The sequence below is a fragment of the Puma concolor genome, chromosome C1, assembly GCF_028749965.1.
Source record: "Puma concolor isolate L17-30 chromosome C1, mPumCon1.1.hap2, whole genome shotgun sequence".
NCBI lineage: Eukaryota > Metazoa > Chordata > Mammalia > Carnivora > Felidae > Puma > Puma concolor.
Window position 1 is genome coordinate 222447363 of NC_141674.1, and position 103381 is coordinate 222550743.

At 61.8% G+C, this 103381-nt stretch overlaps 3 protein-coding genes and 1 long non-coding RNA gene across 4 annotated transcripts in view; 3 read left to right on the forward strand and 1 right to left on the reverse strand.

The window, feature by feature from the left end:
- Positions 1 to 5111, forward strand: part of AGXT (alanine--glyoxylate aminotransferase) — a 10557-nt gene extending 5446 nt beyond the window's left edge. Inside the window, exons 7-11 of the mRNA XM_086720166.1 lie at positions 706 to 801; positions 1452 to 1521; positions 2694 to 2789; positions 4049 to 4177; positions 4755 to 5111. Of these exons, the coding sequence (XP_086576292.1) occupies positions 706 to 801; positions 1452 to 1521; positions 2694 to 2789; positions 4049 to 4177; positions 4755 to 4862 (499 nt within the window). The 3' untranslated portion in view covers positions 4863 to 5111. The remainder of the gene's footprint in view (positions 1 to 705; positions 802 to 1451; positions 1522 to 2693; positions 2790 to 4048; positions 4178 to 4754) is intronic.
- A 5927-nt stretch (positions 5112 to 11038) lies between these two features.
- MAB21L4 (mab-21 like 4) lies at positions 11039 to 19312 on the reverse strand. Its single transcript, XM_086720167.1, has 6 exons — positions 19173 to 19312; positions 17936 to 18703; positions 15431 to 15656; positions 14217 to 14370; positions 12445 to 12801; positions 11039 to 11543 (listed from the first exon to the last, which is right to left on the reverse strand). Exons 2-6 carry the CDS (start codon positions 18417 to 18419, stop codon positions 11451 to 11453), a joined length of 1314 nt encoding a protein of 437 aa, XP_086576293.1. The 5' UTR covers positions 18420 to 18703; positions 19173 to 19312; the 3' UTR covers positions 11039 to 11450.
- Positions 16320 to 17736, forward strand: LOC147578785 (uncharacterized). Its single transcript, XR_015255666.1, has 2 exons — positions 16320 to 16797; positions 17422 to 17736. It is a non-coding gene; the product is annotated as an uncharacterized LOC147578785 (long non-coding RNA).
- A 20640-nt stretch (positions 19313 to 39952) lies between the features above and the next one.
- CROCC2 (ciliary rootlet coiled-coil, rootletin family member 2) lies at positions 39953 to 101136 on the forward strand. Its single transcript, XM_086715231.1, is given in 31 exon segments — positions 39953 to 40894; positions 41896 to 42044; positions 44168 to 44274; positions 45641 to 45865; positions 46556 to 46674; positions 49628 to 49904; positions 50449 to 50646; positions 53004 to 53100; positions 53180 to 53269; positions 53428 to 53634; positions 53953 to 54164; positions 55333 to 55515; positions 56127 to 56271; positions 56677 to 56823; positions 57036 to 57236; positions 64890 to 65083; positions 68552 to 68679; positions 69192 to 69361; positions 69956 to 70132; positions 71024 to 71137; positions 74595 to 74738; positions 78396 to 78613; positions 79253 to 79412; positions 81892 to 82249; positions 82487 to 82650; positions 83045 to 83165; positions 83818 to 83951; positions 92007 to 92153; positions 96230 to 96900; positions 97112 to 97292; positions 98206 to 101136. Coding segments are annotated over 31 exon segments (5832 nt in total). The 5' UTR covers positions 39953 to 40587; the 3' UTR covers positions 98293 to 101136.
- Positions 101137 to 103381: the final 2245 nt, after the last annotated feature.

Genomic DNA, 103381 nt, shown 5'->3' on the forward strand with positions numbered 1-103381 from the left:
CCGGTATGAGGCTGGTGGCCTGGCCAGTCTGGCCTCCAGAAGATTCTCCTCACGGAGCCTGGGCTTGTGTGTGAGGGTGCAGGGCCTGGCATTCTGGAAGTTCCCCAGCCTCAAGCCAAGGACTGGGGGTCCAGTGCCTGTCTCCCATGCCTCCACCCTTGGCTCAGGGCCCAGGAGCCGACGCACGAGCTGCTCGACGGGGCGGGTGTGGACCACCTTTGTCCAGCAGCCCCGGTGCCCCCGGTCCCCAGTGTCCAGCCCCTGAGCCAGGCCAGGCCGGGGTGGGGGAGGACCCAGGGATGCGGCGCCGAGACAGTCCCGGATGGGGTCAGGGGTCGTCTGTGGCCGTGGGAAGTCTGACCGCCTGCGGGAAGGTCCAGGAAGCGGCCGGTGGTCTGCGTACGGAGCTCGGGTAGAGGCCCTGTCTGTCACGCCCGTCTGGAGAACAGGTGTATTTAAAGCTCCAAGATCGGCTGCATTCCTGGGGCCTGGGAGGAGAGGAGCCGAGGTCCCCGACCACGCCTGGCCCCCCGAGGTGCAGCGGCTGGGAAGACACACACCCCACCTGGGCCTGAGCACAAACGCAGGGGTCCTGGGGGCACCTGCCCCTCCGGCTCGCTTCCCCGGAGCAGGCTGGCCTGACGGGACCACCCCCAGGCGCTCCGGCCAGACAGGCGGGCACTCACGCTGCTGCTTCGTTCCCAGAAATAAGATCTACGCTCGGAAGACGAAGCCCGTCTCCTTCTACCTGGACATGAAGTGGCTGGCCAACATCTGGGGCTGTGACGGCAAGCCCAGGATGTGAGGACTGCAGCGCCGGGGCCAGGGCCACGTCTGGGGGCGGGGCGTGGGGGTGACCTCTCTCTACACCCAGCTTCTCGTCAGCTTCACAGCCCGGGTTCGGGGCCCACGCCCCAGCTGTAGCCGCAGGACTCACCAGAGTCAGGCCATCGATGCCCCCACTCGGCCCCCCCACCCCTCCCTGGCCCGGGAGCTCAGGTCCAGCAGCACAGCCCCTACCACCCTTGCCCCGGGCCCCCGTCCTCCCAGACCCAGGGAACCTCTGGATGCTCTGGGCCTGGCCCTGCGACACCTTCCCATTCCTGGGCCTCGGCTTACCCACCTCTCAAGAAGAGGGGCTCAGCCAGGGGCTCCACGTGAAGTCGCTTTCGCTGCAACCCACACAGGGATTGGGGGACCAGGAAGTGTGCCCTACTCAGTGGGCACAGCAGCTTCTCGGGAAGGACAGGCTGGGTGGGGAGCCAGCCCTAGGCGATCGGGCCAGTGTCCCTGCCCTGAGCCTCGCTCTCTGCAGCCCTAGCTGCCTCTCCAGCTGAGTCCGTACCCCCAGGCCAGACAGCAGCCCCCTGGGAAGTGGCGAGACCCGTTGTCAGGGGGCCTGGCCACCCCCCACCCGGCGACACTGGACCAAGTCCCCTCCTATCTTCCAGATACCATCACACGACCCCTGTCGTCAGCCTGTACAGCCTGAGAGAGAGTCTGGCCCTCATAGCGGAACAGGTGAGGAGAGTGGGGCGGAGAGCCGCGTGGAGCAGGGACTCGGTGGGTGCAGGACCCCTAGGGAAGCATTCTCAGCTCCCTGGAGTCTCCGTGCCGAGGCCGGTGGCCTCTCAGAGGCCCCTTCTCCTGACTCCCTCAAGCCCTTCTGAGGACACAGATGGGAGGGATTCTAAGTGCCGGGCGGCCTGCCGGGTGGGCCTGGCCTGCACCGAAGGAAGAACGGGTCCACGGAGCAGCAGAGAGAGGGGGCGTTGCAGCAGAGGGTGGGCTGCGTGCAGGAGCGCGGGGAGAGGGGTGGGAGGGCCGGCTGCGGGCAGAGGGGTCCTGGGGGGGGTACAGAGCACTTTCCCGCAGCACCCTCCAGCTCGCGGGGTGGGGCGGGGGCCAAGCGGGGACACGTGGGTGTGACCAGGAGAGTGTCTTTGTCCGGTGCAATGACCACGCTCTCGGGGCACAGAGTGCATGGGCCCTGCGGGACAGAGGACAGGAGACACTGCCCCCAGCATAGCTGGGGTCATCCCGGTGTCTCCTGGGAACCCTGCAGCCAGCAGCCCGGAGGCGGGAAGAGCGCCGTGAGGGGCCGCCTCCCCAGGAGGCTGCACGCGGTGTGGGCCTTGTGTGCCCTTCCGCGCCTGCTCATGGAGCCGGCACCCCAGGGCCCAGCCAGCAGGAGCTGAGGAGTCCCGTGAGCTGGGGGGGGGGGGGGGGTCACCGGCACCCAGGCTGGCCGTGCACCATGGGGGCGTGTGGCTGAGAGGGGCGAGGACAGCGGATTGTGGGGTCCGTGCACGGGGAAGACGGGAGACAGGACGGCGTGTGACTCAGAAGCCCCTTTCTCGTCCCACCTGCAGCAAGGTGATCCCAGCTCACACCCTCCGGGGGCCACGAGGCTCCAACCCGTGGCTGGGCCCCCCACTCGCTCCCCCAGGCCCAGACTATTTCCACTGCCCCGAGGTGGCCCCAGGTCTGGCCCCTGGGGCAGAACCGGGGCCCCGAATCTGGGGACTCGGGGGTCTCTATGGGGATCAGAGTCCGGGCTGGGAGAGGAGCCCCTCCGTAGTCTGAAGCTGCCCCCCGCTATGGATGAGACAGTTTCCCCTCTCTCGCCACCCAAGGAGGGACCCACCCTGCCCTCCCCTGCCCTGCCCACTGGGTGTCCTCTCCCCTCCCAGGGCCTGGAGAACAGCTGGCGGCAGCACCAGGAGGTGACGGCGTATCTGCATGGGCGCCTGCAGGGGCTGGGCCTGCAGCTGTTTGTGAAGGATCCGGTAAGGAGGGCAGGGGGCGGGGGGCGGGGGGCGGGGGGTGGGGGACGGGGGGCGGGGGGCAGGGGGGCGGGGGGCAGGGGGCGGGGGGCAGGGGGTGGGTGGAAGGGGGTGGGGGCCGGGGGTGGGGGGGCAGGGGGTGGGGGATAGGGGGCAGGGGGGTGGAAGGCAGAGAGCAGGGGGCAGGGGGTGGGGGGCAGAGGGGTGGAGGGCAGAGAGCAGAGGGCAGGGGGCAGGAGGTGGAGGACAAGGGGTGGGGGGCAGGGGGTGGGTGGAAGGGGGTGGGGGCAGGGGGTGGGGGGGCAGGGGGTGGGGGATAGGGGGCAGGGGGCTGGAAGGCAGAGAGCAGGGGGCAGGGGGTGGGGGCCAGGGGTGGGGGGCAGGGAGCGGGTGGAAGGGGGTGGGAGTGGGGGGGTGGGGGGACAGGGGGTGGGGGATAGGGGGCAGGGGGTGGAAGGCAGAGAGCAGGGGGCAGGGGGTGGGGGGCAGGGGTGGGGGGCAGGGAGCAGGTGGAAGGGGGTGGGGATGGGGGGTGGGGGGACAGGGGCTGGGGGATAGGGGGTAGGGGGTTGGAAGGCAGAGAGCAGGGGGCAGGGGGCGGGGGGCAGAGGGGCGGAGGGCAGAGAGCAGAGGGTAGGGGGCAGGAGGTGGGGGACAAGGGGTGGGGGGCAGGGGGTGGGTGGAAGGGGGTGGGGGCGGGGGGTGGGGGGGTAAGGGGTGGGGGATAGTGGGAGGGGGGTGGAAGGCAGAGAGCAGAGGGCAGGGGGCAGGGGCAGGGGCAGGGTACAGAGGGGAGAGGCAGAGGGTGTGGGGGAGGGGAGAGCTCCTACCCAGCCCCCTCTGAACGGACACAGAGTCCTGGGGTCACCTGGGCGGTCATTTTTACGGTCACAGTGGCCTGGCATCTGATCTTAGGATGCTTAGCTCAGTGACCCCACTCTCCCCGACAGCCTCCCCGCCTAAAGTAATGATGGGCGATCTCTGAGCCGGAAGACGCCCATGGCCCCCGGGGGCCCGGCAGGCCAGCCAGGCGGGGGTGGAGGGCGGAGGGTCCGCTCGACTGGCCAGCCAGTCCAGGTTTCAGTAGGAAACAGGAGAGATGGTGACCCCCGTGTCTTTGGGCCCCTTCTCGCTCCCTCCGTGCCCTCCCCCATCTCTGCCCGCCCCTCTGGGGCCTGAGACCAGGGCTGGCCGGGCCAGGTCAGGTGGTGCTGGCCGTAGGCTGTCGTGGAGGAGGCTGAGTTGGGCCTCCTGTCCCGCAGGCACTCCGGCTGCCCACTGTCACCGCGGTGGCCGTGCCCGCTGGCTACGACTGGAGGGACATCGTCAACTATGTCATGGACCATTTTGACATCGAGATCACCGGCGGCCTTGGGCCCTCGATGGGGAAGGTAAGGGGCCAGCTGTTGCTCCGAGTGGCCAGGGGTGAGGGCTGGCCACGCCTGCCACGGAAGTTACATTCTCCACCCCCACATGGAGCGCCACATGCGCCAGGCCCAGGCCGAGGTCGTCAGTCATCGGTTCCCCAGGACGGCAGGGGCACCCACACGGGAACATCCTCCTCTGAACCCCAGGGGTTTTGCAGGGGGAGCTGGGCGAATGAATTCTCCTGCCCCCTTTCGCCCCAGCCTGGTGAGGTTGTGGGGTGTGGCCCCTCCGATTCCACCCAGAATGTCCTTCCCTCCGAGCGGGCAGACCAGGCTGAAGGCGCCAGGCCTGGGTCTGGCTGTGCCCACTGAGTGGGCGATTCTGAGTGACCTGTAACTGACCGTCATCCTGACCTTCCTTCTGGAGCTCTGTGCGTGCGGAGGGAAGAGAGCCACCCCTGCCTGGGTCTGGGAGGGAGGGGGGCTCCCTGTATAACTGGGGGAAGCTCTCGGTGCCAGGGTGGGGGGGGGACCTGGCTCTGCCTAGACCTCACTCAGGGTGGGGCTCACATCTGCCCCGGACCCTCCCCCACCCCTGCAGGTGCTTCGCATCGGCCTGCTGGGCTGCAACGCCACCCGGGAGAACGTGGACCGAGTGATCCAGGCCCTACAGGAGGCTCTGCAGCGCTGCTCCCGAAACAAGCTGTGACCTGGCTGCCTGTGTCCCGCCCTCCCGGAGGGGCCGGCCGGAGGCACCAGGAGCAAACAGACTCTGCTGTCGGTCAGGGCCCCCGGGGGGCAGGAAGGCTGCTGTCCCGGCCCCAGGAAGTCCTTCTCCTTTCGAGCGGCACCTCCTGGAAGCGGACCACGTGGGCTCGGGACCCACGGCACCTCCCAAATGAGCTGCAACCCCCACAGGCCCCTGGCAGGTGGACACTCAATAAAGAATCGTCGGTCATCTGTCCTCACTGTGTGTAGGGTGGGCGGCGGAAGAGTCTGGCCCCTGACTGTGCCCTCATGGGGGTTGCTTGGGGGCAGTTCCTTGCCTAGGGCCTCCCCAGGGCTGGAAAACAGTGTGTAGGGGCCCTGTCACCATACCCCCTGCCCCAGATCTCGCACCTGCAAAATACCGCACCCCCCACACCACCAGGGCACCCCCCATGACCCACAGGGCTTATTACTCATGACTTGTGATCAGAGTCACAGAGATTAAGGCGCCAACATGCCTGGAGCACACAGCCAGGACTTGACCTGGGAAGACTGAAGGTCACGACGTAGGCACACGGGCTTCCACATGTGCTGAGAGTCTGGGGGCCTCAGATGCATATCTGAGCGTGGCCTCTGCACCCCGACCCCTCCCTGTTCTTGGCTTGGCCCCCTCTGGCCCTCTGGCCCTTAACTGCCCCCTTACTTGGGGTTTCTGCCCAGGCGCCCTTAGCTTCTCCTAAGACTTCTGGAACATGCAGCCTCGGCTCTACTCGATCACAGCTGCACCCGTGCCTCCACATCCTCACTGGTCCTAAGAGTCCCCGGAGGAGGGCCTCAAGCGGAGGTGGACACCCACAGCCCGTGACCTTGTGTAGGGCAGGGGTCGGCCTGGCTCGGCCCCCGTCACTCACCCAGGTGCCGGCCGGCACGGTTGAGTGCGCTGGGGTCGTGGGGGACGTCTGGAGGCCGCTGGGGTCACGGGGATGACCGGAGGCCGTCCGCCCCGTGAGCTCACGGACACCAGGAGAGACGCACACGGGAGCTGAGGGGACCGAGGGTCTGAATCCAGAAGTGGAAGGTGGGTGGAGGGAGGCTCTTCCAGAGAAGGCTGGACAGGGCCGTGTGGGCCACCTTGGAGACGTGGCCTTTGTCCCAACAGCAGCCCTGTCCTGATTGGGTTTTTCCTGCAGCAGACATGGGGATGAGAAAGGAATCCCCATCCGGTGGCAGGTGCCCTGTGCCCCCAGCCGGTCAGTGCCCCCACCGGACCGTCAGCACAGACCAGCTTTGTAGGTGTTTGCGTGACATAGTCCCTATTGTGTCTGCTGCCTTCGTTTAACACTCTTGATGGTCACGCGTGTTGCCGTGGGGACGCGGGGACACTGTCTTCCTTGCTGGTGCTTTTCCCTTGTACGGATAGATCACAATCTGTTTATCATCCGCTGTGAAGGGACCTTCCCGTTGGGGACTATTATGAATAAGGCTGTGATAGACTTTCCTACACGTGGCCTTGCACAGACACACGTGTTCACTGCTCTTGGGAAAATAACTACGAGGGAATCGTGGGGTCCCACCGTAACCCTTCAGCTTTATAAGACGCCACAAAACCCTCTGAAGTGCTCCTAACATTTTACATCTTCACCAGAAGCATCCGAGAGTCCCAGTCCCTCCACAGCCTCACCGATGTCTGGTGTTGTCTTCTTGTCTAGTGGGTGTGACGGCGCACGTGATTTGGTTTTCATTTGCCTTTCGCCGATGACCGATGATATCGAGCATCTTTTCACGTGCAGACTGGCCACGTGTGAGTCTTCTTGTGAGACTTGTCGGCTCAAGCATTTGTTCCTATTCCTTGATTGTCCTCTTTTTTATTGTCAATTTATGGTCGTTATTTTTTTTTTCAACGTTTTTATTTTTTTTTGGGACAGAGAGAGACAGAGCATGAACGGGGGAGGGGCAGAGAGAGAGGGAGACACAGAATCGGAAACAGGCTCCAGGCTCCGAGCCATCAGCCCAGAGCCCGACGCGGGGCTCGAACTCACGGACCGCGAGATCGTGACCTGGCTGAAGTCGGACGCTTAACCGACTGCGCCACCCAGGCGCCCCTATGGTCGTTATTTTATAGATTCGGGATACTGCCGGAAGAGTGGTGAGCCTTTTCTCCCTCCCCGCAGCTTACCATTTCATTTTCTTAATCGTGTCTTCCAAAGGGCACGTCTTTTCCTTTGGTGAGCTCCTGCGGCTTCTCTCGTGGTCTGTGCTGTCGGGAACCTCTCCAGAACACCTTTGCTGACATTGATATCCTCATAGGAAGATTCTTCTGGAAACTTTGCGGTGTCAGCTTTTGTGTGGAGGGGTTCATGGTGCACTTTATGCTAATTTTGTGAATGGGGTGGAAAGGAGCCAGGGTTTGCCGTTTTTCCGCGCTGACAGCCAGTCGTTCAAGCAACGATTGTTAAACAGACTGTCCTTTTCCCACTTGACTGGGGCGGCCGCTTTGCCACTGACCAGCAGAGCAGACCTGCTTCTGGCCTCTCCCCCGTGTCACGGCCTCCTCCCTGTCGCGTACCGCCTTCGGTAACGCAGCTTCGTGAGCCGTCTTGAAACCAATTAGTTCAAGTCTTCCGATTCTGCTCTCTCTTTTGAAAGATTGCTTTTCCTCTCCTAGATCCTTTGAATGTTCGTGTAAATTTGGAATCATCTTGTCTATTTTTTCAGCATAGCTTCCTGGAATTTTGATAGGAATTGCAGTAAATCTATGCATCGAGTTAAAGACAACGGAAATCATCAAAATATGAATTCCTTCCCATGAACATTGATTTGGGTCTTTTAAATTATACTCCACAATGTTTCGGCGCAAGGGCTTCCATAGCCTTCGTTAGATCTATTCCCGGGTGCGTTAGTTTTGACTACCGTAAATGGTATTTTAAACTTTTATGTCCAATTGTTTATTCTTAATGTATGCAAGTGCAGTTGATTTTTCTCTATTAACCTGTCTTCTAACCTTGCCAAATTCACAAGGTTTTTCGTGGATTCCTTTGGATGTTCTATGCAGGTGAGCGATGCATCTAGGCAAAAGACAGCTTTACTTCTTTTCCGGTATCTGCGCCTTTTACTTCCTTTTCCCGCCTCGCTCCGCGGTGAGGACCCTGTAACGCGTGGCTCGAGGTGGGCGGCTCAGGTCCCAGAGTCACCTAGGGCCTCGTGGCCAGTGGCTCATTCTCCACCGGGGCCCGGCACCGTGACGGACGCTGCGCTCTGAGCCGTGAGCGGTTCTGCGCTGCAGATGGCGCACCCTGGCTCCCGTGTGAGTTCTCAGAGATGCCGTGTGGTGTCCCCTTCTCCCAGGGGCACCCTCAGGGCAGTGGTCTTATCGCAGCATGGAGAGCTCACCTGCGCCCCGGCCCCACTAAGAGCCTTCTGCATCGCCTGACGCAGGGACATTCCGAGTAAGATGCACACAACCTCCAAAATCGGTGAGGCCCACCTGGCATCGTCCTTGCTCATCACAGGAGGTGGGGCAAGGCATCAAAACTTCCGCTACTCCTTAGAGGCAATGTCTCGGCATGCCCAGACCCCCGAACCTCTCAAATCGCCAGCTATGAGACAGACCCTTGAGACTCTACCATTTCTCTCCCACCCTTTGGCATAAACGCATCTTACGAGGCATCCAAAGCACTTGCCAGTCAATGCTCCCCGGGTCTTATTAGCATGAGGTCATCAAAAGAGTGAGCCAGCAAGATACCCCACAGGCCCAGTCCAGATGACAAAGGTCCATGGGGCCTATATTGTGACACAGAGCAGGGAGGTCAACCTCAGCCTGGGGCAAGACTGGAAACATAACTTCTTGCCTCTTCCCAGTGAACACAATTGTTTCTCACTGCTCCCCCCACCCGACGGGGTTGGAAAGAACTCATTCCACAGATCGGCCACCACGAAGCACATGCCACAGGCTGTGCTGTCCTGTTCTCCTAGATCCGTAACACTCAGCACCCAGCACAGCACCTTGGTTACAGGCTAAAACTTGGTTCAGTTAAAGGGATCTGCTGTCATTCATCATGATCCAACTGAAATAGAACATTATAAATTCATTTGATTATTTAGACTTTATTTTCAGGGGCAGTTTGTAGACACACAGCCACATGGAGAGGAAAGTACAGATTTCCCATAACCCCCTGCCCCCACACATGCACAGCCTCCTCGTCCCCAACAGCCCCCACCAGAGGGACCAGGTGTTACAGGTGACGAACCCACGCAGACATGTCAACATCACCCAAAGCCCCTTACTCTCATCAGGGCTCACTCCTGGTGTTGTGCACTCTGTGGGTTTGGACAGACGCGTCATGATATGTATTCATCAGTTTAGTACCACACGGAGTATTTGCACTGCCCTAAGAATCCTCTGTGCCTCACCTGGTCATCCCTCCCCCCTGGCAACCACTGATCTTTCCACTGTCTTTTTCAGAATGTCAGAGTTGGAATCATACAGAATGTAGCCTTCTCAAATTAGCTTCTTACATTTAGTACTAAGCTTTCGTTAAGTAGTAAGCAATAATTTAAGGTTCCCCCCTGACTTTTCATGGGTTGATGGCTCAGTTCTTTTCAGCACTGAGTAATCTCCCCTTGTCTGGACGGACCACTGTTCATCCATCACCTACTGAAGGACACCTGAGTGGCTTCCAAGTGTTGGCAATTACGAATGAAGTCACTGTAAAAATTCATATGCAGGTTTTTGGGCAAACATGGGTTTTCAGCTCCTTTGGGTAAATACCAAGGAGTGCAATTGCTGGATCGGGCGGTAAAAGAGTGTTTAGTTTTCTAAGAAACCATCAACCTGCATTCCTCCCGGCTCCTGATGTTCCATGTCCTCGCCAGCATTCGATGCTGTCAACGTTCCAACATCGGCACATGGAGTTTCCTCCCAGTTGTTTTAATTTGCACTCACAGATCGAGTTGAGGAGAACAGACATCTTGACAACCTCGAGTCTTCCTATCCATGAACATGGGACATCCATTTATTTACCTCTTCTTTGATTTTGTTCATCAGAGTTTTGTCATTTTCCTCATACAGATATTTTGCATATTTTGTTGGATTGATACCTAAGTGTCGCGTTTTTGATTCATCCGATTTTTGTTAAGGTTATACTGGTGAATTCGGGTCTTTCGGGGTAATGCTACGTTCTGCTATTGCCCCTGGGAGACAGTGTGTTTTGCTAGACTGTTTTGGCCATGAGAATAGATGTGTTTTTGAACTTTTCCCTTTGGCCTTCCCCACCATTGAGGCCCTTAGTTCTTCCAGGTACAGGCGCCCTGAGACACACTCAGACACTGAGGAAATGACCGCAGGGTGGGCCTGGACACTTTGTCCCCACTGTGAATCGGATTGGACCAAGGTCCTGTGTTCTTTTTTTTTTTTCCAAATAAGTTATCGTCGAATCGGTTTCCATACAACACCCAGTGCTCATCCCAGCAAGTGCCCTCCTCAGTGCCCATCACCCACTTACCCTTCTCCCCGACCCCCCATCCTCCTTCAGTTTGTTCTCAGTATTTAAGAGTCTCTTATGGTTTGCCTCCCTCCCTCTCTGCAACGTCAAGGTCCTGTGCTCTGACAGCCTCTACCCTCATGGCATTTTGTGTCCCCCTGTATTCGTGTCAGCTCAGGTCCCGAATCACACAGCCTTCAAAGGCCCTGGCATTTCCTCTCCTCTGTGTGTGGCGATTCGGGCACTCGGCCGGGGGCTGCTTTGCAGGAGGTTTGGGGAAGGTGTCGCTACACGCATCGCCGTGGGGTTGCAGGTCCCTCTACAGGAGCCAGGGTGCGGGCCGTGGCTCAGACGCCGGGGCATAAATAGCACTGAGAGGCAGAGGGTGGAGAGTGGACACTGTCTGCTAGGCGAGGGCACACGAAGGTCACGTGAGAGCTCAGCGGGGAAGGGGCTGCAGGTGGCCGTCATGGGCCGACGAGAGGGCGCGGGGTGGGGACACGGAGCCCTGAGAACAGAAGCGGGGGTGGCGTCAGATGCCAGGAGATGCTACCTTGAATAAGACGGAAGATGCCCCACCTCGGCGGGACCAGCCCCTGTTGGCAGAGGGAGCCACAGGCGTCCCCTCTGCTGGCTTCAGTTTCCTTCCGTGTCTCCAGGGGAATATTCTCCACATAGATACACGGAAAGCGGCGGCTGCCGTCCCCACCGAGCCTACCCGGCGCGTTAATTTATTCAAGATCAGATATATAGCATTACATCACCACGGAGGAGCATGGGACTCAGGTCGGGACAAGCCCTCGAGCTCCAGGTCTCAGGCAGACGCTTGGCTCTGAGAGTCTGATGACATCACACAGACCCACACGCGTCTTGTGAAATACGAGGCGCCTTCGTCCCAGGCCCTGGGGAGACCAGGCAGCTGCTCCGGGGGACCTCCTGCCCGGCGCTCCCAGAGTCCCGGGAGGCCATCCCCCGGGCAGTCTGAGGTGGCCGTCTCTACCGCCCATCACCTGCCTCGGGGTGAAGCCCATTCCCTTCCCCAAGTGTCCCGGGTCCTCCGCGGGGCCGTGCAGCCCGGCTGTGGGTGGTGAAGACCGAGCAAAGGCCGCTCAGCACTCCTTGCCGTCCAGGGTCTTGGTCTTCCGGAAGATGCTCTGCATGGCCGAGATCCGGTCCTCATCCTGGATGTTGAAGACCTGGAACTGCAGACGGGGCGGGGGACAGAGGGGTCACAGAGGCACCTCGGAGCCCATCGCAGGGTCCTGGACGCGGCGCGGGACAACACGTGCTCCTTGGCCACCAGGACTTCCTGCGTCTGGGTCTCTGCCTGCACGGTCCTCTTGACAGGTGGACCCACGCAGGGCCCACTCGCCTGGGGGCGGCGGGGGGGGGGGGGGGGGCTCTTCCTCACACACAGGTGTCCCCGGATGGGCCCGACACAGAGGAGGCCCCAGCAGGTGCTTGTGGAGGACGAGGCACGCACCAGCCCTCCTGCTGCCGTCCCCCGGGGCCCCACGTGTCCTACAGGGAGACCGGGTTGGCTCTTTGGGGTGAGGGTGAGGGTTGGCCCTGGGGGAGAGGAGCGGGAGCGGGCTCTGCGGGAGCAGGGGAGGGGAGGGCCTAGCGAGCCTGCAGAACCTCGGAGACTCAAGGAGGTGCGGTCCCCAGAACAGCCGGGCGACCCCTGAACACCAGGCCGGACGCAGGATGCAAAGTCCGAGGACACGGCATGGGCCTCCCGAGTCTCGGGATGCGGCAGGAAACTGGCCCCGTGAGGCCCAGGGACAGCCACACCCCTTCCTGAGGAACGGAGTCCAGCGTAGGCAGGCGGGGTTTGAGCACTTACCGGACGTGGGTTTGGGGGTGGTTCTGGAGGCACATTCGGACACGCTACCCTGGGGCCCTGGGGCACCAGTGGGCAGGGTCGCTCGTGGCCTGTCTGACCTCCGGATGTCACGTCTGCCCCGGCCGGCTCTTGCCGGCCCGAGGACCGGCCCGTCCGGCCTTCCTTCAGCTCCTGCCCCCCCCACTCCCCGGGGGAGCGGGTCCCCCCCACCCCCGCGTGTCACCCCGGGCAGTCTGAGACGCCCCTGCCACGCCCACCTTGTCCAGCAGGACATCAAAGTAGGCGGTGGCCCAGTAGGCAGGGTCGCTGGCAGGCAGCTGCAGGAGGGCCTTGACCCCGCTGCTGATGCGCGGCGGGGGGCCGCGGCCCAGGTGGGTCACGTGGATGCGCAGGGACGCCTCGGGTTGGCTGGCGAAGCGCTCCACGCGCTGGTACAGGGCGTTGAGGTCCAGGCCGGCGTCGCTCAGCAGGTTCCGCTTGGGGTAGACGAAGTGTGGCAGGTTCCCGGTGGCCAGGCAGCAGAGCAGCACCACCAGCAGCCGGTACACGGCGCCCTGCAGCTCCGCCCAGTCCTCGGGCGCCGGGAAGAGCGCGGACGCCCACAGCAGCACCGTCTGCAGCGGGGCGGGGTACGCGGTCCGGCCCAGCCCCGCCCTCCCGGCCTTCCCTCCACCTGCGCCCCTGCCCACCTGCAGCCCTTCTGGCCTTCCCACCACCCCCACCTCTGCTAACCTACAGCCCTCCTGGCCTTCCCTCCACCCCCAACCCTGCACAGCCACCTGCGGCCCTCCCAGCCTTCCCTCCACCCCCGCCCCTGCCCAAGTACTTGTGGCCCTCCCGGCTTCCCTCCACCCCCACCCCTGCCCACCTACTTGTGGCCCTCCCCGTCTTCCCTCCACCCCAACCCCTGCCCACCTGCAGCCCTCCCGGCCTTCCCTCCACCCCCGTCCCTGCCCACCTACTCGTGGCCCCCCCGGCCTCCCCTCCACCCGCGTCCCTGCCCACCTGCAGCCCTTCCGGCCTTCCCTCCACCCCCACCCCTGCCCACCTACTTGTGGCCCTCCCCACCTTCCCTCCACCCCCACACCCGCCCAGCCCCCTGTGACCCACACCACCTTCCCACCACCTCCACTCCTGCCCACCCGCAGCCCATCACCCTTATGGAAGCTGTCCCCTGGAAGTCTCCTGACCCCTGCACCTCTCCCCCACACTCCATACCTCCCCCCAGAGGTCCCAGATCGAGCCCCAGCCCCTCTCCACTTGTTGTCCCCATCCTGCCACCTCCCCAATTCCCCGAGGCACTGCCACTGAGTCCAGGCTCGGAGGGACCTTGGGGCCCCACTCTGGCTTCCCATCCGTGGTGCCCAGGACCCCTCTCAGGAGATTCTGAGGCTCTGCCCCTCCTCTGGCCCTTCCCATCGTGCCCTGCGCCCTGACGGCACTCCTGCTATACAGACCGGCCTGAGCCTGTGGCATCGTCCTGGCCCAGGTCCGCATCAAAGCCGTAAGAGTGGACCTTCCTCCCCCTGTCCCTGAGCCCCCCAGCCAGGGCCCCTCCCCAGCCACAGTTGTGCCCTCCCACCAGCCCCCATCATCCCTGCTCACTATGGGGCTCAGGAGCCACAGTGGGCCAGACGCCAAGGGCCCTCTTAGAAGCTGCCGGCCCCTCGGGGGTGGGATGAGGGCCTGCAAGGGTGGGGAGCGGGTCAGACGGGCTCTCCTGTGCAGGCCAGGCCACCTCTCTGTTAACCCCCAGCTGCCATCACGGAGCAGCACTCGGCAGGCCTCCGCACGCCACCGCGGCTCGCTCCAGGCAGAGACCCCGCCCACTTCCCCTTCAAGGTCTTGTGCCCCGGCTCTGGCCTTCCTTTGCTCTTCTCAGCCCCTGATGGTCACAGGGGCCGAGGAGGACACGGCTCCAGCCATGTCATAGCAGCCAGTGAGCAGCACAGGGCTCAGAGTGGGGAGCCCCGGCCGGTAACGTTCATGGCCACGGGGGCCAGTGTGCCCACGAGCCCCCTATGCGCACCTTCAGGTGACTGAAGTTCAGGCCGGGGCTCTGGCCGCCGTCGCGCCAGCTCTCGTGGTTGACCCGGTCCAGGATGGAGAGGCCGTCCAGACGGTGGCCCGGGAGGGAGCCCAGCGCACCGAGCAGCCTGGTGAGCAGGTAGTCCGTGGAGACCCTGGGGGCCGGGACAGCACACATACTCGGTCAGCATCGGGGCTCCGGCCAGCCGTCCAGGGACACGCTGCATCCCCAGAAAGGAAAGCCCCCAGCCGTGGCCTCCCCAGGATCAGGTCTTGAGCCCCACAGGATGGTCCAGGCCACGGCAGGGACTATGCCGCTGCACTCGGCCCGGCCCAGCCCCATGAATGTCATCCACTTCCAAGGATTAACCGTGAGAGCGACCCCTGCTTACTTCAGCCCCGGGCTGCATTCCCCGGGCGTGGGAGCCAGTGGGGCATCACCCTGGCCAAACCACAGCGGCCTTGCTGTTTAAGTCCTGTCAGAGCTGGATGGGCTCAGTCCCCGGCCCTTGGTTCAGGGTCTCAAGGGGAGCTCAGCCTCTGCCCCACGTCCCCTACTCTGTCTTTCCTGCTCACGGACACCAACTCGGGGTCTCCCTTTGCCGGCCGGAGAGGGAGGGGAAGGGGCATCCGCACCTCCCCCAGCTCGCAGACTCCTGGGGTGGAGACGGGGGGGGGGGGCGCCCACAGGGGCTGCTGGGGCTCTGGGGCCAGGCGGGGGTGGGGACATCACAGGTGGCGGTCTCCTGGCAGGAGGACCTACCGTCTCCTAATGGGGAAGGGCCACCGGGACAGGAAATGCTAGCAAATTCCCGGTGCGATCGCATCCCCCACCTCACTGTGTGGACACCCCTCCCGACTGTCCCCGGAACCTGCGGGACCCTGGGTGAGCCACCCGGCCTCTGGTGTCCAGAGCCTTCTGCGTTTCTCTGAGTGTCCCCTCACAGCCCGCCCTGGCCCCCGGCTCGGGCGGCAGGGGGCACGGCTCCACCCTCCCCGCAGCTCCAAGAGGGGCAAAGCTGGCGGTGGGCAGTGATGACCCCACGTCCCCCAGAGATCCCAGGGACGTCAGCGCGGCACAGAAGCCTATGGGGCAGAGGCGGGGGGAGGGGGTCCCCGCAGACCTTCCTGCCTGGAGTGGGAAGAACAGTGGGGTGGCAGCCCCCTTCCCGCCGGCTCCCCAGGACCCCACAGACCCCAGGACGCGTGTCCGACCTCCAGTGCTGGGCACTGGCTGGCACCAGGGCCGCTTCTTGGCTGATGATCCTTTTCAAGCTGCCTTCAGGGAACCCGCGCATCCACTGAGCCCTCTCCAGGGCGGGCACCCCGAGCTTTCTCCGCACCATGGGCACGATGTTGAACCGGATGGGTCGCCAGCCGCTAGACACGAGCAGGGACAGGTGGGACTCCTTCTCCTCCAGGCTGTCCGCGTTCAGAGAACCTGCAACAGCCCGCCGTGCCCTGGAACCCTCATCTCAGACGGCCCCCCGCGCCTCTGGGAAGGGGCTGGGCAGGTGAAGGACAGGGCCAGACCCGGGACGGCTCGGGGTTAACACACGTGACCCCAGAGGCCCGGTGTCGGGAGATGCGTGCCTGGTGCCCCACGCCCAGGAGGGCCTGGATCCAAAGGCTGACAGTGGACGCGCCTGGCTTCCACTCCACACCCCGGGTCCCCAGAGCCACACGCCAGATGGCGCATTCCAGTAAAGATGCTTCCCGCTCCCGTCACCCCTCGGACCCAGCCCAGCACCCACACCCAGAGCCCAGAGCCCCCAGACCACCCAGGAGGGGACATTCCAAGGGTGACAGGGCTGGGGGCTGGTGAGGCGGAGACACTCGGGGATGACCCGGGGCCCTCTGGCCTTCCTCCTCAGCTGTCCCTTCCCCCCCAGTAAACAAATTGATACCGCAGAGAGAGGAGGGGAGCTGAGCAGTGTGGGGGACACTCCTGTCACCGGCCCTTACCAACCCCAGCCAACACCAGACTCGGAGACGTCCCTCCTTCCCTCCCCCAGCACTGCCCAGTGAGGATGCTGGTCAGGGGCCAGGGGACCAACCGTCTGGGAGCCATGTCCCAAAGGGAACCCCCAACATGTGCCTGCAGGGACTGAGCACGGGGGGTGGGGCTCCTCACGTCCTACAGCGGCACGCAGCCCGCCCTGGCCCACCCACGGCGTGGGGGTCTTGTAGGAAGGAGCCTGGGCCCCATTATGCAGACCGCTCCCCCCAAACCCCTGTGGGGTATTCCAGGTCCTGGCCCTGCCACCGGACCACTCCATCGCCTACATGGGCCTCAGTTTCCCCATCGGTCACAGGAAGGAAGGAGCTCAGTGACCCCTGGCCCCTTCCAATTCAGGGTTTGAGGCACTTGTCATCCAAAGCCACTACTGGTGGCTTCATTTCCCTACCTACCATTGGTCACACATTCTGTCCACTGGAGGCGGGTTGGAGGGCGGCCAGCCACACCCGCAGCCTGTCCCAGCCACTCCCTGCCTCAGCCCCCAGCCCGGTCTCACCGGTTTGTTCCCAAGTGCGGGCAGCCTGAACCTCGTCACCTGGGGTTGCTCTGCTTCCCTTTTAAGGTAAGTGTCTGGGAGCGATGCTTGGAATTTCCCTGCGTGCCCAGCTCGGTCGGCCCCTTGGGCGTGGCTCCCAGCCTCCTCTGCTTTCTGGGCCGGGCCGGGGGACGGTGGGGACCTGGGAGTGGCAGCTCAGAGTGTGCCTGAAAGGCCCAGGGCTGGGCCATCCCAGCAGGCGGGGCAGACGGCCTGCAGGTGACAGGGCCGGGTGGGCATGGCCACCGTAGATCATGGAAGAAGACAGGAGTGGCCCTGCCAAGTCACCTGCGGTAATTGAAAGGTTCAGAAGATGACCAGAGAAGATGTCCAAGGGGCCTGATGACAGGTTCCGGCTGCCCTGGGAGGGCTCTATCTATCGTCAGCTCTGAGAGGGTGGCCACCCGCCCGGGTCTCCAGGCAGGTCTGGAGAGGGGCCAGGGTTGGACGTCGCCCCTCTTGCTGTCGGGAGACCGTCCAGAAGCCTCTCGGAGCAGCCCGGGGCAGGCCACTGTCCCTGCGACGGGCTGACCGTCCATCCCCGTTCTCTGACGTTATGAAAGACACGAGGACCAGGCGGCTGCCACCGCCATGGCCCGTTCCTTCACAAGGGAAACGGGACTTCTGTTTGCATCCCCACTTCTCTGCCAGGACAACCCGATGTATTTGCTCTGGCCCCCAGGAGGGTGCTCTGCTGTCCTGGGCCTGCACCCGCTGCACACACGCACCCACGCAGTCTTCCCACTCCGTGCACTGTGACCAGATGCCGGAAGCGGGGACGCCCGTCATGCTGAGCTGGAACTGATAACAGAACCACCTGCCCAGAACTATGGCAGGGACCATCATCAAGCAGGTCAGCCGGAAACCCCGTGCCCCGGACTTAGCTTCTAGCTGTTCGTCAAGTAACATCCGTTAACGTGTTACCGCCAAAGTCACCATGTGAAAATCAGGCAACGTGGAAATGGGTGACCTGCGTTCTTAGAAGTGTTTGGAACCAGAAAGGATTTCAGAGCGGGATCCCCCAGCCCGTGTGCCCTGACACCCACTGAGCCATCGCGTGTCTGTGCACACGCACGCAGACGCACACCCACTGAGCCATCGCGAGTCTGTGCACACGCACGCACACACACACCTCAGCACACGCGCGTGCTGTCCCGCCCGCTACCTGGCGTGACGAGGCCCTGGTGTCTGCAGTGCACCACGGCCGCCACCAGAAGGTCCTTGAGGACGCGCAGGACCTTGCTGGGCGCGATGTGGCCGCGGCACCCGGCGCCACCCTCGGAGGAGACGCTGAGGACGTCATTGGCCATCCACCGTTCCGGGCGGGCCCCTTCCCTGGAGACACCCAGGCGGCAGGGCGCAGGGCCGTCGCCCGCCTCGGCGGCCCCCACCTCCTCAATCAGCAGGGCGTCCGCGTCCACCCGCAGGGGCACCTCCACGTGCAGGGGCTCCTCCGAGGTGCGCAGGGCAAACTGGAAGGCCTCCAGGTCACGGGAGTAGTCCACGAGGAAGCGGGGGTCCAGGTGGTGCACGTGCTCCAGCACCGTGAGCAGCACGTTCTCTGCGCGCTGGAAGTCCTGCGCCCGCCGTGCCCCCCGCGAGCGGATGGCCTGCAGGTAGTGCTGCCACAGGGGCACCTGCACGGCCATGGCCGGGGCGGGTGTGGACGGGACGGGGGGAGGCACCGGCCGGGCGAGGAGCACTCTTCGGGCGGGCCGGCTCCCCGGAGAAGCAGAATTCCAGAGTGACGGGGGCTGTGGGCCTGACCCAGACCTTTGAAAGCGAGGCTGAGTCAGTCACCGACAATTAGGAATGTCACCGCCGCAGCCTTGGGCGGGGAGGCGGGGCCTGGTCACCACCCAGCCCGGGGCCTCCCTCCTGTCACGCTGACTCCGCCTCTTGGGCCCAAGGCACCTTCAGGCTCCCGACCGCCCTGGAGAAAAATCAGTGGGCACCGCCACTCGGGGTGTGGCCACCTCCCGCCCTGCTGTCCTGGAGGTGGGGACCCCGTTCCTGGCGCCCCCCACCCTCATGGCAGCAGCCGCGGGGTGTCTGTGGCATGTGGGCCTCCCTGCGAGCCTGGGGGAGGGCCGCATGGCATGCCATCGCTCCGAAGAGAAAGGTGAGGCCCGGGGGGTGGCCTCCCCAGACCTCCTGCGTGGGAGGCAGCTGGAAATCAGCGCTGGGACTGTGTTTCCACGGTGACCTGAGCAGCCCCCTCGGGCACCTGTGCCCCCCTGCGAGCTGGCGCCTCAGACGGCAGCCCGGGCCGCAGCCCGCTGTGAATCCTGCCTCCTCTCCCGTCAGGGCCACACGTCCAACCCCCCCGGCCGGCCTGAGGCCCTCAAGCTGCCTGTCCCCCAGCCCGCGGGGCCTTCAGCCTGAGGGGGGCCCGCACCCACCTGGCTCTGCAGCGGGAGCGAGTCTGGCTCCAGGAGCCGTCTCCCCGGCCCCTCCTTGCTGGGCGGAAAGCCTCGCCCTGCCGAACCCCTCCGGCGCCGTGCTGGGAGCGCTGCCCGGCCCGGCCCGTCTCCCCACTCAGGGCCGGGCAAGTCCCAACCAGCAGGGGGGACCGCCCCCGCTGACCCTTGGCCCTGCTGGGCTGGCCCGGGACGCTGGGTGCCCCTGCCGGGGTGTCTGCAAACAGCGAACCTGGACGTAGCCCCCAGCAAGGCATCCTGGAGACGCTGCCCTGCAGCCCTCCGGCGGCGGCCTCGCCCCTACCCACACAGGGGCCTCAGACACCGGGTTGCTGCAGGCAGAGCCTGGAGCCAAGATGCTCACTTCCTGGTGCTCGGAAGCCCGGTGACTGGCTCTCTCTTTCCACACCTCCCCGGTCGGGGAGCTCACCACCTCACAGAGCAGCCCATGGCACGGCCAAACAAGAGACCAATTTCCTGCCTTAAACCTGGCCCCATCCTGTCCTCTGGGGTTGCCCAGAGCACGTCCATCCCTCTCCCAGGGCAGCTGCTGCCTGTCAAGGACCCAGACTCCCTTGGCCTGCCTCACACCCCACCTATACCCCGTTCTGTTGCCCCCACACACTCTGCCCTGGCCCCTCTGTCTTCATGGGACTCTGACCTATGGGGCATTGCTGCAGAGGCGCCGGGAACTGCGGTCCTGACCCTGACCCTGGGTCACAGGGTCCTGTCTGTACCCTGGCTCCACCGTCTGTGACCCGATGATCCCATGTCCCTTCAGCTTTTTTCACGGGAACCTCACGGCAATCCCGAATTCACCCGGGAGACCCTGAGGCCCCGTCTTCCAAAGTGCCCACTCTGGGGACGATGCCGCAGGGACCTTCCCCATCGGGGGCAACCCCCGTGTTGTGCCCCCAACCCCCTGTCATCCGGGGAGCCCCCTGCAGCCCCCTCTTCCGGACAGTGACACAGAAGCACCCGAGGCCTGCAGTCCATGTTCCCCTCCTCCGCTGGTCAGCTGACCCTCTCTGCTGACCCCCGTTCTACAGCCCCTGCACCTGCTCCTCGGTGCCCCACGGCAGCTCCGTGTCTGCCCCCGGACTGCCCACAGGCACCTCGCACCCCGTCCCCTGGGAGGGCAGAGGAGGGCAAAGACGCGGGCGCCACCCCGGCCTGCCGGGCAGAGTCTGACCACGGAGGGACCGGGACCACCACCCTGCAGAGCCCAGGGCCAGCGTGGCGAGTGACCGGGAGGGCTGCAGACCCAGCCTGGGCGGCCGAGCCGCGGGGGGAGTTTGCTGGCTGGAAGCTGTGCCGACCACCAGCACGTGTTTGTGCTTCTACCTCCCCGGAGAGCTCGGCTCAGGGCAAGCTCACAGATCCCGTGTCTCGGGAGCTCCCAGAGGCACTGCAGAAAGGGACCCGCACCTAGCCCGTGAGGTGGGCCGCACGCTGCCTCGGCGTCGCGGGCTCATCTGGAGAGGTGGTCCCGGGCGGGTGCCACTCAAAGTCCATGCGTCGGTCTCCTGTGGCGGCGGTGACACATCACCACACACCGGGGCGCTGAGAACAACACGAGCCTGTTCTCTCCTGCTTCTGGGGCCAGGGGTCCCAGGTCAAGGTGTCGCCGGCCCCTGTGAGGCTCCTGCCTGCCTCTTCCAGCCCCGCCTGTGCCTGCGCGCCCACGTGGCCCTCTCCGTGTATCTCTGTCATCGCCCTCTGCCTCTGTCCTACAAGGACCCTTGGGAGGGCCGGCCCCGGCCGGCCTCACCGCACAAGCCTCAGCTCTGCTCACCCGGGACCCTCTCTGCCTGATCGTAGCGACGGGTTCCAGGCGCAGGGAAGCGGCCGCTTTTCACACGCATCGGACCGTGTCCCGCGACCTCCTCCGGGAAGCCACCTCGCGTGTCTTGCGCTCACCCGCCCCTCCGCTCAGACTCCCAGGCCCCCGTCCAGACCACGCTTGTCAAGTCCCCGCACGCAAGGCCCCGGGGGGCCCCCAGGACACACAACCAGACGCTGCCTGAGCTGCCAGTGTGATCCCCCAAAACGGTCAGTGATGCCCGTGGGGACCCCTCCCTCCGTGCACGGTGGCGGGCCTTTCCCTCAGGGCCTCGCGGTCTGGCTGAGCCCGCGTGCCCGGAGCACCCGGGCCAGAAGCCGCTGGCGCTCGGGAGGCACAGGGAGGGGTCAGGCCTCAAGAGAGGACACGCTCGGGGGCCATTTGACACTCCGCGCGAGCCACTGCCGGCCCGGCCTCAAAGCCGTCGCGGGGAGACGAGGAGGCCACACGGATGGGCCCCCGAGACGCCTCCACGCTCTGACGGTGACGGACGGCGACTCGAAACCGGCCCCCCTTCCACACGATGCCCGTGAGCTGCCGAAACAAGCGGTCTGCATGTGGCCGGCGTCAGAGGGCCCCTCCCACACGTGGCTTCCGTCGGCTTTAGGCCGGAACAGCAAGGCTCGCCAAGCTGGACGAACTGGAGCGCTGGCTCCCACGAGGGTCCCTGCAGCCCCACCGTCCGGGCAGTCCCTCTGTCCCTGGCAGTCCCACTGTCCGGGGCAGTCCCACTGTCACTGGCCATCCGGTCGTCACGGGCAGCCCCGTCACTGCCTAACTCTGGTGTGCGGTGGCCCGAGGACACACAGGACACACATACATAGATGGACATAGATGGACATAGTCTGACGTGCGTGTCTGACTGGCATTGGACGCAGCCGTGGGCGCTCGTGTGCTGCTTCTGCGGAATATTCGAGTGTGACGGGCCGTGTACGTGCGTCTGCCAAACCTGGCCCCCCTTCTCTCGTTCGCCCCTGGAAAGGGTGAAGCAGCAGAGAAATGGGGGCCTTTGAAGAGCCACACTGGCTCCAGTCGCTGGCCCTTCCCAGCCGCCTCCAGCCTCCGGTCCAGGGCTCGGCCTCGGCCTCCTCCTCTGCGGGGATTAGAGGCAGAAGGTCTGCAGGAAGCACAGAGGCCGGGAAGGCAGCCGGGGCGGGTCAGGGGAAGAGGGAGAGGAGGGCGGCGGGGCCAGCAGGGGCAAGGACCTGGCCGCAGGAGGGAGGCCTGGGCTCCAGGGCTGGGGCTGCTCTGAAGCGGCCTCAGGGTGGGGACTGCAGGAGCTGGGTCCTCTGTGCCTGCCGACCGACCCGCCCTATCGGGCGGCTGCCCCGGGGGGAGGGGGAGAGACAGGCAGGAGCCGGCAAATTAAAGGTCACCGTGGGAGGGCGAAACGCGTTCCTTCTGGCCGAAACCAGCCCAGGTGGCCATCCTCTGGGCCAGCAGGAGCTGACGAAAGCGTGGGGTCCGAGGGCCACGGACCAGGAAGGAGGAGGGCTCAGAGAAGGCGCGGCCCTGCGAGCCTCAACATCGGGACCCTTGCCTGGCAGGGGGAGGGCTGGACAGCGGTGACCCCCCCCCGAAGTAGGGGGCTTGTAAGGGAGGGAGCCAGGCCCCCGATGTGACCACAGCCAGCACCCCTGCCCGGGCTTGCCTCAGAGACTTCTCGGTGGGTGGGTGGGTGGGGTCGGAGTGAGAAGGGAGCTCTGCCCTCGGCTGCCCCTCGGCGCCCACACGACCTGCCGCATCCCTGTCACTGGGCGTCAGACTCCCCGCGGCCCGAGAACCAGCGATGCCTGGGGTTATTCTGCCCTTGTTTTCTGGTGATTCCTCAAAGGCATCGTCTGCTGGGTTGCAGGACGCAGGAGGCACAGAGCACAGGAGTCACATCACTGGCCCTTGTCCTCCCAGGTCCCAGGGGCTCTCCCCACCGACCGCCCCCTCCCCGGCACTGCCCAGGGGCCCCGCCCATCCCACCTGTGCCACTCCATCAGGCAGGGGACTGTGGGGCTACATGTGGGAGGTGACGGGGCACCTAACACCAGCAGTAATGGGGGGAGGGGCGCTTGTCAGGAGGCAGCAGGCCCCCTCGAGGAAGGTGCACGCGGAAGGTGCCCGAGGTGGTGAGCTGGGTTGTGAGGGTTCATCTGTGTGGTGGGGGCTGCCCAGGGGGTGGCCCGAAAGGTGAGCCATCCAGGTGTTTGGGGACACTTGGGGTCACCCGAGGAGAAGCAGCTGTGTGGCCAGCCAGCGCCGTCACCCGGAAGGTGGCCACCCCCGGCCAGCGGCAGAAGCAGCGGGGAGCGGACAGCTGAGCCACGAGGCTTTCCAAGCGAGAAGGAGTCTGGGGGAGTCCACAGCCCAAGATGGGGGCCGGCGGGGGCCCGGGGGGAGAGGAGGGCTCCCAGGGTCTCAGTACAGGGGTGGGGAGAAGGGTTGTGAGAAAGGAGGACCCCAGGCAGACGATCTCTCAGGCCCGAGGAGCATCGATGTGGGTCCCCTGTGGTCACGCAGGGCCCGGCTCTGTCTGTCCAGGGCCCAGGTGGTCAGCGCAGGGCCGGACGGGACTTCTCCCCGACCTTCCTCTAGACCACGGGAACCACAGCACGGCTCAGACCAAAGAATCAACTGGATTTCCTTCGAGGCTGCCTTAGAGCTGTGGCAGAAGGGTCGCCCCCGGTGCTGCAGGCAGGGCAGGGTTCGGTTTGATTTGGTTTGATATTTTTCATGGTGACAAAAAGCATAACGTAAAATTTACCTTCCTAACAACCGTAAGTGTGTAATTCAGCGACATTAAGTGCGTTTACATTGTTGCTATTATCATATTGTTGTGGTACCAAAGTCGCCCCCCCCCACCGTCTCCAGAACTCCTTCCCAAACGGAAACTCTGAACTCCTCGTCAAAAACTAACTCCCCACTCCCCTGAGCCCCCTGCCCCCCTGTTCTACTTTCTGCCTCTATGATTTTTTTTAAGACTTTAAGGTATCTCTACACCCAATACAGGGCTCGAACACACAACCCCGAGATCCAGAGTCACAGGCACTCTACCGACTGAGCCGGCTGGGTGTCCTTCTGTCTCTATGACCTTGACTGGTCTAGGGACCTCATATAAGTGGAGTTGGCCCTGTTGTGACCGGCTAATTTCACTGAGCGGAACGTCCACAAGGTTCGGGTCGGTATTTCACGCCTTGTGGTTGAATAACACTCCGTTGGACGCACAGATCACACTTTGCTGCTCCGTCCATCGTCCGTGCGCACTTGGGCTGCTTCCTCCCGCTGGCTGTTGTGAGCCTGGGTGTCCAAATGTCCCTGGGACAACCCGCTTTCAGTTCTTTTGGACACATACCCACCCGCAAGCGGGACTGCTGGGTCCTACGGCAACGCCACGGCCAGCCGCGTGAGGGGCCGCCGTAGCATTCGCCGCAGCGGCCGGCCCCTTCTGCATTTCCACTCAGGGGATGAGCGTCCGGTTTCTCCGCACCCCTGACAGCACTTGCCATTTCCTGGGGTCTGTGTTACAGGAGCCCTGATTATGCGTGTGGACCCCGCTGTGGTTTTGATTCGCGTTTCCTTCGCAATTAACGAGCATCTTTTCAGTTATCGGCCGTCCGTGCCTCTTCTTTGGAGAAAGGTCGATTCGGGCCTTTGCCCCCCTGTTGCTCAGCTGTAGGAGTTCTTTACAGATTGTGGACCTTCATTCCGACATCTGATATATGATTCCCAAATACTTCCTCCCAACCCGAGGGTCACCTTTTTGCTCTCTCGATAGCTTCCTTTGATGCACACGAGTGTGTCAGTGATCCGATTCACTTTTCTCCCCCGTGTTCTCTGTGCTTTGGTGCGACACCCAAGAAATCGTGGCCACGGCACTTTTCTCCTGTGCCTTCTCGTCAGGGCTCTATGGTTTGTTCCTCTGACGAGTCCTCAGCAGGACTAAGCCCGGCCGCCCCAGCTCCCGGGTGCACAGGGCCTGCCCACGGCGGCCTTCTCCGGCAATCGTGTGAACAGACGCCTACAGGGTGGGTTCCGCCCCAGGGAACCTCTCAAGACTCGCTCCCAGGCTGCCCCTGCCACGGCCAGGGCTGACCGGCGCCCCTGTGGTCCTCTGAGGGTGGACTGGATGCCGAGAGAGGCCCCACGAGCTGGCCCGAAAGGGAAGGATGACGCGTCTCTCCCACAGCATGTGTGCCCGGGGGCCCGCCTGGGGACGCCCAGAGCCTCACCCAGGCGCGGACCCAGATGTGAGCCTCCCGGTGGCCCCTCAGATACCACCTGTCTGCTACAGGCCTCACCTCTGTCACATGGGCAGAGGGGGCAGACGCACAGACAGCAACCAGTCGCCTCAGCACCAGGCAGCAGCCCTGGGCGGCCCCCGAGCCGGGCGCAGAGCAGGGCCGCACTTAGTAGACGGCCTGCTTTCCTGTCCGCACCTGCAGGGGACACGCCCGCTAGAGGCCTCGAACCCCGGTCAGCTGAGCTGAGCCTGTCAGTGGGAGTGGCTCCTTTCCCGAGCCATCACCCGCCCTCCCGACATGCGGTCACTGAGGACGGTCGGCTCGGTGGGGGGGGGGGGGGGGGGGGTCACTGAGGAGCACAGATGCAGAGCCAGTCAGGTCCTACAGCCGGTGGGTGGGACGGAGGCCCCGAGGGGCTGGACGGCGGCACCCCATTCCTTTACGGCCTGCTGCCCTCTTCCCCGGGGTTGCCCTGCTTGTGACCCGCCTCGGGAGGATGTGTCAGGGCCACGTGTCCCATCCACAGCAGGCTCAGCTGACCCGCCCTGGTCCTGTCTGTCACGACCTGTACAAGAGACGTGGACGAAAGGCAGGCGTGGCCTTGACACCAGGAAGCCAGTACTGTCATTCGAGCTTTGAGGTCCCTTCCCCTCTCGGGAGGGTCTGAATTGGGTGTGGCAAATTCCGGTGCCCCTGGGGCCAGTGGCAAACAGACAGAGGTGGGGCCATCTTCTTGCCCTGGGTCAGGACAGCCGTGACCCTCCCTGAGCCCGCCCGGCCCACCCGGCCCACAGAGATGCCGCCTGCATGGTAAGGACCTTATGTCACACCCTCTGTTCATTCCAGGAAATTTTGTGGGGGCCATGCCCAGGTCCAAGGCTGAGCCCCGTCCTGAGGGCTCTCCTTCTTATCCATCGACGGCCCAGGACCGGGAGCCACAAGCAAGGACACCAAGCAGTGAGGCCTTGGGGTTACGCACGGGGCCTGTGGGAGCCTCAAAGGGGCTGGGCTTCCCCCTGAAGGAAAGGGTACAGGTGTGGGGGTGAAGGCCGGAACGTGTTAGGCTTCTCCACAGGGCCTTAAGGGCTTAAGGGGAGAACAGGCTGAGTAAATGCTGGGGTGGGGTCAGGGCAAGAGGCCCCCGGAAGGATGCCCCACCCACCGGAGGCACCACCTTTCCTGGTTTCCCGCAAGTGATCAGACGGTGTCGCCGGCCTCCACAGCCTCCTCACTACCCGGCCGTCACACAGATGCCCCGATGGAGTTCCCCAGGCAGGAGCTCTCACCGGAAGCAGGCCATGCCCTCTGTGCCCCCAGAGCCCATCTGGCTGGGGTCAGATGAGGCCCAGCCCCTGTGCCCCACCAAGGACACCTGTCTCACACCTCTCCCAAGTCCCGGGGCTCAGACCCCAGGGGTGCTGTAGACGGCCTTGGGTGCCGGGAGGTGCCCAGGCCACAGCACGGGTCCCCTAGGCTCCGAGTCTGTATCTCGGCTTCGTGCCTTCAGTGCACTGGCCTGTGCACGGAGCCTCCTGACAGGCCTGGATGCCCAGTGAGGCGATGTCCCGCCTGAGAGCCAGTCCTGTCCCTGCATGGAGCACTCCTCCTGGGGGGCCAGGACAGAGCACAGGTGTCTCTCAGGGACAGGTGCCTTTGCGCACCAGTGGCCCTGTCTTGAACGTCTATTCTGAGGAGAGAGCCTGGGCCCCTAGCATCCCTCAGCAGCGCTGGTGACAGATACACTCCCTGACCACCAGGGACTTCTGGCCTTGCCTGGCAGGCTGCCCCAGAGGAACCCACCCCCGGGGCCCCCACACTGGCCTCCTCTTGTTAGAGGGGCGGTCAGTCCTGGCTGCCAAGCCCACCTCCAGGGACTCCACTGGGAGAGGTCCACTTAGAGCAAGGACTCGGGGGGGGGGGGTGCGGGGGGACGCGGGTGTGACCGGATCACCAGACCAGACTCAGTCCAGAGGCCCCAGGAGGCCCAGGCTAATGGGCACAGGTCTGTGTTTGTCCCTCCCCTTGCCTTGCCCCGGGGCCTGGGTCCCACCACCCCAATGGGTGAGCTGTGAGTGTCCCGGTCAGTCCCTTATGTGGCTCTGGGAAGCTTTCAGTGACCGAGGATTGTGCCAACTATGGGAGGAATCCCCGTGGGGCAGATTACCCTAAGAGGGCTCCAGAGGGAGGTCAGATTCTGGAAGGCCAGTCCAGGTACGAGGTTAGGGCGATGGGGGTTTCCTGGGGTCCTTAGACAGGTGGTTTCTCCTCTCCAGCCCTCAGCCTGTCCACCTGCTGGACACAATCTGACTACTGACCTCTACAGTCTTTTCTAGATGTTAGGGAAAAAATGGGGTTTGTTTGTTTGTTTATGATTGTCCATCGGGAGGAACCAGTGGCCCACATGCCACCTTCCCCTGACGTGCAGCCCCCAAGCTCACGGCGCCTCCCGAGGAGAAGGCTGGGGCCCTTCCCCGCGGCTGCGGGAGGGGGTCCGGGGCAGAGGCCAGCCCCTGTCCGGGCGTGGCCGCGCAGGTGGACAGCTTCACCCAGGGCGCCTCCAGGTCTCCGGGAAACCGCTTCCAGACAACAGCGTTCTTCGGCCCCCATGGCAACAGGGCCTGCGCTCCTGTTTCCAGGGAAACAAAATCCTCAGCGTCGCGGTTGCCACAGCAACGTCTACGGGCTTCCTCGGCCACTCGGTCACCAGCCCAGAGGGGCAGCTGGGCACCTTGGACGGAGGAGCCAGGTGTCGTGCCAGCGTGGGGCTGGTGCGCTGACGCAGGTCCTGGCCCGACCCGGGTCCCGGCCGGAGACTCACCTGGCCGCCAAGCCCCGGCCGGCTTTCTCGGAGTCCCGCCCTCCCACTCGAGATGAGCTCTCCCTCCAGCGAGCCTGGCCACGGGGGTGCCACCGCAGAGCGGTCCCCACTGGGGCTGGACACCGTGATCCAGGTCAGTGGGGTGCCCGCCCTCCAGCGCCCTCCCGGGAGGAGGCCCTGAGGGCACCTTGGGAGGGTGCACGGAGAGGCCACACCTCCCCCGCTCCCCACTTGAGGGCTCACGTGGTCAGCACGAGCCTGCGTACACACGCGTGCACACACACACATGTGCAGCCGCAGCTCAGGAGAGGAGGCTGGGGGGAGACTGACCGGGGCAGAGGGAGACCCGAGCCCAGCCCCCAGCCTCCCCATCCGTGCCGGCACGAGCTCAGGCCGCCAGCCCTCTTCTCTGAGCCTCAGGCTTGCAGCCTGCACGCCGGGGACGGGGACGGCCGGAGCAACCGTCCACGCTATCGTTCTGGGACCTCGTGCACTGCTCTCTTTGTGGCCAAGTGTGGGATCCGCCACTGGTGGGCGGCGGCGGCTCGTCCCCGGTTCCAGGAGCTCCCCGGGGGCTTTTCTCCAGAGCACCGCCTGCATACCGGCAGCAACCGTGGTGGCTGAGAGCGTCCCCAGGCCCGTCTCTCCCTCACTCCCTGCCCCCCAGAGCCAAGCCACTGCCTGGCCCCACTAGGTGCCTGCTACTGCCATCACCTGACTCTGGCCACCACAGCCGGGCAGTCCCCACCCTGAGTGAGCCCTGGGGGAGCCCAGTGAACCTTGGTGCCCCAGCTGACTCACAGTTGTCTATTAACCCAGTTCTTAGAATCTCAGACTGCGCTGCAGGGGGTTGACACAGCCCGATATAAACAGCACAGGTCGCCGGAGAAGAGTAATCGCCCACGGTTGGTGCCAGGTGATTAAATACCACGATGGAGGCACCTTACACCCACGCCCACGCGCACACGCGCACACACGGGTGCCCACACAGGACAGGTCAGGGTGCGGCAGGAGAGTGAATCAGGTGATGCCAACCACACAAAACAAGGTGGCCCTGGGTGGGTGACTGTCTCTGTCCAGCTCCCAAAGGGTCTCAGTTCCCCGGATGGAGAGAAGGATAGAGGCAGGAAGGAAAGGCTTGCACACCACAGTTCTCAAGACCCGTTCATCCAGGCACCCCATAGGATCCCCCTATCAGCCTGGGAGGATTCTATCACCCCCTTTGGATTCCAGGAAAACGGAGGCTTGAGGGTTGAAGCACGTCGCTATGGTTACAGGCAGTTCGAGGGAGAGACGCAGGCTGGTGCCATTGTCTGGCAGCGGGCACAGGTACTTGGCAGACATGGCTGCCCCCAAACCCCTGCGGGAAACTGTCTTCTGAGAGCCACAAGGAGGCCCAGCCAAGGTCCGCTCTGCCCGCCCGGCCAACACCTGTTATTTGCATCGTGGTGATGGAGATCTTGGTGCCACTGCCCTGGGGGTGAGCAGGCAGGCGGGCGCCTAGAGACGTCCAGATAGGGCTGTCCAGACGGGGAGGCAGGCCGGAAGGATCCTCCAGCCCCTGGCTGCAGACAGGGAAACTGAGGGCCCTGGGCAAGGTGTGGCTGGGGGGTGGGGGCCCCCCAGGCCTGAATGTGCTCCCCACACCAGGGGACCAGGCCTGAATGTGCTCTCCACACCCCCTGCAGCCTCTGCAGAGCATCCCAGAGCAGCCCGCCCCTGCCCTCCCGCTCAGAGCTGGGCCCCCAGGGGGAGGGTCCAGACCCAGTGCGGGTGGAGAGGGGTGGCACGGGAGAGCCTGGGTGGTGGGTCAGAGGGCTGTGATCCTAGACTCAGTCCCCTGAAGAGCCACCAGATTGGCCAGACCCTGTGCCGTCTGGGTTCAGGATTGCGTTGCGTTGCGTTGCGTTGCGTCGTTGTGCTGTGTTGTTTTCTTTTTTGGGCAGCAGGCAAAACTTTATTAGATGACAGGATCAGAAAGGAAGAACAGTATGGAAGCTCTCTTTGCAGAGGGGGGGCACTCGGAAGTGAATGCCCCAGTTTAGGTTTCGATCAATGGTGGTTTTCCAGGAATTTGTCTGCGGTACCCAGACTTCCAAACTCACTGACAAAAGTCGTTGCGATATCTTCTGGCTGCCATTTTGATGCCTGAGGGCGTGAAGCGGGGCGGCCGCCGGCCCCGACGTTGAGGGTTTGAGGCCAGGGCTTCGTGTGTGACACCCGGGAGGTCCGGACGGGCCACCCTCAAGTGTTCCTCTTCTCCTTTCCTGATCCCAGCCACCTGTCGATCCCTCTTAGGCCACTTCTGTCTGTTTCGCCAACGTCGACATCTGCTGTTCCTTTGCCTTCCAGCTCTTTGGGTTTGTTGCTCAGCTCGCTGTTTGAGATGTGTACTTAGCCCATGGATTGGCAGCCTTCTGTTGAGTTTTTTTTTAACTTTTAAAACAAACGCGTTAAAATAGATACACACATATATACACATGAAGTTTACCATTTTAACCATGTTCAAGTGTGCAGTTCAGTGGCACCGAGCACATTCACCCTGCTGTGCAAGCGCCACCTCCAGAACTTTCTCAGCTTCTCAAACTGAACCTCTGTCCCCAGAAACACTGACCCCCCAAGCCCTGCCCGTGCCCCCGACGCCCACCCTTCCAGTCTCTGCCTCCGTGACTTGGGCCATTCTCGGGCCCTCACAGAAGTGGAGTCCTACGGCACCCCTCCCTCTGTGCGGGTCTGTTTCACGCACAATGTCCTCCGGGTTCGGCCGTGTTGAAGCCGGTGTCAGAACGGCCTTGCCTTTTAAGGCGGAGTCACCGTCCGCTGTGCGGACGGACCACGTGGTGTTTATCTATTCCTAGGTTCGTGGACAGTCAGGTTGTCTCCACCTTTGGGCAGCCGTGAATGCGTGCGCACCTGTTTCGGTGCCCGCCGTCCCTTCTTGTGGAGACGCGCTCAGAGGAGTTGCTGCTGGGCCACATGTGACTCCCTGTTTAACGGGAGGAAACACCGTGCTATTCTCCACAGCGGCTGCACCATTTCACATTCCCACTTGCATTTTTTTTAACGTTTTATTTATTTTCAAGAGATAGAGCACCAGCAGGGGAGGGACAGAGAGAGGGGGAGACGCAGAATCTAAAGCAGGCTCCAGGCTCCCAGCTGCCGACACAGAGCCCGACGCGGGGCTCGAACTCATGGACCGCGAGATCATGACCCGGGCTGAAGTTGGACACTTAACCGACTGAGCCACCCAGGTGCCCCTCACGTTCCCACTTTCTTTTTCTTCTTTTTTTTAAAGGATGCTTTTCATTCTAAACAATGTGTTAGCGGCATCCCATAAATTTTGGTATAATAGTTTTCACTGTTATCCAGTTCAAGCTGTTTCCTAATTTCCATTGCAATTTCTTTTTTTTTTTTTAATTTTTTTTTAACGTTTATTTATTTTTGAGACAGAGAGAGACAGAGCATGAACGGGGGAGGGGCAGAGAGAGAGGGAGACACAGAATCAGAAGCAGGCTCCAGGCTCTGAGCCATCAGCCCAGAGCCCAACACAGGGCTCGAACTCATGGACCGCGAGATCATGACCCGGGCCGAAGTTGGACGCTTATCCGACTGAGCCACTCAGGCGCCCCTCCATTGCAATTTCTTATGCTATCCATGGCTTATCTAGAGGTGGAAATACCCTGATTCCCAAATATGTAGAGATTTTCAAATTCTTTTCTGCACCTCCTTTGACTACATTGTGCGCAGAGGTATTGTTTTGAACGTCTTAGCGTGGAGAAGCCTCTCGGCATCCAAGCAGAGACAGTGGGAGCTCAGTGGCCTCGGGGGAGGGCTCCATGCTGGAAATGGACATTCAGAGTTGTTGGCATGTGGGTAACCGGTGAGCGTACACAGAAAAGGAGCTGGAGCGCCCCACACTGAAAGGCCAGGGGGGCAAGAAGGAACCAGCTAAGGAGACCAAGACGGACGGCCAATGAGGCGAGAACAACTGGGAGGAGTGATGTCAGGAGAAGCGTTTCAGGGAGGACATGGTGACCCACATGTCGCCGACAGATCAAGGAACACGGAGACCATGGACCGCTGGGTTTAGCAACACGGAGGTCGTGGATGATCTTGATTGCAAGGGGCACGTAGAAGCAACAGTTTTCTTACAGAGAGGTGTCGATTAAAACGGTTTGTATCGGTAAGAATGGTCTGATAGAGAGAGAAAAACCACTGATACATAAGAGAGAAGGAAGGATTGTTGGAGCAGCGTGTTAGGTACGTGTGAGAAGATGGGGGGATGGGGTGGGGTTGGCTGGGACGGATGGGCTGGGAAGGGGTGAGATGGGATGGGGTGAGGACGGGAGGGGGCGGGATGGGACGGGGTAAGAGTCGATGGGGGGATGGGGTGGGATCGGGTGGGATATGACGGGACGAGTGGATAGTTGGCCAACTCTTTTCTCCAAAGGGCCAGATAATTAATATTTTAGGCTTTGCAAACCATAAAGTTTCTGTAGCAACTCCTCAGCTCTGTTATTGGAGCACGAAGGCAGCCACAGACAATATGGAAACGAATGGACTATTCTCCAACAAAACTTTCTTTATGAACAAGCGGCAGGCCACATTTGGCCTACGAGCTACAGCTCGCTGAAGTGTGGATTAGAGGACGGACAAATAGAAGGATACGTGGGTCGGTGGGTGGAGGGACTGTTATGAGGCTGGTGGGTGTGTGGCCGTGGGTGGATAGGTGGCAGATTGGAGAATGGCTGGAAGGACATTGCCCACAAAGGGTGGGGAAGACAGTAGATCCCATATTCTAGGAACTGGCCTTTGAGAGGAAAAACATCACAGGATTTGTTTTTCCCCTTGGGACGAGCAATTGCGTGCATACAGAAACGTGCGGGCGTCCGTCCTAAGCGTGCGGCTTGACTGAGCCCTCCGCTGGGCTCAGAAGTCCCCCCACCGACACAGCTTAGTCTCGCCTCTTTATGCAGATGGAACCGCGTGTGTGGGTGTGTGTGCTTGTGCACAAGCACACTCTGTGCACCACCATATCTTCACCCAGAATGCAGCACGCGGTTATAGCTGGCTCCTTCTTTTGCTCTATAGGATCGCATGGTGTGAATATACCGCACTTTTCTTCCATTCTATTCTCAATGGCCATTTGAGTAGTTTCCACTTTGGCCTAGTAAGAGCGGCACTGCCGCGAACATTCTGGCACGTATCTTCGGGGCCCTGTGTATACATTTCCATCCGTGGAAATGCTAGGTCACGGGTTTGCACGTGGTCAGCTTTAGTGGATACCGCCGAGTGACTCCAAAGAGGTCGCACCAATTTATAACATGGGAGGGGCTAGTCGCCGTACGTCCTTGCCCACGCCCGGCACTCTTGTCATTTTCCTATTTAGCTGTTACGGTGAAGGTACAGTGCCACTGCATTGTGCTTTTACTCATCGTTTACCTGGTAACTAGTGAAGCTAAGTACATTTCTGTATATCTAGGGACCCCTTTGATAGCTTCTTTTGTGAGGTGTGTGCTCTAAAAGCTTGCCCATTTTTCCGTTGAGGTACCCTCTCTTTAAGTTATTATTAAGAAAACCTTTTAATTATTAAAGAGATAATTATCATTAAAATAATTAGTATTAAAATAATTTCATTATTATTAATCATTGAGAAAGAGCGAGCACGAGAAGGGGGAGAGGGGCAGAGGGAGGGAGAGAGAGAATACTAGGCAGGCTGCACACTCAGCATGGACCCCAAGGTGGGGCTCGATCCCACGACCCTGGGATCGTGACCTGAACCCAAACGAAGAGCCGGACTTTTAACCGACTGAGCCACCCAGGTGCCCCGCTTTTAATTGTTGATGGGAATTTGCTTGTGTAATCTGAAAATGAGTCTCTATGGAATACATTCAGCGCAAATATCTCCTTTTCACTCTTGTAATGGCATCTTCTAATGAGCAGAAGATCATAATTTCGATATAGCACAATTTACCAATTTTTTCTCTTCCGTGTTAGTGCTTCTTGTGTGCTGTTTAAGAAACACACTTTGCCTCCTCCGAAGTCACAAAGATGTCTTTCTGGGCTTTCTTTTCAAAGCTTTTTTCTTATACCTTCAGACTGAAACCTTCAATCGATCTTTGGAACCCATCTTTGCGTACGTGTGAGCTGGAGATCGGTGCACGCTTCCTTCCACGTGAACACCCGGGGGCCTCCCCCACCCCCATTATGGAAAAGCCCACCATCTCCCCCTGCACAGCCTGCGTCATCTTCGTCGCAAACGAGCTGTGGATGCGTGTCCGTGCGTGTGTACGTGCGTGTGCGTGGATGTATGGACATGCTTTCAGAGTTCATGACCTCTTCCACCGGTCAGTTTGTCCTTATTCCAGCACCACACTGTCAGAGTCACCGTGGGTTTGTCACGTGTCTTCATTCCGGGGGCACATACCCTCTCTCTAGTTTCGTTCTCCCCGGCTGCCTTCGTACTTCTGACTCTTCGTTTCCAAGTGGATTTTAGAATCAGTGTGTCAGTTTCTACACGATGAAAACTCTGCTGGGACCGGACGGGGATTCCACTGAACCTACACGTTAATTGGACGAGAACTGACCTCTTTACAATCTTGAGGCTTCCAGTAAATGAACACCACCCATTTCTTCGTTTAAGTTTTCTTTTTCTTCTTTTAATTTTTTTTAACATTTACTTATTTTTTGAGAGACCGAGACAGAGCATGAGCTGGGGAGGGGACAGAGAGAGAGGGGGAGTCACAGATTCCCAAGCAGGCTCCAGGCTCCGAGCTGTCAGCACAGAGCCCGACGCGGGGCTTGAACTCATGAACCACAAGATCATGACCTGAGCCGAAGTCGGATGCTTAACCGACTGAGCCACCCAGGCGCCCCTAAGTTTTCTTTTCCAATTTTGCTCAGTGTAGTTCTCGATGAAAAGGTCTCGCACACGTTTCGTTATTACGTTTACCTGCAGATACTCGACGTGCCGGGATGCTACTGTCGCTGTGTATATGGGAACAGCGGGAGAGGCCCTGTGTCCAAGGCTCCTCAGATCTCCAGCCCACAAAGCCACAGAGAACTCTGTCAGCTCCTCTTCCCCCTGAGACAGCCCTGCCCCCAGCCCAGGAGGACCACAGCCCACCCCCAGGGTTCTCACCTCCCCCCAACCTCAGCCCACCTCCCTGACCTCCCTGGGTGCTTGCCTCACCCACTGATGCCCCACCGTGGCCAGCTGCCACAAAGAGGGAGTACTGGCTCGCGGCACCCCTGCGTCCTTCCCGGAAAGGCAAACTCTGCACCCCTGGATTTTAACTTGTTGAAGATAGTTTCTCCACCCACAGGCTTTGTGGGGCCCCGGGAACCCCCCAGGGCACGGGAAACACTTGTGGCAGAATCTCCCCCATCAAAGAGTGGAGGGGGCGCGGTGGAGGGAAGGTGCTGTCGGGAGGTCCAGGAAGCGAGGTGGGCACAGCGAAGGAGTCGGGCCACAGCCTCTGAGCAGAGGGAGGGCAGTGTGGTGTCCTAGTTCTGGTGCCGGCTCAGTCATCGGTTGCCTGTGCCTCAGTGTCCTCGGCTGTATAATGCGGTGAGACAGACGGTCTCTGGGGCTCCCCAGAACCTGAGAGGGCCCACCCACAGGTCAGGAGCTGGGACGGTTCCAGAGCACCATGGTGTGGCAAGGCCAGTCACTTACCAGGAGCCGAGCCCTGTGCTGTCCCCAAGCAGACCAGGGACAGCGGCACCGGCCCGTCTCCAAATCGTCCATCCGTTCGCCCTGACACAGCCAAGGCCACAGCAGACCTGGTCAGATCAGCCAGCTGGGCCAGTCAGATGGGCCACAGGTCCTCATTCAGAAACACCGCTTTCCCCACCGCCACCCTAGGGGTCAGGGGGACTGTGGCTCCCCATCCCTCAAGGGGGCATTCAAGGCCTTTGTGGCTTCCTCTCCTGCCTTGTTCCCCAGCCCCTCACAGACTCTGAGAAGCCACCCCACTGCCTCTGCCTGTGTCCTTCCCTCCGCCAGGACACCTGACCCGAGCTCCCTCTGGCTGTTGGACTCTTACTTATTCCCCAAGGTCCAGCTCACCTGCCACCTCCTCCAGAAGTCGGTGTGGGCACGGGGGGCACAGGAACCATAACATCAACAGGCTCCTTGCCCTTCCCAGAGCTCTTTGATATGAGTCATTTTGTCCTTAGTGATTCATACCTTGGGCTGGGCTTTCAGTCATTCCTGTACTGCCCTGTGTCTGGTTGATGTGAAGCACTGATCGCACTGGGGGCTTGGGGGGGGGGCACGGAGAGGAATGATAGGTCCTGCCCCTCACTCCCAAATGCCTCGTTCAACGCCTGGCCTGGATCTCCCACTTACTATGAGTTGAGGACCAAAGTGCCAGCCATAGGAAGCACGCCCCTGCTCTGGGGTGACGCCCGGGGCCCTAGAGGGCTCAGACGCACAGACATCTGAACCGAGCGGGGTTAAGACACAGCACGGCGGGGGCCAGGTGTTAGCCCAGACACAGAGAAGCTCTTTTTCTTACGGAAATGGAGCCTGGCAGGCCAGCGCCCTGGCCAGGGCTCCCCCCGCAGCAGGCCAAGCCACGGAAACATGGCAAGCAGACGTCCGGTAGCTGGACTTGGCTGCAGGCTCTGTCCTCAGACGTGTTCTTCAAGCTGTGCCCGCTCCTGGCGAGGGCCAGCGCCCGCCACCTACGGATGCAGGAAGGCCTGTGGGAGTGCCCGGTGCGGAGAGGCTTGGGGCCGCGCGGGCGTCGGGAAGGTGCTGGGACCCACGGGCTCAGGGCCTGAGCGTGAATGACCTTGAGTGGGCCCCCAGCTTCCTCACGTGGTGGAGGCGAGACGCCGGCCTCTCAGGGCACGGTCAGGGGCGCACACACGTCTGCTAGGAAATCCTCAGCGGTGACCGCCCAGCCCCGCCTCACTGGTGCGGGCTCACCGCTGTCACTTACCTCTCCGCGGGTGGGTGCCCGGCCCTGCACCCTTCCCCTCCCCTGCAGCCCAGCCTCCTGCAGAGCCCCCGGCGGCCACACGGCGGCACTGTGGGAGCTCGGCCGCCAGACCCCGGGGCTGGCCAGTCCACCGCGCACAGGGGCCCGGCCGCCTCCTGCACTCCAGCTGGTCACTCGGCCTGCTCCTGCCCCGGGAGGCTGCGGCCTGAGACCCGGTTGAGTTGGGCGCTTCCACTGGACGCTGTCTCTCCCAGGGTGACGTCAATCCGCGCTTCTGGTGCCACTGGGCTCGTTGAACCCACCCTGGTCCATCCAAGGGTCTCCCTGACTTGGGTCTGGGGGAGCCTCATCTTCTTCCATCTGGAAGACGCCGGGTTCCTCTTGCGAATCCTTCCTTCTCTCCCCCTGGGTGACAGGCTGTCTGTCTGCCCATGCCCCCTAGCAGCCTGGACGTTCAGAGGGAGCCACTCGGGGACTTTCTGATGCTGGTCACCAGCAAGAGGAAGTGATGAAATTGCTGTTGATTTCCATTTCTGACCTACAACACCCTCTGCCCTCCCCAGCCTCCTCCTGACCCACAGACTCCACACCCCACCCTCACAGAATTGTAGCCCCCTGGGGCTCTGGGATGCCCCCTCCCATTTCCCAGATGAGGACCTGAGGCCGTTGACGCCCAGGGTCACGCGGTGCACCGGCTGTGGGGGAACAGGGACCCATTCTCCTAACGGGGAGTCCTGCTCTGATCCAAGGGTGGGGGTAGATAGGTGAGCCCACGGTTCCCCCGTCCACACAGCCACAACGGGGAGGGTGACAGTGATGAAGCGGTGACTGCCCACCTTAGGGCCGATATCTGCTCCCATGGGCGGTGCCACGCAGGGGCTGTGAACTTGCAGCAGCCCTTAGCCAAGGTTGAGCAGAGCAGGACACTGGGGGCAGGAGGAAAGGACACGGCCGGGTTCAACTACGAGTCTGAGGTCTTCTGTTAACCAGTGTCCAGCCCTCCGACGGGCTCAGAGTCCCGGGGTGGGAGGCAGGCTTCTGGAAGTCTCCCTGTGCACTGGCCGGACACGCGGACGTCCACCCCCACCCCCACCCCAGGGCCCTGCCACAAATGGCCGGCCAGGAAGGAGGGCCCCTCCGGCCCGCAGAGGAGGCCACCCGCGGGGACCTGCAGGGCCGCAGGTGGCGGCCAGGGGCTGCAGACAGGAAGGTCTTGCGGCGGGAAGGGAGGACCTCTCCGGGCCAGACTCAGGCCGGTCGGGAACGGGCAGCGGGCGCCGGTGTCCAGCCCGCGCGTCCCGAGGCCCCGAGAAGCACCCGGGCTGGAGACCAGGCCTCTCCTCCCGGCCCCGCCCCCTCCCCTTCCCCTCCCCCTGCCGCGCCCGCCCCCTCCCTGCCTCCTCCCCTTCCCTTCCCCCTGCTGGGCCTGCCCCTTTCCCTCCCTAGGTTTCCACGGGGGCGGGGCTGCCCCCCCACCCCACGGCCCCTCCCCTCCACGCGCCCCCCGCCGCGCCCCCTCCGCTCCAGCTGGGCCTCGGCCCATCGCCGGCACCCGGCCACAGCTGGAACCCATTACGCCCCCAGCGCCTCTCGGGACGTCTCGGCTAATAAGTGACCCTCTGTGAATGTTAGGAATGAGTCAAGTTTATGCCTCGCTGCTGCCTTCCCGTTAGCGGGTGGCGCCTCGGATGCCCGAGGGAGCGGGGGAGGGCGGGGGAGGGCGAAGGGGCAGAGTCGTTCCTGGCCTCGGAGGGAGAGCTTCCTGGAGTTCACGCTCCTTGCAGCGGAGGGCGGGGGGGGGGGGGGGGGGGGGGGGGGGGGGGCCGGGGGCGGGTCTCGCTACCCCGCTGAGCCTCAGTTTCCCCGCGTGCAAATAAAGGCTTCAGGGCAGACAACGGCTGAGCCCTTTCGGCCGCCTTTCCTCCCAGGAGGACAGGAGGGGCCGTTGATGGTCTTGGCACCCTTTCCTTGCTTGGCCCCGAACGGGAAGCAGGCACATCGTCCCCTGCCCCAAGGCAGGCTTCTCACCTCCCACCCAGAGCAATACTGGAGGGGGTCATCTGGGGGCAATGGTGGGTAAGGGGGCCTCCCCAAGACCCCCCAGCTGACTCAGATTCAAACACCCCTGAGAAGTAAGGCTCCAGCCTGAAGAATGGCTGGGCCCCGGGTGAACCAGAAGTGGGGCCCTCACTCCAGCCAGAGGGCATGGAGGTCAGTCCCTGGCATTTGCTCAGTGGCTGCCCCGCGACTGGGCTGCTGTTGGGGATCAGAGCGGGGACTTACCAGGTGTCACTCCGGAGCCCGGGTCTTGGGGTGACTCTTGGCGACCTGGTCCTGATTGAAGAGGCCTCGTGTCTGGGGAGAATTTGAGGTCGTGTGTGCAGAAGAGACCAGACTCTGATCTCAGGAAGAAGGAACGTGGGGGTTGTGGGGGGGAATGTACCAGGGCAGCGGGCTGGGCAGGTCAGGGGTGCGCCCAGGAAGCCCTCCAGCCGGGCCCTGAGGCTCAGAGCCACGTAGACAAGTCTGAACCTGGAGAAGGTCTTCAGGGAGAGCTGGGGGGAGCTCAGAGGAGGGAGGGGACAGGCGGAAGGAGGCTGCTTGGTGGTCATTCACCAGGACCCCGGGCTGGGAGGGAGAGCCGGGGAGTCACGGGGCCAGGAGCAGGGGTCCTGGGAAGCTGGAGGAAGGATGGGTCTGGGCACACGGTGACAAGTCCGAGAGGCCTGGGAGTGGGGCAGGGAGTGATAGGAGGACCGGGTTGGCAGCCCTGGAGAAGCGTGGGGAGCAGACATCTGTCTCCAGAACTCCTGGGAAGCATCCGGTGACCTTGTCACATCAAGGCCTCTCATGTCCACAGTGAAGTGCTGTTTCACAGGCCCCTGAACATCCCTCCCATGGGCGGTGCCACAATTAGACATGGCAAGAAGGGCACCCCCAGGCCCGCCCCCAGCTCTGCCCACCTCACGATGCAACGAATCCCCAGGGCCGAGGCAGTGTGCCAGCTCAGAGCCCAAGACCTCCCAACACCAGCCTCTGGGCATCCAGGACCCTGGGATTTCCTGCCCGCTGCCGGGCCCCTTCAGACCTCTCCCACGGCAGTCAGAGGCTCTGGACTGGCCAGGGGGGAAGGCCGTCCTCACTACCCTCCCACGGCCCACCCTGCCCTCTCCCAGGGCCCACCTGCGCCCTTCCCGGTGGGCAGGGTGAAGCCCCAGGCAGCTGGCCATGCCCTAAAGGGAGGCAGGCGGGTGGTCTCAGGTCCTTACCAGTCCTCCCAGCAACCCAGGCCGTGAAGGTGGAGACTGTGTGGGCAGCTGGGTGGGTCGTTGTGTCCCGTGGGCCAGAGCAAGGGTGCCTGCCTGCCAGCGCCCTGCAGAGGCCCACTGGGGACACCCAGCCCTGCCCTCACAGAGGGGGAGCAGGGCCAGAGGGCAGCGCACAGTGGCCACCGAGGCCAGGTGCTGTCCTGGTCACCGGTGCTCAGGGCACTAGCAGGACAGGCAGGTGCCCTCCCACCTTACAGGTAGAGAAACCAGGGCGTGTGCTCTGGATGACAGCCTCACCCAGGCCTCTCCGGGGCACTTTGCTGCCGCCCTGGGGGAGCTCTGCGGTAGCCCCCACTAACTCCGCTGGGCGCGTGGGGCTATTTGGCGGCTGTCCAGGAAACTGCCAGCCCCCGGTGTCTCTCTGGACGGCTGTTTTTCAGAGGCTGGAGGACACCGTCTTGAGTCCCATGGCCAGCAGAGAAGACCGGGCACTGACCGTGCGTGGGGAAGGCTGGCCGGCTTTGCCCACCCCTGTGCCCGCCCGAATCCGTGAGATCGTAGCTGGCAGCCTGAGGGACGACCCACACCAAGGTGACGGGAGGTGGTAGGGGTGACGGTGGGGGTGGGGTGGGCACCGGGGGAGCCACAGAGCCCTGAGCTGGAGGCTGGCTCGGCGTACCGAGCCCCCGCTCAGCTGCCCCCCCCCCGGCCTGTCATCATCTTCCAGTGCGATGGGGCATGGAGCCACACCCTCCCACGGGGTCAGCCACGGGGGTCGTGTGTCCACGCCCACCGTGTGTTTTGCGGCCAGCCCGCAAGGACTGTCCGGTGCTGCATTTGTGTTTGTGGCACATTCGCGACCGCCAGTCTGGGCTTCGTCCGTATTTGTTCTTCATTAGATGAGTGAAAATCCTGAAGGCTGACACTCGGGAGGCGCAGGTGCTGAGCAGCCCCGCCCCCGACCTCTGCTCACCCAGCCCGAGGGCCTCCTAGGGCCAGCGCTTCGCAGGAACTGGCTCCAGGCTGGGTCCCCGTGTCACGGCCGCCCAACTGGCCAGGCCACTTGGCCCCAGCTAGTGCTTGTGACTCCCTCATGTGTGGGTCCCAAGACCCCTCGCCATAGTGAGGGTCTGTCCCGCCCCCCCGAGGGAACCAGTGGTTCACCGGGTATATGTTAAGGAAAAGGGAACTCCACTGTCCACTTAGAAAAGCAACTTCCTACTCGGATGAGATCCGGTTACCCCAGATCAGCAGTTCTCACTGCTTCACAGGGCGTGGGGGGACCCGCTGTGCAGGCCTCGCCCACACCCTCGCTTTAATTGGTTTGGGGCTGTACTGGGGTCAAAGGTAGGAGGTCAGTAGCACGCCCACCAACAGGAGAGGGAGGGAGGCCTCGAGCATGAAGTCCACGTCCCCCACACCGGGGTGTCCCGGGTCAGAACTGGGACCCCTGCTGGAAGATGGGGGCAGGCCAGCAGTGAGAGCCCGGTGGCCGGCCCGCAGCCCCACCGTGGAGACAGTGCGCCGTGGCTGAGCAGGTGGGGGGCCCCGGTCCGGCCCCCCTGGCTGAACCTGGGGCCGCACCTGCTCAGGGCTGCAGGAGCCGCCGGCCGTGTCAGCAGGGGTGCAGGAGGAAAACAAGAGTCTGCAGGAGGAGCTGTCCAGGCTGGGGGAGCTGCTGGCCCAGGCAGACGCAGAGCAGGACGAACTGGCCGGCAGGTACCACGCGGCCAGTGCGCGGGTAAGTGCGTGGCAGACGGAGGTGGCTGACTGGCCTGTGGTGAGGCGGTCACCTGTTGGCACTGGCGGCCAGACTGGTGGGACACAGTCTCGGGACACAGAAGGACAGTTCGTCGGCCATGGACACAAACGGCAGACGGGACAACAGGCTGGAGGCGGGAGGGCGAGGATAGGAGGGGCGTCCAGGCCCCGCTGCCCCCGAAAGTCCCCCCTAGATCTCACAGCCCGGCTGAGGACGTTGACTCGTGCCCTGGCCACCTGGGGGATTTGTGGGGGCAGCCTGGTCAGTCCTGAGCCCTCAGCCCCGGCACCTCACCTTTGGGGTCTGCTGACGAATTGGCCCCAACGCTCAGACAGAGCTTCTAGAGAATTGGCTCGCCACCCCCCCCCCCCACCTCTACCTTTGCCTGACAGCCGAGGCCGGCACAGACCTCAGAGGACACCTGTGACCCCCTGGTTCCTCCACCTTGGCCCCCTGGGCATCCACAATGCCTTCGGCCACAGCAAGAGACCATTTGGTTATAAGGTGTGGAGGTGGGGAGGGCCCCCTGTTGTGTGGACGGGGAAACCGTGGCCGCTAGGTGAAGCAACTTGCCAGGCCAGACCCTCCTTCCGGTGTCTGCGGCTTCTGAGGCAGGACTGGGCTAGGGATGCTCCGTGTGGGGTGCTCAGAGCCCCTGGCATGTCTGGCTCGGCCCCCACCCCTGCAGTTTTCGGAGTCCTCCTTGCCCTACGTGGCGGGATAGATGACCCCACTTTCCAGATGTGGAAACTGAGGCTCAGAGCAGGCCAGAGCTGCCCAGGGCCGTGCTGCCAGTGTTGGAGCTGAGACCTGAACCAGGGTCCCGCCCTTTCTCCAGCACGACCAGTGACCGGTGCCAACTGCCCAAGGGCCCTGGGCTGGCCTCGTGTCCTCCGGGATGCCCGGGGCTACCAGAAATAGGCAGCATCCGCAGCCCCCGGACTGAACACCTGCTCCCACAGCTGCCCCCACCCCTAGCAAGGCCCTCAGGGCAGGACCACGAGGGCCCCCCTCGCCCCCCGTCAGGGCCAGGAGTACATCAGTGAGCTCGCCTGCCCTCCCTGGCGGTCTGTGGCCTCGGCCCAGTCGTGGGGGTGGGGGGCCTTCCTAGCACAGGGTGGGGAGATGTTGGGAACCAGTGGTGGGAATAGAAGCCAGAAATCCTGCGGACAGATTAGTAAGCCTCATGAGTCAGAACTGAACTCCCAGACCCCGCAGCTCGGCGGACATGTCAGGCTCCCGCGGGCATCTCAGCCTCCCCTTGGGCAGGCGCCAGCAGGGGCCAGGCCCCCCTCCGCGTTACCCCCAAGCAGATGGCGGGGTGGGGTGGGGGTCAGGGTGGCGGTGAGACTGCTTGGTGGGCATCTCCATCCCAGCTGGCATCCCCACAGCCCCTGCCCCGGCCTCTTGGCTCCGCTGGGCTCTCCGGCCCGCCCTCCCTCGTCCTACTGGTGGCCTCCAGGCTCTCCCGGCCTTCCCGTAGCTTGGCCCCCCACCAGCCTGCCTGCTCGGCCCGACGGCCCCTCCCCGGACACCCCCAGTGTGCTCCGGGTCAGCACGTCTAGGGGCAGCCCCCAGCACCTCCTGTTCCCCTTGGAGCTCTAGGGTCCCCGTGTGCTCAGGCTCCAGCAGGGAGCCAAGAAGGATGCAGACTCTGGGCAGGCCTGGTCCAGCTTAGAGGACTCCCCTCCCCACCAGGCCGCTCAGGGTGGGCGTGGTCCCTGCCACGGGCCGGAGGAGGCACTGGGAACACATTCCAGCACAGGCGGTGGGCACGGCTGGAGGGGCGGGACCCCCCACGCACTCTCTCTTAGGGGGGCGACCCCAGGCCTGCTCTGCAATTCAGCCATGCTGCCTGCCCTTTATGAACCGGGCCCCGAGGCCCCCTCCTCAGCCAGCCACGGGCCCTGGGCACGTGGTCAGGGTGTGAACGCCCGCCCACAGGACCCACTGTGTGGGGGGGCCTGAGCTTCAGCAGACCCAGCCGTACCTGGACCCCAACCCCGCTGGGGCCTGAGGGGAGCCCTCTCTGCCACCTGTGGGAGGGCTCGGTGCCACAGCCGCCCTGCCTGCTCGCGAGGTGGGTCACGATCCCTCTCCAGCTACAGGCCCGTCTGGAGACCACCGAGGCTCGGCTGCGGAGGTCGGAGCTGGAGCATAGCGCGGACCTGGAGGAGGCCCTGGGCCGTTTGGAGGCCGCTGAGCAGAGGTGAGCTGGGTGGACGCGGCAGCCGGGGCCACAGGGAACTCGGCCATCACCCCCAGAGGCAGCAGACCCCGCTGTGCCTTGGGGCTGTTGGCCAGTCTCTTCCCAGAGTGACTCCAGGTCGAATTTGCCCGTGGGAGTTGGCCACAGGCTTGGGGTGGACAGGGCAGGGTGGGCAGAGGACCAGCCTGCCGTGGGCCTCGGGCGTAGGGTGCAGGCCCCCCGGGTCTGAGGGTCCCCCGGCCCTGCTCCCCCACGTCTGCCTCCTCTCGGCCCCGCAGCCTGCCGAGGCTGCCGCTCTGGCCGGTACTGCTGACGGGTCCCCTGAGCTGACTGTGGCCCGTGGTTGGCACAGCCAGTCCTGGGGTCCCTGGGGGTGCTGCCCTCAACCCCACCCTTCTTCACACTCTGGCCCTGACTCCCAGGCCCCTTAGGTGCCAAGCCACTCTGACGTCATGGTCAGGGGCTCATCCGTTCACTGTTGGCAAGCATGGGTCATGGCCCGGCACCCCCAGGGGTAACCTCAGCCCTCCAGAGGTGGCCCCCGAACCCCCAGGCTCCAGGACACCGTCCCTGGAAAGGGAGAACATGTCTCCACGCTGCAGGGACGGCAGCCAGCGGGGCTGAGCCCCCGAGCACGGCTGCGTCTCCAGACCTGGGGGAGGTTAGGACACGTGTGGACTACTTCCCGTTACTTGCTTTGTCCTCGGGGACTCTGGAAAAAGAAGGAAAGTGCTGGGAAGCATTTGGAAAACCGGTTTTCCAAAAACAGCGGCGGGGGCGGAGGTGGGAGGTAATAACCCAGGAGGAGGGTGATGCCTGAGTTGCAAAGAGGAACAGAGAAGGTCTTTTCTGTGGCCCCGGAGCCTGGCTGGGAGGGCTGGCTCTTGGATACTGGCTCCACCCAGCTCGGCTGCTTTCGGTGGAGAAAGGCCTCCACGGTAACAGGGGGGCTGCCGCCTTCAGGGGATGGGGGGGGGGGCGTGCCTGACTCCCTGTCTGCATTGCCCTGCCCCTTCCCCCCAGGCCCGTCCCTCAGCAACCAGCGCTGCCCCTCTGAGCAGTCCATCTGAGGGCTCCCCTCGGCACGAGGGACGGAGACGGCCGAGGCGGTACGGTTGTGGACGTGGCCAGGAGAGTCCGTGTTGCGGGGGAGGGAGAGCAGGCATCCCAGAGAAGGAGGAGGGGGCCAGGGTGGCACTCAGAAATTGGCCCCAGCTGGGGGAGCCATCGGGGACTTGTTGCAGGCGGCCAGTGCTGCTTAGGAGCGGTTGCGGCCTTCAGGCCTGAGGCGGGTCGGCTGGGTCTCAGGGAGCCTTTCTAGAAGCCCCGGGCCGTGGCCGAGCTGCTGTGGTGTCTGCCCGTCCAGGAGCACGGGGCTCTCCCAGGTGAACACCCTTCTGCGGGAACAGCTGGGGCACATGAAGAAGGCCAACGACAGGCTGGCCGAGGAGCTGGCCAGGACGACGGACGGCGTACTCCATCTTCGGGGCCAGCTGGAGCTGAGGGAGGCACGGCGCCGGGCAGAGACACAGGTGCTTTGCCCGCTCCTGCCCGTCGGCAGGGGACACCTGATCCGGTGCTTTGGCTGGCGGTAGGGGGTAGGCAGTGGGGACCAGGACAGGGTGAATTGGCTCCCACTGTGGTTCCCCTCCCCCCCCCCGGGGGGGCAAGGCCGCTGACCTCCTGCCGCACCATGTTCGGCCTTCGGCTGGGCCCCCGCAGTCTACTTTGTGGGGGACGCTAGGGTAAGGAGACCCTTCCTTGAGAACAGGCGAGCAGGACCCCAAGAACAGACTTGGAGAGTAGAACAAGGTCACAGGGCCATGTCCTGCCCCATTTTTGAGAGAGGTGGTCTCCGTGGGCCCGACCCCTTGCCGCGTCCTGACTGCAAGGGCGGGGGCCACACCATTGCTCCCAGCCCGTGGCCAGGGCCAGCAGGGCCCCCTGCCGTGACCTTGCCCCCCCTGTCAGTTTTCTGAATCCCTAAGTCCTTCCGGGGGCTCAGGGCACAGTGCTCCAGGCACAGCCTCAGCCGGTGGTCACCAATGGCAAGACCCCTGGCGGGGGCCGGGCAGATGCCTGACACAGATGGTGCCCCCCCGCCAGGTCTCCCCACAATAGGCTGGTGAGCACCGAGTGAAAAGAGGCCTTCATGCGCTGATGTGTCACCGGACCCAGGCCCTGGAAAGGGGCATGGCCGGGGGCAAGGCAGGCCTCTGTAGCTGCAGCCATCCCTGAAGGGGCGCAGGTGTCCCCACGGCCTTCCGCCTGTCCTCTGCAGGCACCGCTGGCAGGATTCCTTCCGGACGCTGCCTGGAAAACAGCCCCCTCCAGGGAAAGGAGGCCGAGATGGCCCCTGTGGGCCTGGGCCTCAGGCCGACCCTGCGGAGACATCCCTCCGCAAGCCCCCCCCCCCCCCCCCCCCCCCCCCCCCCCCCCCGTCACTGCACCTCCCACCGGGGAGCAGGTGGGGGGCCCCTGTGCCCAGCCCTCTGTGGCTGCCGTTGCCATCAGAGGCTGGGGGTGCCCCCTGCTGCACAGAAGGGGAGGGCGCCAGGCGGAACCAAGGGTGTGTGTCACCCAGGGGGCCATGTCCATCATCACATCACAGGGGAGGACCCCCCCCCCCGCCCCGGCCGTGAGGCAGGGGGCGTGTTCGAGGCAGCCCCTCCTCCTCTCACTGCGGGCTTGTGACCCCTGAGTGGAAACAAGGCCCCTGGATGCCTGGTCTCAAGTCGGGTTTGTCGGGTTTGTCGAGGGTCTTTACCTCCCCCTCCTCCTCGTCCTTGAAAGGACGTCCCGCTGGTCAGCGGGTGTTTTCTCCCAGTGCTTTAAAGACCCTTTGTCTCTGTCTCCTCCTCCATCGCTGCCGCCCAGCGCTCAGCTCCAGGCGCCTGTGACTCCGTTGGACTCCTCGCACAGGCGATCTGTCCTCTCCCCTGGCTGCTGGAAGATCCCGCTTTGACTTGGCTGTTCTGCAGTTTTTACTAGCGTGTGTGTGTGTCTATGTGCAGCTTTTTGTTGATCCTGCTTCGGATTCACCAGGGTTCTGTGTCTTCTGTTATTTTTGGAAAGTAGCGCTTCCCCCTCTGAGCCCTGCCTGTGCTCACGCTCTCTCCTCCCCGACTTGGTGGCTCCGCCCACAGCCATCTGAACCTCGTGTCTGCTTTCTTTGTGTCACCCTGGCTTATATTCTAGATATTTCTTCAGATATACCTACTTGGTCAGTAATTTTGTCTTCAGCCTCCAATTTCTGTTAAACCTGCCTGCTTTGCTTAAATCCCAAATACCGTTTTTCATCTTTAAGGATTCTGGTTGATTCTCTTCCAAATATCTTACACTTAACTCATGGTCAAGCTCCCGGTTTACTTGCTGATGCAAATTAAATAGTTATGTTCCAAGCTGTGCCTGATGTTCTGACGTCCAAGTTCTTTAAGGTTAGTGCTGTTTCCTTGTGTCTTTAGTGATTTAAAAAAAAAAATTTTTCTTAAACCAAAAGCTGCTTATTTTTCTCGCAACTTTGTGAAAGTTCTTCGAAACCTAGAGTGGATGTGGCATCTTCCAGAAAGGATTTCCGTTCACTTCTGACAAGTACCCGGGGCTCTAACAGTCTTTGGACCTGTTAGAATTGAAGCAGATTTTCAACCTGAGTTTTTTTTAAACCGCCCAGGTTACAGGGATTCAGGTGGCATAAAGGCTGATGTGTGGCTCCAAATCCAGAGGGGAGATTTTTCTCCTTGCTGTCTTACCATTCAGGCTGCTGTCACAGAACACCACAGACCGGGGGTTGGACAGGGGTGCTATGTTACGCTAACGTTTCTCTCTCACGGTTCTGGAAGCAGGAAGGCCACGATCAAGGTGGGAGACTGTTCAGTGTGTGATGCTCCCGGGGTCGGAGATAGCACCTTCTCCCCGTAACCACACACGGTGGAGGGGGCGAGGGAGTGCTCTGGGGCCCTTTTATAAGGGCACTAACTCCATCACGAGGGTGGAGCCTGAAAGCCCCACCTCCAAATACAGTCCCACCGGGGATTAGGTTTCCGCATAGGATTTCAGGGGACACAAACATTCTGTGTCCCCTGTGCCTTCTCACAGTGCCCCGTGGGCAGGGCTGTGAGCACGTGTGAGTGCGGACGTGTGCACCTGTGTGTCCCGCTCAGTCAGCTCTGGCACACCCTCCAGAGAGATCTCACTCACGAGTGTGGGCAGACTCCACCCCTGGACGGGCCCCACGCTTTCCTCTGCATCCCGAGCCCCTGTGGTCAAGGAGGCACGTTCAAGTTGCTCAGTTTGGCAAGAGGCTGGCTGCCGATGTTCCTCTCAAGTTCCTGACCTCGCCGGTTTCTGGCCTCAGTGCTCCCTAGCGTGCGGGTCAGGGGTCCCTGCCCGAGTGCTCCCTACCACGTGGGCCAGCCCAGCCTGCACTCAGGGAGCTGTGAAGCCTGGAATCTGATGTAGCTAATCGCTGTTATTGGACAGGCCCGTCCAGGCATCCGGTACTGCAAGGCATGTCTGATCCCTGCTCTTTGCTGATCACAATGGGGTTTGGGAGGTGCAGTGCGAGTGCACAGAGGACCCCGGCCCCGGGCACGAAGGGGCTTTCCCTACAGAAGGCATACAGGGCTTGGGTGGGGGGAGGGACCTCAGATGTGGGGTCAGGACAGGGGTTGCAGCAGAGGCTCTGTGAAGGTTGGAGAGTGTGTGGGTCTTGAGAGCTGGGAAAGGTGAGGTCACTCTGTGTCAGGAAGCAGCCAGGCTGCGCTGTGACAGGCAGGGGACAGAGGAGTGTGGGAAAGCACTGGGCATGCGGTGAGCCCTCTGGGGGTCCCGGAAGTCAGCACTCAGGACGCAGCCCAGGGACCAGGGACAGGGAAGGTGGCATGGAGACTCAGGACGCCGGGGCTTCAGCTCAGTTCTCTGAAAGGCTGGTGCCACTGGCCACACATGGCTCTGTCCCGTTCCCGCCTCCACTCTCCCCTCTTCCCCCGCCGCCCCACAGTCCTGCTGTAGCCTCCTGCTCCGCCATTACTCCCCATTCACTCTGCCCCGTCTTAGCGGGCGGCTTCCCCACTGCCTCGCCATGCGCTCTGAGTGGTAGAGGCTTCTGTGTCCCTGGACGTGTTGGGGACCCCCTAGAGTGACAGCTGCTGTCCTGGTGCTGGAGGAAGGGGGGAAACCTGGCCTCCCCGCCCCCCCCTCATGCTGGGAGTGGGGTGGCCGCTGAGGGTCGCCAAGTACCTCCCACCCCGGCGGGGAGACCAGGCTGGGTGAGTCCCAGGTCGGGGCAGGAGCTGGATGCGGCCCCCTCCCCAGGTCCGCGAGGTGGGGGAGTGAGCACTGCCCCCTGGAGCAGGGGATCTGCACCTTTTGGGAAGACGAGCCCCTGGGAAAGGGGGCTGCAGAGCCACAGGTGATATGGGTGTGCTCCCCACAGAGGATCCGGGAGAGGCGGTGTGGAGAGGCCGGTGGGGTTGCAGGCTGCACTCGCCTCGCACGCCTGAGCAGACTCAGGCCTCTTGCTCGCAGATCCGGCGCACACGCTCGGGGGGGTCCCAGGACTTCCTCCTCCTGTGGAGACAGGTCACCGCACTCCGCGTACAGCTGGCCGAGCTGCGCACAACCGCAGAGAGGTAACGCCATAGGGTCCACCGGGCGGTGGGGGAGATGGGGCGTCCGGACCTGTCTGGACCTCGCACTGGCCCCACAGGTGCGGTGAACAGGCAGGAGGGGCGGGTGGCGGGGGAAGAAGCGAGAACAGACAGACCAAGATGGACAAGGGTGCAGGGGAGAGAGGACAGCGGGGCAGGCCAGCTGGGGGGCCGCCGCAAAGCGGGGAGCTTCAGGGGCCCTGGGATCCCTCCAGCACCTCACACAGGCCTGACCTGGGAGCCTCGAGGTACAAGACAGCACCCCCATTCGCACAGGGGGAGGCTAAGGGTCAGAGGGCCGGCGTCCTGATGGAGGCAGACAGCCCGCCCGGTCTGGCCCGGCCTGGCCCCTGCTCGCCCTCCCTGGCTGTGACGAGGGGACAGTGCACACCTGGTGGTGGGGGCTTCTCCTGAGGATGGCCGGGGAGGGGGCTGCCGTGGCAGAGGGCGGGCCGATGTGACCGGATCCTGCCCTCCCCCCGGACGGTCCCGAGGCTCAGCAGGGGGTGCTGCTCTGGCCTCCCAGGGCTCTCACCGACATGCGCGTGGAGATGGCCAGGACAGCCGGGCGCCTGCAAACGGCCTGCCTGGCCCTGGGCTCCAGGCTGCGGCTGGCGGCCAGCAGTGCGGCGGGCGCCCTGGAGCAGCGGCTGCGGGACCAGGTGCGGGAGACGCTGCAGCTGCAGGGCCGCTGGGACGCAGAGAAGGTGGCGCTCCAGGCCAGGTGGGTGCTGGGGGCCCGAGGGTGAACGGAGGCGGGGGAAGGGCCGCCCCGCCCTGTCCTGTCTCCCGGGCGGCTGCCGGTTCTGAGACTCAGGCCCGTGGCCCGTGCACAGCTCTGCCTCCTGATCTGCACCCAGCATCCTGCTTCTCCCACCCTGCTGGCAGCCCAGGGACGGTCCCCAGGTCACTGGGCTCACGCGACCCTAACCCACCCCCCCGAGGCCAAGGTACAGCTCCCGACATCCGAGGGCTTCCGTGAACACTGCAGCGGGCATGTCTCTGCTGTTCCCAGAAGGGAAACTTTCAGGCCTAAGAGCACCTTCCTGCAAAGGGGGGACGCCTGTTTGAGATAGACCATTTAAGAAACTGAGGCAGGTGGAGGTGGAGTCTGTGAGTAAGCACAGAAGGTTCTGGACACAAAACCCACGTCTGCAGCTCAGAAATCTCTTGAGAGCAGCTTCGGCAGGAAATGGGGGGACAGCTCCCTGGGGAGGCCTCACCTACCGGCCCCAGGGCACAGTTCCACAGAACCGAGGGGTCTGGGGCTCCCTTGGCCACAAACACCTGCCAGGCTGAGGGGAAGAAAGCTGTCCCGCCCTCAGGGGGTGAGTTGAGTGAAACGAACCCTAACTAGCCCCAAAGGAGCATGATTGCAGGGCCTGGGGATGCCAGATGGCCCAGCTCAGCCTGCAGGGGCAGCTCTGCCGGGCCTGAGCGGAACACCCCAGGACTACAGGAAGGGAGACCCCGGGGCCAAGGCAGTGAGAGCCAGGGGCCACAGGAAGGGAGACCCCGGGGCCACAGGAAGTGAGAGCCAGGGGCCACAGGGAGACCCCGGGACCACAGGAAGTGAGAGCCACGGGTCACAGGAAGGGAGACCCCGGGGCCACAGGAAGGGAGACCCCGGGGCCAAGGCAGTGAGAGCCAGGGGCCACAGGAAGGGAGACCCCAGGGCCACAGGAAGTGAGAGCCAGGGGCCACAGGGAGACCCCGGGGCCACAGGAAGTGAGAGCCACAGGTCACAGGAAGGGAGACCCCGGGGCCACAGGAAGGGAGACCCCGGGGCCACAGGAAGGGAGAGCCAGGGGCCACAGGAGGTGAGAGCCAGGGGCCACAGGAGGTGAGAGCCAGGGGGCCACAGGAAGGGAGACCCCGGGGCCACAGGAAGGGAGAGCCACGGGCCACAGGAGGTGAGAGCCAGGGGCCACAGGAGGTGAGAGCCAGGGGGCCACAGGAAGGGAGACCCCGGGGCCACAGGAAGGGAGAGCCACGGGCCACAGGAGGTGAGAGCCAGGGGCCACAGGAGGTGAGAGCCAGGGGGCCACAGGAAGGGAGACCCCGGGGCCACAGGAAGGGAGACACCGGGGCCACAGGAAGTGAGAGCCAGGGGCCACAGGAGGTGAGAGCCAGGGGGCCACAGGAAGGGAGACCCCGGGGCCACAGGAAGTGAGAGCCAGGGGGCCACAGGAAGGGAGACCCCGGGGCCACAGGAAGGGAGAGCCCGGGGCCAAGGCAGTGAGAGCCAGGGGCCACAGGAAGGGAGAGCCAGGGGCCACAGGGAGACCCCGGGGCCACAGGAAGTGAGAGCCACGGGTCACAGGAAGGGAGACCCCGGGGCCACAGGAAGTGAGAGCCAGGGGCCACAGGAGGTGAGAGCCAGGGGGCCACAGGAAGGGAGACCCCGGGGCCACAGGAAGTGAGAGCCACGGGCCACAGGAAGGGAGACCCCGGGGCCACAGGAAGGGAGAGCCCGGGGCCAAGGCAGTGAGAGCCAGGGGCCACAGGAAGGGAGAGCCAGGGGCCACAGGGAGACCCCGGGGCCACAGGAAGTGAGAGCCACGGGCCACAGGAAGGGAGACCCCAGGGCCACAGGAAAGGAGAGCTGGGGGCCACAGAGGGGAGACCCAGGTCTTTGAGAAGAAGGTGGCTCCCGGGCAGGAAGGGACAATAACGTCACCTGCTGTTAGACTTACAGCACTGGATGTGATCCAGGCAGAGGAAGCCGCTGGGCCAAGGGCCCAGAAGTGGCTGCTTGCATCTGTTGTCCCCTATGGACGGGGCAAGGCCTCAGGAAGCCACTGGCCATGAAGCTGGAGGGCAGAGCCAGGGTCAGGGTGAGGGTCTTGAATGCTGAACTCTCATTCTGCACTTGGCTCCAGAGACAGTGGGGGCCACCGAAGGCTCTAGAGCAGAAGAGAAGCATCTGGTCAGACAAGGGACCAAGGCCCACTCAGACAGAGGCGGCCACAGCACAGGAGGGATCTGGACACCGCCTGGACATCTTCGGGGCCCACGTATGCTCTGGGCTTTGTTCTCTGCTCTGACAACCCCTCCCCCCAACGCCCGACTCTTCTCCAGACTCTCTGAGCAGACGCTGCTGGTGGAGAAGCTCACAGAACAAAACTCGAAGAAGGAGAGAACCATCTCTTCCCTCAAAATGGATGTCCAGAAACTGGTGCGTGGGGCTGAGAAGAGGCAGGTGCAGGGCGGGGGTCCACCTGCCGGCCCCGCTGAGGAGTCTGCTCCGGCCGCAGGAGTCCCGGCGCAGCGGAGGCCAGCGGGCAGCGGACACTCTGGAGGACCAAGTTGAAGCCCTACAGCGTGTCTTGAAGAGCATCACAGAGGTGCTGGCCCATCTTGGTCCTTCCCGCGGTAAAGCAGAGCATGAACCGTAGGATCCCGATGGTCCCAGCTGAGCCCTGATGTCGTGATCTGGAAGGTCCCCATGTGGCCACAGCCCTGAGCTCTCTCCCCTCCGTCCCTTCCTCTCTGAACCCTGAAGGTGGCCCAGGAAGACGCAGGGTGCCCGGAGCGGGCGTGCAGCGGCGGTCCCGAAGCTCAGGAGGCACAGGGCCAAGTGCGGAGGCCCGGGAGCTCTGCGTCCCCCCACTGCGGGGTGTCCCCACCGCGGGCCCGCGCCCTGGACGCCCTGCACCCCGCACTGCAGGCTGTGCATGCGGCTATCGAGAGGTGGCGGCTGCTGGAGCAGGTGGGCGGCCTCAGTCCACAGGGGCCCCGGAGGCGAAGCAGTGGCCTGGTCTCCACCAGGCGCGGCTTTGAAACCCAGGCCGGAAGTGCCATTACAGAGCCTGCTGGTGGCTCGCCCTGGGGCCACAGGAAGGGGGACCCGGGTGCCCCAGACGGGAGCCAGGGGTCTTTGAGAGGAAGGGTCTCCGCGTGGCCTGCCCCCAAGCCCTACAGTCCCAGGGAGGGGGTCCCCATCTTAAGTGTATCTTTTCTGGGGGAGTCTGTGGTCAAGGCCTACGCAGGCCAGAGTGATTCATGCCGCACCCTCTCCTCGGGGCAGGAGCTGCGCCTGCAGCTCGGGTCCTCCCAGGCGGCGGCAGCCAGGCTCCGGGAGCAGCTGTCGGAGGCCCAGCGGGAGCTGCAGGCCGCAAGGAGGCTCCTACAGGAGCGGGTGCAGGAGCAGGTGCGGGAGCCCGAGGACCTCCTGCGCGAGCTGGAGGCGCAGAGCCGCGAGGCACAGCGCTGCAGGGCGTCCAGCGAGCTCTTGCAAAGGTGACCGGAGGGCTGAGCCCTTGTGCGGGGACAAGGCCAGGCCAAGGGAGGTGGCCTTGCCAGGAGCAGTTTCTGTCCTGGGGATGGGACCCTCTTTGTGGCCTGAGGGCAGGCCTTATGGGGAAGGGACCTCCCCGGGGAGGCCCCTTCTCTGCTCCGCCTGACTGCCCTCAGTGCTGAGACAGGAGGTCTGAGGAAAACAGAGCCCCAGCCCTCCTCCAGAGGTGCCCAGGGAAAGACCAGCAGAGGAGCTGGCCTGGTGGGGGCATGGCACCACAGGGGGCTGTGGAGGGCTCCCTGGAGGGTGGACGCCTTCCCAGGAGCAGATGGGAGCAGAGGTGGGAGGGCAAAACCACGAGAGCAGGGTGAGGTTGATGTGGGCCATCACTCCGAGGAGCAGAGGGCCGTGGGGCCCTGGGGGCGTTTAGCAGGGGCACGGCCTTCTAAACCCATGGCTTGGAAGGGCTGGTCTGGCTGCTGGCGGCCAAGCTGCAGCATCCGGGGACAGGTGGGCAGGCCAGGGTGGGGCCCCCTGTGTAGGGAGGAGGAGGGGCCGGATCCAAGGGGCACTCGGGAAATGGAAGCTTCAGGGGCGAGGGCCCGAGGGGGAGCAGCTAAGATTCAGATTCCCGGATGATGGGTGGCAGCGGAGAGGGCTCAGGGATGGGTCAGCCAGCGAGCACAGCTTTGCACAGGTGCTAGATCTCAAGGGCCTGGGCCCCCGTCAGGGCGAGGTGAACAGGACAAGCCGATGTGGAATTTGGGGAGATACCAGGCAGAGGAGGGGACCCTTCCTTCCAGCTGAGTTCTGCAAGGACTAGCTGAGCTTGGACCGTGGTGGCTGAGGGCTGAGCACGGGACGTACCAGGCAGCAAGACCCCTGATTGCTTTCAGGCCCGCACAACCTCCAGGAGGGGACAGGCCCACCCGGGGCCACCCCAGTATGGAAGGCTGGCTGGGGCTGGGGACGCTTGGGTCTCTCTTGCTCCCCACCTCGCTTCCCCAGGCTGCTGCCCTGAGCGGCCCCCGGGGTCAGGTGCCCACCTTGCCCTGTCCGTGCTCCTGGCACCCGGCCAAGGCTTGACTATGCCCAGTGAGGGTCCCTCGGCTCCCCTTCCCTGGACCCATGTCCTGGGGCTGCCCCAACCTCTGCCTCCCCTGCTCCCAGAGAGAAAAGGGCTCTGGAAACGGCGGTGGAGGAGATGAGAGGGAAGGCGGCCTGTGCAGACGCAGAGAAGCAGAGGCTAGAAGCCGAGAACACGGAGCTGCACAGGAGCCTCCTGCTGTGGGCGGAACAGAAGGAAGAGCTGGTGCAGCAGGGCGAGCGGGGCCGCAGGGAGCTGGAGACCAGGTGGGCGGGGCCGCGGGGAGCCGGAGACCAGGTGGGCGGGGCCGCGGGGAGCTAGAGACCAGGTGGGCGGGGCCGCGGGGAGCCGGAGACCAGGTGGGCGGGGCCGCGGGGAGCTGGAGACCAGGTGGGCTGGGGCGGGTGAGGGGGGGCGCATCACGCCCCTCAGCCTCAGTGTCCCCCACCACCAACAGGGCCACCCCTTTCCCAGGCTCATCTACAGGAGAGGGGGTGCCTGATGGGGCGGCAGGGGCAAAGTGTTCTCCAGACTCCTCCAGGCTGGGCCATCACCCCACACCCACACACCTGCCCCGACGTCCTGCCCCAGGCGCACTCCCCACCCCTCCGGGGCAGATCTACCACCCTGGGCCCAGCAGAGATGGGTGCCATGAGCCGTGCGTGCACACGCACACACACTCCTCACCCTGGGTGTCAGGGTATGGACCAAGAACACCACCACACCCCCAGCCCTGAAGCAGGACCCACGAACCCCCTGGCCCTGCAGGGCCTCCTGGGCTGCGAGGGAGCTGCAGGTCATCACCCCTCCCATTGTGCCCCTCCATCTTGCCCTGAAGTGACCTCACACTCTCTGCCCTCTGGTTTCCGTACCTCAGTCAAGGGCGCCTGGAGCAGCTGGAGGAGAAGGTCTCAGGGCTCAAGAAGGAGCTGGTGTCCGCCCAGGAGGCGCTGAACTCGGCCCGGCTGCAGAGGGACGTTCTGGAGAGCGAGAGGGAGGGTCTGCACAGAGCCCTGGCCCGGGTACACTTCCATGCCTGGCCCTCTGCCACCATCTGCTGGGGCCCACCTGCCCCCACTCACTTGTCTCCTCCTGCTCCTGCGCCCTCAGTCCCTCCCCAGAGTTCCCAAAGCCACCCGGGGTGGGGGGTGGGGCTCCTGGGCCTCCAGGCAGTGGGCACTGGCCTACTCTCCCTGACCCCTAGCCACACCCGCCTCTCTGCGCCCTCTCCCTTGGTCACCCTGCCACCTCTCCTGGATGCAGCCTGACTACCCGGGGCCCATCGTGTGTCTCAAAGGCCCCCCCCACCCTGCCCCACCCAGAGCTTCGGCTCGCATGCCTCCCTCCACAACGCGGGGCTCGCTCCCTCCCCAGCACCGACAGCTCTGACGTCATCAGCCGCCTTCCCCCCCCCCCCCCCGCCCTAGGCCGAGTCCAGCAACACTGACCTGGAGCTGCTGGTGACCCGGCTGAAGTCGGAGGGTGTGGAGCAAAGGGACTCCCTGGCCAAGATGGCTGCCCTGACGGAGGGGCTGGCTCGGGACAAAGGCGCCCTGGGCCACCAGGTCCTGCAGGTGAGGCGAGGGGCCCGGGCTGGCCGTGTGGCTGAGCCCAGGTCCCCCTGGCGACCCCGCGTCTCCACTCCTCCATTCCTGCGTGGAGAGCGGGTGTGGGGGAGAGGCCCAGGGGCACAGGGGTGCCTGCCAGGCCCGCGGGACCGAGGGTGCGCGTGGCGCGTGGCGCAAGGGCCTGGACGCGGACCCCTCCCTGTCCCCACCCGCGGCAGCTGGAGCAGGAGCGGGAGCAGCTGCGGGAGCGGCAGAAGGCTCTGGAGCAGGAGCGGGCGGGTGCCCTGGAGCGGCTGGCGCGGGCGGAGCAGCAGCTGGGGCCGGTGCAGCAGGCCTGCGGGCGCCTGGAGGAGCGGCTGCAGGGGCGGGAGGCCGCCTTCGAGCACCAGAGGGCCCGGCTGCAGGAGCAGGTGGGCCAGGTGAGGCGTCCGCGGGGCTGTCCCTGCCCCTCTGGGGTGTGGAGGGTCACGGGGCACCTTCAGAAGTCCGGCGGCGGGCTCGGGGCACCAGGGACTTCCGGCTGCAAAGCTAACAGACTTGGCTAGACTTAAAGCCGGCGTCGAAGAGGGCTCCCCGGAGGTGGTGGCAGCGGTGGCGGAAGGGGGGGGGGGTTGGTAGAGGGTAGAGACGGGGGAGAGGGGGGAGGGGAGCTGCAGAGGACGCTTACATAGGGCCTGCCCCTGGCCCCTGGTTTCCACACGCTTGGGGGTCAAGGGCTTCACGGCTTCCCTCTTTGTGTCGTTTCTCTCCTCCCGGACCACGTCCCCACTTGCCGTGGGCTCGTTCACGACGCGGCATCCTCGGACCTTCTGTGGACGCCAGGCTCTGGCCCAGCACGGGCTCCGGGGAGCGCCACTGAGCGGGGTTGCTTTCTTCTAGTCCCAGCGTGTTGCCCCGCGTGGGCCCCTGTGCTGGCAGCCTTGTGCCCCCGGCGGCATTCAGACCGCATGTCCCCTGCCTCCTCTGGGACTCGGCTCGGCCTCCCTCAGTGTCTCAGGCTCTGTCCCATCTCTTCCGGTCGGTCGCCAGTTCCCCCTTCTTTCACTGAAGTGTGAGTTACACTCAGGGAGCCCGTGCACGGTTCAGCGAGTTGTGACGGTTGTGTGCATCGTGTAGCAAGCACCCAGGAGACGTGGACGGTCTCCCCTGGCCCTGGGGTCAGCACCGTCCCAGGCAGCCTCTGCTCTGATGTGCTCCCCCCACCCTCCGCAGCCTCCCACACTGGCTTCACCTGTGGCAGAACCGCAGGTTTTGTGTCCACCTTCTCTCTCAAGGGGATGTCTTCGCAAGTTCTGGCATTGTTAGGTGTATCAAGCAGGGGTGGGGGGGGAGGCTGACAACACAGTAATATTCCGTTGTACAAATAAACCACATTCACTCACACATTTACTTGCTGCTGGACATTTGGGTTGTTTCCAGTTTGGGGCTGTAATGGACAAGACTGCTGTGAACATTGGTGCACAAGTTATGTACATACTTGGGAGTGAAATTGTCTGGTGCTAGGTGTGCATTGAACTTAATAAGAAACTGCTGAACAACTTCCAAAGCGATTGTATTACTTTATTCTACTGCCAGTGGCACAGTGTGGGGGGCACGAGGGGGTTCCAGGTGCTCCTCAGACTTGTCAACGTTTGGCATCATCAGTTTTTGCTTTTTAGCTATTCTGTGTGTGTGAAGCTAGGTACTGTTGTGGTTTTAATTTTCATTTCCTGGATAACAAATGATGTTGAGCACATTTTCATATGCTTATTGGAAATTTGTATACCTTATTTTATCAATTGTTCGAGTCTTTTGCCCATTTTTTAGTGTGTGTGTGTGTGTGTGTGTGTGTGTGTGTGTGTGTGTGTTTTGGCTCCGGACGTATAGGAAGTCTTCACATATCCTGAACACGAGTACTCTGTCAGATGGATGTACGTAGAAGAGTTTACTCAAGTTCGTGACTTGCCTATGCATTTTCTTAGTGCTGTTTTTGATGGACAGAACATTTTAACTTTGGCGAAATCCAACTTGCCAAGTTTTAAAAAAATGTATGGCTAGTATTTTCTAGGTGCTGCTGACACATTTCTGTGTAGGACAAGGAGAAGAAAAGACCCTCCGGTGTTTTCAACTGGTTCTTACATGTAGGTCTGTGATCACTTCATGTTGATTTTTCCGTATGGCAGTGGCTCTGAAAGTGTGTTCCCTAGACCAGCGGCATCAGCATCACCCGGGAACTAGATAGAAATGCAGATTCGTAAAATTCCCCACTCAGAACCTACTGAATCAGTCAGTTAAGCGTCCAACTTCAGCTCAGGTCACGATCTCACAGTTTGTGAGTTCAGGCCCCACATCAGGCTCTGTGCTGACCGCTCAGAGCCTGGAGCCTGCTTCAGATTCTGTGTTTCCTTTTCTCTCTGCCTCTTCCCTCCTCAAGCTCTGTCTCTCTCTCTCAAAAATAAATAAGCATTAAAAAAAAATTTTAAAAACCCCAACCGAATCAGAAACTCCAGGATGGGTGGCAGAAATCTGGATTTTCAGAAACCCTCCAGGTGATTCTGATGCATACAAAAGTGTGAGGACCGCAGGTATGTCGTGTGAAGTAGGCATTGAAGTCTGTTATTTTTCAGATGAATATCCAATTGTTCCAGCACCAGTTTTTACAGACTGTCCTTTCTCCCTTGAATTACCTGAGTAGTTACCTGACTTGTTGAAAGTAAATCGATCATATATATGTGTGTATGTGCACAGATCAGATTGTCGATCGGTACAAATCAATCTGTTCCTTCTTTCCCCAAAACCACCCTGTCTTGGTTACTGTAGCTTTTCAGTAAGTCTTGAAATTAAGTAGTGTGACTCCTCCAGTCTTATTCTTCCTTTTCAAATGGTTTTCACTGCTCTAATTTTTTTTACATATCCATGCATTTCAGAATCAGCTTGTGAATTTTTGTCCCCCGCAAAACCCTCCTAGGTCCTTGATTGGGATTGTGTTGACGCCATAGGTCAGTTTTAGAAGACTGGACACCTTCACGACATTGAGGTGTCCATCCACGAAAATGTGGAATATCTCTCTTTCTTTACTTGGTTCTCTCAGCTGTGTTTTGTGCTCAGTGTAGGGGTCTTGCACACATTTGATTACATTAATTCTTGAGCTTGATATTGTGATTGCCTTGTTGTTTTAATTTTATTTTTCTGGTGTTCATTACTAGTGTATGGGATACAGTCTCATCTAGGAATTTTAAGTCATGCGACCTTGACAAAGTCACTCATGAGTGCCAGGCTTTTACATGCTCATAATCATGGCATTTGTGAATAGCCAAAAAAAGAATAGTTTTACTTTCTTTCTGATCTAGGTGACTTTTATTTCTTTTTCTCTTGATGCACTGACTAAAGAGCCACAGCACAAAGTTGAAAAGAAATGGTGAGAGTGGCCATGTTTTCACTGATCCCAGTCACGGTGAAGGAATTCAGTCTTTCACCATCATGGATGATGTTCTCTGTCGGCTTTTCACGGATCCCCCTTATTACACTAAGGATGTTCCCTTTCATTTCTAGTGTGATGACAGGATTGTTTTTTTAATCTTAGATGAGTTTTGAATTTTTTTAACATTTTTTTAAAATACTTATTCATTTTTGAGAGAGAGAGAGACAGACAGAGAATCCAAAGCAGACTCCAGACTCTGAGCTGTCAGCACAGAGCCCGACGTGGGGCTCAAGCCCACGAACCATGAGATCATGGCCCAAGCTGAAGTTGGACGCCCAACTGACTGAGCCACCAAGATGCCCTGAATCTTGAATTCCTTTAACTGCTTTTATTTTATAAAGTGATAATATCATTGTTCTCCTCATTCTGTTAATGTGGTGGATTATAGGGGCTCGTGTTTTTAATGTCACAACAACCTTGCATACCTGAGATAAAGCCTACTTGGCCATAAGTTAATAGCCTTTTTATATATTTTTGGATTCAGTTTAATAACATTTTGTGAAGGATTTTTGCATTGATATTCATGAGGACTATTTGTGATTTTCTTTTCTCATAGTGTTTTTCTCAGTTTTGGAACCAGGGACTCACAAAAGAAGTTGGGAAATTTATTTACCTCTTGAACATGTTTTGACATTGGTGTTGTTTCTTCCCTAAATGTTAGTAGAATTTGCTAGTGAAGTCATTTCAGTCTGACATTTCCCTTGTGAGAATTTTGATAAGGAATTCAAGTTCTGAAACAAATGTAGCATTCCTCTGCTCTCTGTACCTTCACTACCGTGCGGTTCAAGCTATCTTCTCATTCCCCGTGTGACTTCTCTTTTGGCCTGTGGCTTATTGATGTATATTGCCTAACTCCCAAACAGGGGATTTTCCTGTGTTTGGAAATACCTACTTATTACCCATTTCTAATATAATTCCGTTGTGGTCAGAAAACATACTCCATGTTATTTGAATAGATCTAAATATACTGAGGCACGTTTTATGGCCCATCGTATCTTGTTGAGCATCCCATGCTCATGTGAGTAGGGTGTGCACCATGCCACTGGTGGATGGAGAGTCTGTGAATATCAGTTAGGTCAAGTATTCTTTAAAATTTCCATGTCCTCACTGTTTTGGGGTTTGTTTGTTTGTCTTATATGTTTTACTTGGCTGGTTGTTTTTGTCCCCTTGTTTTAATCATTAGTGCTGGAAGGGCATTAAAATCTGCATCTATGATTGTCGGATTGTCTATTTCAGCCTTTAGTCCTGTCCATTTTTGCCTCATGTTTTGAATTCCTATTATTAGGTGTATACACATTAAGTAGTTCATGTCTTCATGATGCGTTAACTTTTCATTGTTATAAAACATTCCCTCTTATCTCTTTTTCTAGATACCTACTTTTTGTGATATTGATTTAGCCATACCAGTTTTGTCGTGCTAAGTGTTTTCATTGTATATGTTTCCATACATTTACTTTCAATTTGTCTGTTTCTGTGTATTTAAAGTGTGTTTCTTATAAAAAGCATATTATTGGGTCTTGCTTTTATTGTTACTCTGACAGTCTCTACCAATTAGTTGGAGTGATTGTACCATTTACATTTAGTGTAACCATTGATATGTTGGGCTGAAACATCTTTGTATTTTTTTTCTTGGTATTTGTTTTCTATTTGTCTCATTAAAAAAAAAAACATTTTACTTTCCTCCCTTCTGGCCTTTTTTGAGTTAGTTACGTATTTATGTAGAATTGCATTTTGTGTTGTCTGTTGATGTTTCTAAGCTATAGTTCTTTTCCTTATTATTTTAGTAATCCCTCTAAAATTATGATATACATTGTTCATATTTAAATAATATTTTACTACTTCAAAAACAATTTAAGACCCTCCCGGCAATGTATTACATTTACCCCTCTCATCCTTTGTGCTCTTCACGCTATGTATTTTGTTTCTACCTGTGCTATTATAAACCCTACCATATATTATTAAAATTTTTGCTTTAAACAGTCACACACACACACACACACACATGCATGCACTCCAGTTATCTGGCAAAATTCTTTATCTGCATAGGTATATTAAATGTAATCTTTTTCAAGTCTTTTTCTGATAACTCCATCATCTAGATCCCCTAATGGCTCTCTTTCTATTATCTTTCATCTCTTGGCTTTCAGTCATTTGTCTTGCCTGCTGCTATCCATAATAGAATATATTGAATAAGACTTTATGTTTTTGTAGGGATAACTTGAGGCTCTGAATGATACCAACTTTTTCCAGAGGGAATTTGTTTTGATCTTGGGAAATCAAAGCAGGGGAAGATCAGTTTTATACAGTCTTGGATCAAGCTGGTTTGTAACTGGGGTTCAGTCTTTTGTGAGGAGCAATCTATTTCCCGTGCACCCTGGAGTATAACATAGCTCTCTTGTCTCCTAGCTGCAAGTGTGGGGTGTTGACCAGGGCCTCCATCTTTTGGTGAGCCCTAACTGCAGATTTTGTTTCTCAGTTCTGTAAGACTGCCCAAAGTTCTACCTGACTTCTCAGACTCTCACCTGCCATTTCTCATTCACATTCATGGTCCCTTGACCCTGTACTTCTTGGGAGTTATTAAAAAAAAAAAAAAAGCAATAAAAAAAAACAATACAGAATCTGAGTCTCCCCTCCTTTCTGATGTTTTCTGTTTTCTCCTCTCAAACCCCAGCTGCTTTGGTAGCTTTGAATGACATGTTAGGTCTCCCTGATCTTATAAGCCCATTGAAACCATAAGCCAAGTTCCCAGACTTTTAGCCAAGGCTTTATGCATGGCTGCTAAGGCTCTGGGCCTTGCATGACTTGGGATCTGGAGAATACCTCAAGGAAGATATGTGATGAAGCGCTGGGCTCAGCTGGATACATGTCTCCTTGGCTCTTGGCTACTTGGCATCTCTTATGCCCTCAGTTATATTAGACATACATCGTATAGATTTTCTATCTGTTCCAGGTGGGAGGGTGGGTCTTTAACAACCTCCCTCATCATTACAGAAGCAGGAAGTTCTGGTCTTTATGTTTGAAGAATATTTTTACCGGCCATGGAATACTAGGATGGCCATTATTTCCTTCAGCATTTTGATGAATTCATCCACCATCTTCTGACTTTCATTGTTGCTGTTTAGAAGTCAAATGTCAGTCTTACTGTTGCTCATTTTAAGGCAATGTGTGTTTTCCCCTGATTGTAAAAGATATATTTCTTCATCTTTGGTATTCAGAAACTTTAGTATACTCTACGTGCTGTTTTCTTTGTCCTTATCCTATTGGAGGATTGTGGCTCATTTTAAATCTGTGGCTTGATGTATTTTATTAGATTTGGGAAATTCTTGTGCAGTGTCTGTTCAAATATTCTCTCTCCTTTCCTTCTGTGACTCTAATTGTACGTATGTTGGACCTTTTTACCTTGTCCTATAAGTCTATTACACTCTCTTCTGTGTTCTTCCTCCTTTTTTCTCTTCATGATTCAGTCTGAACACATTCTTTTGTCTATCTTCCAGATTATTAGTTCTCTTTTCCATCTAAGCTGGCATTGAACTCATACATTTATTAATTTTGCTTATTGTATTTTTAAATTATATCATTTATATTTAGTTTCTAGTTCTGTTGTGAAGTTCTGCATCTTGCCATCCATCATCTTGAACACTTAGTCACAGCTATTTTAAACTCCGTGTCTGACAACTCCAATATCTGGGTACCCAAGGGGTCAGGGAGGCATCCGTGTTTATATTATTTTTTTTTTCCTGCCATAACATCTTATCTCCTGATATGCCTGGTAATGTTGATTAAATGCTAAATATCTCAGGTAAAAAAAAAAACTGTAGAAATAACTTGGGGATCTTGATGACACTGTTCTTCTTGCTCTGGTCCTGGCAAGAAGTGAAGGTAGATGATCACCATAGTCCCTGGTTGAAGGGATTCAAACCGAGCTTCAGATTTTATGAGAGATGGTCTACTTCCGATTCACCACCACTACCAGGGTGAAGTCCTGCAGCGAATACAACTCAGAGCCGCAGTGTTTGTTCGGGCCCCTCTGCTAGGATGGCTCTGAGCTTGAGTTTTTTGTTTCCCTAAGGCCAGAGTGCTGTCAGAAGCTCTCCTTGGCTTCTCAACTTCTCAGCCAAAACTTTTAAATCAAATTCTGAGCAGAGAAGAGATACCTCGTTCCTCTGTGTCCCTTCCTCTGAGGTCCCAGCTGCCTCGGCAGCTCTCAGAAGCTCTGTGCAGATTCCTGTGTTATGTTCCGTCCAGGTTCCTGTGATGCTCTTGATGGAAGTGTCGGTCTGCAGCAACCAGGTCCCCCGCCACTTTCTATGGCCATCACTGTGTGATGTTTCCTGCTCCCTGGACCCTTGTGGGTCGACCCGGGTTGCCATTTAGATTGGCAGCTGGCTCCTCCCTGGGAGTGCTCGGTTCAGGGACACCTCCATCGTGGCTATAGGCACCGGGGCCCCTCTGCTGTGAACACACACGTACTTCTGAGGTCCAATTCGTCTTATGCCCACCCTCCTCCCCACCCTTCCCTCCTTGCCATTCTGCACAAAATCGCTTCTTTTCCCTGAGAGGGCCCCCCTCACCCTCCCACTCCCTGCTGGACTGTCCCTTCCCCCTCCTCTAGATCACGTGCAAGAAGCAGGCCCTGGAGGAGCAGCTCGCCCAGAGCCTGCAGGACCGGGAGGCCCAGCAGGACACGCTGCAGAGGACCCTGCAGGAGAAGGAGGCTCTGTCTGAGGAGCGGGCCCAGCTGCTGGCCAAGCAGGAGGCCCTGGAGAGGCAGGTCCGGCTCACGGCTGAGGAGGCGGCCGAGCTCAGGTACCTGGGGCCCTACCAGCAGGGTCTGTCCACACGGCCTCGCCCTCAAAGAGCCCGCAGTGCGGCAGGGGACAGGAACTCACTCGGCGACTGTAGGGCAGGGCAATGTTATGTCTACATGGGAGAGAGGCTGTGAATGAAGGGCAGACACAGAGCCTGGCTGAGAGGAGCATCTAGAAGAATTGAATCCAGTGAGAGTCCTGGGATGGCCCTCCTGAGAGAGGTGGCCACACTGGCCAGATAGCAAGTGCCAGAAACCCAGTCCAGACCGGCAGAAGGAAGGCATGGGATGTCCTGCTCAAGGAATTTAAGTTCAAGATACACACAGCTTCAGGCAAGGCTGGATCCAGGTGCTCCCACAGTGCTGTCAGAATCCTGCCTCTCCCTGCTCAGTGCTACTTAACTCAGGAGACTTTGTTCTCAGGCAGAGTCAGGGTGCGAGGTGGCAAATGGTCAGTGGCCACCCCAGGCTCCCTCCTCCAGCAGACACAGTGTCCTCCTCCCCCAAAAAACCCAAAAGCTGCTGCCATTGGCCATATTGAGCCATTTGATATCCCTGAACCGGTCCTGGGAGTCGTAAGGCTCAGACTGACAGGCTGGGGTCACATACCCATCCCTGAAGCCAGGCACAGTGTCAACTCCAGGGAACCATAGGCTGAGGGCAGGGCCAGAGCGAGCTTCAAAAATCAGCAGGGGCCACTTCCAGAAGACGTGAAATAGGCACTTGTAGGTGAGAACGGGGGTGCCCTTCAGGCTGTCACCTGGTAAGCTGAGCTGGTCCCATGGCCTCTGCAGCAATCCAAAAGCTGGTTGCTTTCTGTCACCAAACTTGTGGGCTCTCTTGGGAACATCTAAGTATTTTTGTAGAAAAGGTTTCCTCCTGGAATTCCAGAACCTGGGGGTCCAGAACCCTTGAGTCCCAGGTCCTTGAACATCCTCACAGACAAACCTCTTTTGCAAATGAAAGTTCGCACAGAAACAGGAACAGAAAACCTAACAAAGGCCTGCTCCGGGTCAGCAGGAGCAGAGGGTCCCTGCCTGTCGCCCCCTTCCAGGCCCCACGGGTGCTCAGACAAGCAGGGGTTGGAGGGCCCCTGTCACCTGTCATTATTTGCTGCCCAGATCACGGGCAGAGTCTGGGCAGAGGCCGTGGCAGCCCAGGGTCCTCCCCGTAGGCTCTGCCCCAATCACTGGGCAGCCCTGTGGCCCCAGACAGTCACCTGCTCATTAAACAGCACTTTGCAGTGACCGGTCTGAGCTTCCGGTGACAAGGCTGCTGGGGGCTTGTCCTGAAATCACATATGCTGGCACAGGGTGCCGCCTAGCTCCCATGGTAGGTGTCTGGCTGGCTCCATGGGCCGGAGGGTCTGGCCACTGTGGTTTTAATGAGCTCCCGGGTAACATTGATAACCACCAGGTGCGAGAAGTCCTGCGGCAGCTCTTTGCCTCTCCGTGGTGGGCTGATGACAGAGGACCCCGGGTTTCAAGCTCCTCCAGCCCCCACACCCAGGCCCTGACCGGGCTGCAGCGCTAGGGACGCATGCCCAGTTGAGGGGTTGCTGGCTCACTCGGCACCCGGAGAGGTGGATGGAGGATGTCTGCCTGCGCCCTCGCTGGTCACGCCGGGCCTCTGCTCCAGGAGGCTGAGGTGCTCTTGGGCTCCCAAGGAAGGAGAGACCGGGCACACCCTTAGATTCCCAGGCTCTGGGGCGAAAGAACATTCTAGTGTCTGAGCGGCAGAGACCGCCCCTCCCAGAGGGGGCCAGGCTGCTGTCTGGGAGGAAGTGGGTTCGAGGTGTCGGGGAGGGCATCCGAGGCAGCCCCCGCTGCCGTCTGTTCACATAGAAGCGGGGAGCAGGGAACGTGGGGAGCTCACTAGGATGGGGACTGGAAGGGGGCACTGGGGACATCAGAGGAGTGAAGTTTCTGGGCTCTGCAGGCAGAGCGAGCCCTGGACGGTGCCGACACGCCCAACCCCCCCACCAAGGTGGCAGCAGTGAGCAGGGTCCCCCAGGGCCCACGGCCCTCCCCGACCCATCGATTTGTGTGGGGATGTGTGTCTGCCGTTCGTGTGCTCACGTGAGTATTTTTGTGTGTCTGTGGTGTGGTGTGTGCACGTGTGCTGTTTGGTTGGCAGATGTTTTCACCGTAAACACCTCGCGTGGGGCCAAGCACAGTATCGGTTACAACGTGCTCGCTGGCTGGTCGACGACCGGTGGGCTGATTGGTTGTCTTCTGACAACTCCTTCAAGCCACTTCACCCCCCTCCCCGGGAATGAACGCTGTTCTGAGTTGCAGGTATTTTCTGCACATTTGTGTCTGCGTGCACAGAGACACCGCGGCAGCTTTTGTACGCGGTGGACGCTGGGCGTGCCCTTCCGCTCTGACACGTTGCTTCTCAGAGATCAGAGAAGAGAGTTTCCTCGCCCTCGATAACAACCCACTAGATGCACCGTCATTTCTAGAACATTCTGCCACTTATCAGCATGGAAGCCATGTCCAGTTAGTGCGCGATATAAGGCTGCAGTGAGCATCCTTGTACGTGTGTAGTTGGTTCATGTGTATTTCTAAAGAACCGACACTTGGGAGTGGAATCGCTGGCTCAAAGATAGGCACGCTTTAAATCTTGAAGTTTCCTAGCCTCCCCTCCACAAAGAAAATGGTCCTCGCACCCTTGCCAACATTGAATATAAACATTATTTAAAGTTGTGTCAATCTGGTGCGTGGTCAATGACACCACACGGTTGTCATTTGAATCTCCTTGAGTACCAGTAGGGTGAGCAAACTTTATATGTTCATTCCCCCTTTGCGTTTTCTTTGTGAATAACAGTCATTTTTCTCATTTTTCTGTAGGATCAGCTGACTTTCTGTCATTGATTCGTAGGAGCTCTTTGCATATGATGGATATTAACTCTTTGTCCCTTGTCTTTTAAGTTGGTTGGTGAAATCTTTCTGCATAAGCCCCCAACCCCTTTAAGTGTATTCAGATCTGCTGGCCTCTTTATTTTTGTCTTCTCGGTTTTGTGTTTTGCTTACAAACTTTATAAAATACCTTTCTCTATTTTTTCTATGGTTTTTATAGTTCCAAGTTGTTTATTTCTTGTTGTGCTTTGTTTTGTTTTGTTTTTCATTTAGCTTTTTAATCCACCTGAAAGATTATTTTGTGCAGGGCCTAATTTGGTTTTAGAGATTTCAAATGAATGATGGGCCATGCCTGGCTGGCTCTTGGTAGATCCCACGACTCTTGATCCAAGGGTCGTGAGGTTAAACCCACATTCAGCGTGGAGCCTACCTAAAAAAAAAAAAAGAGTTAAAAAAAAAGGAATGAGATGTTCATTCTGTTTATCTTCTGATTGATGAGCCCAGCCTCGGTGGGCACTGTTCCGTTATCTAGCTAAAGGACTCTGCACCGTCCCTCATCAGCAGGACCGCCTGGGTGACCTGCTCCACTGTCTGATGACTCTGCAGGGCTGAGAGGGACTCTCTGGAGAGAAGCCTCTTTGAGACCCAGCAGCTGGTGATGCAGCTCCAGGCACAGCGGGAGCAGCTGGAGGGACAGGCCCGGAGCATGCGGCTCGCTCGGCAGACCCTGCAAGGTGCTCCTTGGGCAGGCTCTCTCTGCTCCTCTCTCCCCTCAGTGGAGCTCAGTCCCCAGATGTGCTGCTCACACTCCCCAGTCCCCTGAAGGGACACGAACACAGGCCTGGAGCTCACGTGGCTGATCGGGTCATGCCACTGTTGTCTAGGAGGGCCGGCCACCTGCACAGCCTGCTCTCAGTGCCGGGCCCAGGCGCAGAACTGGGCTGCGGCCACAGGGTCAGCATGGTGGCTCCCTACCCAGCTCCCGTGCTCCCTGCCCAGGCCCCGTGCTCCCTGCCCAGCGCCCCTGCCTTGTGTGGGCCTGGCCAGAGCCAATACAGGGTGACAGTTAGGACATACACTGCAGTGGGGCATGGAGTGCATTGTCCCACTGGCTCTGGCAGCCTCCTCAAAGCAGGTGGCTGTCACCCCATGGGGCCATCACTCCACAGGGAGTCTGTGAGGGCCACAGGGGTTCCATGCTGTGGGGGCCCTGTGGCCGGTCCCTGATGCCTCTGTCACTTCACAGTGGAAATGCAGCAGCTGAGAAGTGCCTGGGAGGTCCAGGAGACAAAGCTGCAGTGGGACGTGGGGAGGCTTCAGCGGCAGGTGGCACAGCAGGAGCGGGACTTGCAGCTGGCCCTGGAGAGCCAGGCGCTGGCCCACCACGAGGACCTGGCTCGGCTCCAGAGGGAGAAGGTCTGCTTCCGTTGGGCCGCTGCTGCGTGGTCACTTCCCAGGAGACTGCCATGTCCCAAAAGCCAGCAGACACATGGGGGAGGGAGCTTAGGAGACCAGCCAGGCGAGAGGTGCCCCAGCCATACCGGGGCCGCACCCAGAGGACTCGAATAGTTCACGTGGGCGGTCCAGGGCCTGGAGCATTGTGCGGGGGGGGGTCTTCTCCCCCACAGAAGGGGCCAGACCTTGGGTTGGCTGGCCTGGCTGCAGTCCGAGGGCCGGTAGCCGGAGGGAACTCCCTCCTCCCGCTAAGCTGTCCCACTGGCCACAGGCCCCTGCGAGGTCTTGTTTAACATGTTACACATCTTCTGAATGTGGGGGCTGGGAGAGGTATATGGGCCACTACATAGGGATGGCAGGTGGTGAGACCCAGCTCTTGCTTTAATGTCATGTGTGAGACAAAGGGTGTTTAGCTGACTGGAGTGGCCATTCCTGGGGTCCTGTCCTGTCCTGACGTCCCATGAACCGGGTCTCACTCAGGACTACGGGTACCCGCTGGCCTCCCGTGTCCTGACTTACGCAGTCTTCATAGCCTGTTCTTTTGCATTGGCCCAGGAGTCCCTGAGTCTGTCTCTGACGGAGGAGAAGGAAGTGGCAGCTCACCGGCTGGAACAGGAGAAGAAGCTGGTAGCAAAGAATGCGGCCAAGAGGGAGGCTCTGAAGGAGGAAATTCAGAGCCTAAAGCATGAGCGGGATGAGAGTCTCCTCCAATTGGAAAATGAGATGCAAGAGGTGATGGTGGACCGTGAGGCAGTGGGGGACCCTCACATTCCACCTCACCATGCTTTCTCTGACCCACAAAGAGGGCTGACCTTTCCAGATCACTGCTATTGAAGCTTCAGTCTTCACAGCAGTCCCAGTCGACAGACATCCACCCACCTACTTATCCATTCACCAATCCATCCATCCACCAATCCATCCATCTATCCATCCATCCATCTATCCATCCATCCATTCATCCATCCACCAATCCGTCCATCCATCCATCCATCCATCCATCCACCAATCCATCCATCCATCCATCCATGCACTTGACTGTCCCTCCATTTGTCATCATCAATCCATTTATTTGAATATCCATCCTTCTATGTATACACTTAGCTCTCCTCCCACATACGTGACCGTCTATCCACATACCCGATTTTCCATTCACACACCTAACCATACATCTATCCGTCAATTTCCTTAAGCATCCATCAACAATCCGTGCACTTAACCATTCATGCATTCATATGACCATCTATCTATGCAACCACTCACTTGACCATCTGTCCATCCATTCACTTAAACATCCTTCCCTCCATCCACACACTCAGCTGTCCATCCATATCCACCATCCATCTCTGTGTCTGACCATCCACCCACCTGATCAGCCAGCCAGTGTGTAGAGAACTGAGCACGGGCATGGAAGCTGGACCAATGCAGACAGTAAAAAGGCCCCACTGACCCGACTCGGGACAAGGGCTGCCTCTGGAGCGATGCCCCTCCCTGAGCAGGGATGTGGAATCAAGAACACAACACGTCCTGGCAGAGGCTTTAGCACCCAGCGTTCTGCTGCAGCCTCCCCTTGTGGAGGCCCCCTGACCCTCACAAGCATGCCCCCCCCCCACTAAATCCTGCCAGGCCCTGTCACTGAAAGAAGAAGAGAGGAGGCTGCTGAGGGAAGAACTCTTCAGAACCATGCAGGAGCTGGGACAGGTGCGGCAGGAGGCCCAGAGCCAACAAAAGCAAGCCGAGGTGAGCCCTGTGTGCCCAAGCCAGACACTGGGTACCCAGCCTGGCCACCTGCATTGCCCAGCAGGCTCAGGCAGACCCTCAGATGCGCCCCCTTCCTTCCTGGTCCCAGGGACACAGCCCTCTCTACCCTCCAGGGAATGTCCAGGTCTCCTGCTGGGAGGGGGCACTGTCTTAACGGCAAGGAAAGGCCCAGTGAACCAAAGCCAGCTGGGGGGTGGGGGCTTCCAAGAGCCAGTCCCTCCTCGCCAGCAGCGGGCCTGGCCAGAAAGGGGCCAGAGAGGAGGGCCTGGGGCCGCAGGTGAGCCGGCGGCAGAGGCGGGCAGGACCCAGCCCTGTGCCCCGCCCAGCCCCATGTACATCCAGCCTTGCCTGTCTGTGCACTTGAGATGCACTTGGCAAAACGGAACTGCAGGTAATGTGCGTGAGGCCTCTTGGGGCTGGCTCATTAGAGACGTGCGTCCAAAGGAGAAACCAAACTGGGAAAGGCCAGCACTGTGCCTGAGGCAGACCCTCGCTGGAAAGGACACCACAGAGAGTCTCCAGCTGAGCCAGGAGAAAGGCATCCCCGAGGGACGAGGGACAGAAGAGACCCCCTGTGGGTAGCCGCCCACAGGTACACTGAGGCTGCCTCAGGCAACGAGCTGGGGCCACCTGGGGCTCCAGACTCCATCAGGAGCCCGTGTCCAGGGAACAGGGCAGGCAGCGACCCTGGGGACCCTGTGTCCCCACCCCATGTGTGGAGCTGGGCCCCCACTGCTGTCTCCAGTGGGGGAGGCTCAGCCTATTACGAAATGCAGTGCAGTCCCACCAGTGTAGGCAAGGTGGGGATGACCCCTGCCCCCACAGGGGGAGGTGGCCAGAGCTAGGTGAAAGGGCCACGGCGAGCTCAGGGGAGGGCTGTCTGCAGCGGGGTCAGGACCCCGGGGGCGGGCACTGAGCAGAGGCAGGTAGGGAGCAGCCCAGAGGCCCACGGGGCGTTTCTCGCACCCTGCACACTGCAGGGAGCCAGCGTGGTCCAGGGCAAGGCCAGGCCAGCACCTTGTCCCTTCTGCCTCCTGCCTGTGTCCTTCCAGCTCCTGTCACCTTCGTTTTTATTCTAGGAGACCCTTTTTCACCCTTGTCCCTGGTGTGTCCCAGCCCCAAGGTCAAAGGGGAGATGCTCCCCTGGTGCTGAGTGAATGACTCAGCGAGTCAGGGAACGAGTGTGTGGACAGAACACCGGCTGCAGTGCCGGCCCAGAACTGGTGTCGGAGCAGGAGCCACTGTCTCAGCGTCACTGACTCTGCACCTGCTCGAGCAGCAGCGGGCACTGAGAGGGCTGCCCGGCGGGGGCAGATGCAGAGCCAGCGGGGCCTTGGGGAGGCAGGGACACGCAGTCCTGTCCCAGGGGCACAGTCAGCAGGAAAGGGGGCTGCGGTTAGGAGCGGGCTGCCTTCCACCCCTTCCCCCCCCACTGCCAGACAGGGTCGCTCTGAGCACCGCCACCCGGAGGGGCTCCCGGCACCCAGAAAAGTCTTGTCCAAGAGCCCCTCTCGCTGGAGCCCCCGCCCTGCTCTGTCACGGGCTGGCCGGTGCTTCCGTGGGCACAGCTGGGAGGCGTGGGGGGGGCCCACGGGGTGGTGCCCTCCTTCCTCCCATTCTCACCGAGCTGCCCCGCCCATCCCACTCTCGTCAGGGAACCAGGGACCGCCCCCCCAGACCCTGGGAGCTGACCCCCCAACTCAGAGGGGCTGCTCGGGAGCCTTCCCCCTCTGTGCTGGCTGAGTCTCCGCCTGGACTGGGGATAGCCGGCCAGCCAGCGGGTGGGCACTTCAGCGAGCTCGTTAAGGGTCGTTTTGCCCCCTTGGCAAGGAACGTGGAAATTAAAACCCACTGAGGACGGAAGGAGAGGAGAAATGCCTGCCGAGGAAAACCAGTTGTGGGGTGACGTGAGAAAAGCCCCCTGGCAGGTGGAGGGGCTCCTGGGCTGTATCCTATCACCCACAGCCTCCGCCAGGCCACCACAGCAACGCTGGGTCCGCCCCGAGGGCACGGCCAAACGGGCCACCCAGGGTGATACCTGTCAGTGCAGGAGGACGGGAGGGTGGTGGGGGGTAATGCAGAAGGACGGCAGGGGCAAGGGGAGGAGGCACCAGTGAGGCTCCTTCACCAAGAGCAGGAGGCCAGGCCTCAGAGGGCCCCAGCCCACTAGCGCCCTGGGGCAGCGGCCTACAGAATCTGGGTGGGCGGGGGTGGGGCTCCAGTGCGGGGGCACCAGCACAGGCACCTATGCCTCCCTGGGACACGAAGCCGGCTCCACTCCCCTCCATCCCCCCGTGGGGGCCTAGACCACCCTGGGGCCAAGGCAGAGGCGAGGGGGAGCGTCTGGGCCGGGAAGCCAGGCGGGCCTCGGGCCCCAGGTGAGCAGGCGGCGTCCTTGTTCGTGGACAAGGAAAGCTTGGGCACTGCTTCCTAGCCTGGGGCCCAGGGGACCCCTCCTCCTCCAAGTGCCCACCGGGTAGTGCTGGAGAGGAGGGTCCAGGAGAGCAGATCCAGGCCAAGCTGAGTCCGATGAATGTCTGTGCTGCCTGAGTGTCTCTGCAGGGGGGCCTCCATCGGGGGGGGGGGGGTCTAGGCTGAGCCCCATGGCCCTGTTCCAGGCATGTCTGTGGGTGCTCGCATGTTTAGGCTGGCAGGGACCGTGGGCATCCCCGAATGCCACCTGCCTATTTGAAAGTTCGGGAAACCAAGGGCCAGACTGACTGAGGGGCTCCTGTGTTCGCCTGGACTCGGGGACAGGGCTGTCCTGGGACCCACCTCCCCCCTTCCCTGCCACCACCATGTGTTCTGAGCTGGGGTCCACCTTTCTGGCCCTCCACTGATGGGCAGGGTCCCAGAGAGGGGGACTAGAGGCACGCCTCGGAAGGGTGAGCCCCCCGTGCACTGACCGCAGTGGACGTCCCAGACTACAGGACCGTGGGACCCGGGCTGCCTCTCCCATGCCCACGTCCTGGGCACGAATGCCGAGCACACTGCCCAGCTGAGGGGGTCTCGAAGTCAGCCTCCTCTGAGGGCAGGGCCTGTCTCGTTCGCCAAGTGGCTGTTCTTGGCCCCTCAGCTGAACGGCCCAACAGCAACGTTTTAGGCTTGAAAGAGGTCAGCGCCTGAGTCCCTGACTGGGTCCCCGCCCCCAAGCTGCCCTGGCCTGGTGGCCTGGAGACCCCAAAGGAAAGGCATGGGGGAAAGGGCCAGCCCCTCCGCGCGGGGAGTCCCGCCCCGTCGCCACGTCCCCTCGGGGCCGGCAGCGGTGGCACGGGCAGTGGGCGGCATGGGAAGACTGGCCCGGGGCTCTGCTCTGCCCGCCTTGTGCGGCCCGAGCGAGCCTCCGCCTGGCCCCAGGACAGCAGATGGCTGTCCACCGGCCGCTCAAGCCTCGGGCTACCCCTGGATGCCGCGGCCAGCTTGCCGCTCTCTCCAGGCCACCGTCAGCGCCACGGCTGCGGAGCTGAAGGCCCTGCAGGCCCAGTTCGAGGACGCCATCTCGGCCCATCAGAGAGAGGCCGCGGCTCTGAGAGACAGTCTCCGGGAGATGGCAGCAGAGAGAAGCAACGCCGGGAGAGAAGTGAGGGGGTGCCAGGGGAGGGGTGCGGGGGGAAGGGGGGAGAGGTGCCGGGGAGGGGGAGGGGTGCCCGGAGACCCATCCATCCCACCAGCCCTGGGCAGAGCCCGCGTGCGGTGGGTCTGGCCAGGCTCTGCCCACATGCAACACGACGCACGGAGCCCAGGGGACTGGGCACTGGGTGGGGTGGAGCTGCCCTGGGGGTGCCCGGGGTGGGGGGGGGGGAGTAGAGGGGCAGAGGTGTGGGGGGTTTGTGGTGTTTCCGGGGCCGACCGTGCGTGGACCCGGCCGCGGCCTCAAGGCTGCCGCAGGGGCCCCCAGGAGCCATGGGCCGGTGTCCTGCGGTGGGGGAGAGTCTCGGGCAGGGCAGGCCAGGCCAGGCTGCGGCCCAGCGGGCAAGCAAGACTGGGGAGGTGTTCCTGAGAGAGACATGACAGCACCTGGGGAGCCTGGGAGAGGGGAGGGCAGGAGGGCACGGGGATCTGGGCTGGGGGAGGGTGAGCCTGCGCCCAGGTGGGGCCGCGAGGACTGGGGGACCCGTGCCCTCCCCGGGCCAGGCGCCGAGGCCGGCAGGCAGCGCGCTGACCCAGAGCTCGGGGGGGGGGGGGGGGGGGCACAAGCAGGCACCGGCTGCTGAGGCAGCAGCAGAGAGAGGGGGGCTCCTCAGCCCTCCCTCAGCGCCCCCAGGGGCAGGCCCCGTGGTGGAGGGAGAGGGAGGGAGAGAGCATGATTTAACATGACAAGCTGTTTACTTTGGCCCCCAAAGAGAAAGGTCTCCTTTCAACAGATTTCAAAGTCAGGCCCGGTCAGCGACCACACGGGGAAGCAAAATGCGATTTTAAAACTGGGACTGCAGGGGAGGGGCCAGGAGACTGGGGGCACATTTGTTCTGGAGAGGTGAAAGAGGAGAGAGCACAGGCCTCCCGAGGAGCTCAGGTTCCCAGAGAGGGGCCCCCGGAAAGGAAAGGGGGCCCCCGGGAAGGAGAGGAAACCCCTAGAAAGGAAAGGGCCCCAGGAAGGAGAGGGGGGCCTCCGGGAAGGAGAGGGGAGTCCTGGAAAGGAGAGGAAACCCCCGGCCAGGAGAGGGGCCCCCAAAAGGAGAAGGAACCCCAGAAAGGGGAGGGAACCCCCAGAAAGGAGAGGGAACCCCTACAAAGGAAAGGGCCCCAGGAAGGAGAGGGGGGCCCCCGGGAAGGAGAGGGGAGTCCTGGAAAGGAGAGGAAACCCCCGGCCAGGAGAGGGGCCCCCAAAAGGAGAGGGAACCCCAGAAAGGGGAGGGAACCCCCAGAAAGGAGAGGGGCCCCAGCAGGCAGTGGGGGAGCAGGAGGCTGAGGCGGGGGCAGGAGGGGCAAGCCCGGACCGGCAGCACTGAAGAGCCTCCCAGGCGCCAGGCTGGCCCGGTCGCCATGGAAACCATAACGTTTTCACAGCCTTTAAACTGAAGGAACGTCCAGGCTTCTCTCGGCGCTGCCTGGAGTCCACACGTGTGTGCCTGCACACACACGTGAACCCACTGCACCGTTCACACCCCTGCCCACAAGTGACAGCGTACCTGTGCACGCACCCACACACACTCACCTGCGGACACAACACTCACAGGGAAACACGCGGACACCACAAAGCACGCACAAATGTGCGACAAGTAGTGCACACAGCCCTACATGCACTTACACGCACATACGTCATGCGTGTGTGTGGGCACATGGGCACGCGTGTTCCTGCATGCGCGTGTACAGGTGCGCACGCCACACTCACACACGTCGCGTGCAGACACGCAAGCTGACCACACGTGTGTGCTCGCACGCACGGGCGAGAGCCCCTTACCGGCCCCTCCCCTGCCTTCCCTCAGGCGGCGCAGAGCCCTGGAACCACCTCCCTGCAGGAGATTTCGAGAGATGCTGTTTATACAATTTCTAGTAAAGAAATAATTATTATAATCACATTAAGTGATTTGGCTGTAAAATTCCTGTAAAGAGGATGGCTGTTCTCACGAGGCAGAGGGAAGCGGGTGGGGGTGCAGGGGTGAGGGGGGCCCTTCTCCAGCTTTGTTGTGCTCGTTTTCACCTCCTCTGCCCTGGGAAATGAAAACAGATCCTTTTATGATGGATAGGGCCCTTTGCTGGTCCTTGACCTTCTCGGTGGATTTTTGCTGAGCTCGGCGGAAACTGCCCTGCACAGTTGTGGCTCCCATATGTGGGGGGTGGAAGGGGAGTGGGGCGGGGGTGGGGGGGGCGGCTCAGGCCCTTCCCAAAAACAGAACAACAATAACAGCGGGCGGACACGGGAGCCAGGCTGGCCAGGGGCCTGGACAATGTCCCGCTGAAACGGCCAGCAAAGTGGGGTTTGCTCTTGGCAAACCAGCGCCTTGACATGGCTCAGAGTTTTTGCGGCTTCCCCTCTGTCGGCACGCCGCCGGCCCCCTCCACCTCCTCTCCACCTCCTCCTCGGGACACCCGAGCCTGAACGGAGCCCTCTCTAGAGTGCCCCGGTCAGGGCTGGAGCGCAGGCCTGGGAGGCGGGAGACCAGAGGTCCCGGCCGAGCCTGGAGATCTCCCTCACCAAAGTGCGGGCGCTGGGAGGTGGGCCGCCCCTGCCCTGGGTCTGCACTCGCCTCCAGACCCTCCCTCCAAGGGTCGAGGGGGAGGTGGTGCTGGGGCGAGGAGTGAGGAGGACCCCCGACCCCACCCTGACCCAGCTCTGGCCCTCGCTCGGGCCCTGAGCTTCACACAACCACAGAACCCGCAAGCCCTGCCTAGAAGCCCCCAGAGGGCGTGGGGGTCCCGCTGTAGGGAGGACGGCGTGACGGGTGTCCCATTCTGGGCCTGGAACACGTCTGGTAGGGGCAGGGCACAGGACTCACACCTACAGCCTCTCCCCGTCCTCGGGTCAGCTTTTCAGAGCTTTCAAAGCGGCCGGAGTCCAGGCTGCTGAGCCCTGAGACCAGGGTGGCCCCCACTGGCTCCAGAGCCTGCCCAGCCGGGGGCCTCTGCTGCCCCCCCACCCGTTGGGTTTAGGGTGTCCCTTCTTCTGCGGAGCACTCTGTCCAGGGCCCTGGTGACAGTGAGAACCTGCCGCCCAAGCAAACTGGACAGCCTGGCCCGAGCCGGCCTTCGTGCTGCCAGAGAATTCTGAGGGCACCATCGCCCAGAGACCCACCCTCCCCTGCCTCCCACGTGACAGGGAGATGAGGGCCGAGGAGCAGGGGTCTCGAGCCAGGGCCACCTGCACGGCTACCCGCCCCAGGGTAGGCAGCAGCCCCAGTGCCACGGCATCACTGAAGGCCAGCGGGCAGCAGCGGGGGCGGGGGGCCGTCAAGCGGAGGCATCTGGACCCGGGAGGGGGCAGTACGGATGTGTGGGCACAGCCAGGTGCCACGCTGTCCCTGCTGTCTGGCAAGCAGCGTCCCCGGGGGCCAGGGAGGGAGCAAGGGCCCAGGGCCAGCAGGGCCAGACCGTCACCTCCCCGGTTCTGGGACCAGCCCTCGTGAGGCACCCTGCACCCCCAGGTGGGCAGAGCCAGGTTGTCCGCTTTTCTCTCAAGCACCTGGGCACACAGGGCTGGGGGCACCTGGGCGCTGCCGGACCAGAGCCAGAGGCCGATCGGCAGCTCCTACCCGCCCCGGCCCCCAGCGGCCCCGACAGCCTCGTGCCCCTTCCCCAGGCGGAGGGGCTGCGGGCACAGCTGGACGAGGCCCGGGAGGCACTGGCCGTGCTGCGCGGGGAGCTGCAGGGCAGCGAGGAGAGCCGCGAGGGGCTTCGCAGGGAGGCCCAGGAGGCCCGCTGGGCGCTGGGCGAGGAGGCCCGCGAGAAGGCTGTGCTGCAGAGCTCCAACACCGAGCTGCGGGCCGCTCTCCGCAGGGCCGAGCAGGACAAGGCCAGGTATGAGCCCGTGCAGCATCCGTCAGGGGGCCTTCCCGGCCCCGAAATCCACCGGAGGGGCAGAGTGTGCGGGACGCGGGGTGTTCTACTGAGGCGGGCCAGAGGATGGTGGGTGGGCTCACCAAGCTCACGGTGCCAGCTGTCCATCAGAAGGCTCTACGGTGCCCGCACACGAGCGGGGGCCTGTCCCTGCCCTCGGAGCATTCCTGTCCAGCGGGCCACACAAGCCCCAAGTGGTGGGCAAGAGATGGCCAAGGGCTGGGGAGTGGAGGGAGGAAGAGAGGCCTGTTCCAGGACTCTGGGAGGCCCCCCATGGGAGGGACCGGGAGGCCGGGACCGCAGGCCTCGCAGAGGGGCATTAGAGGTGCGGGCCTGGCGCTGGACACCGGGTCTCTGGGAGTGTGGCCGGAGCACGGAGTAGGGTGGAGGGAAGGTCTAGAGACGTGGAGAGGGGCAGATCCGGCTGGGCACCCGGACCTGGTATGCCCGAGGGGACCGGCCCCAGGCAGCCCCGAGGAGGCTGGGCTCTGGGACACCGCAGAGCCGAGACACGGGGAAGGCATCCGGCCGGAGTGAGGCAGGCGGCGGGAAGGTCTCTGCGGGACCTGCTGGAGCCCCAGCCTGTGACACTCTGCTCAGTTTTCAGAGGTCCAAGGAAGAAAAGGAACAGAAGGTGCTGGTCCTGGAGGAGGCACGAGCAGCGGCCCAGAAGGAGGCCTGTGAGCTGCGGGCCAGCCTACGGGAGGTGCAGCAGGCTCGCGCCGACGCCCGCCAGGAGCTCCAGGAGCTGGGCACACAGGTGAGGGCAGCCGTCCTGGAGCCCCGCCCCCACAGAGATGTCCCCTCCCCCCTCTGTCCGGCTCCCCCAGGTGCCTCCAGGGCACCCGCTGGACCGCGGAGCCCAAGCTCCAAGACATGGCCTCGCTGTCTGTGCCTTTGGAACATTCTGTCCCCACACTTGCAGCCTCAGCTGGAGGGCCCTGCTCAGACTCGTGGGGCTCCCGGCTGGGTCTGCCCCATGGGGTATGGATGACAAGCCTCAAGATTAATGGCTGAAAACGACCACTTGGACGCCCGTGGCCCCTGAGATCAGGAATGCGGCGAGGGCACAGAGGGGCGCCTTGGCTCTGCCCGACGGTGCACGTGCCAAGAAGACTCCACGGCGGGGGGCCTGATGGCAGGGCTGGGCTCACCGGCAGGCGGCCTTGCTCGCGGGGTCGGTGGCCGTACCGGCTGCCGGCTGGGCACCCCCCGGCCCGGAGGTGGGGCTCGGAGCAGGGGCTCGGAGACCACCTGCACGGCTTCGTCCATCTGCCTCGGTCTCCAGAGTCAAGGGCCACTCACACCGAGTTCACTCGGTTTCGGGACCGCTCAGAAGAGGGGCCTAGATACCCCTCCAGGTGGGAGGCCGGTCCAAACATCCGCAGCCGTTGTGAGTGGGCCGTGAGTGGGCCTCTGCAGCCTGGGAGTGGGCCGTGAGGTGCACGGGGAGGAGAAACCCGGGGTCCAGTGCTCCCTCCAGGCCAGGCGTGTGCTGCACCGCCCTCCCTCCTCCCTGCCCCACCACCGACCCCCCCGTGAGGAAGGTCTAGCGCCTTCCTTTTCAGATGAGGACATCGAGACACAGAGACATGTGTCGGACCAGGGTCCCCGAGGGTGACAGCCAGCGAGGGGCCCAGCCCGCTCCTTGCCCACGGGGTGTCCTGGCCTCAGACAAAAACGGCTTCAGGAGTCCATCAGCTACAAGGGCATGGTCTCGGAGGGCACCCCCACCACCCACATCCCCCGTCGCCCAGAACTGGGCTTGGCCAGAGTGGGGGGCGGCGCTGCCCAGGAGGAAGGCTCCCTCCCCAGCACGTGTGAGCAGAGGCAGGGGCCCAGGAGGGGCCCGGCGACCCCCTCGGTGCCACCCCACACTCGCAGGTGAACATGCTGCGGGCTGAGAACCGGAGAAAGAACGTGGGGACTGGGTGCCACCAGGGCCGAGGGACAGGGGTGCTGACTGAACGAATCTCCTAAGGTTCTCGTGTTTTAGAAAGGGACAGTCTCGCCCAGGGGACGTGAGAGTTCTGAGCCAGGGGACAGGCAAGAGCCCCCAAATGCCCAATCGTCAAAGAGCCTCTGGATTCGGAGTGACACCTACACCCACGCCTGCACGTGTGTTCCCACAGCCCGGCCCACGTGGGACCCCCTGGTCCAGACCCAAAATCACGCACACGGCGGCTGCACCGAGCACCCACCGTGCACAGAGAACCTGGACTCTCCTCCCACGACCTATGTGACCCCTGTGTGACCTCACGGCTCCTCACTCCTACCCGTGAATGGGGTCGTTAACACTGTGGCCACCCGGAGAGGAAATGGGGTGGGGCCCGGCCCTGCCCCCTGTGCCAGGGCTTACGGTCTGGCAGAGGCTCTGTGGCCTCAAGCCGGGAGCCTGGCTGCCTCCCCCAAGCCTGTCACTGCCCTAGGGGTGACGTGACCCTGTCTATTCCGTCATTCACTCACAGGTATTTAGGGGGCACCTTGTGTGAGCGGAGGCCCCATCCCAGGGGCTAAGTGGCAGAGGCCAGGCTGTGACCAGGGTCTGCAGAGGCAGACAAGGTGGCCTCATTGGAGACGACGGGACGGGACGGGTGGCTACCGAGGGGCAGGAGGTCAGGTAGGGCCCCTCCGCACCCAGGCCAGGCCGCCAGAGAAGAGAGGGGCCTGGGACCCAGCAGACCCGAGGGGTGAGCATGGAAGGGTAGAAAGAGTGACCCAGGTACGAGAGGCCCAGGACCGGCCTCCCAGAGGCCAGGCCTCTCCTCTCGGCCCACAGGTGCTGTGTGCCGGGGAGGCTGGTTTACCCCCGTGCCACCCCGCGCAAGCCCGTGGTGTTGCATCAGGCCCCCTGAGGCTCCCCGGCCCTGGTCTCAGGACGATGCTGACCCAGCCTTTGCTACCACAGGCCAAGAGCAGCCACAGACGAGCATGGGGCTGGCTCGAGGCAGCCGGTCCCCTGCCACAGGAGGGGACAGCCTAGGGCCAACAGCTGGCTGGGGGGTTCACGAGTCTGAAGGGACGCCTGCCAGGATGTGCTCTGTGGTCCTGAGGTGCCCCTCTCCACCTGGGCTCAGGGGCCCCCACGGCCAAACACGGGCTGGGAGGCAGGTCCGAGGTGCCCCTGGCCGTGACATGCCAAGCAGGGAGTGAGGACAAGAGGCCTGGGGGCGAGGTGCGGAGGGCAGGTGGCTCTGGGACAAAGGGCTTCTACGTGAGCCCTCATGACCCTCCCACAGGTCCTGAGGCTGCGGCGGGAGCTGGAAGAGGCGGAGGCTGGAGCTGAGGCCCGAAAGCAGCAGCTGGAGGAGGGCCTCTGCCAGAGCCGGGGGGCCGAGCGGACCCTCCGGGCCGAGCTGCACATGGTCACGGGGAAGCTGCAGCAGGCCGGTAGCGTGGCCGACGGCCTCCAGGCTCGCCTGGACGAGGCCGGCCGCCGGCTCCACAGCCTGGAAGGGGAGCTGGCCCGGGCTGAAGGCGCCAGGCGGCACGCGGAGGCCCAGCTGGGCCGGCTGTGGTCCACCCTGTGCCGCGGCCTGGGGCTGCGGGGACGAGGCCCCTCAGGCTCCCCCGAGTGGCCCGGCTTCCCCAGTACAGGTCAGTGTCCTCAGTGGCTTCGGGTAGGCTCCTGTCCCGGCTCTGGCACCCACCCAGGACACCCCCTCCCCTCCCTGGGCCTCACGACCCACACAGTGAGGGGCCTGGACCCCGTGCCCCCGCAAGCTCCCTGGGGGTGGGGACAAGCAGAGAAAGGGGGGGCAGGGCACCTGCATGCCTGTCACCAAGTCCCCACCACGTCCCCACCACATCCCCTCCGCTGCCACTGTCCTGCAGGCTCAGATAGCATCCAGAGCGCCGGCCCCCCGACCAGGTCCAGCTCACCACTCCGATGGCCCTCACCGGCACCTGGGGACCCCTGCCCAGATGTGGACGTGGACTCTGTGCGAGACGCCCTGACGGACTTTGTGCAGAAACTGCGGGTTGCCCAGAGGGAACGGGTAAGGGGGGGTGGAGAGGACATGCCCCGGGGGCCCCCAGAAACACGAGATGCTGCCCGTCGCTCTGCTGTCCATCTGTCCATCCACCCCAGATCTGCTGAGGCCCTGGAGGGCCCTGGGGTCACCGGGCGCCTCAGCGCTCAGACTGTCCTTTGTTGGGCGTGACAGATAGCAACAAACACCACAGTCCCTCAAAACTCAGCTGCCGCCCCAACGGCTCAGGCAGGGCCTCCTCCCTTACTCCCAATTAGCAGCAGAGGCCCTGGCGCCAGGCGCCACTATGATGCCCACCGGGGTCCAGGTCAGCGTGCCCGAGCCCCCCAAACCTCCAGCCGGACACCTCGGCACCCCCTCACCCACCGGGCTGCCCCCTGACCTGGGTCCTTCCGCCCAGGACGACTGGCACCTCCAGGTGGTGAGCCTGAGCGGCCGGCTGAGCGAGGCAGAGCGCGAGCGTGCCCAAGCCCAGAGCCGCGCGGCACGGCTGCAGGAGGCACTGGCAGAGGCGGAGGAAGGTGACCCCCTTCCCTCGCCCCGTCCCCGAACACCGCTGACAGGGCCACATCGCCACCTCCCGGGCTTCCCCCCAAGCGCCCCACCCTGGCGGCCGGGAGGGTTCAGTCCTGGAAGCTGCTCGGGCGTGGGCCAGTGTGTCCCCCGGGTGTGCCCGGCCCTCTCACAGTGGCTCCCCGTCACCAGGGGATGCGGTCCAGAGACCTTGCAGGGTCCGCAGACCCTCCTCCCACCACGCTGACCTCCCAGAACCCGATTCCACAGCCATGAGGCCCATCTCTCCGTCAGGTCTCTGACCCCTGTCACCACCGAGAGCGCCCCTGGCCTGCTGGTCGCCCCATTGCATCACGTGCCCTCCTCCCTCCGTTAGTGGGTCTGCCCAGGAGGTGTCTGGAAGGAGGAATGTCTGTGGAAGGAAAGAACCTGGGAGAGAAGGAGCAGGCAGAGGGAGCCAGGACCCCAGACCCGCCCCCAGGGACCCTCAAGTGGCAGGGAATTGTCAGACGGGAGGTCGGTGGGGGGGAGGGGGCTCCAGCCCCCACCGTCTAGCTCCCAGTCACTTAGCCAGCCTGTGAAATGGGCAGGGGCGACCCCCATGTGGCGGCCGCACTGACCTTGGGAGCCAGGCAAGCAAGCACCCTGCTCGCCCCGCAGCCCGGCGCCAGGCGGAGAGTGAGAGGCGCAGGGCCCAGGCAGCGCGCGCCCTGCAGGAGGAGGCGCTCCGGAGCCTGGAGGAGCAGCAGCGGGCTGGCAGGCGGGCGGCCAGCTGGGAGAAGCAGAGGCTCCAGGTGGGGCACGCAGCTGGCGGGGACCTGGGGACGGGGGGGGGGGGTGAGGGGGTGGCTTCTGGGGGGGGCGGAGGTTTGGGGTCCCCATGGGCAGAAGCACAACTGGGCTGGAGCAGGTGGCCTCGAGGGACGTGGTGGCCCCACAGCGCTCATGGGGGGCATCCCCTGGCAGAGCTGCCTTGGAGGTGGTCCCAGCCCTTATTTGACAGATTAGGAAAACTGAGCCTTAGGGAGCGCCCTGCAAGACAGAGCTGGCGAGGCCCGGAGCCAGGGGCAGACCCCCAGGGCAGGAGGGGCGGGCCGTGCCCCATTTTACGTGCGTTCACGGGTGTGTGTTCTGTGCGTGCTTGAAAATAAGGCTTTCCGTTTGCAGGGTACACATTTTGAAAAGAATGTATTAAGTCAACCTTTACAACCATGTCAGTCACATACTCCAGGTTGGATCTGTCTCTCGAGTTTATGAAAACCGGGTGTGAAGTGCTGAATTTTGCCATCAGGGTGGGGGCAGGGAGGGCAATCCCTCCTTTTGTCCGTAAGGGTCTTTGGTTTATACATTTCTAGGACACGTTCTTCACAACTTGAAGCTTCTTGGCCGCTCTGCCTCTTACCAGCCTAGAGCTCCCGGTGCCTGTTCTGTGCCATTTGTCCTGAGTCTGCTGTGCCTGACACGTGCAGTGGCCACCCCCCATCCCCAGGTCCCGGCCCCACGCTCCCGCCCTGTATGTTTTCGGTCAGCATTTATTTCATCCGCCTGGCCTTGGTTTCAAGCCCACCTCGGAGCGTGTGCCTTTTCCAAAGGAATTTATCCCGCTTACAAGTTTTGCAGTAATTTATTTGCTCTGGTTTTCTTCGGTTGCTGACAGGATCCTTGCTGATTTAATGCTTCCTCACGACTTCCATGCCAGCTTTTTATTTCAGGGTTATTTGCTCCCCCTGCCCCCTTCCATGGCGGTGGGAGTGTGGCAAAAGTGAGCACAGCAGCCGACGTGTCACCGCGCTGTGCACAGGGGACGCCTCTGGCTCCCCGCCCCTCCCCCCACAAGGGCTCCGCACCTGTGTCCAGGGGCTCTCCCCTGGGCCCCTCCCCTGCTCCAGATGGCCCTGCCTCCACCTTTCTTCTGAGTGCCCGGCGGGGGTCCATGAAGCACCTGCCCCTGAATTGGAACCCCTCCTCCTGTCTGCAGGAGGCTCTGTACTCACAGCAGCCCACACTGTGTTCCTTTCCGACCGCTACGCAGCCATTGCCGCAGACTGATGACTGAACCGCGGGCAGCTTGAGCTGCCAGCCCCACGGTGGGCGGGGTCCCCGCCTGGCACAGCGGGGGGCTCTTGGCAGGGGGTGGGGAGCCACTTCCTTACCTGAGGCAGACTCTTCGCAGCCCATTTCCTGGCTGAGGAGCCAGCGGCCTCTGGGGGCCTCTCCGGCTCCCGGCTTGGGCCTTCCCGTCGGCCCTCACGACAGCGCGGCGGCGACGGCAGGACCCCCACACGGCCCCCTTCCCACTCGAACCCCTCGGCCGCTGCTCTGCCGCCAGCCCGCCGGGCCCGTGGGAGTCACCAGGCCCACCTGGGTCATCCCCCTTTGGTTAACTCAGAGCCACTGAGGAGTCACCTTAATCACGTCTGCAACAGGCCCTAACGTGGTCACAGGGTGACCCTGGGGTAACCCTGGGGCTGCGGGGCACAGGCCAGGTCAGAACTCTGCCCGCCACACCCGGTGTCGGCAGTGGGCCCAGCAGGTCGGTGGGGACGCGGTGAGCGAGGCTCACGACCCATCTCCCCGGGGAGGGGCCTGTTTCTACTCGGACTTCTTTTCTTGTTTGCCCCGTGACCCCAGGCTCAGACAGTTCCAGAAAGGTAATATCTAGGTGGTTTGAATCGTTCCTTCCAGAGAGGAAGCCAGAAGGTCCGTTTATCTTGGAAATTCAAAAACGTTCGCCAAACGTGGACTCGTTCCCTCTGTTATCTTAGCCTGTGCATCATCTCCACTTGCAGAGTCGAATCTGTCTTCGGTCGCCGCGCGTTATTTCCACCTAAAAACCACTGCTTCTCCCCCACCCTCTTCCCAGTCCTTTGTCCCGAAATTCACTGCAGCCCAGCCTTGCTCTCTGGGCCTCTTCCTCCTTGTTCATCTTGAATGTCACCTCTTGTCACTGGCTCCCTGCCACGTCCCAGAGAACTTCGGGTCTTTATCTAGGTTAGTTCATCTGACTGCCATGTCTAACCTAGTCCCTGTCCTCATGCCTGGATTGGTCCTTGTGGGGTTTGGGGGGGTTTGTTTTGTTTTTTTTGAGAGAGAGTGCTTGCAAGTGCGGGGACGGGGGCAGAGGGGGACAGAGAGAGAGAGAGAGAGAATCCCAAATCCCAAGCAGGCTCCACGACCGGTGCAGAGCCTGATGCAGGGCTGGATCCCACAACCCCGGGATCATGACCTGAGCTGAAGTCGGGAGTCAGACACTCACCCGACTGAGCCACCCAGGCACCCCGGTCCTCGTGTTTTCAATCTTGATTGTTCCCACTCTGGCTCCCCTTCATGAGAGCGTCAGCCAACCTTTCCTGACACCTGTTCCCATTTCTTGCAATAACTCTGTTCTCTTTTAACTCAATACCCTCAGATCTGATCCCTCGGACTGACTTTGTCTCTTGAACCACAGTTGATTGCTGCTGTCGAGATTTTCTTCCTCTGCACGTCTTCAAAGAAGGGGGTCTGGTCTTGTTCAAAGTCAGGAGTGGAGAAAAACCCACCTGGGACTTCACACGTCCCTGTCCAGATATTTCAGGCCCAAAGTGAAAGGCAGAGAGAAAGGGGGAGCCATGGGGACCCACGGGGACCTTGGGGGCTGTGGGGAGCGGGCAGGGCAGCAGGGGCAGCACGGGGGGCACCAGGGACAGGGAGGGTGAAGGCCCTGTTCTCAGGGGCACGGCTGGCTGTGGTGGCTGTGGTGGCTGGGGTCCCCTCCTCTCCAGCACTTGCCTGCCAGGGGACTGGGGGCCTTCGTGACCTCGTCCTTAATTAGCCTGCCCTCCAGCCCCCAGCCCAGGCCCCGGGTCAGCGTCCCCAAGGTTCTGTGGGGTTTCCACACATGGGTGCAGAAGGCTCTTCTGGATGTTGTTTAAACCTTCTCTACCCCTGTTCGTTTTCCTGCTTGATTAAGAATTTCCTCAACTTTTCAGCGAAGTCTATGTGCTAAAATCTATCCGTTGTTCTTAGAACTCTAGCGATTCTCCTATTTTTAGGCCACTAAAAAATGGCCTGTGTGCCTCTACCTCGCGGGAACCCCCAAAATCTCTGATCTCCAGGTCTGAGGAAGGTCTTTCCCAATTTTTAAATGTTTACTTATTTATTTTGAAAGAGAGAGTGTGTGAAAGGGGGAGGGGCAGGGAGAGAGGGAGACGGAGGATCCAAAGCAGGCTCTGCACTGTCAGCACAGAGCCCGACGTGGGGGTCGAATCCAGAAACCGCCATGACCTGACTGAAGTCGGATGCTCGGCCGACTGAGCCACCCAGGCGCCCCTTACCCAGTGTTTTAACCTGTCGGCCATTGAGGTGGGCACCCGGGAGGGGGATTCAGACGCACCTAAGGCGCAGAGGCCCCAGGCCCTTTTGACCAACAGCAAATCCCAGCTGCAGCGTCTGCAGCCAGAGGGGCTCGGGTCGCGTGGCCACACTCCCCACCGCCCACGCCCCCACCGTCCGTCACGTGGCCAAGCCGCCAGCACGTGCTAGAGCGAGGTCTGCGTCTGACACGGCTGCTTTCACTTTCATGGCTGGGTTTTCCCCCCGGTTCACATGAGCCAATGTGTTTGTCAAGAGAAAGTCAATTAAAAACATATTTTCCTAATTAAATGGTAGGCTGTGCTATGCAAACAGTAAGATTCTTGTTTGAGAGCAAATCCCTCCCCGTTTCCAGGGCCACCCTGGGAATTCGAGAGATCAACAGGGCAGAACCCAGCGCAGAGCGCTGGGACACGCGCCCAACACCGCACCCGGGGGTCCTCAGAGCAAGCAGGGGTGCGGGCCCACACACGCCCCCAGGGAGAAGGGGTGCCCCCCCATCAGAGCCAGGTCACAGCCTGCCGGGCATCCGACCTGCCCCAGCCCCCAGGGCCCCGCACACGCCCTCTTCTCCTGAGCGCGCTCCTCCGGGCCCCAAACAGCGTCAGTCAGGTTCCAGAAGCAAAGCCGCGAGCCGCTCGGCCTCGTGGACTGGCAGGCCGTGCCGTGCGGGTCGAAGGGCCCACCCACGCCTGGAGCGGACGCCGGCCGTTAGTGACGACTGTCTGCATCTGTACCCCCTCAGGGCGCCGCACTTGCCAGACTTTGGGCACAAAGATTATTTTATCCTCATGCGGTCAGTTGGTGAGCTTCCGCCGCCACCTGCGAGACACGGAGCGGCCGAGGTCAGGTTCCCGAGACGCACGGGACTTGCCCGCAGACGCTCCTCGCCTCACTCACTCCATACGCCACCTCACTGCCTCTCCCCTGCTCCTCCTGCGGCGATGCAGGGGCCGCCGGGGGCCGCCTCTCCCCTTGGGGCGGCTGTTGTCGTCTGGACCTCCGTCCACCTTGTATTTTTAAATGCCAAGGACCCGCACACGCTATTTGACATTCTATTACACATGTAGCTAGGTCTCTGGTTGGACCCGTTTTGTACCTGAGGCTCTATCTTATTTATACCTGTGGCTGTGTCTGTGTCTTGGCCTCGAAGGCTTCTAGCTGCTTCTCTTAATCTGACCTGCCAACAGTGCCTCTGTTTTACTGGTCTTTTCAAAAGAACCAACTTGACCTCTTCTCGCATTTTTGCCTACAATTATTCATTCCAACTTATATTAACATCCTCTCTTGTGTTTTTGTAATTTCCCTCATTTCTTAAACTGAGTAAGTGATGTATTTATGTTTGAGTTTCCTCCCTCAATAGAGCATTCCGCGTTATCACAGTTTCCTTCCTTGTGGGCCCGTGTGCACCACGGGTTTCTGACATGAATTCTTTTTCTTTTTACCACTTTTCTAAGAGTTTCAGTTTTTACTTCTCAAAAGAATGATGACACATCTGTCTCTCTTTTGGTTGCCGTGTCCGGTCGCACCGCTGAGGGGGTGAGGCTCAAGGGCCGTTAGGAGCTTTTGATTAGCTTCCGGACGGATCTGCGTTTATGGTCCTGCTTTGTAGGTTGTCGGTTGTTTGCTCTCTTGGTTTGGTTTTGTCTGTTTGTTTATGGTATGTTTGGAGGGAAACTGGGCAACGTTTACAGGGAAGAATGAACGTTTGAGATTTTTAAAGGAAAACAGTTGAAAAACAATAGTGAAACTGACGATAAGGCTCGGCCGGTCAGAGCGGGAGAGCGGAGCGAGAGGCAGGCAGGCAGCGCGGAGTCCAGAGGTGTCTGCCATCGGGCCCTGGGCTCCTGTGCAGGCCGGGTCCCCTCTACGTCTGAGCGCTTCCTGGTGCCGGTGTTTTCCTGGGCCGGGCCCCGGGGGGATCTGGGCTCCGAGGCTCCCAGAGGGCAGGGCCATGTACCCAGCTTCCTGCAGCTACCTGGACCCTCCAACCGAACCTGGGTTTGCGAGGCTTGCTTGCCCAGCCCACATCTTGCCCAGCATCAGGACTCGGAACTAACAGGACACCAGAAATGACAATAACCGAGTGGTGCACCGGCTGACCTTCCTAAAAGGGTGCACCGTTCATTACGGTTCGTTTGAATTCCAGAAAAGTTGAGTCATTACAAGAGGAGCACAATCCTTCACAGACATGGTTTGGACCTCTTTAAAATACCATGAAATATTTAAGCCATATTTGAAGGAAACCTCTGCTTTTCTGCTGGAAACGTGCACAAGCAGAAAACAGTAGGTTTCAAGTGTGCAGGGGAGGGTGAGTCACTGGCTTTAGGCACAGGCACGGTCCCCACTGTCCGTTTCTAAAGTACTCGGGCGTCAGACAAAAAGGAGGATGTCCAGGGTCAGCCCTGCAGCCCCTCCCCCAGGCAGGCACTCCCCTCCCTCCTCTGAATCAGCCTCCGCCACAAGCAGGGCAAGTTCACGCCAGCATTTGTGACAACCGAGTGAGCGAGCGAACGGATGGGAAGGCCTTGCAGACACACACGCGGGACACGGCCGCGTGAACGCTCCTGGCTGGCCCGGGACCCTGTGGCTGCAGGGCTGGCACCCGCGTGGCTCATCAGGGGGTCCCTGCGCCTTCCCGCCTTCCCTCTCTGGCTCCGTGCCCAGTCTCCCTCTTCCTGAACGAGCACCCCACTCGCCTGTCTGCGGCCCTGTCTCCCCTCCCCCAGCCAGGCCGCTGGGAACAGCTGCCCCCCTCCACCCTCAGCCCCACCTCCCCCCACCTTCACACACGTGCAAAGGTCACAAGCAACATTTGGTCCCATCCAAAGGGTCCCTTATGGATCTGCGTCTGCCTGACCTCTTGGGACATTCCACACGGGGGACCAACCTCTCCCTCCCTCTGGTCTCTGCCTCCTCCCCTCTGCTTTCACATCTCCTTGGCCCAGGACCTGTTCCCTTCCCCTCTCCCCTCTCCCCTCTCCCCAGGACAGCCCTCCCCTCCCTGGGCCATCAGTGCCCTGGGCCTCCAGAGCCACCCGGTTCTGTGACACTGGCCCCACATCCAGTGACTCCTGGGAGGCTCCTCAAGACTGAACTCTGAACCTTCACCCCCAAAGGCGCCCCCTTCCCATCTTGGTAAGTGGGTCCTGGACCACCCGGCAGCACAGTCCTGGGAGCCCTTGGGACACCAGCGGCACTTCAGCCCCCACGTGATGCCCCCAGCCGTCTCTAGATTCCAAGCCATGTTCTTCAACTCCTTGCCCCCTTGAGTCCAAGTTACCACGGGCTCCCGCGTGGACAACTGTGGGACTCCCAGACTCCCCCAGCGCCACACCTCTGCCTTCCCGCTCAGCCCCCAAAGCACTACAGGTGTGACTCCTGATTGTCTGGGGTCTGAGGTACCAGAGGGCACAGGCCACCTCCCCCACGGAACTCTCAGGAAGATTCAAATGCAGGAGACTGGCCTGGCACGGCGGGCAGGACGGCGGCTTTGCCGGGCAGACTCGAGTAGGCTCGGGTGTGTTTGTTTGCTCACAAGAGCTCTCCAGGCCCTCTGTGTGCCCGCCCTGGGGCCCAAGAGACACAACGGCGCCGTTCTGGGGACGGCTCCGGGCAGGGGGCGACAGGGACGATGGCTGACAGACGGCCAGGCGGTGCCGCAGGGAACCCAGTGCCGCGGGGCCAGGGGGCCGCGGGGCCAAGAGGACATCGGGCAGGGCTCAGGCAAGGGGCAGCAAGGGGCTGTCACTCGACAGCGAGCAGGGTGGGCGGGCTTGACGAGTGGCCATGTTCCCTCCTCAGCTTTCATCGTGAGGGCAGTGGGGAGCCACCACACGGCCCAACTCGATGTACGGACTGGGACGCGTGGTCGGCCACCCCGTGGAGCACGCCTGGAGACGGCAAGGCGAAGGCGTCACGGGCGCCCAGGCAAACGATGACGGTCTGGGCAGGCTGAAGCCAGAGGGGCCAAGGACTGGGCAGGGTGGGTGAGTGGGTGTCGGGGGAGGGGAAAGGGCCACGTACCGGGGCTCAGTTTGAGCCCGATGTGTCCAGGGTGCCCGTGGGGCAGGGAGTAGTGACCTAGGACAGATGCTTCTGTGCACACAGCAGGGTCAGAAGTGCTGACGGGGGCGTGGGGGGGGGGGCGACGACACACGGGGGCAGATCTCAGAGGCAGAAGGGGGGCACACAGGCTGAGCCCACCAGGCTCGGTGAGCTGGGGAGGACTACCGTAGACCGTTACAAGGGCTGGAAGCCCTGGAGGGAGGCCACGCGTCTTCTGATGCCACCCCGGCCACAGCAGGGAGCCCGCCCACTGCAGCGGCGCCCTTCCCACCACGGCTCCAAGGGAACTCCAAGCGCACGGGTACTCGACCTGTTCTTGCCTTTTTACAACACAGAGACCCGCAGCACCGTCCAGGCAGATGCCCTGTGCTCCTGCCCCTGGAGCATACCGCAGGCCGTGTTTCCAGGAGACCTCACGATCCTTTCCGCAGGAGCAAGTGGACGCACTGCACGGGGCCCTGGATGAGAGCAGAAGGCACAGCCAGGGCCTGGCCCAGAGGGGGACGCGGCTGGAGGCGCAGGTCGCCTGCCTGGGGCGCAGATGCCAGGAGGCAGAGGGCACGTTGGAGCCCGCGCAGGTGAGGGGCCCCAGAGGGCAGGGCCCCGCATTCCCTTTACAGAATCATCGTCCCCCCGGCAGGAAAGGAGATGCCGGACGGAGGCGAGCGTTCACACCTGGAGCCCCAGATGCCCAGACACCACAGCGGACAGACGGGGAAACTGAGGCGGGAGGGAGTCAGAGGCCCGAGGCCTCTCCCCGGGTTTCCGGCTCCACAGCACGCGCCCCTAGGACAGAGGGCCGGCTGTGGACGCGCAGCTCAGGGGAAGAGAGCGGGTGAGCCGTGGGCCAGGCGGGGCTCAGCGCTCAGCAGCGACAGCGCAGGGGAGGCGCTTCCCGCGGGAGGAGACGCCGCGCGCCGGCGGGACCGCCTGCAGGGGGAGCTCGCGGTGCTGCGCGCGCAGGGGTGGTGGGCGGGCCTTGGCCGCAGGGGCCGGCGGTGGGGGCGGGGGTCCGTGGAGGGGCGGGTGGAGGCGGGGAAAAGGGAGCATCCCGTGGGGGTCCAAGCTGGGCCAGGCTGCTGGAGGCGCCTCTCCGGATGGGCACCTGTTCTGCACCTGCCCACCCCTCTCCAAGCTCAGGGCCGCCCTGTAGACCTCCGTAACCCCATGCCCGGTGGTGACGCCCCCGCTACTTTTCCTCTCCTCTCGTATGGCACCCCGGGGTGCCATAGCAAATCGCCCGGCTTTGTCCCCAGTGTCTGGGCCACAGCCCTGCATGGAGCTGTGTGGCCTGGCACACGGCCTACCCCGGGAGCCCCAGATTCTGCCGTCCACGTTGGAAATGACCCCGGGCCCGGGGAGTGCCCTACAGACAGGACCAGGGCAACAGCTGGGGAATGCACAGGCCTACACAGTGGGAGACCAGGAAGGCTCAAGGGGAGAAGCCGATCTAGTCACCCCAGCAGTCTCCACACAGGGCAGGGTGCGCGACAGGGCCCCAGCTAAAGCCCTCGAACGAAGGCAGACGGCGACATCCGGGGCAAGGCAGGGCAGCGAGCCGGCCCCCGGTGTGCAGACAGAACGGGGAGGCAGTGAGGCCGAGGGGCCCACCGGCCAGTAATTCTGTGAGTGGATCCAGTCTCCATGTAAGAAACAGGTCGAAGTGGAGCTATTCGGGTTGAAATTAGGGGTGGGGGTCACCAGAGCATCTTCCTGGGGCCCAGGTTGACTGAGGAGGAGGAAACTGGGGCCCGGAGAAAGGGAACCAGGTGGAACATCACCCAGGCCCCACGCCCGCTCGTGGCTCTGTGGGTCCACCCGGCGGGGGCCTGCTGTGGGGGGGCCCTTCCCCCTCACATCACCTGAGACGGACGGGGCTGTGTGGCAGACCCACCCGGCTGCCTGTGACGGAGTTACACCCTCACAGCCCCCTCTGGGGGCAGACTGGATGGGGACTCGAGCAGGGAATACGGAGGAATCAGGCCACAGGGGAGGGTGGGGACAGCCTTTGCCGGGCTGATGACCTGGCGTCTGAGGCACCTGACCCTTCGCGTTCCATGACCCCATCTACAAAGTGAGGAAAGCAAGAGTCCTGGCGTTGACAGGGTGCCAAGGGCCTCGGCCACGGTCCCCAGGGTAGGGTGGGCTTCCTAAGGCTTCACGGGGATGAGGATACAGAGGTGTCCTGCTGGCCTAATGGCCTGGTTCTCGTGACCGAGAACCTCCATGAGCATGCCTGGGCCCCATCTGGGCAGAAACCCTCGTGGCCTGTCCCCTAGAACAGTGGCCTGAAGCACTCAGTGGGCACAGAGGAGGAGCACGGGGACACGGCCCTGCCGGCTCAAGCCCTTCCCGCTGCAGCGCTGGCCTGGGCAGAGGTGTGGGAGGCGTGTGCCAACGGGGGCTCATCTGCACACGCGGAACAGGGGACCGGGCCCCGAGGGGGGGGGGCATTTGTTACGGCTGCTCGAGGCAGCAGCACCCAGCCAGGGTCTCCCAGGGGACGGTGGGGAGGGTCCATGTTAAACGACACGGCCTCACAGATCTGTAGGGGCCGCCTCAGGTCCAGGAGACCCCTGAGCCAGCCACTGCACACCCCTGCTCACCCAGACCTGCGGACCAGCTTTACGCGGGGCGGGCTGGGCTGGGCGGTGCGGCCCGAGGGCAGAAGGGCCAGGGGACCGTACAGGCCGGGCTTGGCCTCACCGGAACCGAGTCGTTGCTCGTGGAATGGATGACAAGACGGCGGGCGTCCAGAACTCGCAAACTTTGGAGGACAGAGGGGCTGGCGCAGCACATGGGCACCAGCAAGGAGTGGAAGAAAGACAGAGGCCACCAGCCACAGCAGGAGCGGGACAGAGGGTGCGGAGTTGTGCCACAAACCAGGAGCAGCGGGGTCCCTCTGGGAGCGACGTCTGCCTTCGAAGGCCTCCCCGCGCCCAGCTGGCCCCCAGCCTCTCTGACAAGGAGGGCCCGCTGCAGTGCCCGCGGACCAGCAGGCCCGAAGAAGAGCAGCGAGGCCCCACCAGGCGAGGGCGCTGCTGGGCCTGGACCCTCCAGCACAGAGTCTGCCCAAGCACGCGTGAACAGCTGTCCCAGGGCAGGCCCTGGCCACCAGACCACACTGCCCAGCTGACGTGGACTCGGGGACAAGTGGGTTTTCCAGAGGCTAGTGGCCAGGTCAGCGGGGTGGCAGTCAGGGGCAGGGACCCTGGGAACGGGATGCAGGCACAGGGGCCAGCAGGTCAAGACAGTCTCTGAAAGCCACTGGCCAGCTTGTCCATGCAGGGCCACCTGCCCTCCCAGGAAGGTGGGTCGGCCCACCCTTACGGTCACGGTCACGGGAGTCCTGCTTCTCCTGAGAGGCGGGCGCGACACTGAGCTGCTGAGCGGGGGGAGCCGAGCCTCCTCCTGGCAGCACGGGCCCGGCCGCGGTGGCATTGCCCAGGGCCGCGGAGCCAGTTGTGGGCCCCTGCAGCCCAGGTCGGGGAGGGGAGGAACAGCTAATGAGTTCCAGGAGGTCAGCTGTGAGGGGCCCCCAAAGCCATAAACCCTTTATTGGTGTCTCAGGAGGGGAAACCCGGATGTGGCCGTTTATTTATTTTGGATTTCACTTTTCTCTTCCCTTTTTAACATGCACTTCCAGGAGTGTGACTGGATTTTTAGACAAACAGGACCTTCCTTCTTCAGTGGAAGCGGATCCGTTGTTTTCCGCACCCCTGAAGAAGAAAGAAGTCCTTATTTTTGTAACGGACCCTTTGTTTTCCGCACCCCCGGAAGTCCTTATTTTTGTAAGCCGTTCTCCTATCACTGACCGAATAACTTTACCAGCAAGACAGAGCCGCCACGTCTCCGGGCCTCTGTGACACCAGCCCCAAGGCCTCGGGCACAGGGCAAGAAGACACCGAACGGAGGAGTGGCCAGGCGCCCCATCCGCCCCCCCGCCGGGCACAGGGACTGGCCCGGAGCCAGCAGGACCCACCAGGCAGGCGGGCAGAGCAGGGTAGTGGAGGGGGCCCCGTTTGGAGAGCCCCAACTGCTGACAGGCCCAGCGCCCACCCATGGGCTTCCAGAAGGAGATTGTCCACATCCAGCACCCACGAGGCATGACCTGGGGTGTCCGTGCCTTCCTCCAAAAGGATCACCCACGAGGGACAAAAGGAGGCCCGCCAAACTTCCCGTTGAAAATGTTTGCTCTCTCAGTCCCCTGCCGTTAGCCCCCTGCTCTGTGACCAGCATGCCGGAGAAGGCCACCAAGAAGGGGGCACGGTTGGGGGCAGCTTGCAGCCCCCTAAAGACAGATGGTGGAGACATAGGCTTGTTGGGCCTGGGTCAGAGTGGGCGGGGCCCTGAGCGCAGGGGGTCGGGGCTCCATGAGGCCAGGGCCATGCTGGGAGGGCCCCTGGGCGGCAGGCCCCGGAGGCCACCCCGAAAGATGGAGCCATTCCCCTCCCCCACCGGCCTGAAGCAGGCTGGCACCGGGAGCCCACGCTCCCTGGCTGCAGGGCCCTCCCTCTACCCAGCCTGCTCTCAGGGGACCCAGAGCCCTTTCCAGAACCTCCTTTCCAGAGGGGAAGGCTGGCCTGACCCCACCTCCCCCCCCACCCCCACCGCCAGAGGGCCTCTACAGACTCCGACCCCTGGGCTCTTACAGACGGAGCAGGAGACGCTGAGGAAAGAAGGGGACACGGCAAGGCGGGGGGCCCGGAAGGAGCGAGCGCCCCAGCCCGTGGGCAGCCTGCACCAGGAAGGGGACAGGGCGCCGAGGCACCACCAGCGGCGGCAGGTCAGCTGGGCCAGCCTCGGGGGCGCACCCAGGGGCGGGGAGTGGCCGGTGGGTCTCACGCCGCACAGCCCACGCGGAGGCGCCCACACAGCCGGGAAGGGCGGGGTGGACCGCTCCCACACCGACCGATGCGGAGACCCAGCCCCAGACGACAGTGGGGTCTACCAGGCTCACACCGCGAGGGGCAGGCAGAGGTGGAACCAGGGCCCGGGGCTCTGCGGGCCCCTCCTGGTCCCCTCCCCAGGCCCCGCGGGAGTGGCCACACGGCCGAGGGGGCTTGTGCGGAACAGAGCAGGACGGGGAGGAGTGTGGGAAGCGCGGGGTCAGGCAGGCCTGTGGGCCAGTCCAGGGGCTGCTCCTGTGTGTTTGGGGGGCATCTCCCCTCCCACCGCTGGCCAGACCCCTACCTCCACACAAGGACTTGGCAAGAGGGGCAGGGGCGAGCGTCAGTCTGTGACGCCCACGCGAACCCCCCCCACCCCCACCCGACGCCTCCCCCAGTCCAGCCAAGCAGAAACTGGGATCCCAGTAAAACAGCTGTGAGGCCTAGCCTGGAGGCCCGTGGGTGGGGCTCTGGGCCGGACGAGGCCCAGGGGCTGAATGCGCTCGAACCCCTGGGTCGGCCTGCCAGTCCTGGGCCGGGGCCCGTGCCCAGCAGAGGGCGGCGGAGCCAGCTGGGGGCTGGGGGAAGGAATAGTAGCCCTAGGGGGAGGGCCGGACGCCCTACCCTGGACTCTGTGCAGCTCTCAGGTCGGCGGGCAGCAGGGGGGAGCCCACGTTCTCACCTCGGGCCCGGAGAGCGGAGCAGGCCCAGGCACAGGCCCAGGGGTCGGGAGCTGGCCACAGGGCCCGGCTGCAGGCCGTGCAGGCCCTGGAGAGCCGGGAGCAGACCCACCGGTAGCGGCGGCGGCCGAAGTTCCCGGAGGAGGAAGTGGGGCCTGGACCTCAGTGCCCCAGGCAGAGGGAGGGGTGGGGAGGGACGGGCACCCTGTAGCAGCACACTGAAGGGGTGCCTGCCTGGCCTCGGCCTGAAATCCTGCGGCAGGGGGGTCCCAGCCACCCCCAGGGGCTCTCACACTCCCTCCAACCACCCCCACCACGCACCGAGGGGCGGAGCGAGTGTTCTGAGACAGGCCACCAGCCTCTCTGTGCCTCCATCGCTGGGCCCCTAGGAGGAAGGTGAGGACAGTTCTTGGGCCGTAGGTCACCGCGGGTAAAGTGTCCAACTGCACCTAGCACATGGCAGTCGGAGCACAGGTGACCCCCGCACCTGTCTGTCAGAGTCAGGAAGGGAGAACAGTGGTCTACGTGGGGACAAGGCAGTGACGAAACATGGCAGTGCCCCTCCCCCCCCGGCACCCCCCCCCCCCCCCACGAACGCACACCTGCTGGGGCTCACCCTTGGGCTCCTGGGGGCCATCTGGTCCAAACTCTCATTTTATAGCTGAAACCCAGAAGGGTAAAGTGACCACCCGGTGTCACCCCCAAGTTAGTGTCCCTAACCCACCAAGCCACATTTGCCAAATTTATAAGCCGAGCAGCATGCATTTCCTTATCACTCCGAGTGTGTTCACGGCCTGAATGGAAGGGGGTCCATCCACTGCGGGTGTGCAGTGGCCTCAGTCCATAGGACCCCTGGGATGGGTGTCCCTGAAGAGCATGGCTCCACATACCCCCATGTGACAGCCAGCAAGTCCCCTGCCTGCCTGATGTCTCTCTCCCAGGCACCTGCCTCTCCTCAGGACCCCCGGAGCTCTCCACAACCACGGCCTGGGAGCCCTGGCTACAGGCCCTGCCCGCCCCCCGCCACCGCCCACCCACCTGAGCTCCTGCCCTGTCCCCAGGTGGCCAGTCTGAAGAAGCAGCCAGACCAGGAAGCACCTCGGCATCAACAGGCCTGCCTCGGCCAGGCCTTGCAGGCCAAGAAGTGAGCCCTGCTTGCCCAAGCCCCCAGGGTGGCCCGGCGGCCCCAGCGCCGACCCGACAGCGCATCAGAGCCGCCACGGGGAAAACAGATGTCTCACGCTGCTCAGAGGACTGTGGTGCCACGGCCCACAGCCCACCACGCCTCCCCCGGGGTCCTATACCAGCAGGCGCCCCGCGATTCCACAGAGCACCGAGCTCCCCCCGGCCCTTGGGACCTCCACCTCTGCGCACCCTGGACGGGCCTCCAGGACACTCCTCGCAGGCGCCGCCCTGCCCCTGGCCCGCACCCGGCCTGGCACTCTGTCTCCACTTGGGACGCACTGATCTGGCCAGACCCTGGTCACCAGGCCCCATCAGGCCGGCTCCCGCGGCCACAGGCTGCGTTCCATGCCTTCAGCTCTATAAACATGGGGAAACACGTGGAAAATATTTCCACCAACTAGAGCCAAAAACATAATGTCCTGCGAGGCCCAGCCACCACTTCCCTACGTCCAGAGGCCGCGGAACCTTCTGTATCCAGGAAGTGCAGGTCCGTCACAGTGGCAGGTGGCTGGAAATGACTCAGAATCAAGTCCCTGTGACTCGCCGGCCACGGGAAGCACTGGCCGTGAGGGCTGAAGCTGTTGCAGAATCCCCCCCTTTTCCAGCCTATAAACTCTGGGAAAATTCCTGGGGGAGCCGGCCCCAGTTGCCAGGGAGACCGAGGTGGCCATCTCGGGCCTCTGTGGGGTTCACCTGTCAGCATTTTTACTCATTTCCCCCATGAACGTCGGCCAGAGTGATTTGTCTTCCTCCCCAAATGGCCTCCCCTGTTTTGCAAGCGGCACGTTTACGATACGCAGGGCACCGGCCAGCCCGGTGAATTCCTGCGTGCACAGGTGCTGGCTGGCCTCCAGGACTCCTGGGGGCGGGCAGGGCCGAGAGCACACAGCCCACCTCACTGCTGTCCCTGCACCTTGCTGCCCGAATGTGCGATCGCCGTATGTCTGTCTCAAGATCGATCCAGGGCTTAAAATAGGCCATCCTGTCGAGACCTTGCTTTCCGCTTGAATTTAGCAACGTGTTCCCACAGCCGGTCATGTGTACGGAAGCAGCGGCTAGAAGGATGGGAGCAGACGGGTTTCATTCCGCCCTCAACTCAGCCTGCTCACCGGTGGCTGTGTGGCTCTGAAGCCCAGCCCAGGCTCGGAGGGAAGCGCCGGGTGACCCATTCGCAGTGGCTGCCTTGGGCCCGGGAGGCCGTACTGGTGCTATCTGCGGCCCGATCCGTGCCACCGGTGGAGGCTAGCGGGCAGGTGCACCCCTACTTCAGAAGCGTGCTCTGCCAAATGGGAGAGGCTGGGGCCCTGACAGGGGACGCGTGGCCCTCGGGGCCTGGCTTTTAGTAGACAGACGCCCCCCAGCAGAAGGACCCCAGGGCCGGGCCAGGCGGGGGTGCGAGGAGGGAGGAACAAGCAGCTGGAGACCCGAGTCCGTGCGTGTCTGCGGCACCCGCTGGCGTCGTAGGTGCTCCCAGCACAGAAGAAGCAAGTGCACGCTCACGGGTGAAAGAGGAAAATGTATCTCAGATGCGGAAGGGGTCGGGTGACTTCTCGTTACTAAAACGAAAGCCCCCATGTTTTGACCGACATCCTGGTGATTTGGTGTTTTCCTTGCCCCCGGTTGCACGTGCGGGACTTTCACAGCACCTGTGAGACCTCTCGATTTTTGTATGTTAATAGTTCAACCCATGTAGGAGATGCTAGTTTTTACTTACTCAACATAAAGTCATATACTTAGGCAAAAGAGGATTTTTCTAGTGGAAATAAATTGGTGTTTCCTTGAGCATCTCCAGGCCGGTGCGTCTGACAACTACCCCGGAACCTGGAGGAGCCTGGCTCTGTCCTCCCAACAGCACCCTGGGACACCTGTTGACGGGGGACTTCACGGGGGCTTCCCTGACCAGGCTTCCACGAGGTCTTGCTTCTGGACCAAGGCCACAAGGCAGTCCGCAAGAGGTCAGAGTCAAACCCAGAGGCCAGCGAGGCTGCAGGCACAGCGTCCTGCCGACTGGAGGACAGAGACGGACTGGGGGTGCTGAGCAGGGTGGGTCCCAGTGCCCGGGGTGCTGGAACCCTGCCGGGCATCCACCTGTCCTCACACGCACCACCCGCCCCACACTTCCGGAGGTGAGGTCAAGGCAGGAGGGCCTGGGGCGGGGCCAGGCCGAGAGGACAGGCTGTACTGCTGCCCATGCCCTCCCTGTGGCCCGAGGGGAAAGGCTCACGGCTTCTTCCTTGACCACCCCGCACGGAGGCCTCCAGCCTGTAAGAGGCCCAGCAGCCCCCGCATCAGTTTGGGACTCATCAGCCTTGGAGGAATCCTAGCTCCACCCCTTCCAGCTGTGTGGTTCTGGACAGGCTCTCTAGCCTCAGTTTCCTCATCTGTGAAATGGGCGAGCCCACCCTCGAGGGGCACGGTGAGCCCTCTATGAGGTATCGCCCACACTGACACCGGGCCCATCGTGAACCCTCAGCGACAGGGGTGGGGGCACCATCACCACCCTGCAGCCACTGCAGGTGGGGTGTACGAAGGAGGAGAGCAGGGATGCCACAGAGAAAGGGCCCCCCGGGAGCCCAGGGAAGGCCGCGATTCCCACCAGACAGACGAGGCGGCGGAGGGAGAACGAACACCCTGAGGACACGGGCCCCAGCCCCCCGCAGCACCCCAGCTCTCGAGGGAGGCAGGGGCTTCACCTGGGCCACAGCTGGAGCAGGAAATGGGCCAGCTGGAACCAGGGTCACTGATATTCCGGCTTCTAAAACATTAATTTGTTCAAATAACTGCAAATAAAAACTGTGACGACGAAACCTATGAAAAAGAAACCCGCCACCGCCCGTACTCCGTGACAGCAGATCCTCGGGTAAAATTGGAACATTCCCGATGGTTGGGGGCTGCTGCACGTGCCACGCTGAATACTCTCCTGAAAAACTTTTACTTGACGTTTTATCATGAGGCTTTTCCCCACGTCATGAAAAATGCCACAGAAGCTTGATTTTATCAGCTGCCAAACCTCTCAGCAAAGGGTCATGCGGGGGCCACCTGAGAGCCCTTCTGTCGCACCTGTCCCTGGCGCTTGTGGAACACTCAGGAAGCCAAGCCGAGTCTCTGCCCTGTGCCCTGGGGGACAGCGGCGGGGCGGGGGCAGGGCGGGGGCGGGGAGGGGCGGGGGGGGGGTGGGGGAGGCTGCCCGTGGACGGCAGAAGGCGTCGTTCCTCACCCAAACCACGGAGACAGGCCCAACCTGAGCTCACCCGTAACCATCTTTGGCCTCTCCCTGCAGATTCTCCAGCTCGAAAGGTTTCTAATTCCTCTCTAGTTTTTTCAAAGAAGAAAGCAGCAGTGAATTTCCCAGGAAGTAAACGTTGAACCCTATTCTGATCATTTCTCTCCCATAGATAGCAGGACACCTGTCAGGGGTCCAGGTGTGGGGGGGCTCCCTGGAGGCTGTGCCCCCTTGCTGCACACGGGGGGGGGGGGGGGGCAGAGCCGAGTGGGCCCAGGACCCAAGGACCGTCCCTTCCGCTCATCCTGAACCAGGCGTTCCCACCTGTGACAAGACCCCGTCCAGCCTCACAGTGAAACAACCAGGTAGGGTGGGCTTCCGCAAGGGCGCAACCCAGCCTGAGCCTCGGGCCCTGTAACTTCCTAGCCTTGCTCCTGGGGCAGGTGAGGGTTACCTGGGGCAGGGGCTTCTGGCTGCTCTGGGGAGATCTGTGCCCAGCTTGCTGCCTCTGGAGAGAAAGCGGTGGGAGGCACAGCCAGCCGGGCCCTCGAGGGCCCCGGCCGGAGCCCTGCTCAGGGAGCCCCACCCAGCCCTGTAGGGACCAGCCCACCAGGCCAGGTGCGCTGTGGGGAAGGACGCACCAGCTTGCCCCAACAGAGCCCCAAGTCCCGGGGTGTCCCGAGGTCGGCTCCAGGGCTCCCCCATCTAAATTGCACACATACTCAGGCCCTAAACTAAAATGTCACAGGCCTGTTGGGGAGGCTCAGGTTTCCTGGCCGCAGAACATGAGCTTGCTTGATAAAACGATTTTGGTGTTGATAAATGTGGACTTTCTGTGGCAGAGACAAAGGCGCCCTTGAGTCCAGAGGGGAACCTAAAACGGCACATTGCTGAAAAGTATTTCCTGATAATATTTTTAGCACCTGAGAAAAAAAAACACACTTTTTTCCTCTTTTTTGCTGCCTGTGGAGGTGTGTGTGTGTGTGTGTGTGTGTGTGTGTGTGTGTGTGTGTGTTTGAAATGTAATGCCCAGCAGTGGTGGGGCCTCATGTTAACCCCCAGTCTCCCAGACCAGGCTGCAAATAGGCAGCAAGGCCTGGGCCCCAGGTAAGCGTGGCCTCACTGGGGCCGTGACCGAAGAGTCGGCCTGTGGCTGGCTCCAGCCTAGACCCACAAGCACCTGCCGTCCAGGGTGGGGCCCGGGCCTGAGCACCTCACAAATCCACCCAGGGGATTCAGTTGAGTGCCCTGGTTGGGACCCCCTGTCTAGGCCAACCACTCCCACCATGTCTAGAGAAACAGCCCTTCTCTGGGGCAGCCCTACTCCCTATAAGCCCCCAGGTGGACCCATAACGTAGCCCAGACATGGGCCTTTACTAGGATCCCTTGGGGCAGAAGGTCAGCAGTGAAGAGGGGCACATAGGAATGTGTGCAGTGTTGTATGTGGGAGCACATGTGACCGAGTGTGGGTGTGGAAGCGTGAGTGTTGCCTCCATGTGTGAGCATGCACGTGGAAATGGGAGTGTGTGTGTGAGTGGGGATGTGCATGTGTAAGTGGAGGGGAGCAAGTGGGGACGTGCCCCTCCTCCCCAGGTTCCTGCTGACAACACCGTGAACATTCTGTTCCCAGCACAGCCCCGTAATTCGATGTCCTCGCTGACCTTCTAGAGACGGGAGGCCTTGACCTTTCTCGTCCTTCCCTGGAACCACACGGTTGTCCTGCCGTCCAGGGTTCTCTGAGGCAGAAGCCCGGCCCCAGGGCTGGCCTTCTCGCAGTTGAGCACAGGGGAACCAGAGAGAAGTTGAAGGGGAACCTCTCTCGGGCCAGT

Excerpts from the sequence above, each read along its gene's own strand:
- MAB21L4 (XM_086720167.1), bottom strand. The coding sequence starts at position 18,419 with ATGGCCGTGCAGGTGCCCCTGTGGCAGCACTACCTGCAGGCCATCCGC. Across the intron at positions 14,371-15,430 it reads GCCAGTGCCCAGCACTGGAG|GGTCTCCACGGACTACCTGC; the intron begins GTCGGACACGCG and ends CCCGGCCCCCAG. Across the intron at positions 11,544-12,444 it reads TTGATGTCCTGCTGGACAAG|TTCCAGGTCTTCAACATCCA; the intron begins GTGGGCGTGGCA and ends CCCCGTCTGCAG.